Source organism: Gossypium hirsutum, chromosome D11, assembly GCF_007990345.1.
Source record: "Gossypium hirsutum isolate 1008001.06 chromosome D11, Gossypium_hirsutum_v2.1, whole genome shotgun sequence".
Classification (NCBI taxonomy): Eukaryota; Viridiplantae; Streptophyta; class Magnoliopsida; order Malvales; family Malvaceae; genus Gossypium; species Gossypium hirsutum.
In genome coordinates this window covers 22,673,743-22,817,921 of record NC_053447.1, presented here as the reverse complement: position 1 = coordinate 22,817,921, position 144,179 = coordinate 22,673,743, and the positions used below count along the sequence as shown (strand labels likewise).

Here is a 144,179-nt window from a genome sequence, read left to right as displayed (position 1 = left end):
AAAAAGCGATAGGATGAACAATTGTTGATATTAAAGGAATCAAACCTGCGTTCTGCCAGCATAAGATCAAATTAGAAGAAGGGAAAAAACCTATGGTGGATGATCAACATAGGCTTAATCCAATTATAAAGGAGGTGGTAAAAAAGGAATTGCTTAAATGTTTAGATGCAATTATTGTTTATGCTATCGCTGATAGTGAATGGGTTAGCCCGACCCTGTGTGTTATGAAGAAGAAAGGTCTAACTGTAGTTGAGAATGATAACAATGAGTTAATTTCAACACGAATAGTTACTGGTTGGAGAGTATGCATTGAATACCAGAAGTTGAACGATGCAACAAAAAAAACCACTTTCTATTTCTCTTCATTGAAAAAATGCTCGATCATTTAGCAGGAAAAGATTATTATTATTTCTTTGATGGGTATTCACGGTACCATCAAATCCCAATTCATCCCGATGACCAAGAGAAAACCACTTTCACATGTCTTTGTGGTACATATGCTTTTAAAAGAATGCCTTTTGACCTATGTAATGCTCCAGCAACCTTCATGAGATGCACGATTGTTATCTTCGCTGATATGTTAGAAGAGGGATTGGATGTATTCATGGACAACTTCTCAGTATATGGAAACATTTTTCAAGAATGCATAGGTAACTTCGAGAAAGTGTTAAAAAGATGTGAAGAGATTAATTTAGTGCTTACCTGTGAAAATGCCATTTCATGGTGAAAGAAGGATTGGTCTTAAGGCATTAGATATTGGGAAAAGGGTTGGAAGTAGATAAAGCCAAAATAGAAGTTATAAAGCATCTTCCGAATCTGAAAAATGTTAAAAGTGTTCGAAATTTTTAAGGCCATGCAGTATTTTATCGAAGGTTTACAAAAGACTTCGCTCATATTTCTAAACCTCTGAATCAACTCATCTAGAAAGAGACACCTTTCATATTTGACCAGAACTGTATCCAAGCTTTTGAGGTAATAAAAGAAAAACGCGTATCTACTCATTTAATCATAATCTTGAATTGGCCAAAACCTTTTATTATTATGTGTGATACTAGTCATTATGCAGTAGGTGCAGTTTTTGGAAAAAAGCAGAATAATTTATTTGGGGGTATTCATTACGCTAGCAAAACATTAAATCTAGCAAAGTGCAACTACACTACAACTAAGAAAGAGATGTTGGCACTAGTGTTTTCTTATGAAAAATTTCAACCTTACTTAATTGCGAATCGAGTACATGAGTATACTAATCACTCTACATTAAAATACATTGTGAAGAAAAGAGAAACAAAAGCCAGACTAATGAGATGGGTTTTATTACTTTAGGAATTTGATTAATGGATAGTGGACAGGAAAGGTTCTGAGAATCAAATCACAGATCATTTATCTAGAATTGAGAACAATTTAAAAGTAGAGGATATTGAAGAAATTAAGGATACTTTTACAAATGAGCAATTATTTAGAGTAGACATTAATCAGCCTAGACCAGGTAAGCATATAACACAATGGTATGCGGATTAAGTCAATTATATTGCAAAATGGGTTTTCCCAATGTAGGCATCTTGGCAACAGAAAAAATAGGATAGCCCATGAATCAAGAAATTATGTTTGGGAGGAACCATACATGTTTCGACAATGCGTAGATCAATTAATTCGGTGATGTGTAGTAGAGGAAAAGATATAAGATATCTTATAAGGTTGTCACATATCTCCTTGTGAAAGGTACTTTGGTGGAAAAGGGACAGCCTAGAAGGTACTACAATCGGGGTTTTATTGGCCAACTATGCATAGAGATGCTTATGAATTAGCACAAAGTTGTGATAAGTGTCAGAGAATTGGGAACATATCAAAAAGGGGTGCAATGCTGCAAATAGGGATACTTGAGGTTTAAGTGTTTGATGTTTGGGGGATTGATTTCATGAGACCCTTTTCGATTTCTTTTGGGAATTAGTACATCCTCTTGGATGTAGATTATGTCTCAAAATGGGTTGAAGTTGTCGCACTACCTACTAATAATACAAAATCAATAGTGAGATTCCTAAGAAAAGAACGTCTTCACCAAGTTTATCGCACCGCAAGTGTTGGTTAGTGACGAAGGATCTCATTTCTGTAGCAAGAAGTTTGAAGCAATGTTGGCTAAATACAACATAAGACATAGAATGGAAACGACATATCACCCATAGGCTAATGGGCAAGTAGAAGTATCTAATCAGGAAATAAAACATATTCTAAAGAAAACAGTGAACCCTAGTCGAAAGGATTGGGTAGTCAAGCTGGACGACCCATTATGGTCTTATAGAATAGCATATAAAACTCCCTTAGGCATGTCTCTATAGAAGGTAGTTTACGGTAAGAACTGTCACTTACCAATTGAATTGGAGAGAAAGGCATATTGGGCAATCAAAGAGTTAAATTTAGATCCAGAATTAGCTAAAAAAGAAATATTATTTCTACTCTAGGAATTGGAAGAATTCTGCTTTATGGCCGATGAAAATACTAAAATGTATAAGGAGAGGAGTAGCCTTTGACATGATGCAAAAAACAGAAAGCGTGAATTTGTGTCTAGACTGAAAGTACTGTTGTTCAACTCCAGATTAAAATTATTTCCTAGGAAGTTTAAATAAAGATAGATAGGTCCATATACAATAAATCAGGTAACTCCGTTTGGAACAATAGAGTTGATCAGAAAAGGGGTACAACCTTTTCTCGTTAATGGCCAAAGAGTAATACATTATTTTGGAGGAACAATTAACACCATAGTTGATGAACAAACTTTACAGTGTAGCGCACTTTGGGATTTCCAAGGAATTAATGAGAAATCAACAAACCTAAAGAGTGATAATAAAGAAAGTGACCAAAGTAGTGATTTTACAACACATAAAGAAATCTGGTCACCATTTCATGACACTGCTCTCAAATGTCGCGACAATGAACGAAATTCTAATTCTAAAACCTGTCCTCGATGTTGCAACATCACTAAGGGATGTCGCGACACCACTGTGTAAACTCTATTTTTCAAACTAACCTTAATTGTTGATGTTTTTGTAGTTTAATTATATTAGGATTCTTATTATTTAACTTCTTATTTAGTATACATAAACTATAACTCTTGATTAATTTATTCTTTCCTTCTAATCTATAAATAGGACACATTGCTACCCTCTTTTATCATCAACAAAGATTAAATTGCAGGTATAGTAGATTTCAGCAAGAACAGATTATCAAATGGCCAGTTTTACTGTAAGCGCCTCAAGTCCAACTGTTGAGTTTCAAGAAGGCGACATGGATAAATACTTGCAGCAACTACAACTGTATATCAAGAGCAAGGATTTGACCCTCTAATGATGAATTGCAAAGGAATATGGGAGAATGCAATTGAAAGAGAATGGACAAACTTTTGTTTGCCATCTGAAGAAACCCTAATAATTTCGGTGGTGTAAGAATTCTATCTAACAGTAATTTGATGTAGTAGATTAAACTAGTTTTCACATTTAAGGAGCTTGAATACATGCATTTTTGTGATGTTTTTAGTTTAGTTTTTGTAGTTTTATTTCTATTCAATAAAATGTGCAAATTAAGTTTTTTATTGACTTTAGTGGCCGAATGAGGCCTAAGGGAGAGCTAACACACTTTGTGAGTGTACAACAGACTTTTAGAAGAAATAGTAAACCGATGTCGCGACATAGACTGAGGGTGTCGCGACATACCCCTAAAGATATCTGAAGAGAAGTATACTGATTGGTATGTCGTGAAATAGGTCTTGATGTGTCGTGACATCGACTCTATGACAGAAATTAAACACGAAGCAGTGGCGTTTTGGTCTGCACAATCAAACTTAGTACTCGGGAGCGTCAGCTAACCTACGGTTCAGGACGAAGACCACCTGAAGGCTATAAATAGGTTCATTTGTCACTTGTTATGGTCACCATTCCTTTAGCCTAGATTCTCTATGTAAAATTTGGTTTAGTATTTTCTTTCATTATTAGTTTTTAGATTTATTTTAGTTGTTCCTGTTGATTTTAAGAAATCTAAATTGTGGAAGCATTCAAACTTTGTGGATTTAAGATTGATCTCAATTCAATTAGGCTCTTTCATTTACTCTATCTTCTTGATTTAATTAGCATGCTTTCTCTTTACATCGGCTCTATATTGTCTATGAAAGCCATGAGGAACTCATCCCTGTATGGGGGATTAGCGGTGGAGGTATGATCTGTTAGTTGTTTTGTAGGGTTACTAAACGGATCAGCTATTTGGGAAAGGAAGAACATGAATCAAACCCTAGTCCTCACAACCCCGGGAAGTCATCAAGGTGGGAATTAACCCAAAATTGGAATGACCCATTCGTGAACACCTTCACCCCAAGACAGTTTGGATTGTGAGGTTAAAAGATAAGTAGTTCTTGCTGACTCGTTATGTTAGTGGAAGCTCGAAAGATCCTAATAAGGTAGCACTAGTTGATTGACAAGGAACTCGAAACGACAGTTGATGGAGACTACTGAAGTGAGCTAATCATCCATAATTAAGATTTGATTTATTCTCCCTTTTCTATCTCTTGAATTTTATTTCTTTTATGTTACTTTGTCTTTATTATTATAAAAGCCTAAAAATCTTTTGTTTTATATTTTTGTACTATAACTAGTTTAAAAGTACTAATTAGATATTTTAGTGTTTAGGTTAGAATTGATATGGCACTCGCCTCCCTTAGGTACGATCCTCGGATTACTCACCTACTTCGTTGTAAATTATTACAACTTGACCCGTATACTTGTAGAAACTGCCTTGTCTTTCTATATTTTATTGCAGTATTCACACTCTGGACATTAATACGTCCGAAGGCAATCAATAACTATTTGATAATGATTCACTTTTCATAAAGGAAGATGTAACGATTACCATGAGATAAATAGGATCATATTGGGAGAACGAATATTATCCCAAAAGAGATTAAAGCTATTGTAAAAACCCATTTTCAATGAAATCAGAACAGTGGTTTTGGGACCACAAATCCGATGTGAAAATATTTATTTTATTATTATTTTAGTGTCTATGACATATTAGCAAGGTCGTTTAAAAATTTCGTTAAGAAATTTTATCATTTGATTTAGTGAAAATGATTAAATCGTAAAAGATGTAAAATTAGAGTTCTATAAGTTAAAGGTATCAAATGGCTATAGAACTTAACTGTAAGAGTTATTATATGGTAATTAGACTATTCATGTTGATAGTGGAATGTGATGGATAGGTTTTAATGAAATATTAATAGATTTTAAAGGTTATTTTGGTAAATGGACAATTAAGTTAAATGTTAAGCAAATTAAAAGTAAAATGATATCATTTTATTCATTCATAACCCTAAAAGCACTAAAATTTCATTATTAAGAATGGGGGAGCATTCGGCTAGGGTAAATTCTTCATGCAAGGTAGGTTTTCAAGCCCGTTTTTAATTATTTTTATGTTTTTGAAGCCGTTGTAGCTTAATCTATCTAGCCCGGGGACTAATTTGCAAATCAATTTAAAGGTTAAGGTTTTTGCATGAATGTATTCATGTATTTTTTTATGTTTATTGAAGAAAATGATTCTTTGTTGATAGATAAACAACTTTTGTAAAGTGAATTTTGTAAAATGTGTAAAACACATGGTTAAAATTGTGAAATAATGACTTGTATGAGTTGATATGGAGCTATATGGAATTCGGCTAGCTTGGGTTAGTGATGAAATTGCATGAATTTCAATTTACAGGCTTAAGGACTAAATTGTAAAGAAGTGAAAATATTAGGGGAAAAAGTGTAATCTTTTAAAAATTTGATTTTTGGACTGAATTGAATAGAATGAATATTAAATAAATTGATTTTTTTTTATTTTGATAAAGTTAAGCCTTGTATGGACTTAGATCGAGGGAAAGATAAAGTGTCGGACTAATCGATCCTATTTCATTGTTTTTGTGATCGAGGTAATTTCGTATGTTTAAATAGCATTTTAATGTATTTGATTTAAATGCTATTATGTTAATTATCATATTATGCATCGATGGAAAATCCAACGACGTTACGACGAATATCGAGCCCCATTTGAACCTTAAGAATATATAGGATACGAATGACATGTCATTAAGGTTACCATGTTTCAGGTGCTGGTCCTGAACGTCTTACCGATGACTGATTTCTGGCATTTGTTGCAAGTACTCGTCAGCTTGTGTGAGCGGTATCGGGTAGGTACATTCCAACCGTCAACTTGTGTGAGCAGGCCCATTTATGGCTCATATGACCGATTACGTAAAGGAAAGGGAAATGAATGGTTTCGACCATGTGTTAGCACACTTTGTGTGAGCTTCCCGTGTATCCAATATTATTCTAAGTGTTTCAATGGGCATGTAAAGGGATGAACTGGTAAGGGTTTCGATTGTTTACACTATGAAATTATGGAAAGGTATGAATTATTGATGATCAAAGTATGTATAGCCATGTTCTGAAAAGTATGTATTCATATGTATTATGATTATGAGATTTACCTTACCATGTGATTAATTTGGCTATGTTATGTGAGTAAGCACTAACATGTGTTGTTGGTGATGCTTAGGGTTGTGCCAAGCTTGTGTTGGATTGATTCATGTCGATTTTTATGATTATGCATTGAAATGGTAAGATTTTTTCATGATTTACGAACTTACTAAGCAATATATGCTTGCGTCATTTTTCTTTCCTATGTTTTATAGATTATCAGAAGCTTGATCGGTTTAGAAGCTAGTTGAAGACCTATCACATTATCCCGCAACTATTTCGGTAGATTTTGATGTTTTGAGTCATGGTTATAATGACATCTATTGGTGAATTATGTTTGATTATATAGTTGTTATGTTTTGCATGTAAATATGTGGTTACATGGTTGATGACATTTTGGCATTTTGGTGCTTTGATGGCTAATGTTGAAATGGTTAAGTGATGATATGTTTTAAATGACCAAATTGGTATGTTTAGATGTGTTTGGCATATGGTCAATTGTGCTATGTCTTGGCATGAAAATAGGTAGTTGTATATGGTTGATTTATGCCCAAATATGTTTATGTTTAGGTTGATTTGATGATTTGTGATTGAGGTGCCTTTTGACATATTGGTTGTATGGATAGATATCATATTGATCTAGCTTTATTATGCATGTTTTAGGTATACTATGAAGTTTGCTTGTATGTGTAAATGACTTGTAGGTGAGAGCATGGATTGGATGAAAGAAATGGCTTGAAATTGGCCTATTTCTTGTCCACACGGCCCAAGACACAGACGTATGTCTCAGCCGTGTGTCCCCTGTAGGTTTCACAGGGTTGCAAGTTAGGCAGTTAAACGACCTGGCACACGGGTGTGTGGCTTGGCCGTGTGACCCAAGTTAGAGAGTTACACGAGCACAGACACGGGCTGGGACACGATCTTGTGTCCTTACTTCGAATGTCCATAGGGCCTGAGACACAGGTTTGTGTCTAAGTTGTGTGAGTCACACAGCCTAGCCACACGGCCGTGTGAAAGTTTCTATCTTTTTTCATAAAGTTTTAAATGTTTTTGATTTAGTCCCGAATTGTTCTAAACCGTTTCTAAGGCCTCGAGGGCTCAAATAAGCGACGATATGCATGCGTATGAATGAATTATGTTGTGATTTATGAAATGTTTGGAATTTTATGTTTTAAGTTGAGATTTTACGGTAATACTCTATAACCTTATTCCAGTGACGAATACAGGTTAGGGGTGTTACAGATATCCTATAAGGGTAACACACTTATGACAAGGTCATTGAACGAGCACTAATCAAGTTGTTTTTGTAATGGAATGGCATTAAGGAGAGGTCAGTCACGATACTATAGTGTAATGACTTTATGACTAAATGAGTTTATAATTAATAGGTGAAAACCAAGAACTTAATTATAAATCATTTGAGCCCTAATCACATATTTCCAATCAGTCTCTCTGTTAGCTTTTTGAAACCAAAAATGAATTTGAATGTTAAATCAAATGAACATAAATGAATAGAAATGATGAAATGGAGAAATAGAGAACATTTGGAAATGATTATGGATTGCTCTAAAATGAAAATGAAAATCGTGAATGGAATCATTTGGAAATGAATGTGGTTTTCTTTAAAATGAAAATGACTTGAAAAATGAATTAATTTTTTTCGAATTAAATGAATTTCAAAAATGAAAATAAATCATTTGGTCATAGTGAAGCGTTGAGTGCAGAAATATTAAATATATTTTCTCATAGATTCTTTTATGATAAATCATAATAATTTTAACAAAATTAGAATTGGGTTGAAAAAATTATTTAATTGAAAATTTATTGAAGTTTATTTTTGGGAAATAGAAAAACAAATATTGGGTTCGATCAAAATTTCAAGTACTAGGTTAAAAGCCCTAGAAGTACTTGTAGTTGGACTCGATATGGAAGGCGCTTGGAAACTAAAAAAATTATTAACTTTTTCATCACCTTCTGACTAACAATTTTTGCAAAAATCAAGCTCTTTTTAGCATAGTTTTGTAATTTTGTTTACAAAATACCTAAATTGAAAAAATTAGAGACAAATTTATATTTTTATACTCAACTTACAAAATTCTACCAATTTTTAGTAGTTTTACGCAAAGAAAGAAAAACTAGTCTCAGAGGCACCTTAAAAAGATCAAATTTCTGAAGCATCCTTCAAAAGTATTTGTCATACATGGGATAGCTGATTATTTAATAGCCATGGACACCCAAAAAGATTAATTCTGAACCCCTACAATTTAATCTCAATTGGGATGATTAAAATTGGACAGCTTGATGTAAAGAAAGAAACAAAAAATATTCATGTGAAGAGGACTCATCCACCAAGAGGGAGAGAAGCCCAAACAGTCCAAATTACTACCCAAATAAAATATTCTAAGATTATTTCAATTATTAAAAAGTATCCTCTAAACTTCTCATCATAACCGTTCCAGGCCCTCCATTTTTCAAGCCTTTTATTTTCAAGCACATAGTTATTTTTAGCAAGGGCATTCAATCCTATTCTCCTACAACCAAGGGCAGACAATGGGATGAGAAAATCAAGGCTCTCTTGTCCTATTTTAGCCGTCTCAGGCCATTATAAATAGCCACCCTTCTTGCCTTTCAAAGCAAGCAATTCACTTACCTTTCATCCATTTCTCTCATTATCTTTCTCCCATTTGCTCTCTTATGTTTTTCTTTTCCCATTTTTGATTGCTTCCCTCTTTAAAAAGAGTTTTTCAAGTCCTTGGAGCAGCAACATTCAGCATCTTGGAGGCCTCTAGTCGGTAGAACAAAGCAAAAGGAAGAAAAGTGTGACAGCCCAAAATTGACCCTAGTCGGGAAGTGGTTTCGGGACCGCTAAACTGAGTCACCGAAATGTTTGAATGTGATATTTATTGTCTAGAATATGTAATTATGAATGTGTGAAAATTTCAAGCTTTGATTTAGTCGATTGCATGTGAATTTAGTCAATAGGACTTATGTGCGACATTTTTGAAATGTGATAGGTCGAAGCATAAGGACCTATTAGAGCATGAAATAAAAAGGGGGGACTTGCATGTCAAATTCCCCCCCTAACTAGTAGTGGCCGGCCATGACAAGCATGGTAGACCAAGTGTGATGGGCAAGACATGTCATAGACATGTTGTGTTGGTGCATCATGGGTGGAAAAAAATAAAATAAGGAGCATGTGCATAAAATAATGAAAGGGAATATGATGAAAACAAAAAAAAAAGTGTGTAGTTGTTTCCCCCCCCCCCATTGCCGTGAGTTAAAGGAAAGAAAAGAGAAAATTTTGTTCATCCTTTTTCATCTTCATTTGGCCGAAAATTCAAAGGAAGGAGGAAGGAGTTCTTGCTTCATGTTTGGTTTGGAAGAGGATTAGGAGGAGGTTTGGCCATACTTGTATCTAGATCAAGGTATGTTTGAGGTTGTGCCATGAGATTCATGCATGTTTTTAGTTGCTAGCTTGAGTTCTAATTAGCCCATGGTTCAAATCTTTGCTATGTCATGGGGATGATATTAGGCCTAGGTAGATTTTGTGTTAATGCCATTGCATGCTAAATATGAAGCTTGTTAATGATGCATGTGATGGTGGATTGATGATTCTTGAATCTTCTTTTAGCATTTTTGAGTGAGCACATATGTGCATTGGTTGCTAGATGGAGAAGAATCGACTAGCAAGTTGTGTGCTAAGGCTGAATATAATTTTTGTATATTAATGAGTAATGCATGAGTTAAATTGATGGAAAGGGAGAGGATGCTTTACTAGTGTATATATGTGTGTATTAGCCAAGTTTTGAACTTGAAACAAAAGGGTGTTTAGTCAATACAAGTGACCATACTTGTAGAATGTATTAAGTGTTGAAATCAGCCCCAACATAGACATGCATATTCGGCCATAGGAAGGAGATTGGTGTTGCATGTATTCGGTTAGAGGCAAGCATATTGATGCTTTTGTCTTGGCTTAGAAAATTCGGCCAAGGGGGAAAAATTAGCTAAAATGTTGAGTTTGATTCATGATTCCGTACATATGTGACTTTAATGTCTAATGTATAAAAATGGGCTAAGTGCCTTGTGTTCCTCTTTCCGATGCTCAAATGATTAAATCAATTTATTTGTTTAATTAAGCTCAAGAGCAAAGGGGAACTAAATCCGATAAAGGGAAGGAAAAAGTGGTCGAATAGCTATCGGAATCGTTCGACAACACCCGAGGTAAGTTCTTGAGTAAAAGAGCTTAAATTATGATTTGATTAGATCATGTTTTAAGCAAACCAAAATCATGCTCTTTGTGTGGCTATTGAGCCGAAATTGCAAGAATGATAAATGTCTTGTGTTTGAGTTTTACTAACGAAAACGAAATACGAATGTGCCATGATTTATTGTTAAATGTGCATGGTTATTTGAATGATGTCCGGGCTAAGTCCCGAAGGCTTTGTGCTAAGTGACCATATCCGGACTAAGATCCGAAGGCATTTGTGCGAGATACTAATTCCGGGCTAAGCCCGAAGGCATTTGTGCGAGTTACTAAATCCGGGTTAAGTCCCGAAGGCAATTGTGCGAGTTACTATAACCGGGCTATGTCCCGAAGGCATTTGAACGAGTAGCTATATCCGGTTAAATTTCGAAGGTACGTGATTTGGGAATGAATGATCTTGCTGTAAAAATTTCAGTAAATACTCTAGAAACATCCCAACACTGAGGTATGTTTCGTATGTGCTTGAATTTAGTTGAGCCCTTACAAATAAGTATTCGCTCAGTTGATAAACGAGCTACCGGCCTTTGGCTAAGTTTATCTTTTGTGTATGTACATAAGGGTTGGTAATGTGAAGCAAGTATGATATCGAAAATTTGTGCATATGAAATTATTCGTTTAGCTATATGAATGCTATACTTTTGCTGTGCTGGAATTCCTTGCTCAAAACTTACTAAGCATAAATTGCTTACTCCGTTTCTTTGATCCTCTATTTTATAGATTTTGGTTCTCCAGCTATCGGACTCGGGATTTTGAAGTCGAAGTCGCCCACACTATCAAAGCCCCCCTTTTGGTACAATTTTGGTTGAACTTCGAAATGGCATGTATAGGACTACCCGTTTGTTGTGGGTCATGGACCCTTTGGACTTGTATAATTTTGGATAGCCATGCGAAAATGGCTTATATATGTTTGAGTGTAATGTTATAATCATTTGGTATGGATATGGTTATTGAGAGGTGTGGATAGGCTTGACAAGGATTGGCCATGGGAATGGTTAATCACTATCATAAATTGTGCTACTTATGCAAAAAGGGCTAGTTGAATCATGGAAACTATGAAATAGGTAAAGTCTACCTTAAAGGCAGATGCTGACAGCAGCAGTGATGTAGATTTGGAAATTCACTAAAAATAGTAGGAATGGAATTAAATATTGAATAAATTATGTAAACGAACCTTGATGAATCTATTTTCATAGGAAAGTAACGAAATAATCATACGGATAGTATGTTAAGAGATATTCAGGTTCTTGTGAGACAGGGCCAGAACGGTTTCTGGATTTCCTGTTCCGACTTTGGAAATTCATTATAAATTAACCAGAGACAATTAGGAGTCAAGCCATATATGTATAGATTCCTATCTGAGTCTAGTTTCTATAGAAACAAACGGCATCAGTATTGAAGCCCTGTACAGGGAGATATCCAAGTCGTAATGCGCAAAGGTCAGGGTAGTCGATCCCTGTAACATGGGAGACTTTGACTAATAAACTGTACTAATTGGCCCAACCAAAAATTCTAGAAAAAATATGTAGATGGGCATATGAGTCTAGTTTCAGAGAAAATTTACGGAACTGGATTCCGAGTTTCTGAACTCAAGATATGATTTTTAAAGCGACTATTACGCAGATTGGCAGTGTCTAGAAATTTTTTTAAAAGTCTGTTAACACCTCGTGTTCGACTCCGGTGACGGTCTCGGGTTCGGGGTGTTACAAAAAGGGGCGCACACTAGTCTAACTATGGAGAAACGGCATATTTGTCTTCTAATTCCTTTCTCTTTATTATTTTTTATTTGTTTTGAGATTAGGAACATGTTTTCTAATTTTTTGATGCTTCCAACTTAATTAAAATGACTTGAATTGTGTTTGTGTTAGATTGATCACATTTTGTCCGCTTAAATTGTTGAAATTATGTTTTGATGTTATAGGCGTTGGTTAATTGTTCATTTAGATAAAAGCATGTTTATGTTATTCTTGCATTATAATTGTGAGATGACAAGTGAATTAATTACTTGACTGGATTGAAATTATAATTAATTACACTATCTAAATGATGCATGTTTAATCTTTTTAGGATAAATAAGATTAAATGAGTGATAATATTAACTTATGTGATTAAATTTGTTTCAGTATAGAAATATATTGTTACTTCACTATATCATATGTCTACTTATGAAAATTATTTAGTTAATTTAACATAAACATATGCTAGAAAGGTTTAATAATTGAATAAGTATGATTGCAGCAGTTAACAAAGAACCAAGTTGTCATGGGATTATCTGTAACATCATGAACTTTGTTTTAATAATTCTATGATAAAGAATAAGATTAATCTAACACATTTATGTCATATTAATTAAAATCTTTAAAATCTTGCTTTTACCTTGTGTTTACAAATTTAGTTTAATTTGTTACTTAGTTAATTTTAGTTTAGATAATTGGTCACTCTTTTTAGTTTAGAATTGCTTATACAGTCCCTATGGAGACTATAATTTATACTTCTCACTTTATTACTTGTCACGACTATGTACACTTGCACATTTTTGTCGCTCCAACACCCAAAAGCCCATTATGTAATAAGTGGGGACAACAAACCCTAGTATATTTAACTAGGGCTGCCACCCCCTACATCCTAGTTGAATTAGAATTTCATTTTTCTAATTGAAATAAACTTCTCTAATTCCAAAAGGCTTCTACATTCTCTTCCTATAAATAGATGCTAGTAGGGCTATTTAGAAAACTTTCAAACATCGTTATTCTGCCCAAAAATAGATAGACTTTTTTCTCTAAGAATTAAATATATTTTATGGAATAATGATTCTGTCAGTTTCTATTTTGAAGAGAGAATTTTCATTTTCTCCCCCCAAAAAAGAAAATTATTTCTAGTTTTTGTGTTTGATTCGTTTTTGTTTGAGCCCACACTCGAAGCAATTCATGGTAGAAGAATAGCGGAGAAGATTGTCTGGATGAAAGTTGGAAACGACAATGATCCGTCTATCTAAAAACACAGGTACAATTTCAGTCTAGGGTTTATTGCTATAAATATCACAAACCAATTTGGTTTATAAAATTTTTAATTTTCGCTATGCAAGAAAGTCATTTTCGAACAAGATTTTTTTAACAATTTGTATCAGAGCACCAAGTTATGCTATGTTTATAATATAATTGAGATCGAAATTCTTTCTTCTTTATGTATGGTTATATTTGATAATATGTCACATTATTGTAATTGTATGCATATTAGGGGAATGTATGTGAATGAATGTCTGATATTATATTATTATATTAGTATATGGATGATAAAGTAATTTTGTCAAAGTTGTGATTCGTAGAAATTTAAATGTAATTTATTATTATCCCAAGCTTGTATATTTTAAATCATGGAATATCATCTCCACGTTGGGTTTTTTTATTATTTATTAAGAATAAAATATGTGAGTTGGAAATGGACGTAGAAATTTTGTAATCTAATTTTTCCCGATGAAACTCGAAAAATTGAGATGCATCCAAATTGATCCAAACATCGCAAACCCGACCTAGCTAAATCGGCAAGTGACTGACGGTGGTGTAGTGGCGGTGTTCATCAACCGACAACACGAAAAAGATGATGAAAAAAATGTGAATCAATATTGAAATAGAAGTTTGTGGTGGCAAAATTGAAGACCCAAAGTATGATTTAGGGTTATTTTTGTAATTTTTCAGTTTTTGTCTTTTTCTAGGATGGTGTCATGGAAACTTTGGCTGATTAGAATAATTTAATTTTATGCTTTTATATTTATGAGATAAGAATGATGATTATTATATGACTATGAATGTATGTTCATGTATATAAATGAGATATACATGCCATTTAGATTAAGGAAGAATGTCACATGTACTTGTCATGCATATATTGATCATTCATGATTGAAACCGAACATTAAAATCCTTTCATATTTTTAAAATATTGAGTGGGAGAAGGTCCTTAAACAAGACCTACGGCTTCCATCAATGGTCTCTTGTGATGGAATGACAATTTAACTACCCAACGATAGGATTTTCATGTGGGTTTCACTGAGGAGATTTCTTGAAAGTAAGTAGAACCCTCTTGTGATTGTATAATAGTTGGACTGACTTTCGTGGTAGGTACTATCATACGATATTTCAAGAAGTTTTGTCTTCAAAGAGGAAAACTAGTCACAACATGCTACTCGATGAGATTGTTCTACGATGACTCATTTGTGGTGCATGATGCGATAGGTCTTGTGTTGATGTTTATAAACTCAAGATTTTCTAGTTAAGTAACTCCCCACAGAGCTCTACTTAGGTTAAAAAGATGGCCAAACATTACACAATTATTAGTATATGTGAATGCTTAAGGAATTAAGTTTATGTGTTAATTGGATGGAAATCCAAGTTCTTACTAGTTAATCATGAGCACCCCACGGTGACTTGATTCAATGGGTGTAGGAATTATCGTTGCAACGACTTACAAATGTTTTTAAGGTTTAATGTAAGATGCATGCATCATCTTAATGCATATCATAATGTTGGAAAATGTTTTCAAACATTTGCTTAATACAAATATATTAATATATGGATGTTTTTTTTTCAATTCAATAATAACATCAACTCATTTATTGAACATACTAAATTAAAACAAACTGAACAAAAATAAATACAAGTAATGGAAAAGGAACCTAATGATTGTCCTTAGCTATGAGAAACTTAAAACAATTTTTGATAATAAGTTCTCGTCGGTCACTCAAGTTAAGGCTAGAAAATGCTGGGAGGATTCTGATGAGATAGCTCGTTATTATATGCTAGCAAGTGTGACCAACACCCTATTTATAAGCAACAAGAGAGATATAAGATTACTAAAGCAATTTTAGATAAGCTAGAAGACATGTTTAGAGGCCAAGCTACCTTGGCTCGATAGTCTACTATAACTAGCTTGGTGAATGCCCAACAAAAGTCTGGTACTCCAATCAAAGACCATATGTTAACTCTTATAGGATACTTTTTCGAGGTACTGGACAATGAGACAGATTTGGACTAGAACACTCAATAAAGATGGTGTTCAAGAGCTTGTATAAGGAATTTCCTTGCTTTCGGGTCGCATAAAACCTAGCAACAAAAACCTAACACTTGCACAACTCATGAAGGAGTTACAATCTTATAAGTTGATGTTGAAAGGAAATTAGTCGGTCTGAAGAATAGAAGAAAATATAATTGTCACTTCTTCCTTAAAATGGAAGAGAAAGCACGCTAAGAAAGGAAAGGCTAAGGTCTCTGGGCCACCAAAAGTGGAAAGGAAGAGAACCAGAAATCCAAAAGACTTATCTAATTCTAAATGTTTCCTCTGTAGTAAGAAAGGGCACTTTAAGGCGAACTGTAAAGAGTTGAAGGAATACCTGGCCAATAAAGGAAAATGTATGAAACTCTTTATGAAAGAAGCTTGTTTAGTGGAGGACTCAATAGACCACTAGGTCATTGATTCGAGAGTCACTAGGTCATTGATTTGGGAGTCACTAATCTTAGAAATAAGAGTCTATCGTTGCAGATCGAAACCAAGACAACTGTGGCAGCTGAAGCAGTGGCAGATGTACATCTTTATTTTGATAATTTTAGGAAAATTATTTTAAAAGATATTTTCTATGTATCAAGTTTCAAACAGAACTTAATTTTAATTGCATGTTTATATAAAGACGGCTTGACCGTGACTTTTAATAATAGAATTGGAATATTTAGAAATCGTAATCTTATCTGGGACGAATGGATGTCAATAATCTTTATTTTATCATACCAAACATGTACACACTGCTTGAGACTGAAATAACTACTAAAATACTTTAAAATTCTCACTCTAAGCATTTGAGAATTTTTCATATTAATCAAGAAAGAATCACTAAACTTGTAAAATATGACATATTAAGTTTGTTTAAAGAAATAGATCTTCCATAATGTGAATCTTGCTTCGAAGGTAAGGTGACCCAATGATCTTTTAATGCAAAAGGAACGAGCGACGTAAAACCCCTAGAGCTTGTGCATACTGACGTATGTGGCCCCATGAGTGTCAGTGCAAGTTATGGTTGCAAGTATTTTGTAACATTTATGGATGATTATTCAAGATATTGGTACATATACCTTATGCACCGCAAGATTGAAACCTTTCATGTAAACACCAAACCCGATCCTTTAAAAAGATCAAAGTATGATGTGTTACTACTTAATAATCTATTTAAGTCTAAAACTAGTCCTGATGTAAAATTTGCATAATTTCAGTATTTAAATAAAACCTTTAACAGATTGAAAATACCAATGTATAAGTCATGTGGCGTATAAGTTTTAGTATGAGGTTATTCATTAATCAAAGTATATTTCTTTGAAAACCATATTATAAAACTTTAAAGAGACTTCATTAAAAATACAATTTAACAGATAATTAATCTTTATAAAAATTCTTCTCAAAATACACATAGATGTCAACCCCACATATCATGCACAATACAAACAAAACAAATATCTCACAGTAGCAATAGCGCCCTAGTGTAGTCCTTCAGAAATATCTTCAAACAGTAAGCCTGAGAAGGAAAAGGGTAACGATGTAAGTTCATAAGAACTTAGTGAGTTGCAAAGAGATCTTAAATGAATATTGACTGTATAAATGGGTCTTTCAAAAGGATTTCACAAAAATTAACACAGATACGCCTAATGGCGTATTCAGATCACAGACAGACTCAGTACGCCGATGCGTGTCATATGCGCAGATTCTATATGCCAACTCAACATAACTCATACAATCCATTTTCATGTCAGCCACATACCCAGTTTACAGAATTAGTTACATAACATAAAATTCCATTTCATTCATATACATTCTCCCCCTTAACTCTTCATTTCAGTATCATAAGGCATAACATGTTTTCTCGTGATCTGCTAATCCAGTTTGTAATATATATGCCCTACCAAAGGCTACACAAGCATATCTCCTTATCTTCATCTCCACATATAAGATCATTTCATATCTTTCATATCAAGAATAGATGGTTGTGACTTAACATGAGAATGGCTTTCACTACATAACATAGACATACTGAACACAAACTATAACACCCCTAACCCGTCTCTGTCGCTGGATTAGGGTTATAGACTATTACAACACATAACAAAACAATTTACATCATTATACTATTCATTTATTAATTTAAATATCAACATTCAAATCTATATTTCAATCATAGCATAATCACATTTACGGGCCTTAAAACGAGCTTATGAGGCCCTAAAAATAGTTTGGGATCAATTAGGGACTAATCTGAAACAAAACAGAAATTTTTAGAAAAATCTAAAACTTTTGAAACCATGGGCCACAAGGCCATGTGGCCAAACCATGTACAATTCGAAATATGGGTCACAGGGCCATGTCCTAGCCCATGTGAGTATTAGAAATAGGGTCACACTACTGTGTCGCAGGCCGTGTGCCAGACTATGTGTGTATTCGAAGTGAGGTCACACAACTGTGTCGCCAGACCTTGTAACTCTCTGAGACCGTGTGGATAAACCTACACCTAAAAATCAAGAAGACTGTGTATGGCACATGGCCGTGTGATAGCCCGTGTCCCAGGCCGTGTTCACCTTAAATTGCTTCTAAAATAAGCCAAAACCCTACCCATTTCTTTAGTACCAAGCCAAACCAAAATCACATATTTACAAGATTTCAAAACACATTCAAATAAACTTAAAACATAAGAAATCACTCAACCTAAGTGTCTAACCAATGTGCCCTCATTGACACCACAATTCAATTTCCAATTCAAATTCACATTTCATACCAATCTAAATTTCATTCAAAGTTCTCAAATACTTATAATATCTCATGCCAAACCAACCATTACCATTCAATCCATTCACAACCAATATACCATATTTCAAATACTTCCTTGAAACTTATGCTAAGTAGCCAAAATCAAGTTCACAAGAAACATATTCATACCAAAGACAAAAGCATATATACAAGCAAACCTATTACATGTCATATAACCCAAAATTAAACATTCAAAAACTACCAAAAGATATATGGATAGTGTGATTTTTTAAGTTGATCCGATCTCCCGATTCCACAAAACGTAATGGACAAAGAAATAAAATAAATGACACGAGTAAGCCTTACTAGAGCTTAGTTAGTTCAATGGCTAAAACGATAAAATTACCGTATAAATACATAAATCACATAGTAACAATTAATAAACTATGATCTTGTCAATCACAATATTCAATAGGTGAGTCTTGTATATCAATACTCACAATAAATAATCTTTTCAATTATACTAGATCATTCAATATCAACTCAAGTTACCAATCAAAAAATTATATAACCATTCAAATTCTACCCAATGAACAATATAATGGATTAAGATACGCTGTTAACCATCCAGAACACACCAAAATGCTCGAATGAGCTTAACCAGCTGAGAACACACCTGGGCACCAAGTGCCTAGCCCATAGGCTAACATCCCTCTGAAACACACCTAGCCACAAAGTGCCATGCCCGAAGGCCTCACATCCACCTCTGATAACACTCTAGAATCACTATAAATATAGCATGATAGTCCACAACGAATGCTGGACTTTAGTACATTCAATGAACAGTAACGAATCAATAATCACCATCTTTTCACAAATCAAACCCGTATCACACGCATTAAAACCTATTGGCATGCAAGTTGTATCCTATCCTACGTTCATTGGCTCAATATATTATTGAGTAACAATACTTAAATAAAATACTTTCTCGACTCACATCCATTTACTACAATTCAATAATTTCATATATTATTCTAACATTTTAATTTATATAAAACTAAACTATACAAACTTACCATGGCTAAATTGCAAAGACAGTGAAATTTCAGGGACTACTTAACAACTTTCCATTTTCCCCAGTTATCTACTTGTTCTTGATATGCATTAATTCAAACTTTGCCGTGACTTAAGCTTGAAAAATGATGTTTTCTCTTCTTCAAAATCGGCGGATAGCTATAGAAGATGACAACCTATTTGTTTTTCTTTTAGTTTAATTTCGACAACCTTTTTGTTTTTCTTTTAGTTTAATTTTACTTAATTATCAAATTACTAAATTACCCTTTTTATTTAACTTAATGGTTCATTAAAATCAATGCTATAATCATCCACTTAATAAATGCATGGTACATTTACCATTAGAATCCATTATTTTACATTGCAATTGTCATTTAGTACATTTAAATAATAGAAATAAACTTTTGCAGCTTTTATGATTTAGTCCTTTTTAGTTAATTAACTATCTATACGTGAAAATATCTTAACCAAAATTTAATATGACACTAATGGCCTTGTAAATATTAAATAATTAATAATTATGGACTAACACATCAGAATTGTGGCCCCAAAACCATTATTTTCGACACCTCTAGAAAACGAGTTGTTACATAAACTGACTACTCTGAACAACCATTATTCAAACAAATGCATTTTCCATCCTTTACAGAGTATGAATACTTACCTTACAACAATATAATAAGGAAAACTACAACACATGAAAGTGAGAAGTAACTCACTAGAAATATAACAAAGTCTAGAAAGCAAGTCATTTGCCTTTACCACTCAGACGTTCAGTAGCTTCTTAAGCTAAAAAATAAGGATAATTAAACATTTCAGATCACTGATCTATCAAATCTAAACATGCATGTAAGAAACACCCACTCTTAAACCAGAACTAGGAAGCTTCTTTCCTTACATTCAATTTTAATAGCTATGCATGTAGAGCCATAAACATGTAAATAACTTTGAGAATATTATCGGGTTTATCAACAATTTCTAGTAAGATGTTTAACTTAGCTTAATACAGCGAACCCAATTGGAATGGTTTTCTAGACTTAAGTTTTAAGAGAGTTCAAAGAAAATCAAGGAAATGAAGAAAAAAAAGATATCACAAAGGTTTCAAATAAGACACCGATATCCTTATATACGTAAGCTTAGAGACAAGGTTTAGTGGAAAACTCAGATAATTCCACTAACACTCTTGATTCCCACGATTAAGTGCGTTTATCATAATTTAAGTCTTTTCATCTATAGTAGCTTAGTTCCATTCTAACTAAACCTCAACTTCACTGACTGAATTACCTTACTAAAATATTAAAATAATAAATAAATAAATCTATTTAACGGCGAACTTAACAAGTTCTCCAAAGTATCTAGGGTGGCATATTCTTAACAGAAGGATCCACCAAACCACAGATTTCGCCAAACTAAGAGTTTGCCAAGTGGCAAATACATATAATCCTACACTTAATCAAAACAAACACTTTACTTACACATCTCTATGCTTATTTTACCCAAAACACACCAAACAATAACCATATACAGAGACTTCACCGGGTGGGCTGTTACATTTGATAAATTCAAAAAGTTTCGTGCGAAAGTGGAGAAACAACTAGGTTTACCCATAAATACATTTCAGTCTCATTGAGGTCAGGAATATTTATCTAATGGATTCTTAGAGTACCTCATAGAAAATGGTAATATATCCTAGTTAACCACGTTGGGCACTTCACAACTGAATGGCGTGGCAAAGAGAAGGAATTGAACGTTGTTAGACATGGTACATTTGAGTTAAGTTATTCGAAGCTTCCAATCCCTTCTTAGGGATATGCAACACAAATAACTTGTTATATTCTGAATGATGTGCTAACTAAGGCAGCATCGAAAACTCCATATGAATTGTGGTATGACAGAAAGCTAAATCTTAATCAGTTAAGAATTTGGGGATGTCTGACTTACGTATTATAAAAAGATGCAAGGAAGTTGGACTCATAGACAAAATTGTGCATGTTTGTAGGATATCCAAAGGGAACAAAAGTGTGGTTTGTTTTATAACTCATAAGAATTAATTCAAACCTTGAAGTAAAGAGGTACACGAGGAACTTTTGGGCAATATACAAAACCCAAAAAAATCGGATTTAAAACCAACTCTTAATAATAGACCTACAAAAGATCAACAACATAAGGTGCTTAATCGCAGTTGGAAGGTCTCTCATAAGACTGAGTTCTTCCAATTTGGCAGAAGTGTTTTTAACACTAAGTCTGCCGAACAAGAAGATGATGACCCACTCACGTTTGAAGAAGCACTACAGAGTGTTGATTCCAATGTAACACCTAGAATTTTGGGCCTAGAAGAAATATGTTTTGAACAAGGGAACAGTTAGGAGACTGCACATAAATATTTAGTTGTGCAAGGAAGTGACATAAATGAATGTCTGCTTCAGTGGTTAAGTGATTTAGGAGTGTTTGGAAGTGTCTGAGAAGTCAGGGGTTAAAGCCTTAGCTTATTCAAAATTTTTATTTTAAGTGAATAAAATCCTTGGATCTATATAGTAGGTTCTTAAATTATTATGGTTAAAATATGATACAAAGGAGTTGTTGGTCAAGTGGTAAGGGGCGTGTGGAGTGTACATGGGGTCTAAGGTTCGAGTGGTGGTGCAGCAAAAAGGGAGTATTTATTTTGTTGCCTAATTCATGTGGGTGGTAGAGTTGGATTGAAATACTGCTAAATGGAGTTTGAACCTCTGGTCATAGAGAGAATTGAGGAGCGATATTTAGAGAGATTTAAAGAGAGAATATTTTGGGATTTGGGGAGGTTGTTGTTGTGGAGAGATATATATCATCCATCTCATTTGTTCCTTGTTTTCGATGGGAGATTGGCGTCTCCAACCTGCATTGCTTCCATTCCTAACTGGTGGTGGTCAAGGTTGATTGGCACATTGCCTAAGAACTAAGGGTGCGATGATCATTGATTTTTGGAATAAGAGTGTTCGGAACAAAGGGAATCTGCAAACTGCATCAGGTGTGTAACCACCCCACTGTAACTGTAGAACGGCAAAAGCTGAAAAATTGAAATACAACGTTGATACCACACGAGTGTGCGATCGCTCGTGTGGAAAGCCAAACCTGCGAATCATGGGCAATAAACTGTAGAGGCCTTTATGAGCATTTCCATGGGCTTAGGCCGTATTGGGCCACGTTGGGCCGAAATGGGTCGTGTGGGTCATTGGGCTTGTATGCCCCACACGGATGAAATCCACGATTTGTGGAAAATACTGGACGGGGCTAAGTAGATCTCAAAGCCGTGGAGAAATTTGGGCTAAATGGCCGCACAAGCGTGTAGGCCCACTTGGGCCGAGTAATTGGCCTTGGGCCCATTTTCATTGTTATAACCTTTTAGGATACCACTAAATGTAACACCCTAAACTCGGCCTAGACATTATTGCCGAATATGGTGTGTCACATTGAAGTGTTTTTTGAAAAACATGTTTTCATTGAAAACCTTTCCAAAAATTCCAAATATTTTCAAACTCATTCCACAGTCGAGTTTTGTAACTTGCCTCTGATACCACTAAATGTAACACCCCAAACCCAGCCTAGGAGTTATAGTCGAACCTCGCAGTATCTTATTGAGGTGTTTAGCGAAAATTGAACTCGTTGGTAAAAATTCGTTTCTAGGTTTAAAAACTCCTTTATTATTATTTAACAAATCATCTAGTCAAAAACTTTTACCTTGTTATCTGCTATTGTTATAAAAGGTTGATCTAAAATCGTGAAAACTTTTGAAAACTCTAATGTTTAAAATTATTTTGAAAATTTGTCTTCTACTAAACTAGCAGTTTAAAATAAGTAAGCAAAAGCCCAATTAAAATTTTAAACAAACATAAATGGCCTTATTACAGAAACAAAACCCAACACAAACTTTAATTTTAAATAAAAGAAAGTGTAGCATAGCTGCAGTTGTGTGGCCACCTCTGAGTCCCTCGTAGCACCAAATTGCCTATGGCTGAGGATTACCTGAACAGTTAAACAGAGGGGTGAGTTTACGAAAACTCAGTGTGTAATCCCCTAACAAGCAAACAGTCAATTAAACAGTAGATAAATGCAGTTTGGGCCTGAGCCCGTTACAGTAACAGTCTAGTTTAGTGTGGGCCTAAGCCCTTTCCCGAAACAATAAATGATTGGGCTTGAACCCACCATAATGCCAATAATAAGTAGGGCATTTGCCCAATTTCAGTAATAGTATCAGTGGGGCCTTAGCCCATAACAGTAACAGATATCAGTCATGCAGTGAACAGTATGTAATATCATTAATCGATGCAGTAACAGTACAAAATCAATAATCAGTACAGATATGCAGTTAGAAATCCTACCCAATCCAGCCTCTACACACCACTCCGTCCCGCCAAACACACCATGTGGGGATAAAATCGAGCCACCCAGCCAGACACCCCAAGATTAGCATGGTTGTGGCACTAAACAGTATTGCAGCAAAGCTGCTAGTAAAGCAAACGGCATATAGCCATCAGTAGGGCCACAGTCGTCTTGGGCGACCCGTGCAACCTTATTTGTACGATACACTTCCTCCAAATATAACAACCCATCCCCATGTAATATATCGTGACATAGTATCATACGTGTATGCAAAATGTCATGCTCAATCATAGTCATACATATCATAGAGCAAATCAGTCATACATAACATAAGGCCATAACAGTCATTTCATCTCCTAAGGGTATAACAGTCATTTTACCCTATGGGGGTATTTTAGTCATTTTACCCTATGAGGGTATTTCGATCATTCTACCCTATGGGGGTATTTCTATCATTTTACCCTATGAAGGTATTTTAGTCATTTTACCCTATGGAGGTATTTCGATCATTTTACCCTATGGGGGTATTTCGGTCATTTTACTTTATGAGGGTATTTCGGTCATTTTATCCTATGAGGGTATTTTGGTCATTTTACCCTATAGGGTATTTCGATCATTTTACCTATTTTGGGGTCTCAGTGCAGATATCGACTTCTCGAAAGGTCCGCAGTCGCCTCAAGCGACAATAGACCTTTTACGAGGTCGTAATAAGTATCGAGACCCTAATATTTGTAAAATAACCGAAATACCCTCGATGGGTAAAATAACTAAAATACCCTCGATGGGTAAAATTATCAAAATACCCCCAATGGGTAAAATGACTGAAATGCCCTCGATGGGTAAAATGGCCGAAATACCCTCGATGGGTAAAATGACTGAAATACCCTCGTAGGGTAAAATGACTGAAATTCCCCTGTAAGGTAAAATGACTGTAACGCCCCTGTAGGTTAAAATGACCGTAATACCCCCATAGGGTTAAATGACTGAAATACCCCTATAAGGTAAAATGACCGTAATGCCCCTAGAGGGTAAATGACTATATTACCCCTCGAGTGTAAATGATTGATTTGTCCGTGATGTAAATGACTGATTTGTCTGTGATTTAAATGACTGATTTATCTGTGATTGGTATGACTGATTTGTCTGTGATTTGTATGACTGATTCTGAGCATGGTATTCTGCATACACGACATACTGCATGGGGTTGGGATACTGTTATGAAGGAAGTACTGTGCTGGTGGTTCTGCCACAATCACTGTTACTGGTGGCTTGACCACATACACTATTACGGGAAGCTTTGCTGCAATACTGTTGCTGGCAACTTTGCTGCGATTCTACTGATAGCTTTGTGCCTATCATATTATCGTTACCGATGGCTTTATGTCAATCATATTACCGTTATTGGTGGCTGTGTGCCGATCATATCACTGCTACTAATGGCTTTGTGCCAATCATATTACTGTACTTATGGCTTGTAGCAATTCTGTTTATAGCTTATAGCTATCCTGTTTACGACTCTTAGCCATTCTGGTTACTGGCAGCTTTGCTGCGATACTGATTTGTGCCGCAACCGGTGCTGATATTGGTGTGTTGGCTGGATGGGTCGATTTTATCCCCATATGGTGTGTTGGTTGGCACGGGTGGTGTGTTGGCTGGATTGGGATGGGTTGCATGATTGTATTGTTACATTTCTATTACTGATTCTGTCACTGTATTGGGCTTAGGCCCACATGTATTCTATTTCTGATTCTGATACTGTAATGGGCTAAGGCCCCACTGCACATTTACAGTTTTGGGATAAAGCTACATTGTTCTGTTACTGAAAATGGCTCAGGCCCAGACTGTTAATGCTTATATTACTGACTGAATGATAGGGGATCACACACTGAGTTTTTGTAAACTCACCTTATTTTTAACCTTTCAAGTAATCCCCAGCGTTAGACTATTCGGAGCTGTGAGGGACTCAGAGAGGGCCACACAACTGCATAGGTTTTATTCTGTTTGCTCATTTACTAAAGCACTTTGATTTTGATTCGGGTTGTAATTAGGCCTTTAAAATTTTGAATTTTAAATTCGGGATTTTATTGATTGTGATTCTTATCTGCTAGAAGGAGACTCGATTTTCCAAAACATTAACTATTTTCAAACACTACATTTTCGCAACTCAATTTTTGAATAACAAGTTTTTGCAAATCATTTGCTTTAAATTAAGCTTCCACAACAATAAGGTTTTAAAGGTAACAACGTTTCTTTAATAAACCTTGATTGAAAATTAGCAAACGCAAACTGAGGTTTTGTACAAGTTTTAAATGGTAAGAAGTTTGAAATTTCAAGAAGGGTTTTCAATGAAAACATGGTTTTCGAAAAACACTTCAATGTAACACACTAGATTCGGCAATAACATCTAGGCCGAGTTTGGGGTGTTACATCCAAGATCTGGAAAATAACTATGAAAGTTGAGATGGATTCTATGGGTTCCAACACAGTGTGGGAACTTGTAGACTTACCAGAAAAGATAAAAACACATAGGGTGTAAGTGGATCTACAAGAGGAAAAGACATATATATAGAAAAGTAAAAACTTATAAGCCAGACTTGTAACAAAAGTTTATACTCAAATAGAAGGTATCGATTATGAAGAAACCATATCTCTGGTTGCCATGCTCAAGTCAATCTACATAGTGCTATCCATTATGGTGACTCTCGATTACGAGATCTAGCAAATAGATTTCAAGACATCATTCTTGAAGGACTATCTTGAACAGAGCATCTACATGATGCAACCCGCTAAACATATAGCTAAAGGAAACAACCATAAAATTTGCAAATTACTTAATCCATATATGGACTTCAGCAAGCATACTGCTCATGGAATCAAAGATTTGATCAAGTGATCAAGACTTTTGGATTTGAGCAAAATGTAGATAATCCTTGTGTTTATAAATGTTAATGGGATAGAAATATGGCATTTCTCATTCTATATGCCAATGACATTTTACTCATTGAGAATGACGAAAGGAATTTGTCATCGGTTAAATTGTGTTTAACTCAATAGTTTAGCATGAAGGACTTGGGAGACGCTCATTTTGTTCTAGGCATTCAAATCCTAAGGGGTCAAAATAACAAAGTGATAACACTATCTCATGCTTTACACATAGACAAGATATAGGACGTTATGCAATGACTGGTTCGAATAAGGGAAATCAACACTATGTATCGAGATTTCATCTCTCTTTAGTGGACTATCCTAATATAGCGAAAGAATGAAAGAATATGAGAAATGTTCCTTATGCTTCGACAGTAGGAAGTCTCATGTATGCTATGTTATGCACACGCCCATATATCTATTTTGCAGTGGGGTTGGTAAGTCGATAGCAGGTGAATCTAGGACCAAGACATTGGGAAGCAATTAAGGATATACTCAAGTATTTACAAAGGATGAGAGATTATATGCTTGTGTGTTCTGGAGGCAATCTTACTATTCTCGGATATACTGTTTCTGACTTTCAAACATGTCGGGATTTAAAGAAATTGACATTAGGTTGTGTTTTTTGTCCTAGATGATAGGTTCATAAGTGTGAATATGTTGGATCTGGTGCCTTAAGTGTACTATTTTCCTGTATATACACTTGTAATTTTTCAAAAAGATTGGTTAATAAAATAAATTAAATAATTACATTAATATTCTTTTTATAATTGCTCTCAGGTGCTTTTTGTATGCAAAACAAAATGAAAGTAAATGTTGCCGTGTGTCGTCTAATGTTTAAACTAATACTAAGTAGTATTGTGTGATCAGATCGTAATACGAAAAGACAACTTATACTAGTAGACGAACCTAAATATGTCCTTAGTCTAATAAAAAATGAGGAAAGCAATTAAAAGACTAATATTTCGTGTATCAAGTTAAATTGTGGAGATGCTTTGTCTTGGGCATTGGGGCGGATGGCTCTCAAAAAATAGAAACATAGATGTGATTGAGTGGACTGATAGTACATCGAATAGATAAGGAACCGAAAGCTAGCGCATTGGATGTACGACTTCCGTAGTATGTAGCGTCATTCATAACATTGGAATTCGTATCTCGAGACATGGGTAAATGATATCCTCTTATTTGCATTACATGATTGATTAAAAGTAAACATGGCCACGGGTCATTTGCCTTTGTGATGGATGACTTGATCACTATTTGATAGTGATTGACTTTTCATGAATGAAGATATAATGGTTACCATGAGATAAAATAGGATCATATTGGGAGAAATGATATCATTCCAAAGAGATTGAGGATATTCTATGAGGGAACACACTTGCAATGAGGTCATTGGACGAGCACTGATCGAGTTGCTTTTGTAATGGTATGCCATTGGGGAGAGCTCAGTCATGATACTATAGTGGAATGACTTCATGGCTAAATGAGTTTATAACTAATTGGTGAAAAGCTAAAACTTATTTATAAATCATTTGATTCTCAATTGTATATGTCTAATCAATCCCTCCGCTAGCTCGTTGAAATAAAAAATGAATTGCATATGAATCAAATATACAAAAATGAATAAAAATAGTGAAATTGAGAAATAGGAAACATTTGGAAATGATTAAGGTTTTCTCCAAAATGAAAATGAAAATGGAGAAATGAAACCATTTGGAAATGAATGTGGTTTTCTACAAAATGAAAAATGAAAATGACCTAAAAATGAACTTATGTTTTTCGAATAAATGAAGTTCAAAAATAGAAATAAATTATTTGGTCATAGTTAATCGTTGAATTCAGAAATATTAAATATATCTTCTCATAGATTCTTTTACGGTAAAGTCATCATGATTTTAACAGAATTAGAATTGGGTTGAGAAAATTATTTGATTGGAAATATATTAAAGTTTTTTTGGGAAATAGAAAAACAAGTACTGGGTTAGATCAAATTATAAAGTATTGGGTTAAAAGCCTGAGAAGTACTTGCAATTGAGCCTGATATGGAAGAGGTTCAAAAGCTCCTTATGTAATAAATGGGGATGGCAAACCCTATTATATTAACTAGGGTTGCTGCACCTTACATCCTAGTTGAACTAGAATTTCGTTTTTCTAGTGGAAATAAACTTCTCTAATTTAAAAAAGGTCTACATTCTCTCCCTATAAATAGATGGCACCGATAGGACTATTTACACAGCTTTCATATATCATTATTTTGCCCAAAAATAGAAAGATTTTTATTCTCTAAGAATTAAACATATATTTTCAAAATAATGATTCTTCTGGTTTCTAGTTTGAAGAGAAAATTTTTGTTTTCACCCTAAAAGAAAATAAAACTATTTCAATTTTTTGTGTTTGATTTTTTTTGTTCGAGCCCACACTCGAAGCAATTCGTGGTACGAGAATAGTAGAGAAGATCGTTTGGTTGAAAGTTGAGAATGACAAAGATCCATCTATTCAAAAATATAGGTGCGATTTTGATCTAGGGATTATTGCTATAAATATTACAAACTGAGTCAATTTTCAAAATTTTTATTTTTCATTATGCAAGAAAATTATTTTTGAACCGGATTTTTTCCAACAGAATAAGTGTCGAGCAGGCTTGCACTACTAACTTCAGTATGGAGGGCCGAATATGAGGTGTGGAAAAGCTATGACACTGTTACAGTACAGATATAGCTAAAACTCAAAGAAACCACATAAGGACAAAACAAATTAATACAAAGTATCATGAAGGAGACGGTAGTGTTTAACGGAATAATGGATGTAGTCAAAGAACGCATCTGAGGTCATACCCGGGGGATTTGTTTTACCAAGACTCTACTAGTTAGATAGTTCTCTGGGAAAAATATGGAGGGGCATAAGAATGCGAAACCTGACTCATCTACTTCATTAAGGCAAGTGGGAGACTGTAGCATCTGGTGCCCTAAGTGTAGTATTTTCGTCTTAGTACACTTGTAATTTTTTCGAAAAGATTGGTTAATAAAATTATTCGTGAATTACATTAATACTTTGTATACTGTCCTCACTGTTGGATCTGGTGCCTAGACATGTTCATGGGTCAGATGACTTGCCATCAAATATAGTAGTTAATTCGTGTTATTTTCGCACTAAAGGAGATTGTTTTCTAGGCAATTTAGTATTTAATATTATGTTTTCAGTATTTTGTATTTAGAATTAAATATTAGTAAAATAAGTGTTTTTAACACATTTTGTGAGTGTTGTGAGCTATTATGCTGACACGAACCTTAGGTAGTTCTAATATCTTAAATTTAGTGTGTAGGATGAAGATTTATAAGCCCAACTAGCATGGAAGCAAAGGACAAGTGATGCACAAGCTTCTCGATGATAAAGCATAAAACAAACCAAACAAGGTGAAATCCACATGTCGTGTCGCGCCATGCAAGGGCTATGGCATGGCATAGGTTGACTTGCTGCCCATGTATGCCGAGAATATTTTTGTCCGCATAATTGAATTTATACGAAGACCTAGGATGTGTCAAAGACCTAATTTCGGCTGCCAACACTCTTATAAATAAGACCTTAGGGGTTTGATGTAACTAAGTCGTCTTAGACGCAATCAAAAACCCTAGTAGTTTAGGAGTAGGATTATATTAGTTTTCTTTCAACTTTTTCAAACTCTTTGTTTTCAAGCCTATATGAAGCGACTGAAAGATCTATCATGTTCCATATGTACGAATGAGCTCATAAAATCATAGAAGTCATGGCCATGAACTCATACATGTGGAAGAATGAGAGCTTTATGTACAAAACTAAGCCTCCAATGGTGAAAGCAGTGAACAAAGGTAACGACGATGATCGATTCCAATGAATCTTAGAAAACCTTAACCGGTTCGAGACGCCTGTCAAGCCAATGAGAGTGGAGCCACATTTTGAAAACCAACTAAAAGAGGTGAGCTACGTAAGTAATAGGGGTCGAGATCCCTATTCAAATACTTATAATGCATGTTGGAGGGATCATCCGAACCTTAAATAGGGAGGTAACCAAGGAGATGTAAATCAAGCGCAAACCCGACAAAACCCTTCTTAGCAACCTTCACCACTAGAACAAAGAGTCATAGGAAAGGACCATCCTACATCTGGTCAAAGATTCAATCAACTAGAGTAAGGAGATGCAAATATTGAAGATGGATATTCGACAAGTCTAAGCTATGTGTGGATGACTTGAATCTCTAATAGATAGCCTATGCGACCAAAGGAGCCAATTAGTGATGGTGTTCCAAAAACAAAATGGCCAGTGTCTCCTTAGCAATACAAGGAATAATCCTCGAAGAGATGGGAAAGATCATGTACACACAATTAATTTATGATCGGGAGAATAATTGAGGTCGTCAAGTACGCTCATCCATGAAGAGAAGGTTTTTCTCAAGCCGTCGACAAACCCACGGAAGAGAAGGACACTGAGCACCACGAGCTAATCGAGAATGTAGCCAAACAAGTGTTTGATTCAGTAATAGTAAGACTGAGCACAACGAAGGCACCATTCTCGACAAGGTTAGAGGAAAAGCAAAATAGGGACGAGGTAGATTTTGTAAGTTTTCTAAATTTATTTAAATCCCTCAATGTCAACTTACTACTCCATGAATTCATCGATAAGATCCCGAAATATGCCAAGTACCTAAAGGAAATTATGGCACGGCATAAAAAGATGAAAAAGGGTGAGCAAGTTGACATTGATGCCTCGTGTAGCGCACTAATCATTAAGAGGATACCCCTGAAATTAAATGATATAGGTAACTTTAAAATTCCATTTGAGATAGGGGATCCACAATCCTGCAAGGCCCTTTGTGATTTAGGGGACAATATAAATTTGATGCCCTATCGATTTATTAGAAACTCAGACTCTATGGTCTAAATAATACCTTGATAACGTTATAGCTAGCTGATATATCTTTGGAACACCCGAAAGGCGTACTCAAGGATGTATTGGTCAAGGTACGGGGATTCACAATCCACGTTGATTTTGTAGTCCTCAATTTATAGGAAGACCGAGAAATCCTTATTCTATTAGGTAGGCCATTTCTGCCTATGATCGCCTCCAGACGTACTAACATCCAGAGTGTGCATACTGCAACAAAATATAAAAGTTATGAGGCTTCTGCAAGTATAAAAGTCAGGTTGTAATATAGTTTGTTTACGATGAAACACTTGGTAAGTATTCCCAAGATCATACCCTAGAGATTATAGTTTGGGGAAAATTGCTATTAAGCCAATTACCCAAAATAACTACTAATCTACTCGAGTCACGAATTAGTAGTGTTAGCCTAGAAGCGAGATAATAATAATAACTAAATAAATTGAATTAAATCTAAATCTACTCCTAAGCTCATGTATCGGTTTCTCTCATCCCTTGTTTCGAATAAACAAGTTCTTTTAGCCTAGATCCAATTGTTTTACCTGATTAACTATTGATGTATGGTTTTAAATAGTTTGTTACTAATTAACCTAGCAGGGCTTCTCAGCTTTCTACTAACCTAACTAGTCTGCAAGAACTACTCACCTCCCAATGACACAATTCAAACCAGGTTAGGGTAAGATTTTCACGAATAGGTAATACCGAATTTGGTTTAATTCGAACCTATATGACTTCCTAGTGTCGTCAATCCTAGGGCTTAAGTTCTTCCTTCCCTAACCACTGATTTTCTAAGTGATGTTGGGTAGGTAATATGGGTTTCAGGTTAATTCCTACATAGATGACTTCCTAGGTTTGTTAACCCTAAGGTTTAATTGCACTCAACTAGATCCAACCAATCAAAATTGAACTCTACCTATCAATCAATTAATTATATTAAAACAATTGAAATAAGAAAAATATGTATAAAACATAAATTGATTCTAATTTTTACACAAACATTCAATTAACAATGTTAAAGAAATAAATATAAAGAATAGAATAAAGAAAAGAGATGATAATAGATTTATCGATGAAAGCGTGGCTTTGGAACAATCTTCGCTTGAGAAAGTCTCACTTAAACATATAGGCTAAAATTAAGAATCAATCCCTAAAATTGTGTTTAAAAAGATTAAAATGGCCTTTATATAGGCTAAAATCAGGATATTAAAGTGCCTAAACTACCCTTGAAATTTTTAGAGTTCAACAAGGAAAAATACCCCTAATTTCCCTAAAAATGCAACTATCCCGTGCAGGGACTTTTGGGTAGTGCAGAAGCCGTGTTGCAACATCGTATCTGATGTTGCCACATAGTAAGGTCGTGTCACAACATAGCAAACATTTTTGCTCCCGGAGTTGTTTTTGCTTCTGTCTTCGTTATTGCGACATCGGTGTCTTGGTGTCACGACATAGGCACAAGACCATGTAACCTTATTTAGGTATCTAAAATGTAATAAAAACTACTTAAAAAACATAAATTACTACTTTAATTATGAAAACCTAAATACATATTAAGATACTTTGATTTACTATTAAACAAGCTACAGTTATGTGTAAAACTATTAAACAAGCTACAGTTATGTGTAAAAGGGATGTAAATAATAGTTTAATTGGTTGCAGATCAAACTCCCTCACACTTATCTTGTTGCTTGTCCTCAAGCAACCAAAACATATATATGGGAAAAAAGAACAAAGAAAAAAAATATGAAAATGACTTGATTTATTTCTTTAAACAAGCTAGAGTTACTGAAGATGGATATAAATAAAAACTTGAATCACGGCAGATCACACTTGAGCTCCTCATACTTAACATTTTGATTGTCCTCAAGCAAACCAAGTCTAAACATATAGCATGAAAAAAGTAGATGTCTCTTGGATTTTATTACTATTAAGAAAATGATTGTCAAATATTAAAGGTATAACGATACCTATCAAACATGCAATTTAATCTTGATAGTTTGATGCTTTAACAACTTTTTAAAGTAAATTAGGATTAGTTTGCAAAGTTACATTACTAACAAATTAGAAGTAATTCCTATGAAAAAAAATGTTTAACAATAGCACCATTAACATAAATCAAACAAATATGTAGCAAACACAATCACATGAATAAAAAAATTTTGTTAAGTATAATTGCTAGCAATTCTGGAAGATTATGTCCAGAGAACGCTTAAGTCACATTGGACTTCTAGGCTGGCAACGTTCTAAGGCTTAAGACGGTATGAGTTCAAAGAAAGATATGATTTAAAATAGTTCAAACACTATAAATAGTTAGGCACATGTGTAACATCATGCTTTTCAGTGGTACTGGAAACTGTAGTTTTGGGACCACAAATCCGACGAGTAAGTTCGTATAATAAGCATTCAAATTATACGATTTAATAATAATTTTATATTAAATTTTGATTTGATGAATTTAAATTAATTGAATTAATGGTTAGTATAAGTGGTTTAGTCCTAAAGTCAAGTGGTTGTTGAAAATGAGGTATTTGGGCCTCGTTTTCATAATTTGAGGGCGTAAATATTTTTATTAAATAATTACAAAGTCGTACTATGGTTGAATTAAAGTTTGGTCCGATAATTTTTACGAGTAATTGATTAATTAAGGTAAAAGGATTAAATTTTAAAAGAGGTAAAAGTTAATTGCTATAGATTTAAAATAGTAAAGGGACCAAATGATGATTAAATCATGGTCAAAAAGTCCAAGCGATGGTGACATGATAAAATCCACTAACTTTTGAGCTATTTGCTCATTTAGTCCTAATTAGTTTAGGGTGAAATTGAAATTTTGTTTAGTTGGAATTTAATATGATTGAAGGACTAATTATGCAATTAAACCCCCTTGAATGGTAAATATACCATAGATGATGATTGTGGACGGTAATGGGCTTGAAATTGTTCAATTTGGATAAAATTAAAAGGGTAAAATTGTAAATAGATAAATAAATAAATAAATATTAAAACAATAGTTGATGGAAATTTCAAGTTTATCTTTTTCTTTCATTCTTTCTAAACCAAAAAGGCATGGAAGGAGATGGAGAAGCTTTGGCATAGTTAGGGTTTCCAATTCGATATGTGTTTGATGCCCATTTTTAGTAATTTTTATGTTTTTGAGCTTGTTTAAGCTTAATCTAGATAACTTTGAAGACTAATTTGTAAAACTATCAAATGTTATGGATTAAATCATTAATGGTTTTAGTGTTTTCTTAAATTTTAAGGGTAAATTATTAAACTTGGTTGTTAAATAGGACTATTTTGTAAAGTAATTTTTAGTATTTTTTAATGTTAAAGGACTAAAATGTTAAAGTGATAAAATTACGAGGACTTTTTGTGAAATAATAGTAAATATGGGCTGTAATAAAGACCCAAAAAAATTTAGCTAAGCTTGAATTTAATTGAAAATGGTTAAATTCCATGATTTGGACCTAACGACTAAATTGCATAAAAGTGAAATGTTGATGGTACTTTTGTAAAAATGTCAAAAAGGACTTAATTGCATAAAATGAGTTAATTTTACTGTTGGAATTAGTTAATTGAATGAAATTATAATTCTAGATTAAAAACATGTTGAAAATCAAGGAAAAGAAAAAAGTTCTTCAGTAGTCCATGTACCTTGATTTTTTTTGCGGATTACTTCGGTAAGTTCATTTAGTTTAATTGTAGTACATTTTTAAATGTATTATATGAACCTAATTGTATAATGCTAGATTATATTGATGTGTGTAAATGAAAATAGAAATAATGAATTGATATAACGTCGACCACTAGAGATACTCTGAGTCGATACTTCAAATCAATCTTGTAAGTTCGTTTATATAAGTATGTTATAGATAATTTCCTTAACACTTGTTTTACTTTAGTAATTTTAGTGTTTCATGATTATTGAACGTTTGATTTAACGTAGGTCAATAGTGAAATTGAAATGTATTGAGTTTATTGAATAGGGCCTTGAGCCTAGTAGGCTTTATGCCTGTATACTGTAATGTATCGAGCCTTGTGCCTAGCAGGATTCGTGCCGGTGTATCTATTGGGCTTAAAACATAGCAGGCTTTATGCATGTGTATATATCGGGCTTAATTCCTAGCGGGCTTCGTGCCAGTGTATATATCGGGCTTAATGCCTAGCAAGCTTTATGCCGGTGTAATTATCTGGCTTAGTGCCTAGCAGGCTTTGGGCCAGTGTAAAAATTTGTACTGGATATTGGTGATTGGAGATCTTACTAAATGATAACTTAGAATATGATTTGAATTATTGTACTGTGCAATACTCACCTGTGGTGAGTTGTGATTAACAAAAATTTTGATAATAACCTTGTGACAAGAACTCTACTATTTAGTCTTGTTATTTGATTTGTTGTGTATAAATTCGAAAAGATTTATTGTTTTATCGACGAACTTACTAAGCTTTATAAAATCTTACTCATTTATTTGGCCTGCTTCCTTGTAAATAACATCTTGTGGATAATCAGACAGTCAGATCAACTCGAAGAATCACATTATCCGGGGATCTTTTGGTAGATTTTGGATTCTATTTGGCTTATATGGCATGTAATAGGAGAAATTGATTATATTTGTAAAGGTTCATAAGTACTTGTTGGTGTTGTTTTTAATGTGCATATGATGATGTGATATAAGTAATTAAGTGAGATATGCATACTTGATTCTATGGTAAAGCATAAGAGGTTGGGCATGATATGGTAAGTTTGGCTTGAATTTTGGGATAGCATTTTGGGATAGAAAATAAGTTATTTGAATGTGCTTGTAGCTTATATACTTAGTTTAGTAAATGAATTAAGTACTTGAAATGTGATGTCATTGATGACACATTGGTTAGACCTTAGGATGATTGTTTTGGCATGTTTTAGCTGTCATTGAAATGCATTTTAAAGTCTTATAATTATGTGTTGAGAATTGGTTTAGGTACCTAAGCATTTCGATCTGAATTAAGTATGTTTTGGGTCATTTTTGGGTACACACGGGCTATCACACGGCTGTGTGTTTCACATGGGTAAACTACACGGGCGTGTGCCCTGAACATGTTAGGTGCAGTTTTCACACGAGCTGGCATATAGTCTACACACGGCCGCGTGAGGATATCTCGAATGCTACACGGGCTAGCACACTGCCTGCGACACGACCATGTGGATTTATTTCAAAAGGTACACAGTCTATCACATGGTTGTTCATACGGCCATGTTCCTACACCATACGGCTGTGTGACCCCTATTTTGAAAAGTTTTACTTTCTCCCCAAACTTTCTAATTTGTTTCAAATTGGTCCCTATTTTTTCTAAATTAATTATAAGGCCTCGTAGGCTCAATTTAATGTTTGTAAATGTATGTATTACTCCAATTTGAATTATGATGAAATTCTATTAATTAATTTGACAACTTGATGCTATTTATTTTCTATTGTTCTATAAAGTGCGGTAATATGCCTAACCTTAAATTCGGTGACGGAATCAGGTTATGGGTGTTATAACATGACATTGCTCCCTCTCTCCATTTCTCACATTCCTTATCTCTTAATGTAGGAAGATACAATATAATACTAACAACTATAGTCGACTTAACAAGTTCTGTAGCATTGATGACTGAGTTTTCTTTCACTTTTATGACTCTTTTGTTTTCTCACTTGACTTTTTACTCTTTCCTCACTCACAATGCTTTTGTTTCTGCTCTATACTTTTTCTTCTCGTCTTTACTTTTGACATTTTCTGGATTTTTCTTTTTCACACATTTTTTCCCGACCTATACTCACTGTATCACATTCTTTCTTTTTTTAAAAAACCACCATGATGTATCTACCTAAACCCTCAATGTCTATGGCTTGATGTCTATTCCGTAATGTATTAAAGGACCAAGCATAAGGAAGAGTTCAAGTTTTCAATTCATGTTTGGTCTTTTGGGTTTCATTTTCGTTGCTTTATCAAAAAGGAGTTAGCAGGTTCATATAAGGAGACTAGGGATCCATAACACTAAGGTATGGTCATTTGAGAATTGGCTATTCAAACAATGTCTTAGGTCATCCCTAAGAATCCCACCATAAACAATCTCTTTCATGCTTTGAATTAAATCGAATAAATAATAATTAATTCAAGCATTCATGTTTCTACGACTATCTATAAGACTTATATCTCATATGGAATCATCAGCATTCTTACCTAGGTACTTCTAATCTATTATGCAATTTAACTAAGCAACCTAATCAATTTCCTTTAAAACTAATCAAATTATCTCATATCAATCAAAAATTTCATGCTTGAAAAAAATCATTACATGGTTTATTATTTTCAACCACTATTCTTAGTATTAATATAATTCAAGCACCATGCAACAAAAACAATAATAATTTTTTTTGTAAATAAATAATTAACTAAATCAAAGTAAACACACAGACGAAAACACATACAAACTAATCTTATGTACTTCCTCTCACACTTTAAACATACATTGCCCTTAGTGTACAATAATTATAGTGCAAACAAGAAAACTTCCCTGAGTAAGTCAAATTCTTGTTGTTATGATAATCTCGAGATTTGTGTGCTCCAAGTGGACGAAAAGTACCTAAAAGAAATACTACAACAAGAAATATGAAATATAATATAAAAAATAAGAATGAGAAGAAAAAGAAGAAATGTCGATAATGGATGACGGAACGTTCAAAAATATTTGGATGAACTTGGCCCTTCAATGTTGCGAAGTGGCGTTCTATCTTAGATGTCACAATATTAGGGTGCGATGTCATGACATCGAGCCCATTTTTAGCTTCTTCGATATTATCTTTTTTGGTTTTGTCACTCGATGGTATCTACAACTGTCGTGGGAGAAAAAAAACTAAACACAACTAAGATTAATAAAAATAAAATAAATGAATAGAAAATAAAAAAACAAAATTTAAAACATGGTGTAGAAGTTCTTTAAAAATCGGGACGATCTGTGTCACCACCATAGAAGAACTTTCAGCTGGTTCTCGACACTTTGGTCCTCCGTTTGTTCCATTTTTTATCTATATGCACTAGCCTCTCTAGTCAATTCCATTATTATTGCCTTATTTTTTACCATCGTGACATCCACATTACGAGATATTTGGTACCAAATTCGAGCCAACCCTAAATTATTTTTTAACGTATTATTGCCTCGAGAATCTTCCCCTCCATGTCACGTGAAGTTTTGGTCACTTAAGCTTTATTTCCCCTGTCGGATGAGTATGAATCTAACTCATCGACTTCTTCGGTTGACACCTTCTCTGTTATGGATAGAAAATGTATTGGCTCTTCTACACTTTCAAGATCGGTTTAAGCTCCATGTTAGTGGTTACTTCTATTGTTGTGTCTGTTTCTATGTCAATTGGATCAAATATCACTTCGATCATATTCAAATTATCCCCATGATCTCTAGTTCCAAACTCTTGCTGACTGTTATTATCTACTTCAAGGTGGTCAACGATAATACAGGGTTCCTCAGGATCAAGGCTAGGAACATCATGCACGACCTCTTCCCTTGGAGGTAACACCTCAGATATTTCTTAGAACATCATGCACAACATCTTATGCAAATTACAAGGACGCTCATCTGAGTATTTGGGCATATCATTGTCTTGGTCGTACAACTCATAAAGAGGTTCGTATGGATACTCATCATCCTTCTAAAAAACGTTATCATTGCTCCATTGGTTTGTGCAGTTCCATTTGACCAATTTGTTATGTAGTTCCATTTGTCATCCCAATAGTCATTTCATCATTAAGCCACCTATAATCAAATTTTTCCATAATTAAATCGTCTAGTCAACAAGTTGAATAATAAATAAATAAAACTAACACAATTGATAAATGTAAAAAATTAGTACACTATCTAACTCGTTTGTATTTCAAATAATATTATTTTACATAATAATTAAAATAATAACAATTTTCACTGTCGCAATCCTCGGCAACGACACCAACAACTTGACTGCCTACGGACGCACTAACGTCTAGAGTATGAATACTGCAAGCAAATATAAAAGTTAGGAGACTTCCGCAAGTATACAAGTCAGGTTGTAATATAGTTTGTTTACAATAAAACACTTGGTAACTATTCCCATGATCGTACTCTAGGGATTGCAGTTTGGGGAAAAGTGCTATTAAGTCAATTACCATAAATAACTATTAACCTACTCGAGTTACGAATAGTAATGTTAATCTAAAAGTGAGATAATAATAATAAACAAATAAATTGAATTAAATTTAAATCTACTCCTAAGTTCATGTATCGACTTCTCCTATACCTTGTTTCGACTAAGCGAGTTCTTTTAGTCTAGATCCAAATGTTTTACCTGATTAATTGTTGATTTAGGGTTTTAAATAGTTGGTTACTAATTAATCTAGCAGGGCTTCTCAGCCTTCTACTAACCTAACTAGTCGGCAAGAACTACTCACCTCTCGATGACACAGTTCAAACCAAGGTAGGGTAAGGTTTTCACGAATAGGCAATACTGAATCTGGGTTAATTCCCACCTATATGACTTCCTAAGGTCATCAAGCCTAAGGTTTAAGTTCTTCCTTCCCTAACCACTGTTCTGTTAAGTGATGTTGGGTAGGAAATAATAATTTTGGGTTAATTCCTACGTAGATCACTTTCTAGGATCGTCAATCCTAGGGTTTAATTGCTTTCAACTAGATCCAACCAATCCAAATTGAACTCTACCTGTCAATCAATTAATTAGGTTAAAACTGTTGAAACATAGGAAATATGTATAAAGCATAAATTGATTCTAATATTTACACAAACATTCAATTAGCAATGTTAAAGAAAGAAATATATAGAATAAAATAAAGGAAAGAGATACTCATGGATTTATCGATGAAAGCATGGCTTCAGAACAATCTCCGCTCGCGAAAGTCTCACTTCTGAATAGAATCTTTCGATTACAAGAACATAAAATAAACTAAGTAAAAAGTAAGAACGAAACAAAAACCTAAGAATCAATCCCAAAAATTGTGTTTAAACTGATTACAATGACCTTTATATAGGATAAACTCGGAATATTAAAGTGCTTAAACTATCCTTGAAGTATTTAGAGTTCGATTAGGAAAAATACTTATAATTTCCTTAACAAACGTAATTATCACGTGCAAGTGCTTTTAGGCCTCGTAAGAGCCATGCTGCAACATAGGCCTGCGGTGTTGCAACACCAAATCTAATGTCGCGACATAGCAGGGTCGTGTCGTGACATAACAAGTAGTTTTACTCTAAGACGTGTTTTTACTTCAGTCTTCGGTGTTGCAACATCAGTGTTTTGGTGTCACAACATAGGCAACAATTTTGGCCCAAATATGGATCTTTAGGCCCCGATTTGTCCTACAAGACCATGTGACCTTATTCAGATATCTAAAATGCAATAAAAACTACTAAAAAGCATAAATTACTACTTTAAGCATGAAAACCTAAATACATACTAAGATGTTTTGATTTACTATTAAACAAGCTATAGTTATATGTAAAAAGGGATGTAAATAATAGTGTCATTTATGGCAGATCAGGCCACTTCTAAATCGACAATCAATCTCGAGTGAGATGAGTTTATTATAAAAATTGACGATAAGATAGAAATGTTCAAATGCGACCGTGATTCCCAAAGTGAGGGATTATTAGGGGAGGAATGTTACGTTTTATTTGATTTAACCAATAACAAACTTGGTCAAAGATATTTTGTAACACCCCAAACCCGGCCTAGACGTTATGGCCGTATTTGGTGTGTCACATTGAAGTCTCTCTCCAAAATTTAGACTTGTCGATAAAACTCGTTTCTTAAGTTTGGAACCTCTATAGTAATGTTTAACGGAACACTTAACCAAATGTTTGCCTTATTAACTACTATTATTATAATAAGTTGATTTAAAACGCGGAAGCATTTGAAAACTCTAATGTGTAAAGTTCGTGTCTTTGAAAACAGTAATTATTTGGAAATTCGTTTTCACCTAACCAGCCGTATAAAATATGTAAGCAAAATCCCAATTAAAATTTAAAACTCAAATTGAACGCCTTATTACAAAACAAAACCCAACTTATAATTTAAAGTAAAATAAAAGCAAGTGTGAACAGCAGCAGTTGTGTGGCCACCTCCGAGTCCCTCGCGGCACCAAATCACCTAAGACTAAGGATTACTTACACAGTTAAGAGGAGAGGGTGAGTTTACGAAACTCAGTGTGAATTCACGTATCAGTCAATCAGTATACAACATGCAGTTGCAGTCTGAGCCTGAGCCCTATACAACAACAGTGTGGGCCTTAGCCCAATACAGTAACAGTGTGGGCCTTAGCCCAATACAGTAGCAGTACAATACAGTAATGCAACCCATCCCAATCCAGCCAACACACCACTCCGTACCACCAACACACCATGTAGGGATAAAATCGACCCACCTAACCAACACACCAATATCGTAGCAAAGCTTCCAATAATAGTAACGCAGCAAAGCTGCCAGTAACAGTATATGTGGAAAAGCCACCAGTACAGTATACCTCCCCTATATCAGAATCCCAACCTCATGCAGTATGTCATGTCATAAATCATACGTGTATGCAGTATTTCATACTTAGAAACAGTCAAATATATATAACATAGAGCAAACTAGTCATACACTCATTTTAACTCCTAAAGGTATAACAGTCATTTTACCCTATGAGGGTATTTCAATCATTTTTATCCTTCGGGGGTATTTCAGTCATTTTACCCTTCAGGGGTATTTCGATCGTTTTACCCTTCGAGGGTATTTTGGTCATTTTACCCTTTGAGAGTGTTTTGGTCATTTCACCCTTCAGGGGTATTTCAATCATTTTTCCCTTTGAGGGTATTTTGGTTATTTTACCTTTTGAGGGTATTTCTGTCATTTTTCCCTTCGAGGGTATTTTAGTCATTTGCCCACGAATCTCAAGTTGGGCTTACCACTCAAGCGATCACACGCCTATGTGGTCTCAAACGCCATGTTTACAGCTTTTCAGCTTTTTGCCGAACTACGGTTGTAGTGGGGTGATTACACACCTGATTTTATTCGCCAAGAAACCTCCCACGCGTTGGAAACTTACACTTGACCAACAACCTCCAATTAATCACTTACACAATTAAACCAGTAAAAGAACACAAGTGATCACAATCCATTACTTACCACCACATTTGATTGAGTGAAGAGGGAAATTCGCCTATCCAAAAGCAATCACAAACCTTCAACCCCTTGAATAGTTCCTAAGCACCAACCGAAACCGATAAGCACTTAAACAACAAATAATAAAGTAACTCAATACTATCCCCCTTACCAAACGCAAGAGAAACAAACTACGAAAAGTGAAACACACGGTCGACCCCTTAAGAAAGAAAGATTCGGCAACAAGAAAAAGAAAGGAACAGAAGAAAGCAAGGAAAAATTAGAAGAGTAAATCGGCAGCAGTTCAAAAGAACAATGAACAGTAGAGAGGATAGGTTCAAAGAACAGCAGGAGGAGAAGGGTGTATTCGACAATCAAAGAGGAGAGAAATCGAAAGAAAGAAGAAAAGAAAAGATGAGGGAGAAGAGTATATTTAGCCAAAAAACAAGAAAAATAGGTAAAAAAGAAAAAAGCAATCAAAAGAAAACGAACCCAAGAGATAACTTCCAAAACTAGGCAAAATTCGGCACCAAAACTAAAACGTGAAACCCGAAACTCACCAAAATCACAGCAAACTGAGAGAAAAACTCCAAAATGACCAAAACCAAAAACCTTTAGTGTTAAGTGACTAAATTTGGCACAAACACCCTCCCCCAGCCGAATTCTCAATGCCTCAATTACCCCAAACAGCACAAGACTCCTCACTAAACAACTCATTGATTTTCTCCTAAAATCTCTCCCATTATCCCACCTTGATTTTCTCCACCTGATCACAATCCCACTAATCCCTCCATAATTCAATCCTCTATTCAAATCCACAGTATTTCAGTCAAACTCCACCACCTTACTGCACAAGTAGTAAAAATAAACACTCCTCAACGTAGCACAGGACTCAAACCTCAGATTTTAAGGAAACTTCACACGCCACCTTGCCACTAGACCACAGGCTCATTTTGTGACATAAAACCAACACTAATATTTATAAGGCCTACAAGCCTATGTCCAGATTCATTTAAGGGAAAAACTAAAAATTCTGCCAAGGCCAAGACTTCAACCCAAGCTCCTCAAACACTCCCAAACACACCCAAATTACTTAAGCACTGAAGCAAACAAGCAATTTGTGACAAATCATGCAAAAATTAAAGACTTGAATTTTGGGGCATTACATATTTTCTGAATTATGAAAGTGTAGGTACTCGTAATGCACAAGATTGGGACAAATGGAGAGACCTCGACAAAAATGGAATCAATTGGAAGGCCAATGATGGTCGTGAACGACAATTGAGGTTAATGGTGAAATTTAGAGAATTGTCAAACTTGACATAATTCTTGAACCATTGAACTTTAATTAACGTGTAAATATTGTGAATTAGTTTCAAATTCTCATTTGTAGTTATCTTCTAGGATAATTGCAGTGGAAATTATATGTTAGAATTAGGAGAAATGTGGTGCCCCAAACCCGACCGGGACAGACCGACCAGAATCTGAAACGTCACGGTAGCCACTAACATAACTTTCCTTACCAATCACTAAACACATTACAAAACCACCCATCATACCACTAAAATACATGCTTAATCAAGTATTTTTAAATATACAAAGACCAAAACATGTTTATTCTATTCAAATACAACAAAATAAAAGTATGGGTAAAATCGTCATTTTACACAACATAGGCTCAATACTCATAATTCACATAATCAACATGAAAAAGTGCCTTGGGAATTTTATTTTAAATCATATTTAAAAAATTCAATTCAAAACAATAGTTAAAACACATTTAATTTCAGAACGAAGTTTGAAAACTAAAGCGTAAATTATACAAAAATTTCCAGAAGAACCTTTTTAAGTAAGTGGAAGTAAAATTTTGAAATTCGATATATAAAACTTAGTCAAGTAAATTTTCAAAAAATTTTGGTGTTTAAGGTCTTCAATTTTATTGTATAAAAATCAGGACTTATTTGTAAAGATGTCAAAACATGCCCAGTTCACTCAGCAGCCACATCGAGACGACACAATAAACCACGTTGTGACATTGCCTGGAAAGGGTTTCTCGTCCCAATGACACGATAAATTGTGTCTGGATGACAGGTTCTCGTCACAACATCGTTGAGGCTCATCACAACGTCCAAGTGCAGTATATTGCAAAAAAAAATTGCAACATAAGCATATGGCACTTTGACACTCCATTGCATATACCAATTCGTGTTTTCATGCCAATATACCTACTCTAACATGTCACGTGGTATGTATAGATCATATTAATCATGATCAATCACCCAAGATCAGACATTAACATGCTTCGGCATTCAAACTAATCACCTATACTATCATGCATTTCTAAAGTTCAAAATCTATTACTCAACATAACAAATTTGCATATAAAGCAACTTAAAGTGAATTATAGGTACATAACTTGCCATTTGGTCACTTTGCATTTGTCCAAGCATTCAACAAGTCATTAAAACATTTCTAACCACAATTCACCAAGGTACATACATGCTAACCAACACACAACCTAGTCAATCATCTAGCATACTTCATGCAACATCAAAACAAATAAAAGCATCCACAAACTAGTTATAAAAAGTCATTAAAGAGTCCATGGAAAGTCCATTTACAAACCAAAACGAAATTAAATTCTAATCCCTCAAAATAAACTCACATTGCCATCCCTTATTCCCTACTAAAACCATCTCACCTGCACAAAAAAGTTTCTTTGCCTTGGGATCTTAAGCTTGCTCATTTCACCATGCCAATTAAGTTATTTCTCTGCAAAAATAAACACAAAAGAGTGTGAGATTAAATAATCTTAGTGAGTAATCAAGATGCTACAATTGGATTATCACACATCTTGGTACTCTTTCTTCTTCTTCGAGTCAAGCTAATTCTCATATTGATGGTGCAAGATCTTCTTCGAAATCTCACACTTCACCCGATCAAGCACCAGATATGGATATCAAATCACTTTTGGGTGAGGTCCGATCTAAGGAAAGAGCTACAGCTGCTCTTTTGAAGAAGTTAACAACGAAGAAAAAGTAAAAGCGGCCCAGAACCAAATAAAGTACTCAAGAAACGGAAGAGAGTGAACACCCATGACTACATTGGTGTAGACTTAGGAAGGGGTTCCCTATTCTTAAAACTCAGGCCTTTCTAGTTCCTGCTCTTCCTACAATACTTGTAGTTCCAACAAAGTCCGCCCATTTTGCAGACTCCCCATTTCACCATATAAATCCTCCATTGGCTGAGGTACCAGTAGAAACATTACCCTTAGAGCAGCCAATGGCTCCTACAAGTACTCAGCCCCAATAGTCATCTACTAATGCAACAAATGAGTTCTTCGCATGGCGTGAATTATTTACATCAATGCCATCTTTTATTTCTCTAAGCTCTATCTTTCAAATTTAGAATAACATAATACCACCCCAAATGGAAGAGTCTCTCCGTTCCTCTTTTTCTTCCAATCCAAAATTGTCTCCTTTCTCATTAATGGTGTCACATCCCAAAAACTGATTTAGTAGAAATTAGGTTAATGAATCAAGAGTTGTCGCGCCCAAATATTTTTCTAGTTTTAGATGATCTTTTGCTCATTTGATAATAAATAAATATCAAGTCTAGTGATTAAGTGGTGGTGGAGATGTCATTGATGATCTGTGTTCAAATCCCTTCCCTCATATTATTTTCTATGTAGTGCAATTTTTTCTTCAAACCTTAGGAAAGGTCATACCGTGTTTTTAAAATAAATTTTGTAGGAGTGTTAACAAGTAAGTGAGTTAGTCTAATGGTTAAGAGCTTAATTAGTTTTCATAAGGTCCCATGTTCAATTATCAACATCCTCACGATTTTTATTTAATCTTGGCTCATAAAACCATGGTCAAACCCCCCCAAACCGTCCACAACATTGCATTATAGGAAAGGGTTGCTTTCCTACTTCAACTAGACAACCTACCATCTTTTACCCCATTTTTCACTCTATGTGTTTCTCTCTTTCCTTTTCTTCTCCTTATTTTCCTCACTTGACTTTGAACTAAAGTATGCCACCCCTAGCACATGAAACCACCCACATTCATTTTTTTTCTTTTAACTTTTCCATTCCCTTTTCTACTCTCATTGTCTCCTTCTCTTTCCAAAAATTACAGTGTTGACTAGTTAGTTGTCTAACCCTTGAAGGTTATGCACACATTTTTCTTTTCATTTTTGCAAAAATCCTCTCTTTCTTCTCCTTTGAACCACCTTCTGCCACCCCTTATTTGGTTCTCCTCTTCCATCTTTTATTTCATTTTTCATTCAATTTTTTTAGACCACCACTATTAGTTAACTGCACCACCACCGAACCACTGTGGCCACCACATTTCTCCACCATCAATAATACCATCCTTTTTCTATTCACTTTTATTATCATTTTTATTTTATAATCTACTCCTCTCAAGTGTCACAACCTTTACTTTCCTCCTCCTTCGTCAGATTCTCGTCGGACCGTCACCGCTGTTGTCATGCCTCCACTGGCTCTGGTGATTCTTTCTCTTTTCTTCACCATTTTTCAATCTTTATCATTCTCTTTAGTAACAAAAAATCCTATACCATCTATTTCAATTAGTTTTTAATTTATTCCTAAATGTTGTATTTAGTGACACACTTTTCAAGTGATCCTTTTTCTAGCTTCACATCCCTTTTCGATTCAAGATCACGATGATCCTCTAACCTCTTGTTTCAACCAATAAAGAGTAAGTTTAGTGGTTGAATGAAAAACCACTCATTCCTCTCTTATTTTCCTTTAGGTTGAATGTATATAGAGACCATAGTGTATTTTTCCTTTAAATTTAACATATTGTATACTACTTTATGTTGAAGGGTCGATTGATACCAACTCGGAGAATCACTAATTTTGGGAACGAGATCATATTTTGATTGATTTCTATAAGAGTAAATTTTGATCGGAGTGTTGTTAAATGGGCTTATGTCATAAAATGTTTAAAATGACCTCCCTAATTAAAGATCCCTTTTGTTGATAAGTAAGTAACTTATCAACTAGAAAAATTATATATAAGATTTTTTGCGAAACAAAATATATTTATTTATAATTGAAACCTTTTTAAAAATCTCCATAATATGAAATATTGATAGTACACTATGTATTCAAAAAGGGATGTAAAATCTATAAAAAGTGTGAAACTCAAGTACCTTGAACTGATCTTTTAGTGGTCGTATGTGTTAATTGATGTGATTTGATGAATGTTGTGAAATTATGTGCATATTCTCATTTCATAATGTGTGATATGATGACATTATATGATAGGCATAATATAAAAATCATGCCATAAATATTGAAATTGAGATTTGATTCATATGTTAAACATGCCTTACATGATATTATTTGATTTGCATGTTTCAACATGCCCAATGTGATAAGTGATAACTTGAAATGAGAAAAATGTTTATATATGTTCATTATGGCCATATCACATGCATGGGGTGGGATACTGTAAGAAAGAATAATTGATGGCTTCGTCTACAACCTACATGGTGGCTTCGTCCACAACCTACATGGAAGCTTGTCTGCGAATATTGGTGGCTTCGTCCAGATTGGAGTGTTTGCATAGATGAGTTTTGGGGAACTCTTTTTGGAGTGTAACAGTGATGGATAGGATGTTTTATAAAAACTTGCATAATTGTTTTACAAAATTGCACTGCCATGATCATGTGCCTCAAATTTGATTATGTTGTATGATGAGTATGTGTTTACTGTTATATAACTTATTGTTATTTAACTTCTTAAAAGACCCACACTGGGATTTAAAAGCTCACCCCATTAGTTTTATAACCTTTCAGGTAATACACGGGATTAGGGCTTGGACTCGACATTCAGAGGAACCTCTCGAATGGATGTTTTTAATAATGGGTTCATGAACTATTTTTGGATGTTATTTTGGAATTTGTGACATTGGACTTTATAATTGGGTTGTTTCTTATTCTACCATTTTAAACGGCCATGCGTGCATGATTGTTGAGTTCACAAATATTTTGAAGTATTGAAATCCGTTAGATTATTTATGATTTTTACTTGCTTTTAAACAAGCTTATAACTTTGTGATTTTTCTAAATATTTTAAAAAGTTCGCTGCTAAAATTTTTTATCAATATCATTTTCAAGAAACTATTAAAAATATTATAAAACCTTTGCTCAAATTATTTAAGACGATACTTTGATATGATAATAAACTTCTCAAATATTCATGTTTTAATATGTGTTTTCTAAAAACTAAATCAGTCGATATTTAAATTTAGAGATTTTCGTAAAAAAATACTACAACCTAGTTGTTTTCAACAAGTAAATGTTTTCAACGATTTTAATATGACTTCTGAGATTCAGCCATAACGTCTAGGTCGGGTTTGGGGTGTTACAAATGGTGAAGTATTTACAAGCTCTATCTGTGGAGTATGGGCTGTGGAGTGGGCTCCTCCAAGAAACCAGTAATTAACACAATGTCAAGGTTGCGAGCTTAGAGGAAGCTGGTGAATAGAATATAGTCAAACTACGTCGATCTGGTCAAATTTATAGGAACAATATCAAACATCTTGATTATTGTATCATGGCCTGAAAGACTAAGTCCATGGACAAGCAGACTAAATGCAACCAATTGGAAAGGGAGGTCAAATCACTAAAGAAGATAGAATCCTCATTAAAGGAGCGACTTAAACCTCAGGAGCTTCGCCACAAGGCTGAGCTAGATAGTCTACACCAATCCAGTGAGGAAGCCTTTAGAAAATATCAAGAAGATACCATAAAGAACTTAAGTAAAGCCCTGCTCGAGTTAAGGTCCAATTTGGTTCTTCACACTCAAGTGGACATTGGCCTAATGAATCTAAGTTTGGTAGGCTTCAATTTTCTTAAAGATATCTCTATTGATTCCCTAAGCTTTAACGTATATCATCCTGAGAGCAAAGATTGGGAAGACTTTCAACAGAAGTGAAAAAACTGCTAGTTTCTTCTTCCCCAATATGCCTGAACTAGAAAATGAAATAGAAAATTCAGAGGGTTTCCTTGACTTAGGAAAGGCTCCAGAGGATTCGGAACAAGCAAAAGAGATCACTACGAAACCCACGGATCATCAATCTAAGGAAGGGAAATAAAATTTATTTTTTTATTCTATCTTGTACTTTCCTTTCTATAACAATGTACTAATTTTTCCAGACTTCATCAATCAATCAATCCTTTGTCCCCCCCACTACCTTACTTATCACTATTTTACTTACTAGCATAACGATCATTCTTCACGCAAACATAAGTTTCACATACCTCAGGGACTAAGCCAGGCTCGACATATTATGCATACAAGGCTAAATCACTTGTAACACCCTCAACTCGACCCGATTCACCAGGTCCAGATCTTGGGTGTTATTACACACAATACTTAATAAAATATCAAATTAGTTGACAAATTCTCCTTACTAAAAACATTTTTCTTATTATCTTAACTAAAACATTTAATATCTAAAAACAAAGGAAATAAAATATTATATCAGACCTTTCATTAAACCTTTACAATACAACATGTACTAAGGATAAACTCTTAGGGCGTAACTCTATAATATGCCACTTTTCCACTATATGCATGATAACTCACTTCGCTGCTATATTGGCACACTCCTGGCGTCATCCCTTCTGGCACATACTTTTATCATTACACTTGAAACAACAACACACATTGTAAGCTCAAGAGAACTTAGTAGCCTTATCACAAAAATACCTTGGCGAATACTTTGTAATACTTGAAGAACATCTGTGCACCAGCTACCCTTCTAGACCACTTACTTCTATTTCGAGCTGATACTATTAAAGTTTCAGCATATGCTTACACGCCAACTACCACACTCTTAGCTTTCCAATTCTTTCTTAATTGACTAACTTATGATCTTTCCAGATATTTCATTAATCTCTTCTTTCACTTAACCACAAAAAATATTATTTCAAAGAATATACCTTTAAAGACTTCTTTATATAGACCATCTTTTCACCCTTACACTTAACCCAGCACAGTTATTCATAGACCGGCGAATACATACACTCTTGGTGAATACTTACCTAGATTTGAATATCATTAGTTTACTAATCAAATCATATTCATGTTTAATATCTTATAAGCTCCCACTGATAATGAGTTATATAGATCATTTAGATGAACCCCACAACTTTATTATAGAACCCAAGATACTCAGATATACAATGGCTCGAATTCCTTAAGATTTCAAAAGAAAACATGATACTGTTTAGACATGGCGGATACCAAAAACTCATATTTCAACACTATATAATGCAAACGAATTCAAATTGACATTTCCTTATGTTTTACTTAAATACGAATATGCTAATATTCACAAATAGATTACCATAGTGGATACCCTTCTTAACATACAGATACTCACTTTCTCTCCATGAATTTCCTTTAAAACTCATTTGACTACATCACAATCTATTTCAACCATATTAACCTCGAACATATCATAACCTTATCATGGCAATATCTATCATCAAAAACTTAGAACTTATACCATTAGGGCGGATAATATCGTTCTACCATATAGAATATAGAGTACGCCACAAGGGCCAACAGAATACGCCATAAAAGTATCATATAGAATCATGTGTTTCCTGTCCCGGTAAACTTCTACAAAAGGTGTCATGGGTTTCTCCATCATGGACTTATACATAAATTTCATGTATCACGATTTTCCAATTCGATCTGCGCATTATCGAAGGCTACACCATAAACATACATACAGTCATACCTTGCCATTGGTCTAAACCACATAGGCTTGCACACTTTCATGTATCGTGATCTTCCAATCTAATCTTTCTCTTATTAGAGGCTACACCATGGATGTCTTCATATCATAATAAGATGCCATGGGTCTCAACCTCATGGCCTTACTATCGTTCTCATATTGTGACCTGCCAGTCTGGTTAGCAATATAATTGTCCTACCAGAGGAATCACAGAGGGACATTTACTCAGAATTCACTTACCTAGACTTATACACATTTTGACTGGTTCATACATCTCATATACCAGAACTTACCTGCATGATTACTAGTTGATTTGCCACAAATCGATGTGGCAATTTAGGCTTTTTTGATGCACTTAAAGAGCTTTTTCTCGAGCAAAATAGAGGTTTTAGCATAGTTTTTTGTTATTTTTATTATTTTTGTATTTTAACTTAATAAGTGAAAATGTCTCATTTTTTACTATTTTTTACCCAAATTGGCCAATCGTGCCAAGGGAAACCTAACAAGTTGATTGAGTGTTGTAAGGGGTCGATGGTGGCCCGAATGTGAGTGAAAACATTACCTAGAATTGAGTATCTTGATATCGAAGCATAGAAGTCGTGGCACCCCTGTCAGTGCTAAAATAAGAAGAATAAAGGCCACCTATAATGGTATCGCAATACCGAGACCCCCAAGGCTCCAAATTTCAATTCTGACTTAGGTATCGCGATATCCAAAATTGGATATCACTATACTAGAATGTTGCAACATCCTGCCTAATGCAACAATAAATTACTACAATGGTAGTTTTGTCCAACGGCCACACCAATGAAAATTAAGTGCCTAGGGGCTTTTTCGTCCAAAATTTAGGGTTAAAATCACCTATTTAAATCCATTTTTGGCTGAATAAAGAAAGGAGCTTTTCACTTTTGTTTCTATCATTTTTTTCCTTATTTTTAGGTTAGGGTTAGGGTTTTTTTAATTTTCTTCTCCTTTTCTTTTTCTTTTCATTTTTCGTTTAGGTTTTCTCTTTTCTTTTTAGAGTAGATTTCATAGTTATTAGTTAAGCTAGTTTTTGTTGTAATTTAGTTTTATTTACATGTTAAAAACATTAAATTTTCTTGGAATCACTCTTTAAACTTTACTTAACATTATTTTAGTTTTCTTTAGTTTTAGTTGTTAAAGATTCTACCTTTAATGTTTCTTCCTTCTTACCTTACTTCTAGTTGTTTATCTTTACTTTGCTTTTAGTTTTCTCCATTAAAAAGCTAACCTTTTATCTTTATTTTCTTGTGTTTGATGGTTCTGGACATCTTAGTTGTTTCTTTCATGTTTTTTAGCTTTAATATTGTAATGGGTAACTAAACACAAAGAGTTTGGACGATGGAGATGTGGATAAACTAAAATCTTTGGACAAAGAACTAAATCATAACAAATTGGACTAATTTGAATAGAACTAAGAACTTAAGTAGTGATGCCCCTAAGAGAATATCAAGATAAAGTGAGACCAAGAGGTAATCTTGTCGTGCACCCATTCATTAATCACAGATTAATCGGCGAGATTGAGAGATAAACCGAACCTAATTCATCTAAGTCGATAAAATTGAGATCGAGAGACAAAATGAAGCCACTTAGTAATTTAGTGATTAATGTCCCAAACCCGAGATTTGGTGAACCAACTCGAAGCCAACCAATCCCAATTAGTTATTTTTTGAATAGTCCCTTAGTTTTACATTTCTTGAAATTTAGCCATTAGGATAGTTAATTTACAAATTAGTGTTAAAAATCTTTGTTTATGCTTTGTCGTACTATAGCAATTAATGAGTAGCTAGCTAGACTTTTTTCTTACATGTATTTTTCTAATATAAATCATTGAATCACCGACCCCTTTGGGTTCGATCCTTAGAGTACTCTGGTGTTCTATTGTAACTCTACAAATATTACAACTGACCAGTACACTTGCAGCAAAATCGAGCTTTAAAAATAGTTTCATAAATTTAGTGTTTTAATACACATGCACGTAGTCGGTCAAGGTGTTGACACCATTGTCGAGGAGTTGGTGTAAGATTTGGTGATTTTTGTTTAATTATTGCATGAGTGTTAGGGACATAATTAGCAAAAATTAAGTCTATTGATATGAAAAATCTTTTTTTATGGTTTTCTTGGTTTTGTTTTGTTGATTGTTGACTAACAGTCATGTTTAACGGTAATTATAGATGGCCTGAAGGTCTGTTCGTGTCTGATGCGGACAACACTTCAACACTTAGATGGGATGATTACGGTCCTTTTGTGAAACAAGGATACGACTCCATCTATGATTGGTATACCTACTTGTATCTAGTGGCTAGCGACAACCAAGATCCGAAGGAACTTAATGACAGTCATGACCAGATACATTGGGATGATGCCTTCGAGAATGGAATGTTGGAATGCCGAGAAAACATAGAAGCTATCAAGAACCAATTGGTCCAAATACTTGAACTCATTCAACACCGAGCTAAGAAGCAAGCTTCGATGGACGAGTCTATCGAGTTGGACAATGTTGAAGTGGAGGAAGAGGTTCTCTATAAAATTTTTGAGTGACAAGATGTGAAGGTTAATGTTCAACAAAATATAGAGGTCGAAGAATTGAATGAAGTATTGGGCGTTAAAGAAAAAATCTCTAACTCTAGTGAGGTGGGTGTGAAGGAGCCGCCAAACTTCTTGGACGTTTTAGAAGAAACCCAGGACAATAACCGACTGAGGATGTGCCCCAACAAAAGAATAATCAAATGGAGATAGAGAACTCAAAAGAAATTGAGTTTGTGATCCGATATTGATGATCCCTTGAAAGATGCAATGGAGTGAATTCAGTTTCAGTAAGAATTGGCTCGAAGTTTACATATCGACACGACCTAACTCAAGGCGGGTTTGATGTTCATTTGCTGAAAAACACCCTTATCAACCTAAAAATAAACAAGAGACAGGTCAAAGTCTCAAGGACTTCATGGAAGTTCCACTTTAGGGGCATGACGTATTGCCGGAGAGTGATTTTAAATTTAAATTTATTTTGTAAATAATTAAACTTATTCGAGTTGACACTCTATTTACTTTTTTTTAGCTTAGATTTAAAATTTGTTGCATGTTTAAACTTAGGATTAGGTAGTTTAATTTTTTTGTAGCTGGGAATTTAGACTAAAAAATTAAGAATTTTTTGGTACATTACAGTGGTATCGCGATACCCAAGACAGTTTCAAAATTGGGGTTCTAAAAATTTCAGGGATATCGCGATATTAACTCTTGGTATCGTGATACCCATGTCGGTTTTCACAAAATATCTATTTTAGGTATTATGAAACATGTACTTTCACTCTATTTAACCCCAAAACTCAAATTCTCTTAATTTTTAGTCCTAATCTCCCAAATACGTTTTCTTTCGTGTTCTTTTTTGTTTTCTGTGCAAGCCACCCATCTGAACATTACACAACAACTTCAAGCTTAAATGTGAAGGTGGATGACAAAAGCTAGTTTGATGCTCCTTCTAGGGAAGTCTGATAACCTCTTAGTCTTTTGTATTGGGCTACACATTGAGGACAATGTGTAATTTAAGTGTGGGGGTGTACATAGATTTCATCTTTGTGTGTTTTTTTTTGCATATTTTCTATTTTTGATTTTATCTTTGTGTGTTTTGTTTGCATATTTTCTATTTTTGCACAATTTTCAAAAAAAAATTCAAAATTTTTCAAAAATATTTTTCTTGTTTTTCTTTGATTTTGTTGTTTTTGCATAGTGCTTGGACAATAATTGGGCAATATGTTGTAAATATCGAATAAGTATGTTGACTTGCCTAGCATGTAAATTTTGACTGATACTAGGTAATTTGATGTTCTTAATTTTAGATTAGTTAGTTTGATTAGTTAATTTGTATAAGAGATTAGAGGTAATAACCTTTAATGAAAATGTGTAAGGTGTGTCATAGGATGAATGAAATATGTGGGTCCTTTTAGATGAATAAATTGAATTGTTAATTGTTCATTTGAATAGAAGTATGCATGATTGAAATCTTGTTTTGTGAATAATTTGGGAAAGACCTTAGGCATTGTTTGATTTAACCTAGAGCCCAAAGCTTTACCTTCTGCAATATACCACTAGTTCCTGTACTTTGAAGCCTTAAACCTAAACAAGTCAAGAACTCAACCCTTCTCTGTCCCGATTCTGAAAATGTACTATGTAATGGACGTCGTGCCATGGACATTGAGGGTTAGGTAGAGACGTTATGGTGGCATCTTATGCTAAAAAGAAAAGAAGAGACTACGTGATATAGTACATATATAACCTTACGAAGTGAGTTAAAAATAATAATAATAATAATACAAAAATAGAAATGTTGAGTGAATAAAAGCAATGTGAGGGTTAAAAGCATTGTAACTGGAAGAGCGCAAAATGTAGAAAAGAGCTTTAAAAATCAAAGTCAAGGTCAGAAAGAAAATCTTTCAAGTCATAATGTATTAACGCTTACTAGTTTTGTATGTACCAATATTGCGTAATATCTTCTAAAATTCTGGAGAAATAAGGTAGGCGAGAGAATGAGAAATAAGAAGGTGAGTCTATGAATAAATTGGGGGCGAATGGGAAACAATGTCATATGCTTAACGATTTCTAGTACTTGAAACCATTTTGACCGTCCTAAGCCTCAGAATGTTACAAGCCTAGAAGACCTTTGGGACTCGAATAATTCACTAACGCAATAATTCTTGAATTGCTTGCATTTCCGGATGAACATGACCAATTCATTTTTTTATATGTATGAGCTATCCATGTAATTCATTTTGATGGATAACACTTGTACATACATTCATTTTAATTGCCTTTATATTTGTTAACACTTTAATTTATTGAACTAATTGTGTTTGCATTGAGGATGCCCGAGTTAGCTAAATATCACTCTTAAGTTGCATGTAAGGTAGTTCTCATATGAGTTCGATGTTTTACCACTATGTGATTTAATTGTCCAATTTAGTACAAGGGTCGTCTCTTTACACGTTTGGTGTGTTTGCTTGAGGACAAGCAAATAGTTAAATGTGGGGGAGTTGATCAGTCACAAACCGATGTGGCAAATTAGGCTTTTCCAATGCACTTAAGAAGCTTTTTCTCTAGCAAAATAGAGTTTTTAACATAGTTTTTTGTTATTTTTATTATTTCATATTTTTCGATTAATAAGTGAAAATGTTTCATTTTTATCTCTCTTTTTTTTTACTCAAATTGGCCAATTGTGCCGTGGGGAACCTAACCAGATGATTGAGTGTTGTAGGAGTCGATGATGGCCCGAATGTGAGCAAAAACAACACCTAGAAGGAGGTATCGCGATATCGAAGCATGGAAGTCGTGATACCTCTCACAATGCTGAAATGAGGATAATAGAGGCCACCTACAGTGGTATCGTGATACCAAGGATGGATATTACGATACTGAGACCCCCAATGCTCCAAATTTCAATTCTGACTTGGATATCACAATATTTAAAACTGGATATCACGATGCCGAGGATGTTGCAACATCTAGAACCAAATGTTGTAACATCCTGCCTTATGCAACAAAAAGAATGACTATAGGGGTAGTTTTGTCCAACAGCCACACCAATCATAATTAACTACCTAAGGGCATTTTGGTCCAAAATTTAGGGTTGACATCACCTATTGAAATCCACTTTTGGTTGAATAAAGAGAGAAGCTTTTCATTTTTGTTTCTATCATCTTTTTCCTTAGTTTTAGGTTAGGATTAGGGTTTTTTTTCTTTTCTTTTTATTTTCATTTTTAGTTTAGATTTTCTCTTTTCTTTTTAGAGTAAATTTCATAGTTATTAGTTAAGTTAGTTTTTGTTGTAGTTTAGTTTTATTTACATGTTAAAAACTTTAAACTTTCTTGGAATCACTCTTTAATCTTTACTTAATGTTATTTCAGCTTTCTTTAGTTTTAGTTGTTAAAGATTCTATCGTTAATGTTTCTTGCTTCTTACCTTACTTCTAGTTGTTATCTTTACTTTGCTTTTAGTTTTCTCCATTAAAAAGTCAATATTCATCTTTATTTTCTTGCGTTTGATGGTTATCGACATCTTAGTTAGCTTTAATATGGTAATGGGTAGCTAAACCCAAGGAGGTTGGTCGATGGAGATGTGGATAAATTAAAATCTTTGGACAAAGGACTAAATTGTAACAAATTGGACTAATTTGAATAAAACTAAGAACTTAGGTAGTGACGCCCCTAAGAGAATATCAAGATGAAGTGAGACCGAGAGGCAATCTTGTTGCGCACCCATTTGTAAGTCTCTGATTAACTGATGAGATGGAGAGATAAACCGGACCTAATTCGTCTAAGTCAGTAAAATTGAGATCGAGAGATAAAATGAAGACACTTAGTAATTTAAGCAATTTATGTCTCGAGCCCTAGATTTGGTAAACCACATCAAAGTCAACCAAGCCCATTAGTTATTTTTTGGATAGTCCCTTAGTTTTATATTTCTTGCAATTTAGTCATTAGGATAGTTAATTTAGAAATTAGTGTTAAAAATCTTTGTTTATGCTTTATCGTTCTATAGCAATTAGTGAGTAGCTAGCTAGACTCCTTTCTTGCATGTATTTTTTTTAATATAAATCATTAAATCGCCAACTCCTTTGGGTTCAATCCTTGGAATACTCCGATGTTCTATTGTAGCACTACAAATATTGCAACTGACCTGTACACTTGTAATAAAAATGGGCTTTAAAAATTGTTTCATAAATTCAATGTTTTAATGCGTATGCACGTAGCCAGTCAAGTTGTTGATGCCGTTGTTTGGGAGTTGGTGTAAGGTTGGGTGATTTTTGTTTAATTATTTCATGCTTGTTAGGGAGATAATTAGCAAAAATTAAGTCTATTGATACGACAATTTTTTTTTATGGTTTTCTTGGTTTTGTTGATTGTTGACTGAGAGTCATGTTTAACAGTAACTATAGGTGGCTCGAAGGTCCGTTCGTGTCTGATGCGGATGGCGCTTCAACACTTAGCTGGGATGATTACGGCCCTTTTGCGAAACAAGAATACGACTCCAGCTATGATTGGTATATCTACTCGTATTTGGTGGCTAGCGACAACCAGGATTCGGAGGCACTTAATGATTTTAATTACTGTATATCTAAATGTAGTTACATGTTAGGCAATTTTACAATTTCCGTTATTTTAATTTTAATTATAAAATTATTTTTTATTATATTATTTTATATTTTTAAAAATTTTATTATATTTTTATTTTAATTTAATTACAATTAAATAAGATTGTTTTAAACAAATAATCAATTTCTTTAAGTTTGTCGTTACATATTTTTATTAACAATATAATAAAAATTTGGTGTAAAATACAATTTAATAACCATAATATCATATAAAATTTTGCAATCAAATATTATGATCGTTAAAATTGACTTTACAAAATGAAATTTAATTTTTATGCAACATAAGATATAATCAAACATGGAGTTGTTGCAAAACAATATTTTGCAAATATATAAATATTTTTGCAACAAATATATTATAATAACTATGTTCAGATTTCAATATTCTTGATCAATCTATTTCCCATCCTCAATGTAAAATTTAATATGGTTATTATGGTAATGAAAAAAAAAGTAATGACTTTTTCGCCTTCAATTTTATATAAAAAGAAAATTTAATCCTTCATCTAAATTTGTTAAATCACTCCAAAATAAAAGAAAAATTTTATGTTTGTTAACTTTATTGACATAAAATAGATATGAAGTACCGCGTGTCTACCACATTAGCAATTAATTAAATTTTTAAATATTAAATGTATATATCTTTATAATTTTGATAATTTTTAATTTTTTAAAATAAATAATTAAATAATTATTGACGTGATAATTTGATAAAATTAACAAATAAGTAATTGTGATGGTGAAGTTTAGTTTGAGGGGAATCTAGTTTGGGTGAATCATTTGAAGTAGATTCAAAATCCATAAACTTATATCACATCAATTTACCTAAATTAAATCATTTTTTCATTTCGGACCAAATTCAACTCTAATTATACCACTTTCCATTTCTTTTTTTAACAACTTTTAGGTCATTGAATTTTCTTTACTTTCTTTTAGTCTTATAGTTACAAGTTATTCATAATTAAAATATTTTCGTTAGGGTCACATCTGTCAAGTTCTTTTAAACCATTATAAAAAAAAAATTGGTTAAACTTCAATTTTTATCTTACACTTAGGATTTAATTTTCATATTTTAATTTCATCATTTATTTTTACAGTGATATTTGTTAATTCAAATACTTATAATAGGTATTGTTAAGAAAAATTTCACCTTAACATTTTAATTAAAATAATTAAGGGCGTATTTGAATTAATTAATGATATTATAAAAATAAAAAAATTAAATATATAAATTTAAAGTATAGATATTAAATCTTGAATTTAAACATAATATAAATCATAACTATATACCTGACACAATTATTTGACTTAATAAAAAAGTTTGATACTTTTTCTAAAAATACTTTTAATTAGCAAGTAAATAAAATGATTTTAATAAAATTTTAATAAACATTTAATATACAATTATAGTAAATTAAAATTATAACGAATTAATGGTCCAAACATTCTCGTAAAAACCTAGACTTTTCATTGTTCATCTTTTCCTATATTGGGTAAATGAAGCCATACGAATTAATAGTTCCGGTGGTTATGGTTAGCATGCATTATTTTAATTTTTTTTTTTTTTGCATTAGTTAAAATTTTAGTCTACATTCATTGCACCGACCGTTTCGTTAAATTTTGATTATACCTATCAAAATATTGTGTACTAATTGGTATATGAATAATATTAAAAAATATCAAATTTTTAATTTTTTACTGTTATAGTAATAAATAAATTTTTTTATCGAAATATTGTGCATCGGTGAGTGCATAAAATTTTTATTATTTAAAATTTATTTTATATAATTCATTTGATATTTGTAAATATTTTTATATATTCATTAAATATTCTTTTTCAAAATATCTATAAATTTAAAATAATACACTAAAATAAATTGGTACCAATACAAATTAGTTTCAGTAGAAAAATGGTTTGTCCACCAGTTTCACAATGACTACCTTGATTAATAGTGAGAGACTCTTTTGTACTAAATAAAATTAATGTAAAAGTACACACTTATGTAACCTTTTATGTTTGAGATTCATGTAAAATTAAAGTCATATTTTATATTTGATTTTCGTAAATCGTATATTAATAAATATTTGTTTTATGTAAACATTCAACCAATAAATATTTTTAAAATAGAAGATGTATATATATATATAAAAGCACAACCGAATAAACTAAAGCAAGTTACTACAGAATTAACTAACCCTAACCCAACAGGCTTCCCCTATATACCCAAGTTATGGTTCTCCAAACTCACCACAACCATTTGCACACGCATCAAAAGTCAAAGCATTAATCATAAAATGAGGAGGATTAATTAGGGATACCAGCAGGTTGGATGTCAATTACTTGAATTCGTATTAGCAGATTATCTAATTTTTAATATCTAAATCTGAATTCAAATTAACTATTATTATCCGTCAAATATTCGATATTCGACTCCGCATTTATTACAAAATATATAAAATTTTGTTTTTTTGCAAAATTTGAACATAAGCCTTTTAACAACTAAAGCTATACTTTAACCATCAAAGCGAATCTTAAATTTTAATTAAAATTTACACAAACTAATAAATAACATATAAACATCAATGAGATAATTTCTAAAATTAAATAGAATAATTAATAATAAAATTAAATATAATAATAAATAATAAATTTAAATATGTTTAAAATTTTTATAGAAAATTATATTTAATTTAACATCTTATTTTTTTTTAATCTCATATAGTTTCTCTTAAATTTTATTCTTTTGTATTTATAAACTAATTAAACAATAAGATGGAGTCATCGAAATTTCTAGACTTGCAATTATTCCTTTCATTATTTGATCAATTCAATTAGTTAAATTTTTTAACAGAAAAATAATATTTATATAATTAAAATAAATATTGTGATATGAGTTTATTTGTAATGTGACATAATTATATTTAGTACATATTATATTATATAAAATAATATACAGAATAATATACAGACACGTAAAGACGTATAATATATTATTGTTATATAATTAAATAATGAATGTGAAATAATTATTATAACATTATAATATTACAATGTGCATTTTTCTATTAATGATATGCAACTTAAACCTCAAATATGTAACTAAGTATATATAAGGTAGACTCCTCTATTACATCAATTAGACTCACTCCCACAAAAAAAAAATTTGTTCACTGACCAATCTTAATTTCAAATAAATCACACTTCCTCATTTGACCAATCTGATAAAATTTGGCATATGACATTGTTATTTCCAACCAACATCCCAAATGAAATACCCACACACACATCCATTTAAACTACCACACAGGCACGATTTGGGGACCGATCTCACAACCTTAAGGATATGATGAACATCTTTGCCCATTTGACCAAATGCTGGGGATTTAGAAGCTACATGAGATTTAAGACAATAAGATGTTAAATAAGATATATTTTTTTGATAATTTTTTTAAGTATATTTAAATTTATTATATTTATTATTTATTATTAATTGAAATATTTAATTTTAAAAAATATTTTTATTAATATTTATATATTATCTATTAGTTTGTGTTAATTTTAATCAAATTAGAAGATTAGTCTCGATGGTTAAAACATAATTTAATTGGCAAAGTTCATGCATTTGAATTTTGTTGGAAGTAAAATTTTAAATATTTTATAGGGTAAATTACACCATCAGTCACTCAACTTTGGGGTAGCTGACAAAATAATCACTCAGGTTTCAATTCAGTCACTCAACTTTCAAAAAATAACAAAACAGTCACCATTAACCATTTTCCGTTACGTCTATAACGGAGCTATCATTTTTCATTATTAACTTAACAGAAATGCCATTTTTCGTCCCTCTCCCTCTTCCCCACCATCCCTCCCCCTATCACATGCCCCTTTACTTTTTTGCAAACCTCCCCACCATTGCCCTTTCCCCTCTTCCCCCTATTCCTTCTTCACCATCATTCCTCTTACCCTCAGCCAAGTTGCTATGTCCAAAGGAATGAGCCACTTTGTCTGTGTCATCCACTCAAATGCTCTAGCTTCTCACATTCTTCTTTCAGCAGCTTTTTTCTTCACAAGGTTCTCATCTATCTATCAATTAGATCCATGGATGAGCAATTAATGGTATTTATTTCTATTTTGGGACTTCTTTATATGCAAGAAAAAGCGGCCACCAATAACTTTATCTTTTTGTGCAAAATTTACTACTTAATCATTGTTGGGTATGCAATTAAATCTAAACAGAGTTCAATAATTCCTTTATTGGTGAAAAATTGGGTTATAAAACTGGGTTTTTTGCAGGATCACTTTCATGCAGAACTATGTAATCATTGGTGTAAGATACAAATCTCCAACCCTTGCTTTTGCTCTTGCCAACTTAATCCCAGCTTTCACTTTCTTGCTTGGTGTTATCTTCAGGTTCGTCCCTGCTACTATGCCATTTGTTTTTGTAGTATAAGGCGTAATCACCTGTCTTTGATCTTTGCTAGCTATATCAGTTTTTCCAAAAAAAATTTAACTTTATAGGATGGAAAAGCTAGAGTTGAAAAGCTCAAAGAGTCAGATCAAAGTGTTGGGCACCTTAGTATCTATTTCTGGAGCACTCGTTATGACCCTTTACAAGGGTCCTCCAATACTTTCCCCACCAATTCAACCTCATTTACACCCATCTCCTTCTACCATGTTAACAACATCTAAAAATTGGCTCATAGATGGCCTCTTCATCGCTACTGCCTCTTTGTCACTTTTAGCAAACATCATTGGTCAGGTAATTTAATACGCTATTTCATAATCCACGATGCTTTGGCTACTTCAAACTAATGTTTTCCCTACTAAATTTGAAGGCTGTAGTTTTGAAAGGGCATCCATCAGAGATAACGTTGGTTTCCTTCTATTGCCTCTTTCGGTCCATTCAATCTACATTGGTTACTTTGACTCTGAAAGAGACTCAAACACTTGTGTAATAACTTGATTTTTAGTGGTGTCGAAAATAGTGGTTCGAGGCCACCAAATCTGTCAAGTAAGCTCATAAATTTTATTATTTAATATTTATGAGTCAAATATAGTTTTAAAAAGATTTTTAAATGGGTAATTTATGTTTTATAATAAATTATTAGGTTTGAGTGGTAAAATCCTAGGTCAAGTGGTTTTAGAAAGTGAGGTTTCGGGACTTCGTTTCTATAAACCAAGCCGTAAATATTTTTATAAATATTTACGGAGCGGCATTAATGTGGTATTAAAGTTTTGTTGAAAAATTTTAACGTTTTGATAGTTAATTAATTAAAAAGAACTAAATTATAAAAGATGTAAAATTTAATCACTATTTGATTAAATGGGTAATTGATAAAGGACAAGGGACTTAAATGGTAACTAAATAATGGTCAAAGTTTCCAAGCGGTGGTGTTGTGATTGATTCCACTAGCTTTTGGATTAATTCTTCTTGTAGTCCTAATAAGTTTGGGATTAAATTGTAAATAAGTTTATTTAGTTAGAATTTAATTAAATTGAAGGACCAATTGTGAAATTAAACCTTCATTTGATGGTAATTGTGTCATATATTTATGTGATGGACAAATACAAGCATAGATTTGGTGTTTAAAATTAATTATTAACTAAGGGTAATATGGTAATTTGATGGATTAAATTAAATTAAATTAAAAACATAAGAAAAAAAAGGTGTGGTTATCATCTTCTTTCCCAATTACAACCGAAAGCTTTCATGAAAATAGAGCTAGGGTTTGGCCAAGCTTTAAAATTCAATCGGTAAGTAATTTTCGTCCCATTTTTAATAATTTTTATGTTTTTAAGATCGTTGCAACTAGATCCAGCTAGCCTGTACCTTCGATTTTGAAACTGTTAAAGATTTTGAAAGTTGCCTTTGATGAACCTTGTGATTTTTTATATTCAATGATGAATTTAAGATATTAATTGTTGTTTAAAAGTATTTTATTAAGTGATTTTTGATGAATTTTCTGGTTAGGGATTAAATTGTTGAAATAGTATAAATACAAGGGTTTGTTGTGAAATTATTGCAAAAAATAGGTTGTATTAAATGCCATGAATATTCGGCTAGCTTGGATTTGTATTAAAAATGGTTAATTTGCATGTTTTGGGTTCAAAGACTAAATTGAATAAAAGTAAAACTTTAGGGGTAATTTTATAAAAATGTCAAAAATGACCAAATTACATTGAAATGAGTTGTTTTATTGTATAAGTTAATATATTGAATGAAATTATTAATTTAGATCAAGATCGGGTAGAAAATCAAAGAAAATGAAAAATTATCAAAATACCTCTAAATCTTGGTATTTTTGCAATTTATCTAGGTAAGTTCGTACGGATAAAAATTAATATTTGTATTAATTTAATGAATGGTATTATACAGTTATTTTATTGTTGAAAATGAATTATTTTTGGAATTATAATATTGAATTGAATATTCGGGTCGAATAAAATGCGGGATTTGAGTACATTCGTTATTTGGCGTATGACACTATTGAAGGAAGATATCAGAAAATTACCCAAGTAAATCGGGGTTCAGTATTTGTTACGAACCCTCATGTTTTACTTTCTGTTTAGCTCTTTCGAGCTTCTGTTCAACTATTATGAGTTTCTGTTAAGCTCTTACGAGCTTCTGTTCAACTCTTATGAGTTTCTATCCAACTCTTACGAGCTTCTGTTCAACTCTGAGTTTATGTTTAGCTCTTAAGAGCTTCTGTTCAACTTTCGAGCTTCTATTGGCGTATCTGGAAGGCACAGCTCTTATGAGCTTTTGTTAACAATGTACTCTTATTTGTAAGTCGTTCTTCGATTTGGAAAAGTCTTGGTAAAGTGATTTATTTAATGAATTTGCAAGTTATCCAACGATATTCTAAATGGTTCAACAGGCAATGTTCTGTTACGAGTTTATATGAGTTTGATACGAACTAATACAGGTATATACATGAAATACATAGAAATGATGGCACGTGATATATTGACATATTGATATATTGAAATGGATGATATATGTATATGAAAAATTGGTAAGAGAATGATATGTTTCATGAAATTAACATATACGAATATCTTTGATATGTTGATACATGGAAATTATATAAGTTGAGACGAGTAAAAAATTCAAGTGTGACATGTTGAGATAATATGGTTATCGATGTTGAATTTATATGAAATATGTTCAAGTATGCTAACAAGTGTTGTTATTTGATGCTTAAGCAAATGCCCAGCTGTTGGTTGAATGGTAATATGTTTAATTATAAGTTGTATTGAAATGATAAGTGTTCAAATGAAAATATGTTTGAGCTCATGAAAGAGTGGTAAGGTTTAAAGTTATTTAAAATCCTACTATGCTAGGAATGGTATGTATAAGTGATGTTGTGGATTTATTCACCTTGGGAGTTGTTGAATATAGCTTCATGAATCTTACGGTATCGATATTGGATTATTCTTGATATGTATAAATTTCATATTTGAAATGAATTGATATGATTAAAGTTTATACGAGCTTACTAAGCATTCATTGCTTACGTATTTGTTTTTCTTTACTTTTCAGATTATCGGAAGCTCGATTGGGTTGGAACCTTGTCGGAGTTATATCACACTATCCATCAGTTTTATCGGTACTTTTGGATGTTTTAATTTTGGTTATAATGGCATGCATAGGTTATTTTGGCTAAATTTGGCCTATATATATTTTGTGGAGATTAACCACTTATTTGGCTTGTATTTTGGCACATTTTGATTCGTGCATATTTGCCTTATGTGATTGATGTGTGGTTTAGTTTATGGTTGTATAGTGAAAGGTAAAGTGTTAGCTAAATGTGCATTTATATACATTTGTTTTAGTATGCGATGAGTTAATCATGAATCGGTACCTTGATATGTAAGGTATATATAACTAAATATGCTAGTATTTGAAATACAATTTGGCATCAAATGATATGTTTTGGTAGGTAAGTGACTTAGTTTGAAATAATGCAAATTAGTTTGGTAAACCTTGGGTACAAATATGCATATAATCTGTCATCTGAGGTGCCTAAAGGCATATTGGTTGTATGTGAAGATATTATATGTGAAAAGCTTGATTTTGGTTTATTTTAGTGCCTAATTTTGGCTTGTTGATATGCACAATGTAACACCCCTAACCCGTATACGTCGCCGTATTAGGGTTACGAGGCATTACCGAACAAACACAACCATTTTTTTTTTTTACTATGTTTTAAACTTACTAATTCATAATTTATTCTTGATGTAACCAATCAAGACATATAATCAAGTTTCAATCATACTAATTATCATTTATACAAATAGACTTATACTATGGTTGAATCATTTAAATCAATTACATTGAACATTCAACCTAGAATATATAAAACTAAGTTTAAACATAATGATCAAGCCATGTTTAACTAAACCGAATTTAAGCATAGGAAATAAACCATTAAAACATATTCGTTAATACCAAATTCAAAACAAAAAGAGATAAGCCATTTTCGCATGGCTCATATTCACATATCCCAAAAATTTAAACATATTAACTAGACTATACATGCCATAGGTTTGAGTTCAAAATATATAAAATACCAAAGACGGTCGATAGTGTGATAGATTATGCTGATGATCCCCGAGCTCGTAACGAGTCTCCAAAATCTATAAGAATAGATAGACAAAGATAACCAAAGTAAGCTTTTATAGCTTAGTAAGTCTATAGCGTATATAAAAATACATATAAAAGAATCACATAATTATTTAAGTAAATTTATCGAAATCACAAATATCAAATATAATTACTAACCAAACATTTCTATATTAAGTCATTTTGTTTAAATCTAAAAGAATGTATATTTAACTAATATACATAAACGGACTAAGGTATATACATTATATGCATAAAATCAAATTACTAACATAATCATTATCTGCATATACAGATTTTTAGAGTACTTGTTATTCATACTTCATCGGATCCATTTGTTCAATTACATATACCAAAAGCATAATTTTTATACTTATAAACTATAAAGGCCGAATACACATATTCACTTATACCCACCTATGCCGAATGCATACATATATACACTCATAAATATCCAACAATTTTCATGACATCCGATATATATATATACATACTCACTAATCACAAAGATTCGAACAATTATATACTCATCAACATCTTGAAACAATATTCATACATTCATCCATTTCATATAAAATCATATCTATATTTATACCAAATGCTTAGAATCACTTAATTCATCATATTCGGATCACCGGCACTTAGCCTGCTAGGCTTACAGCCTGATTTAGATCACCGGCACTTAGCCTGCTAGGTTTATAACCTGATTCATATCACCGGCACTTAGCCTGCTAGGCTTATAGCCTGATTTAGATCACCGGCACTTAGCCTGCTAGGTTTATAACCTGATTCATATCACCAATTCCAAACTTGAAAATACAATGATTCAACCGAATACATTTATATATATTTTGAGTCTATCATAAACATATATAATTACGTACTCATAATCAAAGCATGAATTTATATTTGTATACTCATACATATTCGAATCTAATATATATACATCCATAATTTCATTCCTAAATCCATATAAGGTATCATGCATGTATATGCAAACTTGTTCGATCCACACATATATATATATATATATATTACACACATATACATATATTCGCACATTAATATAAACACAACCATAACATTTGAACTTTTAATTGAGTCTAAAAATTTATACTTTTATATACATACCTATTCGAACATCACATGTATATGTATGAAATTCACACATCAACTAACATAAATTTTATACTTGTAATTATAACTCATTAATTATAAAATAAATATACTTATATATATATTGATTTGATAACATGAATTTTTGCTAACAGACTTACCTCGGACAGTGAAAAATTGAAATCGGATAATTAGCCGACGATTTTGGTTTTTCCCCGGTCTAGCTCCGATTTCTTTGGTTCTTGATCTAAACATATTCAAAATGAGCTAGTTTAAATATTATTAACTTCAATTTAATCCAAAAACACATAAATGGGAAATTACAAATTTGCCCCTAACATTTTACATTTTTCACAATTTAGTCCGAATTACACAAAACACAAAACATTCAAATTTTGACTATACTATGGTTAGGCCGAAACTTCATTATACTCATACAAGTCCATGCATTTCATTTATTTCGTATTTTAGTCCCTCAAAAATTTATTTTCACAATTTAGCCCTAAATACTCAAATTCATCAAAAATCCCAAGACAAAATATGTTAATCTAACACATATATTTCATATTTCATCAACTAACATCATAAAACTCAAACATCCATCAATGACACATTTCAAAATCATCATCAATTCACAAAATTTAAGCATGGGTTTTGAAGAACACAAAACAAAGATATCAAAAACGTAAAAATTATCAAAAACCGAACAAAGAACTAACCTTAATCAACATTCAAAATGGCCGAATGTAGCTAGGTTCTTCTTTCTTTTTCTTTTGTTTAGTTTCGGTCATAAAGATGAAGAAGAAATAAAATAAAATGATGATGGCTTATAATATTTTTTTTATTATAACATAATAATATAATATACATAATCATAACCTTTATAATTAATATTAATAATATAAAAACTATATGCCATCACTTAATGCCATCCACTAGCATTTAAATGAATTAATTGCCACATAAGACCTCCATATTAAAAGAACATCCACTATTCAGCCCTTTTAAAAATGACTACAAAATTTTTATTTTACGCAATTTAATCCTTTTTTTTAATCGGACACTCAAACGACGAAATTAAATCATGAAATTTTCACACAAGTAAATTCACACATAAAAATTATAGAAAATAATATTAAAATATTTTTAGGACTCGGATTTGTGGTCCCGAAACCACTATTCCGATTAGGGTCAAAATCGAGTTGTTACAACTCTCCCCCTCTTTAGGGATTTTCGTCCCCGAAAATTCTTACCGTTGAATAGGTTTGGATAACGCTCTTTCATCGTATCTTCTGACTCCCAAGTTGCTTCTTCAACTCCGTGTTTATGCCACAATACTTTAACTAACAGAATTTTCTTGTTTCGTAATTCTTTGATCTCATGAGCCAGAATGCTAATCGGTTCTTCTTCATATGACATATCTGAGTTAATTTCAATCTCCGTCGGACTAATCACATGTGAAGGATCAGATCGGTATCTACGGAGCATCGAAACATGGAATACATTATGAATCTTTTCTAACTTCGGCGGTAACATTAATCTATAAGCAACCGGTCCAACACGCTCTATAATCTCATACGGTCCAATGAATCTCGGACTCAATTTGCCTTTACGACCGAATCTGAGTATTTTCTTCCATGGTGAGACTTTCAAAAACACTTTATCCCCGATCTGAAATTCTATATCCTTTCTTTTCAAATCCGCATAAGATTTTTGACGATCCGATGCTGATTTCAGACTATCCCGAATCACTTTCACTTTCTGTTCAGTCTCTTTAATCAAATCAACCCTGTGTATCTTATTATCACTGAGCTCGGTCCAATACAATGGTGTACGACATTTACGACCGTACAAAGCTTCGTAAGGTGCCATTTTGATACTAGATTGAAAGCTATTGTTATAAGCAAATTCAATCAAAGGTAAGTATCGTTCCCACGTACCTTCAAACTCGAGAATGCAACATCTCAACATATCCTCAAGTATCTGAATGATTCGTTCGGATTGACCATCTGTCTGCGGATGGAAAGCTATGCTAAAATGTAGTTTCGTACCTAAAGCATCTTGTAGTTTCTTCCAAAATCGTGATGTGAATCTCGGGTCTCTGTCTGAAACAATAGAAATAGGCACACCATGCAATCTCACAATTTGAGAAACATACAATTCAGCAAGTTTATCGAGTGGGAAATCTGTGCGAATCGGAATAAAGTGTGCCGATTTTGTCAACCTATCAACAATAACCCAGATTGCATCTTTCTTTCTCGGTGTCAACGGTAAACCGGATACAAAATCCATCGTGACTCGGTCCCATTTCCATTCAGGTATCATGATTGGCTGAAGCAATCCAGATGGTACCTGATGCTCGGCTTTTACTTGCTGACATATTAAACATTTCAAAACAAAGTCAGAAATGTCTCGTTCATACCATGCCACCAATAATGCTGTTTCAGACCATTATACATTTTCGTGCTACCCGGATGAATAGAAAATCTACTATTATGGGCTTCATTCAAAATCATCTGAATTAACTCTGGATTTTTCGGAACACATAATCAGTTTCTGAATCTCAAACACTTCTCAGCATCAACTAGAAACTCTGAATCAACATTTAAGTCACACTGAGCTCGTTTTGCAATTAAATCATCATCGACTTTCTGAGCTTCACAAATCTGTTGAACAAATAACAGTTTTGCTTTCAACTCAGCTACTATCGCACCATCATCAGACATAGCCATATGCGCGTTCATTGCACGCAAAGCAAATAGTGATTTTCGACTTAGGGCATCAGCAACAACATTAGCCTTTCCCGGATGATAGTCAATCACAAGCTCGTAATCTTTTAGCAATTCTAACCATCGACGCTGTCTCAAATTCAAATCTTTCTGAGCCATCAAATATTTCAGGCTTTTGTGATCGGAATAAACATGACATTTTTCTCCAAACAGATAGTGGCGCCATATTTTCAACGCAAATACAATAGCGGCCAATTCCAGATCGTGAGTCGGGTAATTCTTTTCATGCGGCTTTAACTGTCTCGAGGCATAGGCTACAACTTTGCCTTCCTGCATCAAAACACAGCCCAAACCATTTAAGGATGCATCACCATAAATAACAAACTCTTTACCCGATTCTGGCTGAACTAAGACTGGAGCTTCGGTCAAAAGAACTTTCAATTGATCAAAACTTTTCTGACACTTTTCTGACCACTCGAACTTAACATCTTTTTGTAGTAACTTTGTCATCAGGGTCGCAATCACAGAGAACCTTTTCACGAACCGTCTATAATAACCAGCGAGCCCCAGAAAGCTTCAAACTTCCGAAACATTCCTCGGAGGTTTCCAATCAAGTATAGCTGAAATTTTACTCGGATCAACCCGAATACCCGATGCTGATACAACATGGCCCAAAAAACTGACTTCACGTAACCAGAACTCACATTTACTAAACTTTGCATACAACTGCTTATCTCGCAAAGTTTGTAACACAAGTCTCAGATGTTTGGCATGCTCATTTTCGTCACGAGAGTAGATCAAAATGTCATCAATAAATACTACCACAAACCGATCCAGATACTTTCTAAAGATCCGATTCATCAAATCCATGAAAATAGCAGGTGCAATAGTAAGTCCGAAAGGCATAACAAGAAACTCATAATGTCTGTACCTCGTTCGGAAAGCAGTCTTTGGCACATCAGAGTCTTTAACTCGCAACTGATAGTAGCCTGATCTCAGATCTATCTTTGAAAACACAGTAGCCCCTTTAACTGATCGAACAAATCATCAATCTGTGGTAACGGATACTTATTCTTTATAGTCACCTTATTGAGTTACCGGTAATCAATGCACATTCTCATCGTTCCGTCTTTCTTTCTCACAAATAGAACTGGTGCACCCCAAGGAGAGAAACTCGGTCGTGCAAAACCTTTATCAGTCAACTCTTGCAACTGTACTTTCAATTCTTTTAATTCGGTCGGTGCCATACGGTACGGAGCTATCGAGATTGGAGTCGTCCCTGGTACTAACTCAATACCAAACTCTACTTCTCGAATAGGTGGCAAACCCGGTAATTCTTCAGGAAACACGTCTGAATACTCACACACTACTGGTACAGATTCAATCTTCTTTTCGGTCACTTTGCTATCAAGAACAAATGCAAGGTAAGCTTCACAACCTTTTCTCATATACTTCTGAGCCAACATCGAGGATATTATTGCTGGTAAACCATTCAGGTCATTAGATTCAATGCGAATAATCTCATCATTCTGACACCGTAGATCAATAGTTTTCCGTTTGCAGTTTACTATAGCATCATGCAGAGTTAACCAATCCATACCCAGAATTATATCAAACTCGTCGAATGGTAACAACATCAAATCAGCTGGAAAACATAAATCTCGAATCATCAACGGAAAATTCTTACACACTTTGTCAACCAACACACACCGACCCAGGGGGTTTGATACTTTAATTACAAACTCAGTAGACTTAACAGGTAGAGTCTTATTGAATACTAAGGTCTCACACACATAAGAATGAGTCAAACCAGGATCAATCAACACAATAACATTAGTATCATAAAGAGTGAAAGTACCAGTAATAACATCTGGAGAAGAAGCCTCCTCTCGAGCTCGGATAGCATATGCTCTGACAGGTGCATGAGCCTCAGATCGAACTGCTGTGTCCTTTGTTCCTCTCTGACTACCACTTACTTTACTCAAATGCCTTGGCGGTCTACCCCGTACTGACACATTACTCGGTCTGGTATTCTGCACAGTATTTTGATCAGCTACCATCAGACACTCTCGAATGAAATGATCCTTTGAACCACACTTGAAGCAAGACCGATCATGAAATCTACAATCTCCAGGATGCCATTTCCCACAATGCTTGCACTCTGATCTATTTTGTCAAACACTACCAACGCTAGCAACTGAAGTAGCTCGTGAACTCACAGGGGGTCGATCTCGATCATACTTAAGAAACCCTGTAGTAACTTTAGATCGACTATGATCCTCTCTGGATTTCCTTGAGGTCGACTGGAAGGATTTACTAAATGATCTTTTATGAGAATCTCGAGCTTCATAGTCAGCTTTCCTTTTCTCTTTCCCGAGCTCCTCAGCTTTACAAGCTCGCTCAACAAGTACTACGAACTCTTTTATCTCAAGTATACCAACTAACAGTTTAATTTATTCATTCAGCCATCTTCAAATCTTTTACACATGATAGCTTCAGTCGAAACACACTCTCGAGCATATCTACTGAGTCTCACAAATTTCTGCTCATATTCTGTCACTGTCATACGACCCTGTTTCAATTCAAGAAATTCCTTACGTTTCTGATCAATGAATCTCTGGCTGATGTATTTCTTACAGAACTCAGTCTGAAAGAATTCCCAGGTCACTCGCTTTTTCGGAACTACCGATACTAGTGTATTCCACCAGTGATATGCAGTGTCCCGTAGCAAGGATATGGCACATTTCAAGCACTCATCAGGTGTGCAAGATAACTCATCAAACACTCGAATGGTATTATCAAGCCAGAATTCAGCTCGCTCAGCATCATCATCATCGGTAGCTCTGAACTCTTCGGCCCCGTGTTTTCGAATTTTATCAACAGGAGGCTTAAGTAATCTCATTGGATCACTTACTTGAGGTATAATAGGAACCGAAGATAGATTAGTCGGGGGTGGAGGTTGTTGTGCAACCGGATTAGTTCGGACATATTGAGTAAACCAGTCATTCATCATTTGGTAGAAGGCTTGTTTAGCCTCTCCCTCCTGGTTACTCGAGATCGGTTGAGAATCTACCGGCTCTGTCCCTTGTGCGGGAGCAGGCGCTATACTCTCAACGTCATCAGCTACGGCTCGATCGGGATCCATTACTATGCGAAACATATTTTAGATATCAGCAATCATCACACTATCTCGGTATAAAAATTATGGCATGTATAGCTAGACTCATACACACTACGTTAGTCCAAGAATCGACTAAACCGTAGCTCTGATACCAATAAAATGTAACACCCCTAACCCGTATACGTCGCCGTATTAGGGTTACGAGGCATTACCGAACAAACACAACCATTATTATTATTTTTTTACTATGTTTTAAACTTACTAATACAAACTAATTCATAATTTATTCTTGATGTAACCAATCAAGACATATAATCAAGTTTCAATCATACTAATTATCATTTATACAAATAGACTTATACTATGGTTGAATCATTTAAATCAATTACATTGAACATTCAACCTAGAATATATAAAACTAAGTTTAAACATAATGATCAAGCCATGTTTAACTAAACCGAATTTAAGCATAGGAAATAAACCATTAAAACATATTCGTTAATACCAAATTCAAAACAAAAAGAGATAAGCCATTTTCGCATGGCTCATATTCACATATCCCAAAAATTTAAACATATTAACTAGACTATACATGCCATAGGTTTGAGTTCAAAATATATAAAATACCAAAGACGGTCGATAGTGTGATAGATTATGCTGATGATCCCCGAGCTCGTAACGAGTCTCCAAAATCTATAAGAATAGATAGACAAAGATAACCAAAATAAGCTTTTATAGCTTAGTAAGTCTATAGCGTATATAAAAATACATATAAAAGAATCACATAATTATTTAAGTAAATTTATCGAAATCACAAATATCAAATATAATTACTAACCAAACATTTCTATATTAAGTCATTTTGTTTAAATCTAAAAGAATGTATATTTAACTAATATACATAAACGGACTAAGGTATATACATTATATGCATAAAATCAAATTACTAACATAATCATTATCTGCATATACAGATTTTTAGAGTACTTGTTATTCATACTTCATCGGATCCATTTATATATTTGTTCAATTACATATACCAAAAGCATAATTTTTATACTTATAAACTATAAAGGCCGAATACACATATTCACTTATACCCACCTATGCCGAATGCATACATATATACACTCATAAATATCCAACAATTTTCATGACATCCGATATATATATATACATACTCACTAATCACAAAGATTCGAACAATTATATACTCATCAACATCTTGAAACAATATTCATACATTCATCCATTTCATATAAAATCATATCTATATTTATACCAAATGCTTAGAATCACTTAATTCATCATATTCGGATCACCGGCACTTAGCCTGCTAGGCTTATAGCCTGATTTAGATCACCGGCACTTAGCCTGCTAGGTTTATAACCTGATTCATATCACCGGCACTTAGCCTGCTAGGCTTATAGCCTGATTTAGATCACCGGCACTTAGCCTGCTAGGTTTATAACCTGATTCATATCACCAATTCCAAACTTGAAAATACAATGATTCAACCGAATACATTTATATATATTTTTTAGTCTATCATAAACATATATAATTACGTACTCATAATCAAAGCATGAATTTATATTTGTATACTCATACATATTCGAATCTAATATATATACATCCATAATTTCATTCCTAAATCTATATAAGGTATCATGCATGTATATGCAAACTTGTTCGATCCACACATATATATATATATATATATTACACACATATACATATATTCGCACATTAATATAAACACAACCATAACATTTGAACTTTTAATTGAGTCTAAAAATTTATACTTTTATATACATACCTATTCGAACATCACATGTATATATATGAAATTCACACATCAACTAACATAAATTTTATACTTGTAATTATAACTCATTAATTATAAAATAAATATACTTATATATATATTGATTTGATAACATGAATTTTTGCTAACAGACTTACCTCGGACAGTGAAAAATTGAAATCGGATAATTAGCCGACGATTTTGGTTTTTCCCCGGTCTAGCTCCGATTTCTTTGGTTCTTGATCTAAACATATTCAAAATGAGCTAGTTTAAATATTATTAACTTCAATTTAATCCAAAAACACATAAATGGGAAATTACAAATTTGCCCCTAACATTTTACATTTTTCACAATTTAGTCCGAATTACACAAAACACAAAACATTCAAATTTTGACTATACTATGGTTAGGCCGAAACTTCATTATACTCATACAAGTCCATGCATTTCATTTATTTCGTATTTTAGTCCCTCAAAAATTTATTTTCACAATTTAGCCCTAAATACTCAAATTCATCAAAAATCCCAAGACAAAATATGTTAATCTAACACATATATTTCATATTTCATCAACTAACATCATAAAACTCAAACATCCATCAATGACACATTTCAAAATCATCATCAATTCATAAAATTTAAGCATGGGTTTTGAAGAACACAAAACAAAGATATCAAAAACGTAAAAATTATCAAAAACCGAACAAAGAACTAACCTTAATCAACATTCAAAATGGCCGAATGTAGCTAGGTTCTTCTTTCTTTTTCTTTTGTTTAGTTTCGGTCATAAAGATGAAGAAGAAATAAAATAAAATGATGATGGCTTATAATATTTTTTTATTATAACATAATAATATAATATACATAATCATAACCTTTATAATTAATATTAATAATATAAAAACTATATGCCATCACTTAATGCCGTCCACTAGCATTTAAATGAATTAATTGCCACATAAGACCTCCATATTAAAAGAACATCCACTATTCAGCCCTTTTAAAAATGACTACAAAATTTTTATTTTACGCAATTTAATCCTTTTTTTTAATCGGACACTCAAACGACGAAATTAAATCATGAAATTTTCACACAAGTAAATTCACACATAAAAATTAAGAAAATAATATTAAAATATTTTTAGGACTCGAATTTGTGGTCCCGAAACCACTATTCCGATTAGGGTCAAAATCGGGTTGTTACACACAATGTTAACTGAAAGTGCATGCCTTGTTGGGTGAGAAAAATGGCTTATAAAATAGTCTATTTTCGTCCACATGGGTAGAGACACGGGCGTGTGTCTCAGCCGTGTATGACACACTGCCAGGTGACACAGCTACGTGTCCCCTGTATCTTTAAAAAGAATGCAAGTCAGTGAGTTACACGGCCTTAGACACAGGCGTGTCTCTTGACCGTGTGAGTCACACGGCCGTGTGACCCCTGCAGTGTTGAAAATATTAAATGTTTTCGAAAAAAATTTTGAGTTTCCGATTTAGTCCTGATTTGTTTCTAATGTGTATTTTGGGTCTCGTGGGCTCATATAAGGGACAATATGTTTAATTTTGATTGGTTTCTAACATGTATATTATGTGATGTGAAATGTTTGAAATTTCTGTCTATTTGTTCTGTAAACTTCGGTAATGCTTCGTAACCCTGTTCCGGTCACAGACTCGGGTTAGGGGTGTTACAGCTTGGATGTTGAGTCTTGATATCGAGCTCATTTATGTGGTCTACTCAGTAAGAAAATTGCAACTCCCCATGTTAGCTTTGTCATTTTGGCAAATCGAAGCTTTGTAACTGAGACCAATTTTGTTTCAGGCTTTATTTGGAAATGTGGTAACGATCAGTGTGCAAGCATGGTGCATATGGTGTAAAGGTCCGGTCTTTGTGGCCACGTTCAAGCCCTTAAGCATCTTTGTGGCCACGTTTTATATTGTTTCCTTCTTGGGTTCATTTTCCTTGGGGATGATGGTGAAGAAGGAATAGGGGGAAGAGGGGGAGAAGGCAAGGGTGGGGAGGTCTGCAAAAAAGTAAAGGGGCTTATGATAGGGGGAGGGATGGAAAATGGCATTTCTGTTAAGTCAATAATGGAAAATAATAACTCCATTACAGACGTAACAGAAAATGGTTAGTGGTGACTGTTTTGTTATTTTTTAAAAGTTAAGTGACTGTTTTGTCAACTACCCCAAAGTTGAGTGACCGTTGGTGTAATGTACCCTATTTTATAATTGGTTAGGCAGATTCGGATATCCATGATCCGAATTGCCATCCTTAAAATTAACCCGATCAGTGTAGTTCACATTCAGTAAAATCAGCCTTGTTAAGCCATGTACCGCTTTATTAGCAAATCGATTAATCCAATCGAAGGCAATTGATTTCAATTTCAACTACTACATTATCTAGGTGTAAAGACTTAACCCAAGATAGAGTCTCTTTGATCGACACCGCTTCTGCAATATGAGGAGCATACACCGCTTAAGCAAAACCAATACAAGCTCGTTGGAACACCCCAGTGTCGTCCCGCAACACCGCCCCCACTTCGTTGCACACTCACCTTGAAACAACAGCGCATCAACATTACACTTAACCCACCCAAACGACAAGCAGCCATCTCCGCGTCAACATTACACTTAACCCACTGGGTAGCTCCAAACCCAATCAAACCTCCTCCCCAGCTAACGAGTATTCTGAAGGTGCTCGAAGGACAATTGCGAGCAACCCCAATCTTGCAAAAAAGAGTCTGCAAACAAAACAACATAAGAGCTTGGCACATCACTCCTTTCCACACATACAAATTCCGATGGAACCACAACGGCCAAATTATTAAAATTTAAAAGCTATTTGATACCATTTTTTGAAAAATAAAAGGTCAAAAATATTTTCTTTTATAGAAGTTTGAATTTTTTTTCAAAGTTTTAGAAAATTTTAAAATTTTAAATTCTTGAATTTCTAACTTTTTATTTTTCCGATTTAAAGAAATTTTTAGAATTTTTTTTAAAGTTTGATTACAAGGTTGATTTTTTTTATATTTTTTTCAAAACTTCGGAAAATTTTAATACTTTTGATTTTTATTGTATTTTAAAATTTTAAGATTTTTCTAGTTTTATTTATTATATATATTTGGGATTTTTAGAACTTGTCTAGATTATTTTAATTTTAACAAGTTTTTAAATTTAACCAATCATTAATCAACATATGTAATTATTAACTGAAATAATTAATACCAATATTAATTATCTTTATTTATTAACTTTAGAAAAGTACAAAAAATCAATTACTCTATTTTTAGGAATCATTTACTTGCTTTAAATATTAATTAATAAATATTTTTATGAATTTAAGATGTAATGATTATGTAGTGTAAATGCTTTTTAAAACATTTATTGTAAAAACTCTCAAAAATAGAATAAGAGTAAATGTAAAAAAGGGAATCAGGCATAATACAAAAGCCATTTGTATTTCCTTGATTGCCACTATTAATGTTTGAGTCCAAAAACTTCCATTATTTTCAAAACAATTTCCATATTTATCAAAGTAATAGAAAAAGGTAATAATCTATCCTCTAAAAATCTGTCACATATGCAGATACAAAATGCTTCATGAACCCTCAATGCACCAGAACCAAAATAAAAATGAGTAAATGTAATTACTTTCCATAAAAAACAATACAAAAAAAAAATAGTTTCCATAATTTCCCTCTCGTTTTTAAAACCCACCCAAAGGGCCAAAACCCGTCCTTTCCTCTTTATCTCATAAATAAATATAAATAATTAAAAAAATCATTTTTGTTGTTGTTATATTTTTGTTTGATTTCACATATAAATATACAGGAAATTTTTTGCCATAAAAGAAGTCATTTTTTCAGCCTTTTTGTTTTTCTCTTTACTGTGTAATGCAGCAAGAAAACTACAAAAAGGAAGCTTCAGCAATGGAAGGAAGAGAAAGGGACGAATTAGAGTTGTCTTTACCTTATCCTCTTCAATATATTGGTGACACATTGTTCAAGCTGACGTCAATGTACTATAATAATAACGTGGAAGAAGTAGAAGCAGATGATGATTCAGACAATAGTTTTGTCTTCCAGATTGATGAAAGCTCGTTAATTGATCCTCGTCTTGTTTTGCTTGACAAAATGATCGGTGAAGGCTCTTACTCCACTGTTCATAAAGGATTGTGAGTTCTTTTTCATATTTTTTTCTCTTCAGTTACTTTTTTTTTCTTTTGCCTTTCTTTTGGGGTGTCTTATATTTTGGTTTTCTTGATATTGGCTTCATTAGGTTAATCACATTCTTTGCATGTTCTTGGATTTCCATGCTCTTTTGGCTTTTGTGGGCTTGTTTGGATTTTTCTCCTTTGTTTGAATTCAATTTTGTTTTCATCTTTATTTTGAATTCTGTCTTCTTGGACTGATAAAAATTTCAAGGGGTTTAAGGTGGTTTATCCGGTTTCTGTAAGGGCTTGTTTACTTGGTGTGTTTAAGTCTGATCTTAGTGCTATTTTGATCAAACATATATATATCTTGATTAAAAAAAAATGGGTTCTTTTAGTAAAGGCATATGGATTCCGTTTAGTTTAGGGTCTGCAAGATGCTCTTGATTTGTTTATCACTATGTTTAGTGTTCAAGAAACAAGCTTTATCTTCTCTTTTGGGGTCTCTTTGAGTTCCTTCAAGTTCCAAGGAAATAGACTTGCGATTCCTTGTTTTGCTGCATTTTAAAGAAACATTTCTAGAATCAAGTTGTGATAGATCATAGAAGGACTATTGTGTTCGTCATATAGTTTTTTTAGTTGGAAACATGATTGGTTGATTATGAATTTACACTGCATTTGTATAAGCTACATCATTACTACTTTAGCTAGTTGTTGATACTTGAGATTTGAGAACACTGATGAAGTTTTAGATTCTAACAGCTTTTAGCTGATAACATCACAAGTAATATGAACAGCCGTGCAATCTCCGTTAATAGCATAGTTGACAATTAAAAGATTTTGAGATCGATTGTAACTACATTTAGATGTTGTTAGCGCCGCGTGTATGTGGACTGCAGTTGAATCTTTGTTCATAGCATAGTTGACGGTTAAAGGACTCATCATCCAATCGATTTGTGATAGATTCTAATTACATTTAGATGTTGTTAGTGCCACGTGTATGTGGACTGCAGTGGAACCTTTGTTAATAGCGCAGTTGACGGTTAAGGGACTCATCATCCAATCAATTTGCGATCGATTCTAATTACATTTAGATGTTGTTAGCGCCACGTGTATGTGGACTGCAGTGGAACCTTTGTTAATAGCATAGTTGACGGTTAAAGGACTCATCACCAAATCAATTTGCGATCGATTCTAATTACATTTAGATGTTGTTAGAGCCACGTGTATGTGAACTGCAGTGGAATTGCGTAGTTGACGGTTAAAGGACTCATCATCCAATCGATTATGATTAATTGCTAGTTGACAGGACATCCTTGGATATAGTGTCAAATTTCCTCAGCAGCCGGTTGTATGTCAATATCAAACAATATCGTTTATGTTTTATGTCGAATTCAATGAAGTTGAACTCCCTCGATGCTATCTTATTTTGATATTGTTTGCATGCTAAAGCACCCTCTCTATTATGGATGCTGTGGTAAATGAATTCCTCATTGCCCTGTATTTTAACAGTTATGCATGAGAAAAGAGGCAAAGTTTATTTGTTTCTGATTACGAAACAATACCTTTGTGCTCATGCTTACTAATTCTGCAATATTATGTTTAACATTGTGCAAATTTGGTTGGATGCTTGCTCTTAATGTGGTGTTCTAGAAGGCTATACTGCTGCAATAAATTTCAATTTTCTGGTAACGAATAATTTGGATCCGTGACACTGATGGTTACTTCATTTTGTTCAAGCTACAAATCCAAACCTGTTGCTGTGAAGATGATTCAGCCAAGTAATCCATCAGCTGTAATTCGCGAGCATAAGGAGAAATTTCAGAGGGAGGTTTTACTGCTGTCTAGGATGGACCATGAAAATGTTGTAAAGGTTTTTAAAAACTACTCTTTACCTCTTTTAGTGTATGTCTAATTTTACCTTTTCACCTTCACTCTCTTCCATTTCAAGCTCCCAACAGCCAGCAACACGTGATTAAGTTTTAGTATTATGGTTTGCTAGTATATCGCCGTATCCTCCTCACTAGCTGACCTGCTAACAGGCTACATAAGCAACTAAGTTGTTGGATTTGGTTTGAGAATACTGTCTCCCTGCAAGTCAATGATATAGCCATCTATGGAAGATGTTCATACGGCACTCTGATATTTGTGGCTATTTTAACTTACATTATTCTCTGAAACTGCCATTCATATTTGCATTAAATTACCTTGTCCTTCTAATTCAGATATGTTTTGCTGAAGCAGTTTGTCGGCTGTTCCCTGGAGCCGACTATGATGATAGTTACTGAACTCATGAAAGGTGATACACTTCAGAGGTATCTGTGGAACATGCGCCCCAAGCGTCTTGAACTGGATTTTGCTTTACGTCTTGCATTGGGTATTTCCCGAGCTATGGAATACCTGCATGCCAATGGCATTATTCATCGTGATCTGAAGCCAAGTAATTCATTCTATTCTCATCTCAATATTCTAGTTGCTGCTATTTGGTAAATAGTTAATGATATGCTTATTCTTTCACTTGCTTGCACTGACCAAGACTTAAGATATAGCAAAATTTCATTGTTTTCCTGAACAGATATGATAAACTGACTGTGCTAGTAATGTCAGGTGACCAAACAAAGTATAGATTGTGCTGGAACGGAAAGTTTTCGCTGATATGCATTAACATGCCTAAGGACTTTAGAAGCTGATACTAAGAATTTAGACATTGCAGTACTTTTTTATTGTGATTGACCTCATCAATAGACGAACACCTCAAAATTGAGTGAAAATATTATGCCAGAAGACAGTCTGTTTCTTATATATCCTTTAATCTCATGACAGGCAATTTACTTCTCGCCGAGGATAGAACGTGCATCAAGCTGGCTGACTTTGGACTAGCTAGAGAGGAAGTATTGGGTGGAATGACTTGTGAGGCCGGTACTTACCGGTGGATGGCTCCTGAGGTGCTTTTCTTATAATGGTTCTAAATTAATCTAGTAGTGGCTTATCTTCCTAGTTCTGGTAATGTCTAACTTGTTTCTTTTATCCAAATTAGATATACAGCAGAGATCCACTCCCAATCGGAGCAAAGAAACACTATGACCACAAAGTCGATGTGTACAGTTTCTCAATTGTTCTTTGGGAGATACTGACGAATAAAGCTCCATTCAAGGGAAGGGATAATGTAACAGCGGCATATGCAGCGGCAAAGGCAAGCTGAACTTTCATTTGTCATGTCAATACTTTTTAACAATTTCTAACTATATCTCTTTTGCAATCTTCAGAACGAAAGGCCTTCTGTGGAAGGTCTTCCAACAGAGATTGTGTCTCTCCTGCAGTCCTGTTGGGCAGAGGACCCGAAGATTCGACCAGAATTTAAGGAAATCACTGCCTCTCTTACCAACTTCCTCCGCAACTGTAGCCCACCAGAGACTACACCTCCTAAGCAAATGGAAATTGATCGTTCCGGAAGCCATGCAGAGGAAGAGTCGGTCAATCCCGGGCATGTTACAAACAAGTGTAACGACAAGGGGAAGAAATCGAAGTCTTATACCTCATTCTTCATCTGCTTCGATGATTGCTTATCGAATTGATCAGGCAGGATGATGGCTGATCATGTTTTGGGTACAAAATGTACATGAATGGCTTATGCCTTCTTTCAGTAAACATAAACTTCACAGAACTGTCAATTGGACATCAATGCTTTTTATATATACCTCAGAAACAGTCAAAGATATAATTAAATATACATAAAGCTTTTATCAAAGTTTTGTCTTTTGTTTCAAGAGATGTACTAATTTCGTGAATGGGAAGCGTGGTTGGGCTTACTCCGGCTGAGAGAGGGACCAATTTCCATCTGCTAAATGGTGAAACCAGCAGGAACCATGTCCCATCAAGTACGGCTAAATTCCTGAAAGCCAATAAGAATGAAGTCAAAGGCGGTGCATTATAAATGGATAATGTTTCAGTGACGTGGAAGCCACACAAGCCCATACGGATAATAACCTTAAGGGCAAAAAGAAAAAAGCTCAAACCTAAACGATGTAGTTTCGCTATAAAACTTGACACCCCCCTTTCTCTTCTCTTTCTTTTTCTTTCCTTCCAAACTAAACAAAGAACATTGTACTTCAATTTCTCGTACGATTCTTTTATTCTTTATTTGCAGCCGTCGGATAAGGAAATATAAGAAGCAAATAAAAAAAGAAAAGATTGTTTATATAAATAAATGTCTTTCTCTTGGTAATTTCCCCTTTTTATTTATTTATTTAAAGTGTTTCCACTTGGACTTCCTCCTTACTTCCCTTTTCAACGCCATGAAAGCAGGTCTGGTCTTTCTTTCTTCTTCTTTCTTCTTCTTCTTCTTCTTCAAATTTGTTCTTTTTAATATTGTGTTTTTTATATGTAATTTTAAAAGCGTTTAGAAGCTAAATTTCTTTCCTTCTATTTCTGTTCTTTTATGCCATTAATAAATTTGTTTCAGGATTTCTTTCTTTTTCTCTTATCTCATTTTTTTTTGAACTTTGATTTATCAGTTGGATTAGTATTACTTACACGTTCTTCTCTCAACTTTTATCTTTATATTGTTTCTTTTAAGTTTTGGCTGTGTTATGCCTATGGGAAATCGTGTGGTTTTAGCTTGAATATTAAAATTAGCTTTTACTATTTTGGAAAAAAAAAAAAACCCAGTTCTTTAGCATATTCATCAGTAAGGAACTAAGAATCCATTCACTGATAATGTATGTTCTTTTCTTCTTTCTTTCTTTTTTTTTCTAACATGTGGAGAAGGTGTATGGATTCCAGCTGTAATACGACAATTGCTGGTCAACGTTAGGTTTTTACTACAATCTGCATGAAGAATTAAGAGGGCTAATTGTTGATTAGCTTAGCTGTGGTCTATTTAAAACAGATACCGCCAATTTCTACTGATTTTTCTTTTTCTTTTTCCTACTAATTTTTTGTTTAATATAGGAATTGTTGAAAAAGTCGGATTATTCTTTTTGTAGGGAACAAATTGGAGTTAATTAACAAATTCTTAGAATTAAAGGATTACTTTATATTTCAAGGTTGTCCCTTTATGGAAACGATTGATACTCTACCTCTATTTTGCATATGGCTAAATTAGCTACAAACAAGATGCTTTCCTCTGAGTGCTTCACTTGTTAGGACAAGAATGTGTGATTTGTCTTTAAGTTAGTTTATATGGAAGAGTAAATTAACAACCTAATTTGTATCATTTTGTATTTATTCGCTGCTAGTGATGTGACCAAGATAACAGAAGATCTTTAAAAAGTAACAAGTTTATTTCTAGATTTTAGCTTTCTTTAAATGGTTTTTAAGTTATTCTGAAACTGTTTGTAAGTTGTTTTCAATATTTTAGGGTAAGTTTTGTCTTTTGTTGGATCATGTGAGTGTTGTTTACAATGTTGCGGAGCATTGAGGCCGGTTCGATTATTTTTCTCATTGTAGTCCATTCATGATAATATGCTGTCTGAAATCTATTTAGATTTATGCTCGATGGGCTCATAAATGATGTTTCTGCATGTTGCTGATAGCTAGTTATAGTTTCCCATTTTTCTTCCCCTCCTTGTTAGTTGTGTCATTGGTAGATAATTTCTTGTGATCTCTCATCTCTGATATACGTGTTTACTTGGTTTTGGATTCTCAGGTGCTTCATAAAAGTCATTGACGATCAAATTTTATTTTAAAATTGCTGAAATTAAGAAGTTTGCCAAAGTGGTTATGGGAACAGAAGAAGAGAGCTCACCTGCCAACCATTCTAAACCTACTGCTTCAGCTCAGGTATATCATCCTTGCCTTATCTCCACCCAAAGAAAAGAATAATGTGCCCATATTATTCATGTTTTCTCATCACTAGCAAGTGGTTGAACTTTACTGATTTTTCTACTTTTAACTTATAGGAAATGCCTACGACACCTGCATATCCTGATTGGTCAAGCCAGATGCAGGTTTGTATAGTACATAAATCTTACGGTTTGTCTCATTTTTCCACTGTTGATCACATTGATGAAGTTTACTAAAAATGTCTTTGTCCTGTAAATAATTGTTAGAGCTTACAACTCATCTTCTTGTTTAGGCTTATTATGGTGCCGGAGCTACTCCACCTCCCTTTTTTGCCTCAACTGTTGCTTCAACGACTCCGCATCCATATATATGGAGAGGCCAGGTGATTCCTCTTTTAAAATCACTATTGCCTAATCATTTGTTTCCTTCAATGTTTGATTCAAGTAAGGTTCTTACTTTTCTTTTCTGTTGATTATCTTTCAGCATCCTTTAATGCCTCCATACGGCACCCCAGTTCCGTATCCAGTTATATATCCTCCAGGGGGAGTATATGCACATCCTAATATGGCCATCGTAATATTAGATTTTTTCTCTTTATGTGTTTTCCTCTTGCAGTATATTCCCAGTTGTTCATAAAATAAATGCCCTTTCCTCATAGCAATTTTTTCTATAGGCTCCAAGTTCTGCACCAAATAATGCTGACCATGAAGAGAAGAGTGCTGATGACAAGGATCGAGGTGCCACCAAAAAATCCAAGGGAACTTCAGGAAGCAAGGTTGAAGAGAGTGGAAAGGCAGCTTCCGGATCTGGAAAAGATGGCGGCTCTCAAAGGTGCACTAGACTTTTGATGTTCCAATCTTTCCTCAAACAATTTTCACATTCACTCTCAACATGGATTTTGATTAAAGAATTTTCTTTGATTTTTTTGTACATGCCTTTCCTAATTTTAGTCGCTTTCTTAACAGTGGTGAAAGTGGCAGTGAGGGTACAGCAGATGGAAGCGATGAGAATAATCAACAAGTATGTGCGTAATTATCATTATTTGGTTGTCATCAAGGGCACGGATGATTTACTGGCTAGCATGTTAATATGATGAATTGTCCTTTCTAATAATTATGTGCCCTTCTTTTTCTCTTTAGGAACCTGGTGCTGTGAAAAAGGGAAGCTTTGGACAGATGCTTGCAGATGGTATATTAAGTTTCCTCATCTAATTTCGGCTTTTATTGTTGGATAAATCAATCAAAGAAGCTTCAGCTTATTTTGAAAAAAAAAAAAAAGTTTCTCTTTATGTTTTCTAAGTGTACTTATGATAATAAACATGGGTTTGATTTTATATTCCAATTACAAATCACTCTTTGTACCAGCCAATATGCAGAGTAATACTGCTGTGGCTTTGGTTCCTGGGAAACCCGTAGTCCCTGTTCCTGGAACTAATTTGAATATTGGGATGGACATATGGAGTGGTGCCCCTGCTGCCACAGGAGCTGCAAAAATGCGACCCAACGTGTCTGGTGCTGTAGCTGCAGCTGCTCCTGGAGTTGTAATGCATGACCAGTGGATTCAAGTATGAGCCTTGTTGATTTTTGTTTCTTTTTTTGCTTGTTCATTCATTAATCATTACTATTTGCTCCATTTGCAATCCAATATTCTGCTCCTGAGTTGTTAAAAACCTGCCTCATTCCTTGTAGTGTAACTTTATTTGCTCCACTATTGTGTCCTTTTAAGTAGCTAGAGCATTTTGGATGCGACTTACCTCTTCAGTTTCATGTTTTGAACTAAATTGGAGCTGTTGGTTTGTGCAGGATGAGCGTGAGTTGAAAAGACAGAAAAGGAAGCAGTCTAACAGGGAATCTGCCAGGAGATCAAGATTACGAAAGCAGGTAGACTGTTTTATATTTGTTCCTCTACCTATGATTTGGGATTATAAGTATTTTTTTAGCTATGTTTCGAATCTTAAAGACCTGGTGCGCTTGTATTTGGTGTTTCCCTAGGCGGAGTGTGAAGAGCTACAAGCAAGGGTGGAAAACTTGGCGAACGAAAACTGCACCCTTAGAGGGGAACTACAGAAGCTTTCTGATGAATGTGAGAAGCTTTCATCAGAAAATAGTTCAATTAAGGTATATAAATAGCTGCACCCTTTACCTCAGATCTTGTCGTTTTCCTCCTGCTTGAACCTTGCTGATCATTAGATACTAGTACTACTATCATCCGTTAAATGTATTGCAATCAGTTCTTCCTTGTGCATATATTTTTTAATATGTTATTTACAAATATGATTTGTTTCTTGTATAACAGGAGGAATTGATGCGGATTTGTGGACCGGATGCTCTTACTAAGCTTGAACAAGAGAACCCCTCTTCAGTTGTCGAGGGTAATAGTTAGTAGGAAATCTACAGAGATAACTTGGTGCAGGCAGTGCAGTATTCCGTCTAGTAATATTCTTTTTTTAGCGTTGGCCAATAACCTAATAGGACATTTGTTTTCTTACTAATCTAAACCCTTAAGACTCTTAACGTTGTAACCGAAACAACTCTCAACCAGGTCAGATTGTGGTATTGATGTAATTGATTGGACAGTCATCCAGATTTTGATCCAAGTTTATATTTAATATATAAAATGAAACAACATGATTAGATATTACTTGGTGTATGATTACGACCCTCTAAAATCAAGTTGTATGAATTTTTCCTTGTGAAAAAGGTAGAATCAAACAAAAAGAGCTTGGTCTGCCTTGTTGGTGAATGTACGGAGACTGGATATTTGACAACTTATAAATCTAGCTTGTGGAACTTTTTTTAATTCCATTTCCAGTAACTTATTAATCCGTGACAACAATTTATGATTTGATTTTTTTTCTTTTAAATTTACGAACAATGGAACCTCATCAAAGACATTTAAATAAAATTAAAATCAATTGAATTTTGGATATATGTTTGGTAATACTCAAATGCGGTGTTGTCTATTCAAACTCTATCGATCCTCTGCAATACAATGTTCTCACTCTCTCTTTCTCTCTCTAGTTGGACCTTAACAACTTTGTAATCCAGCGGGAAGAGTTGTCCTCAGCTCCTGCCACCTGTTGCATGGCCCTGCACGTGTCCATCCATAACACTACGTATCTAACCCCGATCACCCACTTTCTTCTATATAGACTAAGCCAACTTTTTCCATCTTCCCACCCAGCACTCAGAACAAGTGTTTAGATTCTCATCTCTATCCTCTTTAAACAATGCTGAGGTTGAAGGGAACCTTGGTTTCCCCATTTTCCTTTTTCGCAGTTTTCAGCATTATTCTTGCTTCCCCCACCTTCCTCAGTGTCGAATCTTATTCACATCGCCATGCTTCCACCGTGGGTCAGTTGGTTCTTAAGCACGACAGGAAGCTCTTAACTCAGACAGAACATGGAGAAATCTCAGCCGCTATAGTCACTGATGGAACAAAAGGCCCATACCATCTTCAATTCATCACCCTGGAGCCTAACTCCGTTTTTCTTCCGGTTCTGCTACATGCAAACATGGTTTTTTTCGTCCATACAGGTACTTGCATGTTTTAATGAATTTATGGTGTAAGCTTCTCAGTTTTGAACTGAAAATTTTGGTATAGGGAGTGGGACTTTGAGTTGGACTGATGATGATGATATGAGGGATGTGAACCTTCGGAAAGGAGATGTATATAGGTTGCCTGAAGGATCGGCTTTCTATGTACAAAGCAGCTTAGAGGCTGAAAGAGAGAAGCTTAGGATTTATGCTATCTTCACTAACGCAGAAGATGACATATATGTATGATCTTACCTATTTCTTTTATCCATTTGTTTTCCCTTTCCTGTCGGCTTATAATGGTAGGACTTTTTGGTCTGTGAATTTAACAAAATCCAGGAGCCATACATTGGGGCATACTCAAGCATTACTGATGTGGTTCTCGGCTTTGATACCAGAGTCCTCCAAGCAGCTTTTAAAGTATGATTTTAAGTGGTGGAATATCTTAGTTTTTTTCCCCTTTTTTCCTGCATAATTCTATTAATATGTGTATACATTGGAAACTTGCGTCTCAAGGTACCCGAGGATTTGATAGAAATAATGAGAGCAAGCAAGCCACCTGCTATAATTCATGCAGTGCAAAAGGAGGGGAAGATGTTAGTGGAATGGCAAGCTCGACTCTTGAAAGCCTTTCTAGGGGGCAATAGGGATGGCTTCTTCCATTCTATCAATGGCAAGAAGACGAAGAAGAAAATGAGAGCATACAATGTTTTAGAAGCAGATCCAGATTTCGAGAACTGTAACGGGTGGAGCCTAACAGTGGACAGGAAAGACTTGCATATATTGAAACATTCCAACATTGGACTTTTCATGGTGAACTTGACAAAGGTTGGTTTTTACTACAAGTTCTCTTAAATAGTAGCATTCGGCGGAGTTAAAGAAGATTCATTATAATGGTGTGATTTTTTTTCTCTTAAGGGTTCAATGATGGCGCCACATTGGAATCCAAGAGCTTCCGAGATAGCAATAGTGTTGCAGGGTCAGGGGATGGTTCGGGTGGTTTGTTCAAGCAATGCCAAGGAATGTGAGTGCAGGGACATGAGGTATAGAGTGAGGGAAGGCGATATATTTGCGGTGCCAAGGTTTCATCCCATGGCTCAGATGTCATTCAACAATGATTCTTTTGTTTTTATGGGGTTTAGCACATTAACAACAAAGCGAAACCATCCTCAATTTCTAGTGGGGAAGAAGTCTGCGCTAAGGATCATGGATAAACAGATATTGGCTTTGTCTTTCAATGTCTCCAACGCAACAATCGATCAGCTTCTAAAACCACAGAGAGAATCGGTGATATTAGATTGTACATCGTGTGCGGAGGAAGAGGAAAGATTGATGATGGAGGAAATTGAAAGGGAAAGGAAGGAAGAGGAAGAAGCCAGGAGGAAAGAGGAGGAAGAGGAGGCCAGAAAGAGAAGAGAGGAGGAAGAAGCTAAGAGGAAAGAAGAAGAAGAGGCCCAAAAGAGAAGGGAAGAGGAAGAGGAGGCCAGAAGGAGAGAGGAAGACGAAGAAGCTAAGAGAAAGGAAGAAGAGGAGGCCAGAAGGAGAGAGGAAGAGGAAGAAGCTAAGAGAAGAGAAGAAAAAGAGGCCAGGAGGAGAGAGGAGGAAGAAGAAGCTAGGAGGAGAGAGGAGGAAGAAGAAGCTAGGAGGAGAGAGGAGGAAGAAGAAGCTAGGAGGGAAGAGGAAGAGGAGGCCAGAAGGAGAGAGGAAGAGGATGCTCGGAGGAGGGAAGAGGAAGAGGAAGCTACGAGAAGGGAGACAAAGAAGAGAAGAGAAGAAGAAGCAAGGAGAGAGCAAGAGGAAGCTTGGAAACAGGAAGAAGAAAGGCAAAGGAGAGCAGAAGAAGCCGCAGCAAAGGGTTGGAGGGAGAGGGAGAAACAAAGAGGACAACCAGAGGAAAAAGAAACGGAAGAAGGTGGCGACGAGGGCCCTAACCGAAGAAGGGCTGCGAAGAAAGTGTGGTTGATTTAGTCTTAATCCATTCGCAGATGGTTTTGCAGTAGTGAATAAGATCTGCCCTACTATGCTATCAAGTCTAGGTTATTAGATTCCATGTTTAGCGTCTGTGAAAAGCTTTCTAAATCTATGGTTTTTTTGGGTCTTGATCTTAAATAAGCTCTTTGGCTTTCTTTCACCATTTCCCTCCGCCCCTTCTTTCACCTACTCTAAGAAAAATGATATCAACAAGGAAGATAAAATCCATGAAAATTGTAAAAGGAGGAACGACGGAATTACTTATTGAACAAAAATCAAGGATCAAAACTTCTCGTGAATCACAAGTGCATGAAGAAAGGCCAATATGAATGTTTCTTTCACTAGGTTTCACGTATTGGAAGAGCCAGCAATATACGACACAACAACAGTGATGTCGTCAAGCTTGCCACCATAGTAACGAAACCCAGCATCTTGAGCTGCTTTGGCAAACGGTGTCTGTCGGTTCTTATCCACTGCTCGTTCACGAGCCAATGTTGCTATCTGCTTAGCCATCAATTGGGGATTGAAGCCAGCTCTTAAACCATGAACAACAGCAGCAGTAATCTCATTATTATATAAGTTATCAAACAACCCATCTGTTCCAGCGATAATCACATCACCTGACAGAACAGGAATTTTGAAAACCTGGCCACATTATTCCAAAAATGATAGATTAGGGACTGTGAATAGGTAAAATAGCTTCATATCTTCTATGGAAGACAACATCCCAAAATCATCATCCCATCAAACATAAGTAGAAAAAGAAAGGAAAATAGAAAATTGATATCTGCCTTCACAAGATATAAGCAATTATTATGAATATAATAACTCTTAACACCCACAGTGAAACCATTTAAGAATGCAGCTAGATGAGGTCCAGCAATTAAAACTTGAACAATCTTTACTTTTAGTTAAAGTTAACCATTTAGCGATAAAAGATCCTAAAAACCGAGGAAAGCAAGCCACGAGTTCCTATCCTATTCAAAGTTATCTTAAGGTCAAAAAGGAGGGAAATAAAAAAGAACACTGCTATCAATCCCTTGTATCAAAATGGAATATCATAACACATCAACTAACCTGACCAGAGCTTGGTAGATCACCACCGTCACCACTCTCCAATTGATATGTAAAATTGAAACCGTGTTGCTGGACTGGGGAATGGAAGACGGTGCAGCCATCCCTAACCACAATGAAACCGCTGTCCCCCAGATTTATTGCATGTATCCCCTGTTGAGAGTAGTAAATTACATGATATCATATGGGATATAATTTGATCGCTAAAATCTTATCGACCTTTTTAGACTCGGGCAACTGAGCAATCCAATGAGATCTAAAAATCAAGTTAGATCAATTCATTAGGGCCATTAAAAACAAGTCATATTCCAGTATACAGACAAGGAATGAGATTATAGCAGTCAATCCACCTAAAACACGGATTGAGATACGGAAACTGATGAATATAAATAAGAAAAGACAGATATTTCAATAGGTTCACGTGTTCATGCAGTCAAATGCTCTTGCTAAATTCACAAAAAAAACTAATAATGTGGCAAGGACTTCAATTCTCAGGAATAGAGAAACTCTGCAACATACAACTTTACCAAGAGTAAAATTTAAAAGCTTAACTACTTTTCCTGAAGAAATAAAGTCTGATATTTTAAGAAAATGACTTTTCTTCTTTCTTTGTTTGGATGTGTGCATAATAAGCTAAAAAACTTGCGGAACAAGTTAGGTAGAGCTCACCACACCTATTAAATCATAAAAACCAATGGAAAGTTAATCATGAAGAACAATGAAAAAGAATCTAAGAAAGCTTTTCTGTTTCCTTGTAAGTATCACATCCTAGTAGACTCATCAATAAATGTCAAGGAAATTCATCTAAAGATTGTCTCTGCTCATCTTTATTAACATAAAAGAAAACAAACCTCCTCTGTAAGGGCAATGATGCAGGCAGTTGAGGATCCTTGTGATTTTATGCTTGAATGGGCCTTCTCTAATACTCTGGCTGGGTCAATGGAACCCTTTGGTTCACCTTGAATTGCTGCCACTGAATTACACATAAGTTCACGGGCAAATTTGCCAGCATCAACGCCAACTTCCACCCAGCCACCAACACCATCAGCTACACCTATGGCTTCGTCATTGGCACAAATGAAGTGAGCATCCTCTCCTCCTGTTTCTTCCTTAGCGGGATGCGGGAGATAACAAGACCCTGAAACTAGTCTAAAGCTTTTCTTGTTTGGAATAGTTCTGAAAATCAACAACAAAGAACCAAACAGTGGAAAATAAGTACATATGAAGATATCGTCTTAAAATGCTTGAGAATAGCCAATGTCAGAAAAGTATAAAGATTATTGTATTTGTAGGTTACTACTTAAATATAATTTGTAAAATTAAGAAAAGAAGTTAAAAGAAGGGACAAATGGTAACATATAAAATAAATAGAAGATAAGAGGACATACTGTACAGGTAAACCTGCAGCCCGTTCATCCTTAGAACTCCCATCAAATGACACATCATGAGCTGCCCTTGAAGAGGTACAAAACAAAGATGAAGTGTGGATACTTTTCATCCTTGGACCAAAAGGAAGATTATATCCGGTATTTCTCTGCACTGCATCACAAAAATTGTACCTACAAACAAGACGATTGTTGCGTTGTTCTTGCTTTCTCAAAATCAGGCTAGCTTTTTGGCAACTGCTTTGACTTCGATCAGCAAAATAAACCCCACTAGGTTTCAAGAAGTCCAAGCCATTCCCACAACTTGCTATCAACTCATCCATATAAACATCTCCGAAAACAGCCTTGGAACCAGACACAGCCATTGTTTTTGCCCTAAGACAAAACGGGTTTCGAATACACCTATTATCAGATAGAGATTTACCAGAGTAAGAGAAAGACTGAATCAACCCTGAATTCACAGACAAAAATTTGAGCTGTCTAAGCAATGAACTTGGTGAGTCGGACAATAGAACTTGTTTTCCTGTAAGAGATCTTTGAAAACCAGTATATACAACAGGTTTTAGCTTAGAAAATACAATTGCTGGCATCTTTAACCCTTATATCAAGTTCCCTTAATTCAACCACTGTTTGAGAGAATACCAGACCTTGTATTGCAAACAAAAGGCTATACGTTTACACGCGTGTAACCACCTACCAGCAATTTCCTCTAAGGAAGCATATTTCTCTCAATACCTGAAATAGCATACAAAATAGAGGTATATTATATTATATATTATATTATATGTATTATGTACATTAAGGTTTGGGCTTTAGGAGCGTAGCTAAGATGCATAAAATTAAAACGCTCACAAAATTCAACAATAAAAAGGAAAGAACGGGAAGAGTTGAAATCACTTAAAACTACTCACATGGCTCAAGAATTATTCAAATTGCATTTAGATAAAATAAAAAAAAAAACCAAACAATATATTAACTGGATTTTAACAAAAATAATAATATTACTCATGAAAAATGGTTTTCAATATATTGTTTTTTATTATTTTCTTAGCAACTTTTGAGCTTCAGAAGAAAAGAGTAACCAAAACATAGCTTAAGTGAACAAATCCCTTTTTAAAGTTAAATATTTCTGGCCTACAATAAAAAGAAAACATATGAATTCTGCATACTTCAATGACAAAAACACATGGGTAATTTAAATTTTTAATCATCAAAAAAGAAGAAAAAAAACGTAGGTAATTTAAAGAATCTAAATGCTGAGAAATTTAATTCACAAAAACTAGAACTCTCAACAACTACCTACAAACTACTGGAGACAATAGCCAAATAAAATGCAGAATTTGATAATGAAAAAAAAAAGAACCTGTTGAAGCGGCTTAATCTGGTATTATTCGACACCTGAATGTTAGAGACAAAAAGGAAAGAAAGCAAAGAGAAAGAAAGAAGAAAGAAGCTCAGAAGAAAGACATAAACGAGAATCGACGATCTCCGGAGCTTCTTCTCTCCCTCTCCCTCTCTCCCTCTCCCTTCGGCTCTGCGGATGCTGCGGATGTTTCACTTTTTCAGGGCAAGCGCTGAATTGAGGATAAACACGTGATATATTCTTGGACACCAACCCAACCCAACCCAACCCAACCCAACCCTCTATTCTTAGGACTTAGATGTATTTATTTCAAGTCCTTCCACCTAGATTTAATAGAAAAAAAATAGATTTAATAGAAAATATTAAATACCATAATTAAATTATGGTGCATAAGTTATAAGAAATGATTAATTTTAGGGTAAACTATACCCATGGTCACTTTTGTTTACCTTAGGTTACATTTCAGTCACTTATGTTTGAAATGTTACGTTTTAGTCACTTACGTTATTGTGTTGTAACATTTTAGTCACTGAGCCGTTAATTGTGGTTAATGGTGTAATGGTAAGCTGACGTGGCACGTTAAATTATCATTTCAAACAAAAACTTTAGGTTAAATTATACAATTGGTCCCCATAATTTTTCATTTTGAGCAATTTAATTCTTTATTTTCTTTATTTTCTTTATTTTCCATTCTCTTCTACTTCTCCCTCTGTTTTCCTACCTTCTTTATTTCTTTTAACATACCAGGATGTCGAATTGGTAGTGAAGAAAGAAGCATGGTATGAGTTTATGGGTTTTGGTTATAGGGTTTTGGTTATAGGCAAATGATGATAGTCGACTTCCTACTTCTTTTTTCACTGCCAATTCGACTTCCTAATTAGTTAAAAGAAATGGGAAAGATATGAAAACAGAGGGAGAAACAAAAGAGAATGGAAAAAAAGAAAAAAGTTTAAAGAACATAAAATAAAAAAAATTAAATTACTTAAAACGAAAAAATATGGGGATCAATTGTATAATTTAACCTAAAATTTTGTTTGAAATGATGATTTAACTTGCCACGTCAGCTTACCGTTACACCATTAACGACGATTAATGGCTCAGTGACTAAAATGTTACAACATGATAACGTAAATGACTAAAACGTAACATTTCAAACATAAGTGACTAAAACGTAACCTAAGGTAAACAAAAGTGACCATAGATATAGTTTACCCTAAATTGTATTAGTTTCTAACCTACTTATAATGTACTGGTTTAATTTTGTATTATAATTAACTTTTAACTATCTATTAGTAAATCTTTAATATTTTGTATTATAATTACTTCAACTTATATTTATATTTTGATGGTATTTTATTTATTATAGAAAAAGTTGAAACCCACAACAAGAGTGTAAGATATGAGGTGACGGTCTGTGGGAGGTTGGTGACTGATTATTTTTAAAATATAGATTAAGCAGATGCGGGGGGTGGATGGGTGAGTGCAATAGACAAATGGAGGGTTAGCGAAGCGGGGAGTTGAAGAGCGACGAGGTCCGTTCTTTTTCTAGGTTTGGGGTACAGAAAGGTTGTGGTGGTGGAGACGCCTCATCCAAAAGTTTTGTCTCTACCTGGATATAAGTTTTAGCTATTGGATATCAAAATTTCTTTCTTAAAAAAATCAATTAAATAATACTAATAAAAAAGGCTACGATCAATCAATTAATCAGTTGAGTAATGCTCAAAGCTTCCTTCTTTGTTTTTTTTCTTTGCGTAATGCTAAAGGCTATAAGACATGGTAAAAAAAATGCTCCAAAATCAATGGAGCCCATAAATGGATTATTTGGCCCAAATAGGAAAGAAAAGGGAAAACACCCAGATAAACATCTTATTCGTTGGGTATATGGTCTTTAAGCCCAATAAACCATTACGGTTTACAAAAGTCGAACAATCCTTGGAATTACATTACTTGAGTTCAACAAATAACCAAACAAATCCATTATTTTCACATAACTTGGGCAATAGTCTAAATACTAGCAAACATAAAATAAAAAGGCATAAATGGTACGAAAGGGAAAACCCAGCACAAATTTACAGATCAACAGAGTGGAAGATCAAGAGGTGGAGGTGGCAAATTCTGCATTTTGCCTTTCCCATTCTTCACTAGAAAAGCCATTGACAGTCCCCATGTTGTGTGCACTTCCAGATGGCAATGCATGAACCACATTCCTGAATTATTCATTACAGATAATAAGTAATCAAGGTGACAAAATAAAAACAAAACTGAATGAAAACTTTTATGGTTTTTAGCTATGAAATTCACCTGGATTATCAGCTCTGAATCGAATGACTGCCCATCTGCCTACTGGCACACCCACTGTGTTCCTATAGGGAGGATCGTACAAGTTAAGAAGTGCAGTGCTGGAGTTATAGTTGCCAAGCCCAGTTCCCAACAAGTAGAAGCTAAAGCCATGAAGGTGTATGGGATGCTTCTCAGTTCCTACTGTGCCAGTGTCTTGAAATATGACTTGAACTGCCCAACCATGTTCCAAGATACTAACTTGAGTCCCTATTGCGGGTTGTGTATCAACACTAATGTTATTGGGAGCCCCATTTACAAAATCATACATCTTTTCTGGTTTATCAGGGAAATCCGTACTATAATATCCTTGTAAATTATTGTAATAAGCATTCAGAAGAGACACCGTTGGTCTTCGAAAAGTTACATTGTTGACTGAAGCCGCAAAGATTCCCCCAGCATATCAGAGTCAGGTGAGTCGCAGCTGAACACGTTGAGTCCAATTGTGAAAAACAAAGTCTTGTCAATTCTCAAAGGAACATCAACAGGGGACCATTGGTGGTTTGGGTATAGCCTTTTGACTTGGTCCGAGAATGCTTGAACCGATGCAGTGTCATTTACATTAGGTATGATTGGTTCAAGAGGTGTCATCGACGTTTTCACATGTGACTTCCGAGCTAATTTGTCTACTTTCACTGTGGGTGATGCATAACGGAGAATCCCATAAGAAGTTTTCTTCAAGAAGGGGGCGTTTTTGGCTGGCATGTAAGGGGCCATTGCCATGAAGTATTTGCCAATGGACTGGTCTGCTTTGATCAAGACGTTGTATGTCTGGCCTGGAGTCAGCATTAGAAACGTGGTTTTGAAGGGTTTTGTGTATTCTCCATCAGTTTCCACAACAGTCATAGTATGGTTAGCCACCATGAAAAAGTGCTCCATGTTAAGGGCTGCATTGATGATTCTGAGAAGATAGTTCTTCCCTTTTGTAACATTAATGGTGTATATATCTGCACAATATTAAATGAAAAGAACCCCCCACACACCAACCATCAATAGTTTTAACAGCAATGGAAATTAAGATATACTTGTTTGTGCAGTGCATTTAAAAGACCATATATACCATCTCTAGAACAGTTATGGAGGGGACCAAGAAGACCATTCAAAGTGTAGGCATCTGACCCTGGGGGACCTCCTCCTGATTCTTTCACATGTCTTTCCAAGCCCTGGACGTCTCGAAGCCAATACTCTCCTGTCCAAACAACACCGCTTGGTTAAAATCATGTCGAGTTTCTGATACATGCAGATGAATCCTTGCGGATCAAGGTAGCTTGGTGAATACGAAATGGATTACCTAGTATAATGACATGCTCTTCAACGGGAGGCTGAAATGGATAACCTACTCCTTGCTTGGGGTAGATAATGAGGGGACCATGAACCGTTGCTCTTAGCCATGATATGTGAGCATGCCAGAAGAGTGTGCCCCGTTGGTTCAACAATGTAAACCTGTATTTGAAACTCTGGCCTGCTTGGATCGGACACTGAGTTATGTAGGCAGGGCCATCAAACCAGCATGTTAGCCTTTGGCGGACCCCATGCCTTTAATCAGAAACGGAACCAACATATGTCACTCCTATGCTTACTAGCAATATGGTGAGCTAAACAGCTAAAGGAGGAAAAAGAATGAAGTAAATTTACTGATCAACTTTCTTACAAGTGGATTGAAATATTGTATGGAGTAAGATTAGAGACCTCGACGACCACAGTGTCGTCTTCCCGAGCATAAATAGTAGGTCCAGGATACATACCATTGACAGTGACTATAGTTGATGTTTTGCACAGTTTTGTAATAGAGGCTGATTGAACCTGTTAATTCACTGAGAGGTTTATTTCTACTTCAAAGACAACTCACAACTCATATGCAAAGCTGAAAATTGAAGTTTATGAGTTATACTTTACAGAAAAAAAAAAGTTGTCTAGATCAAGTTCAGCAATTTTATTTTTGATCCTCAACATTACTTATTCTAGGTAGTGACATTACAAGGAAAATAGTTATATCAAGATTTTTTTTTTTTTAATTTGAAAAGCAGAATAAATAATGATACTGAGGGCCCAGCATAATTGATAAGTCGACAACCAGACATTAATGCTCTTGCAACAGCGAAAGAAGGGATGGATGCATCAATGCCTCGTTATTATCCGCACAGGATTGCATTAAGCATCACCTTAAAGTCATAATATCTTGTAACACTCCCTTTATGCCATGCTTCAAGAACACCTCCATTAATGGAGAAGAAAAGAAGAAACAAGAAAAACCTGCAACAGCAACTATTTTCCAACTTATTTCTTGGCATTCCCATACACCCAGAAAAGAAATCAAGGGGACCAATTTATACCAACAACAACTTGGTCCTTGAAAATCCATGTTTGGAGCAGTTGAGAAAAAAACTAGTGCTAACATTCTTAATAGTAGGAAACAAGTTTCTTCTTCAATAGTTTGGTAGACTGTCATTGTATTGAACATGTAAGAGAGGTTATGGTTCCAGGGGCTTCTGAGAGCAGTCATCAATTGTTTCTTAGTATTTGTATTCTTGAAAACCTAATCAAATGTTAAAAACAGGACACATGGTTATGACGAAGTATTCATCTCCAAATGGAATTCGTAAATGCAGAGAAATATGGTGGTTGCTGACTGTATCTATCTTGTATTGCTATATCATGTCTTCAATTTGGAGCAGTATATGAAATTGGGGTTCACAGTTACATCTCCAACCATTCGAAATTATTGATGCTGTGGCAGCTAAAAATCCAGGGACAACCAGACAATTCAGATTTTTATTGTTAAGGGGAAATCATCAACTCATTTAATGTTTTATTAACCATTTGTTGCTTATTATATTGCTTCTACTTAACTACTACCACTAAGATTAAATAATTAAAATTCAAGTAAAAGTAAGAGGGTAGATTTTTATTTTGCCTGAAATTGGAAAACAAAGAGAAGCAAAGACCAAATCTGAGTAGAATTTGGACAATGGAATCAAAGGGGGCATAATGTCTTTAATCTATTAACCGTATATACATTTATATACAGATAATTTGGCAATGTTATGTGGATAATCTAGCTCTAAAGCAACTTAACATAAAAGACATTAAATTTATGCCTTTTAAGAGTTTTTCAATATAAATTTTATATTTGGTTAATTGTTTTAGTTTAAAGATAATGACGTTGAAGAGAGCTTAGTAAGGTATATACACCCAAAAAGCCGGCATGCAATTTTCTCCTCCATCATCACATTCATTGACTTGGGTGCTCAAGTGTCTGCATTAATATTGTAGCTAGCTATGATATGGGTTGTAGGACCCTCCACAATGTAAGACGTTTTCCCTCTTTTGCAGGCCTCAAATCACTTCAACAGCTCCTTCATCCTCCATGACTCTCATTTTTTTTTTTTGAAGAGCATCCTCTAAGACATTATTAATAAGTTGGAAATTATTAGAGCTTAACAATCTTTACATGAATAAAATTTAACTAAAATGAACCAATCTATTACTGCAACTGTATATATATGTATATATATGTAGGATTGTAAAGGAGATGTTTGGCTTTCTGAAGTTTCAACCCAATATTTAAGCTTGCTTATGTTTTCTCAGCCAACTTACTATTGACACCACCCCAAATTAAACAATTCGACTTATTTTCCATATTTCATGCTTATGATATGATAATAAACAAAAGGGTTTTGCTTAACTCCCCGAGTTCTCGTTTGCTTTCATGATCTGGTTTACCTCATGGAAGATCATTCACTTCTCAATTCTTTTTTTTAGAAAATGGGAAAGAGTAGCTTAAGTGATCATCTTATAGTTCCCAGGCTTTGATAAAATATAAGATAAACAATGTCGAAATGTCTCCACTTCACCCAAATCATATTTTAGAGATGTTACTGTTTCAGCAAGCTTTATACATTAGGTATCCGAATACATTTGGTTCTAGTATTTTACCTTTTACACAGACGGGCATTTTCGCCTTTGTTGTGTACAAGGCAGCAGAACAATAAAAAAAAAGACCTCAACTGCCTCTTTTGATGGCTTGATGCTAACCCCTGCAGTAGCAATTCTTATTTGTCCCATGTTATGAGCTCCTTCCAATGTCCTTGCTGGTGAAATCTCCACCCCCAAATGAAGTTGCTGCTGCAACAACATCAAGTTCACCTCCAATGGAGGTAATTAGAGCTGACAGGCCACCATTGGGGCTGCCACCAGCAGCCATTCCCAATCCAAGAAAATCGAGAGTTGCTTGCTTAGGACCAAATACAGGAGTTCCCATCATCAATTCCTTTAATCCTGAACTTCCATCACGAGGAAGCCCAAGGCCAAGCCCTGCTACAACAGAGGTATTCTCAGGCTCAACCTGTCTCTGACCCCATTGCAAATTATCTTGCTGTGCGGATGATGAAGATAATGAAGCTATACCCAAACCATGAAGCAAGGATGCATTAGTTGCGGTTGCTCCCATCTGAGCAGCTTTCTGCAGCAGTGCTGTGGCAGACATAGCAGGTTGTGGTGGTGGTGCGTATTGCCTGTGCTCTTGCCCTGCAGTCCCAAATATTGATGACCCATGGTTTGTTGAGAGGCATAGAGAAATTGGTTCGATGGATGGAGATGGCGCAAGGTCAGTAAGACAATCTGGTTGACCTACAGATTGAAATAAGTCGATGAAAACCGGAGGTTGCTGAGGTTTTAAGCTCGCAGATGTAGTTGAGGATGCAAATAAGCTAGCAAATACACTGCAGCGGCTGCCACTACCGCTACTGCCATTGCTACCTAAGCTGGCGCTACTACTACAACTTCCATTCAAACCTGTTGGTGCCGCAGCTGGAGCTGGAGCCAGAGATTCTTCCATGATAGGACTGGGATTTTCAGGCAAGTCTATAACATGATCCAAGATAGAGGGCAAATACAACATTAGAGGACCTGACTTAAAAAGTCTAAATACAAAGTAGCCTGGAAAGTTAAAAGACTTATCTTTGTGAAAAAGAACTTTAGAGCAAAAAGCAAGAATCGATCATGATTTCCATTCTGTAAATCCACTTCTCTTTTCCTTTAGCTTTTGAAACATTTTAGTCTTTTATCAAGATTGAATTTCAAAGTTCAAGAAATGACCTCATTTTCCTTCTCTCTCAAATCTCAGTCTCACCACCAAACCAGTTACTAATACCACCATATAACAACAAATACCAGAAACAGACAAATAACTACTAAGGTCCAACGATTCATCCGAAGACAATAATAACAACAATAACAAACGTTGTCTTTGCTTAATTAAAACAAAACCAGAATGCAGAAAACTTACTTACCAGAACTTTGAATTGGCAAAGCTGAAGAAGATATCACACTAGTTAACTGAGGCACAGCTGGAGCTGGAGCTGGAACTTTCCCTGATTCTGGCGCAGAAACCGATACCGGTGCAGCTGCAGATGGTGGTGAAGAATCCGTAGTCTGAGGTTTTGGGTCGGATTCTTTGGTGGCAGTTTGATTCTGATTCTGAGGCTGCGGTTGTGTTTGAGCTTTAGCCCTCTCCTCTGCCAACACATCACAGAAAGCCCTGTGGGTGATAAAACTATCCCTCCTGGGGAAAACAACAACAACATTATTAACAATATCCAATTGTTTTTCAATACAAAATGAAGCTTTAGATTGTTAAAAAAAAAAAAAACCTGGAAAAGACAGTTCCACAATCACATTTGTACTCCCGAGTACCGCAAATCTTGGAGTGAGCTTTCCAATCCGATTGAACAGCATATTTTTTGGAACACTTATCGCATTTCCACTTTTTTTCACCATGTTTTCTACAGAAATGCTTCTTAATTCCCGTAAGATCGCCCAAAGCTCTTGATGGATGGTGATGGACACAAGTGATCTCAGGACAAACATAAACTCTCTTTTTCACTTCCTTACTTGATCTCTGCCTCAGCTTCCATGGTAAATTATGACCTCGTCTATGAAGCTGAAGATTCTGGTCCCTTTGAAACCCTTTGTTGCAAATTTCACAAACGAATCGATTCGTCGCTAGAAGAGTCCTCGGAGATAAAGCAATAACCTCCGCATCTGGATCTGTAGCAACCTAAAAAAACAAAATTAAAGGAAAAAAAAACATAATAAAGTCCGGTTGTTTATTGATTATCATTAGATAGTTAATTTAAGGTATACCTGGCATTCCAGGGAGGTTACGTTTCTTCTTGGCGGTGGATTTGGGAAGTGGGTTTTGGTTACCGGAGGACGTGACGCTAGCTTCACCGGAAGCGGTGGATGAATTATCTAAGTCGACCGGCATTACTTCAATATATTCCTTCTAGCATACAAAGTTGGTTTTTTTCTTCTTCTTCTTCTTCTTCTTCTTCTTCTTCTTCTTCTTCTTCTTCTTCTTCTTCCTAGGGCTTTGTGTTTTGCTCTTTAAGCCACCTACTAGCTCTCCGCTGAAACTCTCTGACAAAAGTTCACATTACGGAAAGTAACTCAATGATTAAACCCAACTCTTTCAGAATCAGTTCGAAAGCTTTTTAAAGTTTTAAAGTTCGATTCAAACCCCTCAGAAAAGAACCAATAACAACAAAAACAACTAAAAACCCAGAAAGCAAATCCAATCAATAACCCCTGGAGCTGAATGATCCAACGGTCAAAGCTGAATCAAAGAACATATAAATCTCAATGAAACAGAGAAACGGGATGGATTATCAAAAATGGATAAGTTTCATATAAGGCGGCTTCAAAAGAAATACAGGAAGAAAAGGAAAATAAAAACTTAAAGAGACTTCATGCGAAAGATTCTAGAGAAAAAGGAGGAGAAATAATTTATAAAGAAAGAAAAGAGATCTCAGCTCTTGCTAGTTTACTTTTCAAAAGCGAAAAAGTTAATACATAAAATAAATAGAAAATTATTGTTGAATAAGCTTTGATTAGTGTTAATCTGATATAATACATTTGCTCAAGAACAAGTACGAAGAGTTTGGGGATTTTTTTATGTGACCCTTTTACTTGTGGGTTTTGGGAAAGTTGTCGGGAGATGTTTCCTTGTGTAGTGCAGTGAAGCAAGTTAAATTAGCTAAAAAAAGTCTTCTTCTTCTTTTTTAATATTTGGGTGAATAAGTCTATTTCTAGCATATTTATTGGAATAAGTTGATTTTAGAGGGAGATGTGTCTTCACCTTTACTGTTCCATTAGGTTTGGATTTTTTAAAGTTTTTGTTAGAGGTATTTATGGTTTAGGGTTAGAAATATGGGGAGGTCGATTTAATTGTGTTCGTGCTTGAGGTAGGTATTGTGAAAGCTTATATGTATTTTTCAGCTAACGATGATGCGATAGCATTAGGAGACCTATACATTCCTACTATTGTGTCGGGATGGAACCATTGCCTTAGAAGCCCATCGCATTGCAACTCAAGCTCCAAGTTCACGGTGCTTATACGATCACGAGTTGTAGCATAACAAAGGCTCCTAGTTGACGAATGTTAATTTGGGGTCACAATTTGGAGTATAACTTAGTAATCCACTTGATAGTGATTATGCGGTTATGAGTTCAAGTTTCATCTCACAAGAAGAGGATGGTTTGTAAACCCGATACAAAAGTTTGAGATGATAATTGTAGGGAAAAACTTGGGGACTTTCCAATATAATCAAGTTTGTTAAACTAAGTTTTATTTGATAAAAGATTTTAATATAACAAATTAAAAGTATTTTTGAATATAAGCTAAAATTGACAAAATAATTTTTAAATTTGAAGTCTAAAAGATAAAACTTTGAAACAATTTTAAAATCAAGTTGCAAATGATTTTAACCAAGTCAAAATGATTTCAATCAAGTTAAAATCATTTTAAATGATTTTCAAACAAGTCAATTTTGCTCTAGGACAAACGATATCGATACCTTATGGACATGTATCGATAATTTTGGAAATATCGATACCCTTAGAAAAATCAAGACCAAAAAGGCATTCTGTTTTCAAAAATACTAAAAATTATTGATACCATATTTTCGGTATCGATACTTTTTAAAAATAATCGATACCTTTCTTAAAAACGATACCAAAATAGTATTATGTTTCTCATAAACCCTATGAAGTATCAATCCGGTATCGATACCTATTTCAGGAAGTATCGATAAAATATTTTTTAAGTATCGATTATTTCATTCCAACGGTCATTGAATTAGCATTTATGACAAAAAATATCGATACCCTTTTTGGAGGTATCGATACTCGCAGTTACAGGTGAAATACATGCTCTAGTTTTACATCCCCAACGGCCATATTAACTTCACCAACAACCTCAACTACTGGAAATATATTAGGGGGTATAAATACCATCTTTCAAAGTCCTACAACATCCAAGAAAGCACTTTCAAGCAAAAATCATCAATCAAACAACCTTAGAGCTTAAATTTTCATGTTCTTCCTATATACACTTGTGAGCTTTATCTCTATTCTTTTGCTCAAGTGTATCTCATTGTATTTGTGCTTCAATTTGCAAACAATTTTATCTTGTAAAGATTGTTTCTTTGTTTGCTCATTTGTATCTCTTTGAGAGGGTTTGAAACTTAAGATTTAAGGTAAAAATCTTAAGGAGTTGTAAGGTTAAACCTTTTCCTCAAAGGTTGAACAAATTAGTGAATTTGGGAAAATCATTAGTGGTGAAAAGCTAAGGTAGCGGAGTAGGCAATTGGGGCCGAACCACTCTAAACTCTTTGTGTTCATTGTTTCATTTTTGTCTTTGCTTTCACCAAATTTTTAAAGGCTAATTCACCCCTTCTTGGCATTTTTGGTTTGCTTCATCGAGCTAATAATTGGTATCAGAGCTAGAACTCTTGAGACGGTTTTACCACAAAGAGTGAAGATCATCAAGGTATTCAAGATAGAAGCTACAAGTTAAGAAATTTCCTTCATAGCATCAGAGTAAAATTTCACTATATTGGGAGAAAGGCATTCCACCATGAGGCCTCCACTATTCAATGGCACCAAATACTCATATTGGAGAACAATAATAAAGCTATTCATCTAAGCCAATGACTATAAAGTTTGGAGGATAGTTACTAATGGGCTATCTATTCCAATAAAAAGTGTCAAAGATGTTATTGCCCCAAAGGACGAGAGTGAATGGGATCAAAATGATATCAAGAAGGTGCAATTAAATGCAAAGGCTATGCACACTCTATTTTGTGCTCTTGGCCCAAATGAATACAATAGTCTCCTTATGTGACAATGCAAAATAAATATGAGACAAACTTGAAGTCACCCATGAAGGGACAAGTAGAGTTAAGGAGTCCAAGATAAGTCCTTTTACTCTTGATTATGAATTGTTTAAGGCAAAAATGGAAAAAGGTATCAAGGAGATGTCCAATCACTTCACTCATATCATCAATGGTCTCAAAGCTCTTGGGAAGACATATCTCAACAAGAAGATGGTAAATAAGATATTGAATAGTCTCTCAACATCTTAGGAACCTAAAGTGACAGCAATAGAAGAGTTAAAGGATCTCAACTCACTCTCTCTTGATGAGCTCATTGGTTCCTTGTTGACGTATGAAATGAAAATCAACTACAAAGTAAAGGAAATCAAAAAAGTCCAAGGAAAGTGGGAGTTACAGTCAAATCAACAACTTGTGAGAATGATGAAGACTCTAGCAAGAATGATGATGATGAAGAGATGACAATGTTTGCAAAAAGATACAAAAGGTTCATGAGGTCCAACAAAGGAAGACAATTCCAAAAAAAAGGAAGGACTCAAGAATGAATCTACTAAAGAGAAGGACCCTATCATATGCTATGAATGCAAAAAGTCGAGACACATCAAGTTTGAGTGTCCTCAATGGAAGAAAAGAGGGTCAAGTAAACAAAAGCTTAAGGCTCATGTTGCTACTTGGAATGATGAGAATTCATCGGACAATGAAGATTACGAAGTAGTCAATCTTTACCTTATGGCCATCGATGATATTAAGGTAACTTTTAACTCATCTACTTTAAATGATTATTCTTTTGATGAATTGCAATATGCCTATGATTAAACAAAATTCTTCAAGCATTCGTTATTTTCTCATTCATTAATATCGAATATATGGTCATCATAATTCAAATGTGTAGAACTCATTTATTAAATGTGAATGGTGATTAAAAATAAATTGAATATTAATAGATGAAAAAGTAATAAAATAGAGTCAAATCCATAAATCTCACATAAGTTATGCACATTTATATATATGAAAATTTAATTTTAATTGATTTAAATATTAAAATTTGATTTAGATAGCGAAATTAATAATTTGTGAAAGCTAAACTAAACTAAAAATATTATATATCTATGCTATATAAAATGTTTATGATTGAGTTAATATCACGAGTCAATTGTCTTTTTCGTATACTTTCCTTAATTTCGTTGTTACCGTAGGCTTTACACAATCGATTAAATCATATAGACATTCTTTCAAAACAACATAGATCGTCAAAAGGATCTTGGAGACTCACTAAAACATGAAAGCCAAGATATTTTAGAAAATAGATTCTTATTCAAAGGGTGCATAATTGCATGGATAAACTTACATTAACTCGTCAATTTGGGATATAGTTCGGGATTTTCCTTGAGGTATCAATAATGGATTGGAATTTAATAATATTGATTCATATACATATAGAAGAAAAGAATAAATCGATTCAATCAGAAATTATTTAAAAATTATTTTTAATAAAGTAATGAATATTAATTTATAAATGTGTTTGTCTTTTACTATTTTAACATGAAATATTTAAATAAAACATTTAAAGATTAAACTCAAGCTCTTCTAAAAAAAATCAAAAATTTAAGAAGGGTTTATTTATAAACGCTTTACCATTTTATCTATAACTCAAATTTTTTTTATAAACATAATTTAATATTATGTTTTTCTTTTACTCACATCATAAGTGTAACAAAATATAATATTAGATTATGTAATATTCAATATATATATATATAACCCAAATTGTGGCCTATTAATCTAGTGTTTACCTTTCTCGGATAACTTAGGTTCGAATAATTTTTATACCAAATAATAATAATAATAATAATAATAATAATAATAATAATAATAAACACTAATGATTAAACTAGCATTTTGAAAAAAAAAGTATTGAAAAAGGTAAACAATTTTTTGAAATATAATTTTTTATTTAATTTTTTTTTCAATTTAATTGTTTTAAATTGATTTTCAGTTAATTTGTAATATAAACTCAATTAATTTTTATATAAAAATTTATCAAATTCACATCATAGATGACAGTAAAATTATATAAAAATTATATTTATTAAAAATGAATATAAAAAAATAAATGATATTTTGATTGAAATAGTAAAATAAAAATATTAAAAACAATATGTATTATAGGTTCAATTTTTATGGTGTATAATTTTTTATATTTTTATATGGAAAAGATGTAAAAAGGTTAAGCAAAAACTTTTAAAACAATATAATTTATATTTAGTCATTATCTAATTCAACTAAATTTATGAATTATTGTTAAATTTGGTCCAAGTTTATGGACCTTGCACCAATTATTTTTTATTGAATTATTGTTAAATTTATCGTTCAGTCCAAGTTTATGGAACTTGACTAAGTGAGTTAATGTTAAAGATGTAAATAATGAGATTCGAGCTTATAATTAGAGGTGTGCATGGGTCGGGTTGGGCCGGGTTTAATTAAAATTTTAGGTCTGTTTGTTAGGCTCGGGCTCGGCCCAAAAAATGGACCTAAAATTTTACCTAAGCTCGACTCGGATAAAAATGTTAAAACTTGGGCCCGACCTAGCCCGCCCATATTAATTTTTATATTATTTTTTATATAATTTTAAAAAATATATAATACATTAAAAATACTAAAAATTTTTTAAAAAATATTTTTCAACAAATTGAAAATAAATTTTAAAAAATATGTATACTTGAATAACACTAAAATAGATACAACTTAACAAGCAAATGCCTCTAAAATAATAACAAAATTAACAAATGTCTTTAAAATTCTTTTATCCTTTAGTGAATTCGGGTTGGACCCGGGCCAAAATATCTTACCCGAAGCCCGGCCTATTTTTTAATCGAATCTTATATCCAAACTTATTTTTCAGACTTATATTTTTAGCCAAAGTCTCGCACATTTCAAATCAATTCTACTTGTAACCTTAAGAAAGCTAAACCTGGCCATGAAACCGATTCCCTCTTTAATTCGTAATTAAACCGTTCTTAAATTTAAAATCTTGGTCATATCTTTTGTCGAATATTTACTGAAGCCTCTTATAAGAATCTTTCTCCACACTCAAGCTGCAACAAGCCCTAATCGGTGGAAACCCTAACCGGTGACTGGATTAACACTGATAACAAAACGTCGAAAATGGACCTGGATGATTTGGGAGAGCTCGACGGTTCAAGTCAGGCCAATACTCGAACCACCAAATTCGCGCCCAAATCTTCCAAATTCGCACCCAAACTCAAATCCACCTCTAAGCCAAAACCTGAACCCTCATCCAAACAAGAGCCTCAAGACTCCGCGCCCAAACCCCAACCACCACCTGTGGAAGCAGTTTCCAAAAAGAAAGAAAACGATGAAGAAGATGTCAAGCCGCCGATGGTTGCTGAACCGAAAGCCGAACAATCGATATCAAATGGCGCGGTGAAGATGGAGATTGATGAGGAAACTAAAGAAGATGAGATCTTGACTGAAGCCAACAGAGAAGAAGATCAAGGAGAAGAAGAAGATACGGTTGTTCGCGAAATCGACGTCTTCTTCACTCCTTCAATTGACGCCGACGCTCAGGTGATTGCATTTTTCTATTTCCTTTATTGTTTAATTTTCATTTTTGCTTATTGTTTTCCCCCCTTTTGGAATAAAATTGCAGTTATATGTTTTGCAATATCCTCTAAGGCCTTGCTGGCGACCATACGAATTGGATGAACGATGCAAGGAGGTTCGTCTGTTTTTTCCCCTTCAATTTCTTTTTCTTTTTCTTTGTATGAATTAATCTTATTCTTTAGTTATTTTGTAGGTACGGGTGAAACCTGATAGTGGGGAAGTGGAAATTGACATGTCTGTTGATGTTGATTCGAATAATTATGACAGTGAATCTGCTAACAAATTGAAGATGACGAAGCAGGTTTGGCTCTGATATTACAATTTAATCAAATTTCAATCTATATATTTATAGGTTTTGTATTTTTCCCCGGAAACATGTTCCGAGTGCTTTGCATTGATAAATTTTTTACATACTGCTACTGCATTTGTTGATAAGTTGCATTGTCGCATTTGCTTTTTACATAATGTCTTTTCCATATAAATTTAGCTGCATAACCTAATTATGTATCCTCATTTCTTTTTAGACCTTATCTTCTTCATGGCTGCCACCACGTCCATCTGGCTATGCTGTTGGAGTTTTAATGGGTGATAAGGTGTGTGCATCTATTGTCTATGAGCTTGTTTGAGATTAGCTATATAATATTTTTTCCCTTGATGGATGTTGTTGTTCTAAGGTCATTTTTATGGTGCAGTTGCACCTAAATCCTATTCATGCAGTTGTTCAGCTCCGACCATCATTGGCACATCTCAAGTCTGGTGTCTCAAAAAGAAAGGACACAGTGGCTGCTGAAGCAGAAGTTACTGTTAAAGTAGAACCTAACGATGGGAAAGCAGCTGGTCCATCTGCCAAGCAGGTAATTACTTATTATTGGGATTTACTGTTATGAAATGTTTGAATTTAAGGTTCAGAATATGTGTCCAAAACGAACCTTGCTTTTGGATCATTGAGCAATTTCTACTGGGAAATCTCTTTTTTAGTTTAACCCCTGTAGTTGCCTTTTACATATTAATTCTATACATGATTTTCAAGTTTTACTTTGATGCAGAACCAGAAAGTGCAGTCCTCAACTGAGCAAAAGGCAGAAGATAAAGAGGTGTCACTTGTTATTTTAAACTTTCTTTTTGTTCGGCATGAAAGTATTTTCAATTGTATGTTAAATTTACATTGATACACGAGCAACTAAAATGGCTTATAATTGTAGGATACTGTTACTGCTTGCTAAATTTTGTGTTACTGGTGGACTTCATTTCCGTGTTCTGAAAATCATGTATTAATTATATCGGCTCTTTTCTTTTTCCTTCTTTTTTGTTTCATTTCCTTCTCTTTCCAGTGTTGGGTTCCGCTCAAGTATCATAGCTCCAAGAGTGATTTTTCTGCTCAGTATCTGCAGAAAATGATGGCAGAACAAAGCTCCCCAATTGAGTTTACTTTGAACCCGTATGTTTTTTACTTATTACCTGTTTATTTGTTGGCCCCTTATGCTAAGAATTTGAGAGAAGTTCGAAATTACTGTATTGAAGCATTAATAAGCTGTCTGTCTATTGCTTTGAATTGTTTCTCATTATCTCTAGGTATGATTATGTTGATTCCTTGTGTCCTCTACCAAGCAACAACAATAAAGCACAACGTTTATCCAGAAGGTATGGTTACCCAACTAGTTTATGTTACTAGCTTCCATAATTATGCAGACTTGGAAGATGCAATTTTGCATCTGCGGTCTCTCTATATGCTACTTGTTCATGTGTTTGATATGTTCATGGCCTTATTAGGTGGTGGAAAATGCATCATCATCCTATCTTTATGTTTAATGATTTAAGGACCATGAAATTGTTTCTTTCAGGTTGTTATGTTCAATTCCACTTGAAGACCGTTTGAAGAAATTACTGACCGAGGTATGTTCAACTAAAGCTTCCACCTTTGACATTTTTTCTGTGTGTTTGGGCATCTGCCTGATTTGGCTGCTGTCCCATATATAGTAGTTTAAAAAACAAAATTTCACTCTGCAAGCTGGATCCATCATAAACTTTTTCCATATCCATTCCCAATGAACCTAGGCTTTTAGCTTACATGCATCTTTATCTTTCCCGAGTTTAGGATCATGGTCTTATAATATATATAGCATCTTATTTGAATTAAGGAATCTTTAGGATCTTGCATTCCCCCCCCCCCTTTCTCATTTAAATTGAGTTTTGGAAAAGAAAGATTTAAGGCTTTGACAGTTAAATTTTACTTTGTTTAGCCGGCCTTTGTAGGGATTACTAGTCATATTATAATGTATTATTCTATTTAATCTTTCCAACTCCTTTTCTTCTGTCAATAGGGACGTCCTTTTCACCACTTCAACACTCTCAAAAGGCACTATGCTCCTGATGACCCAATTGAAGAAGTTTTTGAAGTCCTTCAGAAGCATGCTTTATTAGTGCAGGGACTCTGGGTTCCCAAGAGCTCATTATTATTTCCGGGGGATCCGTCTAAATCTTTAGCCAGAGACTACGTGCTTCTCTTATTCAGCAAGAACCCATTCATAAGCTATGACAAAGTAAACAACCTTTCCACAAGTCGCAAAGAAGAAGTGAAAGGCTTTCTGAAAATCTTAGCCATTGAGAGTCCTCCCTTGAAAGGTTGGAAGTTAAAAGAGAATACTGATGAAAATTTCAAAAAAGAATATCCAGATATTGTTAAGAAACAAGAACAGATTTGGAAAGCTGGAGAAGACAATGTAACTAATCATATTTGGCGAGGTGCAAAGGGTGGCCCTAGTAGAACAAAGCCTGGCACAGTCATAAAGTCAGAAAAAGCAGGGAACTCTGATAAAGTTGCAAGAAAGGTTGCACCTGGAGCACATGCTGGGAGGACAATGTCTGATGAAACTCGAGAAGCTATACCAAAGGCCCTGAAAAAAGTGTTTCAAACTTACAAAGTTTGCAGGTAGATTGTTTGAGGCTTTAACCATAGACATTTCAATATAACTGTTAGTTTCATTCATCCCATCCTATGTTGAATATATAAAACCTTGATTTATTTAAGCTGATGAAAGCTGCTTTATAATTTTGTTGTACTGCTTGTTTGTTATTAGCTTGCAACTGATTCGCAAAGGTCTACGAGATTTGGCTCTTTCCCAGTCTACCCTTCCCAAGGCAGATGCTAGACTGGTAGTTAAGGCAGCATATGGTGCTGATGCACCTGAGCATGAGCTCCAGGATGTCGTTAGTCAAGTTGCAGTAGAACTTCATGGTGGTCTTTTTGTTATGAAGTCATCCCAAGAGAATCCAGAATGTGATCCATTGAGGTTGCATAAATCTGTTCAATTAAACATTTAAGCTTAAATAAATGATTATGGTCTCTATGTTCCTTTTACAAATTTTCCTTTTTTTTCATCAGAATGTTATTTTCTATGCAGGGAAGTTGTGATTAATCTTCTTCGTGTGAAAGACAAGCTCAAGAAGGCTGAGGTCACAGCTGCTGCCCAAGTTAGTCTTAAGAGGGACATTACGAATAATGAATATAACAAGGTATCTTCTGTAATTAGATAATATCTTGATTTCCGATAACAATTTGATATGCTTCCTTGAACAGAATCTTAGATGATCGTATCACTTCACTATATTGCCTTTAGGTTGAGACATGATTATTTGTTTGCATCAGGCATGCATAAATGTAAGAAGGTATATGTAAACATAAATTGCTCTACTCTATTACATTGTTATACCAAATACACAGATTTGACGTAAGAATGTATTATTTGCAACTTGAGAAGTATTTAGAACACCATAGAGATAATCATACAAGAACAAGTGGTATATGAGTTAAGATCTCTAGACTTGTCTCCAAATCTTACGAGTTGTCTCTCTAATTTCGTTTTGTAGGCCAAATTTGTACAACCGAACCAGGTTAATGAGTACTTCTAAATAGTGAGGGGTGCTTTAATTTTAGGTTATAGAGTTAAGTTGTAAGAGTGAGGGGTCAGCATTGAGTTGTAATCAGATATATTATCAAAGGACATTTCATTCCTTTCAACTGGATCATTGAACATTCCGATTCCAACTTTGCAATAAGATAATATCATCTTTGTTTTTTGGTTTTTTTGCAGGTAATGAGTGATTTTTGCGAGTATAAAGGTAACTGGTGGGTATTGAAAAGTGGTGATGGGAAGCCAAGCTAATTTGATCTAAAATTATAATGTTCATTGAGGATTGCTGATGAAAATAGGGCAAAAGAGGAGGTATTTAACCTTGAAATATATTAACAAAAATATAGTTTTGTGATGGTATGTATAGCTTTCTGTTTTTGTTTCTCATATACATTCAGTGAATTGATAGGCCAAATTACATGGGATGGGAATTTACGCATTGCACTGGGTAATTTCTGGTGGAACTCACCCTTTTTTTACCCACGAAGGTACAATTAAGATTGATATTGTAGTAGTGGGTTCCAAATTGCAATGTTGTTGGATCGGGCTGGATTGGACCAGAACTTGGTTGGAGTATTGGTATGGTTTGAGGGATTAGATCAGTTGACTCACAAATCAGTACAAATTAGTTGAATTGAGATAAAAGAAAATTGATCAAATCAGTTTTTTCTTGTTTTATTGGTTTATAATTTTTTTAGTAATTTATTTAGATAAATTGGATGAACTAATTGAATCGAGAAATTAATAATTTAAGCGGTACAATTATCCGTATGGTTTTGAAAATCTTAAAAATGGAGTATTGCGCTGATCCTATCTTTGAGTTGGAAGTCGCGTTTGCGTCTATAATTTTTTCACCAGTACAAGTTTAGTTACTATAATTTCTGTATTTTAAAATTTTAAAAATGATCTACTCGTCGGTAAAAATTAAATTTGAATTAGTTTTAAATTTGTGGTATACAGGGATGCTTTATTCAACTGAAACGTTCATATGTAGCATTGAGAATGCATATAAAACAATGTATTCATTTGCTACCTATAATTTTTAGAAAAAAATTGATTATTTAAAGTTAATGTATCTTGTAGAAGGATTTTAATCTTCTAAAACTTTTATAGTTCTAGTTTATTTGTATAATAAATCGGATTTACTTTTGTTTTGAGTAATATCAATCGCTTAAAACATTGAACATACAAATGTTATATTGGAAATTTATTTTTAGTGTAAATTTTAATTGTGATGTATTTAAGTTATCAAAATTATATTTGGTCATGATTATATTAAGGTTAAATTTTGCTTGAGGTATTGACTAAATTGTGAAAAAGTAAAAATTGATGAGGTCAAAATGAGAATATTCAAAAGTTGAAGGGTTAAAAGTGTAAATTAAAAAATTGAAGGACAAAGTAAAAATATTCAAAAGTAGAAAGGACATAAATGGAAATATAAAACTTGACCAAGGGTAAAATGGTCATTTAGTAAAAAAATTGAGTAAAATTACCAAAATACCATTAGATGTGTGGATGAATTATGGCTGTTGGATTTACTTAGCCTTGAAGTATACACTTTTGAGTATTTTACAATTTAGTCTATCAATATAAAATTTCATAATCGCTATCAACCCACTTCAATTAAGCATTTATTCATAATACTATATTCTACACATTAACTTTTGTACACTTTACAATTTAATCACTTATTTCATACTTTCATTACACAACATTAATTCACTTTGACATTAAATTAAATTAAATGAATATCTTCACTATACTTTAATCAATTTCAAATTAAATAATAACACACATATTTTTAAGTTAATCACACAACTACTAAGATAATAATTTCACATATTTTATACTTGAATTTTAATAGGTATAGTAAAATTCTTAAATTATGTTATATTTAAAGTATTGACACCTTAAATTTAATTAAGGTAATGGTAAGTTTAATTCTTGATGTACTTACTAAGCTTTTACAAGCTTAATGTTTGTTTTAAACGCATAGGTGGAAGATCAGATTAGAGCTCTAGATTCAAGTTGTTCGAAGTAGTGCCTTCAACATATCTGATCACATCATCAAAGGTTGAAAGAAAAGTATGTAATAAATTTTATGGTATAGAATATGACATGTACATATGTTAAAACAACATCCCTAAAATATTTTTAGTGGAAACAAATGATTGAATTTAATTGAAATGTGGTATATGAACATTGTTTTAGGAGTTGTGAATAGAAACTCATGGGAGTCATGGAGACAGAAACCATGTCGCGACGAGCTAAGTCAGTGAGTGGTTTCACAATGTGGAATCCTCGAAGTTGCGACGTCAACTCGAAAGATTGAAATTTTATATTTTAGTCCTTAATCAACTATAGGACATCAAGAGAGCTTTCATAAGCTTGTATAAAGCTCGGATTTATTTATAAATCATGTTATAAATGTGTAATGAGCAAACCAATTTGAATAAAAAGCTAAATCAATATGTAAATAATTGTAGTTGATCCAGCAATGAATGTGACATTTCGGTGCCTTAATTTGACGATCGGGTCCGGTACAGGGGGTTTGACATTAATAAAGACAAAAATTATTATTTAATTATTTCAGAAAAAATAATTAAAATTAATATATTATATAAGATAAAAAAATATTAAAATAAAAAATAATTAAAAGAATAAATTAGAATATGAAAATGTGGAAGTATATAATATGGCCGAATTAAACATATATGTTGAATTTTTTAAAATTTAAGGATTTATGTTGTTTTTTTTATATTTATCGGGATATGCTGTTTTTGGAAAGAAATGAAAACACGTCATACATGGCACATTTTCACTTCGTTGAATTTTTTTTTTCGGTTGAAAATTAAAAGTTTATAGATTTATTTTTGTCTGTATTTGAAATAGACATTGTTATAGTTTTAAGGTATGTTTGAATTTATGGTGATTTCGTGAAGCTCGGTGACAAACAAATTTCATCTGCCATGTGAGTATAGAGTCATCACCTGAGAAACCAGATCGTGTTGCAACTCAAGGTCCCAGTTGACGGTGATTATACGGTCTCGGGTTGAAGTGTAACTAGGGCTTCAAGTTTACAAAGATTATGTTGTCAAGGGATAAAGCATAAATGAGGCCCCAGTTGGCAGTGGTTATGCGACCATGACAATGAGTTTCACCTCATCAAAGGATGATACTCTATAAAACCCATACATAAGTTAAATACGAAAAACATAGGGGCATTTCAGTATAATCAAGTAATTTGTTTTATCCATCTCCACTAAAGGCGGTGAGCTCGTTACTATAACTTGTGACAGAGTTAGGGGCAGCAATATTTTTGGTGGGGACGAGTGATAAAGAATGAGACGAATGAATGCGAAAGCGAATCGTAAAGTTTGTCAAATTCATGGATTTGACTTAGGGCTCTAGACGTTTGGAAAGAAACTTGGATTTTTAACACAACCTGAAACGCAATCAAATCCAAGTTACATAAAACGATTAAAATAAATAACTAAGATAATTAAAATAGAATAATAAATCTATGATTAGAATAACAAGGAAGAAAATAAAGAAGATAGATGGAAAGATAGAACATGGTATGTAGAAATCCTAAGAAGCCTTGGAAACACGAAGAATCTACAATCCCCTTCAAATGGCTCTAATTTCCCCTCCAAGAAAGAAAACTTGGAAAGAAAAAGTTTGAAGATGATCCCCACAATCTAAAAAAATTGTTAAAACTCTTTTAAAAGAAACTTGAGAAATTCTTAAAAAAAATAACTCAAAGAGAATTTATAAACACAAAAGAGAAGTTGAATAATAATGAATTGAATGAATTGTGTATAATGAAAAGGCCTATATATAGGCTAGAAAAATAAATCTAAATAAAACTCTTAAGTATACTAGAACTCTAATTTAATCTAAACAAGAAGTAGTTTTAAACTAAACTTTTTTTTAACATAAAACTCCTAAATAACTTAAAATACTTAATAATTATAAAAAATTTGGAATAAAATAATAATAAAATAATTAGAGTTGATAAATACAATATTGGGATCATATATAATAAAAATTAAACCTAAAGCCCGAACCCAATACGATTTAAACTCGAATTAAAAACCTGAAATTCGTAATTCCCGTTATAATCCCATTCAGAAATTATGCTCACGCAGTCTTCACTAAAATGGTCATAAATTGAGCTCCCGAACTCAAAATCGAGTGATTCAAAATACATTTCAAAGCTAAGAGATATATCTTCAAACATCATGAAGACATCTCATCCCATAAATACCAGGATCCCATCCAAAAAGTCGTCGCAAGTCTGCTGATTTCCCAAGCTTGAAAATTGGCAACTTTGGTGATTGAGATTTAATAAATTTCACCCCATCTGTGCATGTATCATTCTCCCTTTCCTCAAAAAGATTTGTCATTGAATCTTATCTTTGATCAAATCCTGATTTGATTTGCTTAGCCTTTGACATTGTTGTTGGGCCTTGAGGTAGTGTGAGTCCAATCACATTCATGGGTCTGAAATTGTGCCTTGAGACTCGCATCAATCCCCCATTCCTCAAGAAGATTCACCCCTGAATCTTTAGTTGCATAGAAAGAAAATGGATTAGAATAAATAAAATGAATAAAATACTTACCTAAGCTTTCTTGTGCGCCAAAACTATCTTCAGGATCAAAGATATGATTTTTATATCCCAAATCAGCATGGATCAAGTATCTATTCTTCAAAAACAAACCATTAACACTAAACAAAGAAATATTAGGCACATGAGTGTTCAAGTAAAAAATAACTTGTAACTTTATTTTAATATGCATGGTCATCCATAAGAATTTCCAACGATGAGTCAAGAATTTCACATAATTATAAAAATCAAGTACTTTAATATTATTATATAAAAATTCATATTTAGAGTTTAAGGTAGAAAATTTTGTTGCAAGATCAAATGCATGAGGTTTTTTAACAAACCTGTCGAATGCAACAAAAGTAAACTTTAAATACCAAGATAAACCCATAAAATCAATTGAACTTTCAGACCATTGTTTATTAAAACTTGACCAATGAGAAAGTATGTCATAAGAAAAAAAATAAAATTAGTAGCATACTTATCAAAACCATTCAAGGTATGCCTACATATTTCAATTTTTGATGTATCATTACTTTTCTTACATTCTAGCACTTGTGGAGGATTATCAATGTTCAACTTACCTTTTTTCCCACAAGTAAAATCGTCTATCGATAGTAGAGTAATATAATTGAGAGTCCGTCAATGGATCCTTGAAATCATGTAACAAAGAAACACCACTAAACAAATTTAAGTTAGAGTTAGTTAAAACATAATCATTCCTCGCTTTTGTATGGGTATTTTCTTGCTTTTTATTTTATTTTTCCACTTGAGAACTCTCCAATTTTACCTTATATGGATTTTCACTCACTAAATTTTGGCAATTAAGTAGACTTTTATCACTAAAGGTCTATTTTCTCTGTCTTTTCACATGATTTTTCCTCACTTCTCATATCCCTTTCACAAGTATTATGAATATTCAATTCAGTACAATATATCTCAGTTGGAGAACATGACGTTTCTATTTCATCTAAATCTATAGATTCAAGGAAAGAATTCCCATTATCATTTTTTTCGGGTTCACAAAGTTCGCTATCTTTTTTGATCAACAAAAGTCTCGTGTTTGCACAATCATGACTATAGTGTCAATGCCCTTTACACGTAAAACATTCAATGGGACTAGCTCTTTGTTGTTTTGGTGAAAAATTAGTAGAAATGAGCTGCTTGAAAGATGTAGAAGAATGTTTTGCAGGAGCCCCACTTTTCCATTCAAACGGTTTAGTCTTAGCGTGTTTTGGCAGCAACTTATTAATAGCATAAGAAGGTTTTAAATTGTTGAAAGTAGAATTAGAACTTGTACCTCGATAATAGTGTGATGCAGAAAATGGATGAGATTGATGTTCCTAAAATCGTTGCTCAATCTCAATTGCCTTGTGTACCATCTCTTCAAGATCAATATAGGTTTGAAGATTAAGAGCATTGGCTATCGAAACGTTCGGGCCATCTATAAATCGCACCATGGTAGTTTGTTCATCCTCTCGTATATTTGCTCTTTGCATAAACATCTCCATCTCCTTAAAGTATTCATCAATAGTTCAATTACCTTGAACAAGGCGTTGAAGTCTCATTGAGACCTCTCTATAGTAATGAAAATGAACGTAATGCTTTTGCATCACTTACTTCAACTCGTCCTATGTTTCAATTGCCCTTTTGTGGTTTCTTTGACGATAAATTCCAAGTTCAATCCATTAACTCAACGCATAATCTAAAAAATCTAAGGGTCGCCAATTGGACTTTTCCCTCTTCCCAGCATTTAAAGTAACGAAACATAAGTTTAATTTTTTATTCCCACTCACAATATGCTTTGGGATCATACATCCCTTAAAATTGTGGAATGTTGAACCTTGGTTTAGCTAAAAAATGTTTCATACGACCATTATTAACCAAAGTCTTATCATTTGCACGAGAGACACATCGAACACTATTTGCATGAAAACGAGGCTTATCAATCTTATCTCCCTAATTACAATTCTGACGCTCAATTTGTGTACTTAGACATTCTAAAATTTTGTTGATCGTGTCTAGAATAGTGTCACATTGTTGATCTTGAGCATTTCGAATCTCCTAATCCATTCTCAACTTCCCAATCTTAGTATTGCGAATCAGTAGGAAAGCTTAATAGCACTATAAGTCCAAAATCGACTAAACATTAAAGAATTCTGTTGCACGGAGGAAGGAATGTGCAATGTGCTTTAACCTATTGATACCAAATAATAAATAATGAGACGGATGAATGCAGAAGTGGATCGTAAAGTTTGTCAAAGTCACAGATTTGGCTTAGGGCTCTAGACGTTTGAAAAGAAACTTGGATTTTTGACACAACCTGAAACATAATCAAATCCAAGTTACATAAAAAAATTAACATAAATAACTAAGATAATTAAAATAGAATAATAAATCTATGATTAGAATAACAAGGAAGAAAATAAAGAAGATAGATGAAAAGATAGAACGTGGTATGTAGAAGTCTTAAGAAGCCTTGGTAAAACGAAGAATCCATAACCCCCTTCAAGCGGCTCTAAGTTCTCCTCCAAGAAAGAAAACTTGGCAAGAAAAAGTTTAAAGATAATCCCCACAATCTTAAAAGATTGTTACAACTCTTCTAAAAGAAACTCGAGAAATTCTTAAAAAGAAAACTCAAAGAGAATTTATAAACTCAAAAGAGAAGTTGAATAATAATGAATTAAATGAATTGTGTACAATGCAAAGGTGTAACACCCCTAACCCGTATCTATTGCCAGAACAGAGTTACGGAGCATTACCAGAGTTTATGGATCAATTAATCAGACTTTTCATAAGATATAACATTCATATCAGAAATGAATCTAAATCAAACATATTGTCCCTTATATGAGCCTTCGAGGCCTAAAATACAAGTTAGAATCAAGTTGGGACTGGATGGGGTACTCAAAGAATTTTTCTGAAAACATAAAAAATTTTCAAAGATGCAGGGGACACACAGTCGTGTGGTCAGACCGTGTGATTTACACGATCAGGAGACACGTCCGTGTCTCAGGCCGTATAGGCATTTGAAATAGGGACACACGACCGTGTCCCAGCCTGTGTCCATGCTCGTGTAACTCTCTGACTTGGGTCACATGGCCAAGTCACACGCTCGTGTGCTAGGCCGTGTTGAGTATATTGACTTGCGCAATTTTAAAGGTACAGGGGACACATGGCCGTTTAACCTGGCCGTGTGTCACACACGGCTGAGAAACACGCCCGTGTCTCTGCCCGTGTGGACAAAAAAAATAGGCCATTTCCAAGCCACATTTTACTTTCTTTAATTCTACCATATCACTCACACATCGAACATGACAAATCACTTATATATATACATTAAAATAACCTATACATGCCATTATATCCGATATTGATTTACTAAAAGTACCAAAAGAGCCAATAGATAGTGTGAAATAGCTCTGACTAGCTTCCAACTCGTACGAGCTTTCAAACTACTATAAGACACGAAAAATAACACAAAGTAAGCATTTAAGCTTAGTAAATTCGTATAATACAAAAATTAACTTACTTTATATCTATAAATTAGGTAAGTTTAACAAAGCATATCACAATCAATTTGGCCAAAAGCCTAAACACATCATCACAAACATATTAGCCATGAAAATCACATATAAAATCTAACACACATGGTTGAATTCATCAAATAATCATATTTCATGTATATACCGTTAATAGTTCATATCGAACTCATATAATTTCATAACAGAACTGTGCCCGTTGAACCATTTAGAATGTTGTTGGATATACGGGTAGTACACACGAAGTGTACTGAACTATAATCCTTCAATTCATGTACATTTATGCTCATACGAGCTGTAAACGGGAAGCTCCTCCGAGCTGAATAATGGGAAGCTCATGCAAGCTGTATAACGGGAAGCTCATGCAAGCCAAATATCAGGAAGCTCATGCGAGCTAAATATGGGGAAGCTCATAAGAGCTGTGGTGTGTCCACAACACATGTAGGGCCCCAACCAAATCGTTAACCCTAATGATATTGTCATTTGTATCCTACAAATTCCTTCGATTAAACGGGACTCGATAATTGTTAGATATACAATTGATATTTATTCATGGAAATTGTACAATTCAAAAACAATAAATCAATTAAACACATATTAATGTACAATTTAATTACACAAACTTACCTCAATAAATGTACGTAGATACGGAGGCAGCTAATCCAATATTTTCTCTTTACCTCGATCTAGCTCTGTACGAGGTCTATCCGGATCTATACGAATGAATTTAACTCAATTCAATATAATTCATATTCAATTTAGTCTAGCACATATTTTTGGCAAAAATTACTATTGTTCCCCTATACTTTTAATTTATTGCAATTTAGTCCCTAGGCTCGGAAAATAACTTTCATGTAATGTAATCCTTACTCAAGCTTAGCCAATTTTTATACCTATTAATAGCAGCCCATATATTTCATAAAATTCACAATTTTACCATAAATTTATCATCTTTTCAATTTAGTCCCTAATTGATAATTTCATCAAAATTGTCTCTACAAAAGTTGTTTATCTAACAACAACATTTCATTTTCTATCACAAAATTTCAAAATTCAAGTATACTCATCCATGGCAAAACCCTAATACTTTAACGATTTTGTAAATTAATCCCCAAGCTAGCTAGATTAAGCTATTACGATCTCGGAAACATAGAAATTATCAAAAACGAGATAAGAATGCTTACCTAAATGAGTAAAATAAGTTTGCTAAAACTCAAACTTCCACGGCTAGGGTTTTCTTTTATTTTTGGTGGATGATGATGAAAATGATAATAGTTTATTTTATTTTATTTATTTATCATCATTTTATCATTAAATTTTGAAAATTAACCTTAATAGTTTATTAAATTTCCAATGATGAATAATCATTCTTACCCACTAACTACTGTAAATGGTCTATTTACTATATAAGGACCTCCAATTTACAATTCCATAGCTATTTAATACCTTTAGTTATTAGAATTCAACTTTTGCACTTTATGTAATTTAGTCTCTTTTTTTTATCAAATTAGACATGTAAACGGTAAAATTTCTTAACAAAATTTTTATACGATATTTCTATCATACTGTAGACCATAAAATAATATTAAAATAAATTTTCATCCGACTTTAGATTTGTGGTCCCGAAACCACTGTTTCGATTTCACTGAAAACGGGCTGTTACGAATTTATCCCCAAAGGAATTTTATCCTCGAAAATCTTACCAATAAAAAGGTTCGGATGTTGCTTTCTCATAGTTTCCTTAGGTTCCCAAGTAGCTTTTTCTATTCCGTGTCATTTCCAAAGAACTTTTACTAAAGCTACATTTTTATTTCTCAATTCTTTCACTTCTCGTGCCAGAATTCTAATCGGTTCTTCATTGTATGTCATGTCAGGTTGAATGTCGACATCTATCGCAGATATAACATGTGAAGGATCAGATCGATACTGTCGTAACATAGACATGTGAAAGACATTGTGGATTCTTTCAAATTTTGATGGTAAATCTAATCGGTGTGCAATAGGTCCGATTCTTTCTATAATCTCATATGACCCAATAAATGGCGGACTCTATTTTCCTTTATGACCTAACCAAAGAATTTTCTTCCAGGGCAAAACTTTTAAAAACACCCTGTCACTAACTTGAAACTCTATTTATTTACGTTTAAGATTCGCATAGGATTTCTGACGATCCGAAACTGCTTTTAAGCTATCTTGGATCAGTTTCACTTTTTCCTCAGTCTCACGAATCAAATTAACTCCATGTATCTTGTTCTCACTGAGCTCAATCCAATATAACGGGGTTCGGCATTTGCGACCATACAGAGCCTCATATGGTGCCATTTTTATACTTGTCTGAAAACTATTATTATATGCAAATTCAACTAACGGAAAATATTTCTCCCAATTGCCTTCGAATTCTAAAATATAGCAACGATGAATATCTTCAAGAATCTGAATCACATGCTCGGATTGACCATCAATCTGAGGGTGAAATGCAGTGCTAAAATGCAATCATGTACCCAGAGCTTCCTATAACTTGTTCCAGGATCGCAATGTAAACTGCGGATCTCTAACCGAGATAATAGAGACTGGAACTCCGTGTAGTCTGACAATCTTTGAAACATATAACTCCGCTAATCTGTCAAGTGAAAAATCTATACGTACCGTAATAAAATGTGCAAACTTCGTCAAACGATCAATGATAATCCAAATAACATATTTCTTTTTCAGAGATAAGGGTAACCCCGATACAAAATCCATAATAACTCTATCCCATTTCCATTCCGGTATCGTTACTGGCTGTAACAATCTTGAAGGTACCTGATGTTCAACTTTAACTTGCTGACATATCAAACATTTAGATACAAAATCTGAAATATCACGTTTCATTCCTAGCCACCAGTACATCTGTTTCAAATCATTGTACATCTTATTACTTTCTGGATGAACAGACATACTAGCACTACGAGCTTCGTGCAAAATTTTCTGTATAAGCTCTGGATTCTTCGGTACACAAATTTTACCTCTGAATAATAAACAATCATCGAGTCTTATCTGAAATTCTAAATTAGAAGTTGACTCACACTATACCCGTTTAGCTCGTAATTCATCATCACATTTCTAATCTTCGCAGATCTGCTGTAAAACATTGGTTTAGCTTTTAACTCCGCTAAAATTGAGCCATCATTGGACAATGAAAATCTGGTATTCATAGCTCATAAGGCAAATAAAGACTTTCTACTCAGAGCATCCATAACTACATTTGCTTTTCCTGGATGATAATCAATAACCAACTTATAATCTTTTAATAGTTCGAACCATCTACGTTGCCTTAGATTCTAATCTTTCTGCGACATCAGATATTTTAAACTCTTATGATCGGTAAATATATGACATTTTTCACCGAACAAATAGTGTCGCCAAATTTTTAAAGCAAATACAATAGCTGCCAACTCTAAGTCATGTGTCGGATAGTTCTTTTCATTTGGCTTTAACTGTCTGGAAGCATAAGCTATTACTTTACCTTCTTGCATCAAAGCACAGCCTAATCCGTTCAATGACGCGTCACTGTAAATCGCAAATTCCTTACCCGATTTAGACTGAACCAGAACTGATGCTTCAGTCAATAGGGCTTTCAACTGATTAAAACTTTATTGACATTTATCAGACCATTCAAACTTCACATCTTTTTGTAATAGCTATCATCGAAAACCCTTTTACAAATCTTCGGTAATAACCAGGTAACCCCAGAAAACTTCTAACTTCAGATACAATTTTATTCGGATAAACTCTGATGCCTTCAGCCGATAATATGTGTCCCAAAAAACCAAATTCCCGAAGCCAAAACTCACATTTGCTAAATTTAGCAAACAATTGCTTATCTCGCAAAGTTTACAAAACAATTCTCAAATGCTCGGCATGTTCAGTCTCATCTCGAGAATATATCAGAATATCATCAATAAATACCACATCATAATTGTCTAAATACGATCTGGAAATTTTGTTCATCAAGTCCATAAATACTGCAGGTGCATTTGTTAAACCAAACGGCATCACAAGAAATTTATAATGTCCGTACTTGGTTCTGAATGTTGTTTTCGGTACATCCGAATCTTTCACTCGTAATTGATAATAACCAGAACAAAGATCAATCTTTGAGAACATTGTGACACCTTTCAACTGGTCAAACAAATCGTCAATACGAGACAATAGATATTTATTTTTGATTGTAACTTTGTTGAGCTGACGGTAGTCAATGCATAATCTCATCGATTCATCCTTTTTTTTAACAAACAGAATCGGTGTACCCCAAGGTGAAAAGCTAGGTCGAGCAAAACCTCTATCAGTCAACTCTTGCACTTGTGCTTTCAACTTTTTTAACTCTGTAGGAGTTATTCTGTATGGTGCTACCGATATTGGTGTTGTTCCCAGCACAAGTTCTATAGCAAATTCAACTTCTCTAACTGGTGGTAATCCAGGTAATTCATCTGGAAACACATTAGGATACTCACAAACCACTGGCACTGATTCAAGGTTCGATTCAGACACTTTAGTATCCAATACATAAGCAAGGTAAAAATTACAACCTTTTAAGCGCCGTTAAAACTATTTGTGGCGCTTTTACAAGCGCCGCATAAAATGCCGCTATAGACAATGCCGTTAAATTTTGCGGCGTTTATGTGAAAAAAAATGCCACTATAGAACATGACCTTTAGCGGCGCTTTACCCATAAACGCCGCTAAAAGTACCATTTTTTAGCGGCGTTTATGAAAAAATGCCACTAACTTTGGCAGATTTGTAACATTCAATTTTCATCCATATACAACCCTTCCTGTAGCATGGAATCCAACCAAAAATAGCAAATCTAAATGATACTTCAAATTCAACAAAAGATATATGATATAAATTGATAACTGGTATAATTAAAAATATTCTTATAATAATGTTAAAATTAACAATGTTAAAAATATTCTTACAATAAGAAAACAAATGTCTAAGATGGAAGATTTTGCAACTGCTGAAACATCTTCATCATATTCTAAAGTTGTAGCTAGAGTGCGTCGTACTTTCTGTTCTACTATGCTTCCCTCGCTGCTGCCTCTGCTTTAAGTTGTAGCTGGAGTTCTTCATATTTTCTTTTAACCTCAGCTTCTCTCGATGTTGCCTCCGATTTAAGTTCAACAAGTGCAGCAGTAACCAGAAGAAAAAAAAAGGAAAATACACAAATCTAGAAGCAGCGGTATTTTCCAATCACTTTTTCATACCATATGGTAGATGAGTCAAGAGTAATACCAAAAAAATAACCCTTGGTTTCAACAAAAATGACACATTACTTAAAAGTCTCATTGCTTTCTTCAGTTTCAAATCTTAACTGCAAATAGAAGAATAGAAATGCACTTCAGATTCATCATATTTGTTCACATGACAAATCAAAACCCAATGTTCACAACTTAAACTACACAAAATACCTGCAAATGCTGCAAGCAACAGACAAGATCAACCTGAATGTCCTTCTCTTGCAACAAGGTTTCCAAATTATCCTGTCAAATGAATGTGCTGTCAAGAGCAGGAGAAGAGAAAAACATTGAATAGATTCAACCTTTTTAAAAGTTAAAGGCTAAACTGCCACTTTTACCAGAATATTTTTCTCTTTTTTCACAAATAAATAACCTAGAGAACATTTTTATGCCATCCAGAAACAAAAAATAAACACTAACTCCGTATACAACACTGATAACATCATTCAAAGAGAAAAAAATAGATCAAAATGGTTTCAGCATTTACCACAAAGTAATGAATGGATCAAGTCCTTTACTATAAACTACCAAAAAAAACCATTTCCATCTTTACCGACAAAATGCATATACTTGTGCTATAAGATGAGAAAGAATGCATCCTCAGTAAAATTCGTACTAATATTACTTAAACAGACACTAAGGGTGAAGAGGGAAAAAAAGAGAGGCAAGAATAAGTATACATTCTTAAACAGACCTAAAAGAAAATCAAAGAAATTTCATCTAGCTTCTAAGGAAAAAGAAAGCATAGCTCCACATCTACATGTTCATACACACATGGAAAGACATCAGCATAGCAAATTATTAAGTTAGAATTATCCAATGTAAGCAATCAATCTCTCACATATCAATTTTCTATTAAAGATTGAGACGTTAATCATGATTTTATATTATTCTTTTATGATCTAATCTCCATTTTATTAGAGATATTTCTTCCTAACTAAAATATAACTATTTTGCTAGACGTTCGATGTGAAATGATTTTAGTTTTTGTATTTCATTTTTATTTGTTATAATTTGGTCCTATCCAAAATAGATAGTTACCTATCCATATCAATATATTACTTTTTTTTATTTATCGATGTTTTTTTAAATCTAATATTTAAATATATCAAATGATTTAGATTAAATATTTTTAAATATAAAAGAATTAATTGATTGTATAAAATTTCGTCATGCAACAAATCTCAAGTAAACCTTAAATCCTAAACCATTTAATGTATATAAAGTTTATCTATTATCTCTTAAATAACTTAAACTATAATCATAATTTTAAATATTAAAATTAATACTATCTCTTTTACAATTATATAAGAAATTATTTAATATATAAATTAAAAAATACTAATTAATCTAAACCCTAAACCCTTATCCCCTAACCCTTAACCCCTAAATCATAAATCCTAAACCCTAAACCCGTAAACCATACACCATACACCATAAACCATAAACCATAAACCATAATCCCTAAACCCATAATCCATGAACCTTAAAATAGTAACTTCTAAACCTTAAACCATAAACCCTAAACCCTAAACTATAATGATAATTAATTCAATATTTTAAAATTAATATTATCTCTTTTACGATTACATAAGAAATTATTTAATATATAAATTAAAAAACAATCAGTCATGTACCCAAAAACTTTAAAATTACTTTAAATAATAGTATTTTAATTTTTTTCATTTTTAACAAATATTTTTCTATGTTTTTACTTTCAAATTTTTTCTACGTATCATTATTTTTTTCTGAAGAATTTAAATATTCAATTAAAATAAATTGTATTTTAATTAATAAAAATAAAATAGTTAAATAATAAATAGACAGATAAAATGTTTTTTTGCGACATTTTTGATAAAGCGCCGCTAAAGCTCGATTTATAGCAGCGTTTTACAAAAAGCATCGCTAATGCCACTAAAGCTCAACATAAAACGAGTCTTACTAAATTTTTTGCGGCATTTTTCAAAAAGCGCAGCTGCGTTTTTAAAGAAATGCCGCTAATGCTCGACCTATAACGGTATTTTTCAAAAAAGCACTGCTAATGCCACTAAAACTCAACATAAAACAACGGCGTTGTGCTTAATTTTTTTGCGGCGTTTTTCAAAAAGTGGCACTAATGGTCAACCTATAGCAGCGTTTTTCAAAAAGCGCCGCTAATGCTCGATCTATAGCGGCGTTTTTCAAAAAGTGCCACTAATGCCACTAAAGCTCAACATAAAAAGACGACATTGTGCTTATTTTTTTGCGACATTTTTCAAAAAGCGCCGCTAATGGTCAACCTATAGCGGCGTTTTTCAAAAAGCACCGCTAATGGTCCATCTATAGCAGCGTTTTTCAAAAAGCGCCACTAATGCTCGATCTGTAGCAGTATTTTTTATCCAAACGCCGCTAAAATGCTGCTAAAAACCTATTTTGCTGTAGTGGGGTCACTGTCTTTGGTAGAGATGGACAAAATAAATTACTTGATTATATTGGAAGACCCCTGAGTTTTTCATCTTTGAGTTCTGCATGAGTTTTATAAAGAATCCTTTTTTGATGGGGTGAAACTCGTTGCCATGCCCGCATAACCATGATCAACTAGGGATTCAGTTATGCTTTATCCATTAACAACATAACCTTTGTAAACTTGAAACCTTAGTTACATTTCAACCCGAGACCGTATAATCACCGTCAACTTGGACCTCGAGTTGTAATGCGATCTCAACTTCTTAGGTGATGGTTCCATCCTCACATGGCAGGTGAAATTTGTAGGTCACCGAGCTCCACGGCATCACCATGAATCCAAACACAACTTAAAACTACAACTATGTCTTCCTCAAAGAAAAAGAGAAGTAAATCTTTAATCCCAGAAATTACAACACGCAAGAAAACAAAAAAGGAAACAATTTAAAGGAGACGGTGGGCGAGAGATGATGGCATAGGGGAATGAAAACACCCATTTATATAGGTAATGAGGCGGTGTGATAACGGTAAACTAACTATCACCCAAATTGCATTTCTCTTTCTTGGTGATAACGGTAAACCAACTATAAAATCTATGGCGTTTAAAACTTAGTAAAATACTAGAGTATCTTATTTTAATATGTGAATATTTGAAGTGTGATTAAACTTTCTTTCTCATATTTTAATGGTATGTATTTAAATCTTATCATCATTTTCTCTACACTTTAATATTGTAATGATAAAAATAGTATTATATTTTACATTTATTATATAAAAGGAAAAACAATAAATATACATATTAAAAAAATTAAAATCATGATTATTTGACCCTTCAATTTAAAAAAAAATAATTTAACCCTCCATTTAATTTTTCTCCTCTTTTAGCCTTTAAACTTGCATTGTTTGTCAAATCACCTTAAAATGGATAGAAAAGTTAACATCTATTAAATTTGCTAAAGTGATATCCACGTAGATTGAAATTAATTAATATTTTAAAAATTAAAAATATTACATATTTTATTATGAATATTTTATTAAGTGGATGTGCATCAAGATCTAGATAAATTTTGATGTATTTAAATTCTAATAGTCATTAGAAGTAGATCTTTACTTCATTTTTACTTCTTATGCCTATAAATAAAGACTTTTGAGAAGCTTTGTAAATATCCCATTAATCAATAAAATACACACTCTCTTTTGTTCTCTCATTTTCTTTGTTATTTACTCTTTGTCTATTTATTTTATAATAAGTTATCACGATTCTCTTTTATTTTATAATACGATTACTCCAAATTTGCTGCTCAAGTTGTTGTTGTTTGCCTTCTAGAGCTATTGCAATTTCAATCTTCAATTGAGGCCTGTGCATTATAGATGGTTATTATCTAAACAAAATTATATAATCCTTACATGTGCTCGTGATAATAGCCAGGGTGATAGCGATGATATTAAAGAATCTCAAGTATATTTTACTATAATTTATTTATTATATTATATTTATTATAATTGGAGACTAATCATGACAACATGAATATATAGATTTTGATTTGAAATACATGAATGTTTGCGATGGTGATTATGAAATAAAGAATTTATTGGGACGATTATAAGTTTGTGCTAGTAAATCTATTGCATTCCCCTAAGTGAACGCAAGTACAAAAGAAAATAAAAACCAATATTATTCTAATATTTGGTAGTAAAAAATTAGTCGAAAGCTCCAAAATAGCTAATATATTAATATCATGTGATGGTTAATCCATTGGTTTTAAAAGATATTTATAATGGATCTCATATTGATATTGTGAATAAAGAAAAGATTATATTTCATATAAATCACTATTGCTATAAATATCTATTTTGAAAGGATGAAAAAAAAGGGAGGATTGAGTTATTGGTTACTCTTTTTATTAAATTGAATTGACTGTGACTATCTTTGTGATCTTCTTTTGTCATCATCCCCATTAAGAGATTGAAAGCAAAATATTTTACGGTGAAAAATTTACTTATGAGCAATAGAATATGGTAATTCTATCTAAAGCTCGTTATGGTTGGATGCACCTAAAGTTGCAATTTTTTCTTTAAACTGTGAGTATAACTCTACAGTATTCAGAATAAGTTCTTAATTAAAATTACGTGGAAAAATATTACCGATGAGAACTTGCAAGAGAGAAAACTTATGTATGAAAAGTTATTGTGTAATGCCCCAAAACCCAACCTAGAAGTTTAGACCCAATCTCGGAGGTTACATTGATCACCGAAACGGTCGTGGGTAAAATTTGAGCTTAACCAGCTAGAAAACATACGGTATTTAAGTTATGTAAAACTCTCCGTTGTAAAATTTCGATATTACAAAAAATTTTAGTCCAAAAGTCGCTTACGTGCGTAAAACCCAAAATTCATACCACAATATTCAAAATAAAACTTGCAATTCAAACCATTTATTTATAAATGCAGAATTTATGAAAATAATTTTATAGTTGATTCTAAACGTGGCTGTCTAAAACCTTTGATATACCGAGTCTAGCAACTGCATACGAAAATACCTGAAAAGGGGAAACTGAGGGGAGTGAGCTATACTAGCTCAGTGTGAGTTCGATATACAAACAGACTTCACAAACAAATCAAATGTATCAGTACTGAAACACCTCGATCTAAAAACAATTAGTCTCGCAATCAGACAGACAGTATGCAGAATGAATGCAATAAGTAATAAAAACCCACCCAACCAGCCAAACACCTCTTCGTCCCCCAATCACACCCCATAAATAGCTAATTAAGCTCATCCAACCATGCACACCACATAGGACCTTAAAAGGCCCATCCAACCCTACATACCAAGTATGTGGACTAAACCACTCAGATAATTATATGCAACAAAGCTAGCGTATCTGTAGTACAGTGCATTGCGGTAAACCACTGTACAGACAAATTGTAGTTGAAACTGCCAAAACAGATCAGACTCCCTTATCTTCACAACCAAACCCAAATTGTTTTATACAAATGTATGTATGCAAACAGGCGTACAGAATCAGAATACAAGATTTCTAGACAGTCATTCAGACACAAAAACTCACATCCAGTCAATCAGTTATAGAATTTATGTGCAGTCACAGAATGCGCACTACACACAAGCACTCACGCATCAATCACTCAGAATCAGAAATGCGTACATTCATTTACATGGATTCAGTATCAATAGCAAAGTAACCTCAAGTAACAATCAAACAATCTACTTTAAGTACAGGTATATCTATACAAAACACACCAGTCTAGGCCGAAACCAAGTCCCGACCACCCTTACAAAGACCTAGCCAAGGGTCGGAACACTCATAATCATAATCAGATAAAAAAAAGACACAGTATAAAATTTGGCGACATAAAGCCCCACGGCCGTTTGACCTGGCCATGTAGGGGTTTACACGCCCATGTGAAGGCCAAAAACGCCCGTGTGAAGGCCACACACGCCCGTGTGGAGGGGACACACGTTCGTGTGAGCAACCCATGTAACTCACTGTCTAAAAATGCTAAAAATAAAGAGCAGAGGGACACGACCGTATAGAGATCTCACACGCCCGTGTGGGGACACATGCCCGTGTGGCACCAAAATTCATCAAAAACCCTGAATTCCCAAATGCACATGCTCGTGTACCCGAGGGACATGGCTGTGTAAAAATTGACTAATTTCCCCAAATCAGCCACACGGCCGTGTGGCACCTAATCCTGCCCGAAAACCCTAATTCCCAAAACTACACGACCGTATGAACCACCCATGTTGGGGCACACGCCCGTGTGGCCACCTGTATGGTCATAAAACCACACCAAAACTAGCTGTAGAACGTGACTTTGCTCTCGAGACGCTCTCCAATCACTATTAACCCAATAACATATAAAAAACCCACAGTATTTCAAGCTAAATAGTAACAATTGACACTTTAAATGGTAATTTTTTAGAAATACACCAAATCTATCGAATTTCATTGAACTAAATCAAAATTTCGACAATGAAAAGAAAGAGTTACCGAACCCACACCTGAATTTGCGATTCCAAACACCAAAGAAGATCGAAACGCCTCTTTAACACAATTCTAAAATCTCTGCTCGAAACCTTGAACTACCCAAAAACCATCAACAAAAATTAAAGATGAGAACTTACTGGCAGATAAATGTATAATTTTTAAATCCTCAAAGAAAAAATAAAAAGAAGAGAAGAAAAATAAAAACTGACAAGAAAGAGTGGGGAGAGAAACAAGAGAACGTGAAAGTGATTTTGGGAAGTTTTATCCAAAAAAAATTAAAATTAAAATTAAAATAGGTATTTTGGACTTTAAAACAAAACAAAATTAAAATTATTTCCCCAAACCACACACATGACGGCTCGAACTCAGAACCTAGAGGTGCACTAACACACAACAAACCACCAAACTAGTAAGCCCATTTTGATACTAAAATGCGAACACGGCTTCAAATACCAAAACTAACCACTGAACCTACTTACAAAGCACAAAACTTCTAACCCCAAAAATTGGGGTGTTATACATTGGTTATGTACCTATTGTACACCTGGAAAATAGGGACTTAGACTTCACATTGATTTAGACATTTCCAGTAGTAAATGTCACAATAGTACTTATATGTGGATACAAAGTAAAAGTGTAACACCCCTTACTCGTATTCCGGCTCGGAACAGAGTATGAGGTATTACTAAGTTTTTTTAAAAAAATTTCGACAGCATTTCTGCTTAATTTTGCTTAAACCTCCTGCAAATTTAAATCACAATCCAATATATATATATCAACCAAACTCATTTATAATAATACTCACAATTTAACTATTAATGAACACCACATTTTAAATCAAACCATAACATATATTTACATGATGATTCCATATTTCATAGGTCGTCTATACATGCCATAATTTTCCGGAACGATAGTAGCAAAATACCCCAAGTGTGAAGGATAGTGTGGATGATTGTCTGACTTCGTTCCAAATTTCCGAGTTGTCGGAAGTCACTATAATCAAGGGAAAAATAAAATCGAGTAAGCATATAGCTTAGTAAGTAAACACATGATAAATAAGTAATTACTCACATAACTACACCAAAATATAAACTTATTCATGAATAACTTCATTGTTTAGGCAATTTCCAGCAAACTGTTTTTCTGCGTCATAGTCACTAATTTATTTTTATCCGGAGCTACAGGGCTCCAAATTGAGTTTTGTAAATTTTCCCTGAAACTAGACTCATATACCATTTCACCATAAAAATTTCAGAATTTTTTACCCAGCCAATTAGTACAGTTTATTCATTAAAACTTCCCCTGTTTCACTGCCCAACGGTTCTGACCCTTCCTCAAAAAAAATTCACTTAACTCTCTGTACAAAATTTTAAAAATGGTTTCGCTTGTTTCTATTAAAAATAGAGTCAATAAGGAATCCAGGAATATAAATTTCACACCATAATTATTTTTGTACAATTTTTGGTGATTTTCCAAAGTTAGAACAGGGGATCCCGAAATCAATCCAGCCCTGTTTCAGTAAAATTCAGATATCTCCAAAAATACAACTCTTTTGCTTATTCTATTTATTTCATATGAAAATAGACACATTCAGCTTCAATTTCATATATTATTCAGCTTCCCATTCATTTTCCACCATTTATGGTGATTTTTCAAAGTTACCCATCTGCTGTTGTTCAACACAGTTTATAACTAAATCGTTCCTTTTTTTGTTTTTGATATTTTCTCCCATCTCATACATGGATCGATTTAGTATCCAACTCAATATTTGCCCCATAAAAATTTCCACCATATGGCAATATTCACCTTCCACACTTTTTCGTTGAGCACTCGGAATGTTAACCGTTATTGGTGGATCTCGCACTTAGCACCACCACTTAATCGGGGAATCAGCACTTAGCAACCCCTTGGGGGAATCAGCACATAGCAACCCCCTTTTTATTTCAGAGATACGGTGGATATCGCACTTAGCACCACCAATGAACCGGGGAATCAGCACTTAGCAACCCCTCGGGGGAATCAGCACATAGCAACCCCTTTTCACATTTCAAAGATACGGTGGATATCGCACATAGCACCACCAATGAATCGGGGAATCAGCACACAGCAACCCCTTTATGTACAACATACTTCGGCTTATTCCGAGTGTTCAACCCATAAATCATATATTGCAACCCTTTACCACCTTTCCCGATTTAACAACATTTTTAGGATATGGCCAAACATTTATTTTAATTCCAAATAAATCTCAACATATATCAATTAATGTCAAAATAATACATCAAGTCACGTGTTTACTTACCTCGGTGCAAAATATCGTAATTTTGCACTTCACTCCACTATCTTTTCTTTTCCTCGTTTGAGATAATCTTCACGTCTTTCTTGATCTATAATAGCAAATTTAACTCATTTAATGTTCACATTCATTAAAATAATCCACCACCCAACTTTTTGAAAAATTACAATTTTGCCCCCAAACTTTTGCATAATTACACTTTTGTCCCCAAGCTCGGAAATTAAACTTCATCACTTATTCTTAGGTTTTATGACATGCTGAACATTTTTCCCTTCTATGGCAACATCAAATTCTCACTCTAACATACACTTATGAACAATAATTATTTTTTTACCGATTATGCCTATTTACCCGTTTTCGCTTAAAATCGCTTAGCAAAAGTTGTTTAACATAATTTATAGCTTCATATTCCACCATAAAACAGCAAAATAAACACATTTCACCTATGGGTATTTTTCCAAATATGAGCCCTAACACGAATTATTGCTAGAATAAGCTAAACCGAGTTACGAGGATTCCAAAAATGCGAAGAACATTAAAAACGGGGCTAGGATGCACTTACTATGAGCTTGAGAAAGCAAAGAAACCTTAGCTATGGCTTCCTTCAAATTTCGGCAGCAACTAATGAGGAAGATGATGATTTTTGTCATCTTTTTCCCATTTTATTTTTTTTATTACCAAATGACTAATATGCCCCCACTTAAAAAAAAATCTATTTCTCTCATTTCTTATGTCTATTTTTGTCCATCAACTAACTAATGGTCTAATTACCACATAAAGACCTCCAATTTAAAATTTCATATCAATTAGATACTTCTACATATAGAACTCAACTTTTGCACTATTTACAATTTAGTCCTTTTGACTAAATTGAGTGCCCAAACGTCGAAATTTTCGAACGAAATTTTTACGAAAATTTTCCGTGAAATTGTAGACCATAAAAATATAATAATAACCATATTTTCCCTCGTCGGATTTGTGGTCCCGAAACCACTATTCCGACTAGGCCCAAAATCGGGCTGTTACAAAAAGGAATGACAATAAAACTATCAATTTGTCATAATTTATATTGACATTATTAGTACAATTGAAATATATGTTAAAGTAAACCTAAAGTTTACTTATACAAATTCATTTACTACTTGGCATGACCAGTTATACCATCCTAGATCACATATGATGAGAAAATTAATTGAGAATTCATATGGACATTCATTAAAGAACCAGAAGATTCTTTAATTTAAAGAATTCTCATTTGTTGCTATTCTCAATGAAAATTGATTATTAGAAACTCACTAGCTAAAGTTGAGATTTAATGTCTTGCATTTCTGAAATGAATATGGGTCCATGCATCCACCATGTGGATGGTTTTGATATTATATGATTTTGGTAGATGCATCTACAAATTAATTACATATGTGTTACCAATTTGCAACATGCAGTTTACAAGATTGCTTGTTTAAATAATTAAATTCAAATCATAGGATTAAGAAAATTCATCTTACCAATACTGATGAGTTTATATCTCAGTCTTTTATTGATTGAGTTTGAAAAACTTTTGTAAAAGTTTGTTATTTATGCACATAATGGTTTAGAGAAATTATTGATTAAACGCCTCTGATTAATGTCTAAACCATTACTTATGAGATCTAAACTTCCTATTTCAACATGAGATTATGTTGATTTATGTGTTGTACACATCAAGCCAATAAGTTATAAATACTCCTCATTACAATTGGTTTTTGGTAAAGAGCTAAATATTTCCCATCTTTAAACTTTTGTATGTGTGTATATATTTCAATTAATCCACCACAACGCACAAAGATGAGTGAATCCTCAAAGAAAGTTGAGAATATATATTAATTACGAGTCTTCTTTTATTATTAGATGTTTTAAATGTTTTAGAGATTCAATTATGACATGATTTGTGATTACTATTTTGATTCGATAGTTTTCCCGAGATTAGGGGGAGAGAAATAAGTAACTTGTAATGAGTTAGGGGGACAGTAATTTGAACCAAAAGTTTAACAAGGATAACTCATTACAAGTTCCAAATATGTAAATTATCATAAAAGAAAATAACTCTTCTAGATGGTTATATACTGGAGGCAAGTGCTCTAGAAGAGACCTAAGACATAAGTAAAACTCTAGAAGAGATTCAAGTATCTGAAATTGAAGATTAAAATAGTGAAAATAAGATATCTCGATAAGTTATGTCAATTCGAGAAAATGTAGAACTGAATAATAAAAATGGCCAACAATAATTTTACATGCAATATTATAATTGAAATAATGAAATAAAAGGAGGATATTGAATAAATCTACTAAAAAATATAAATATGGAATAGATTGGTCAAAATAGAAAGACGCAACTCAAGTACAATTAAATTCGTGGATTTTTTCGACCAGTAGTCCAAATATCTAAATGTATAAAGCCAGTGAGGGTGCAAATGAAGTAGTTTTGCAAAAGCGAAATAAAAATATGAAGTTTTTCGCTAAGTCCTGACATTGATTATGAAAAGATACGATATTCTTTTGTGGTAGATGCAATAACCTTTAGATATATTATTTTGACAATTCATAAAAGATTTAACTTGCGTTTAATGGTTGTTGTTACAACCTTTTATGAACCACTGTATGGTATGGTTTATATTAAAATCCTTGAAGGATTTAGAATGCTAGAAGCATATTAAAATTCTCGGGAAATTGTTCATTTATATGAATTGAAACAATTTGAATATATGTGATGAATAATAGTTGAAGGAGGATTATAAAATGATCCAAAATACCTACTTGTGTTTTTATAGAAGAATCATGATTAAAGTTTGCTATTATTATTGTTGAAACTCCTGAAGAGATCAAAATATATTTCCTCCAAATTTCCCCTCACTCATGACTTTCAAAAGAATGGTGATATAAATGCTTAGCAAATATATTCAAATAATCATTTGAAAAACTAGTATTCAATATTGAATACGTAGAATATGAGAAAGTATGTGATGTTTTCATGAGAGGGAGTAAATACGTGCTGTACTCTTTTTCCTTTAACAGAGGTTTTGTCCCATTGGGTTTTCTTGGTAAGGTTTTTAATGAGGCAACATATTATGCGTATTATAGATATGTGTACTATTTTTTCTTCATTAGGAATTTTTTTCCCACAGAGATTTATCTTAGTAAGGTTTTAACGAGACACGTTATCTACAAATGGACATCCAAGGGGGAGTGTTATGAATATTTTATTAAGTGGATGTCCATCAAGATCTAGATAAATTTTGATGTACTTTAAATTCTAATAGTCATTAGAAATAGATCTCTACTTCATTTATACTTTTTATGCATATAAATAGAGACTTTGGAGAAGCTTTGTAAATATCCCATTGATCAATAAAATACGCTCTCTCTTTTGCTCTCCCATTTTCTTTGTTCTTTACTCTTTGTTTATTTATTTTATAACATATTTATATATTTTTAATAATTTATAATTTTTAAATATTTTTTCTATTTTTAAAAATTTTAAATTAAAAAATAATTAATTATTGATATGGCATCCACATGTATGACACATTAACAAAATTAAATTGAATGTTAAAATAAATTTTTTTATAAAATTAGTGAGGGAAATAAATCATTATGTTAATTTTAAATGATTCGTAATTTTTTATGGAATGGTAGCGGTTTTATGGAATGGTTGGTTATTTAAAAAATAATGGTGGTTTTCTAAAATACATGTTTAAGGTTTTTTTTTAAAAAAAATTATATAAATAAATAATAATGTTTTTAATTTTTTAATTATTTTTAGATTTTTTTCAATTGAGTTGATGTAATTTAATTCATGATATCAAATTCAGTAAAAAAATTTACAAAAGAAAAAAAAATTATATTCACAAAATATTTACGTAAAATAATAAGTAAAATTATATTCACAAAAGAAAATAGTAATTTTCGTTAAAAAGAAAACAAGAGTAGTGTTTTTTTTTAATTATAGAGAAGTGGTTTATTTATTTCTATGAAGGAGGGGACACCGGAAGGATTCAAATCTTCAATTTAGGGTTTGTATCTAGACTAGAGATGGTTTATTTTATTTAACGATTTCTTTTATAAAATTATTAAAATAAAAATATCCTTAAAATAATAATTTTTTTTTTGAAAACTAGACCTAAGGATATAATAAGTCTCGATGATTGTATCTATTTTGCTCTAATAAAAACAGTTCATTGAATACTGAGTAGTGTATAACAAGATTATCAAATTTTATAAAGAATTTTTGTAGTAATTCTTTGTAGAATAATATCTAAATATATAATATGGTGAGAGAATAAAAGGAAATTATGTTTCTTTTATGTTTCTCTCATTCTCATTTGCAAATGAAATTTGACTTCTATTTATAGGAGTTTTCATGACTCTTTATAGAGACATAATTATTCCATAGATATCTATTTGGATAGTCTCATCTAATAAATTAACATAACTATTCAATAAAAATTATTTGAACATTTATAAATCTTTGTTAAAAATCAAGTGATATATTTTTTGATATTTAAGATACATTACTCATCACTATAAATATTGACAACTCTTGATTAATAACTAAATGTTATAACTATTGGTTACTTACAACCTTTCGTTTATAGCTATTGGAACACTATATAGAGTTTGAAAAGGTTTCAACAATCTGTTCCCATTTTCAAAATATTCTACATTTTGATAATCTTGGAAATCAATTGTATAAATGAATGTGTTTTACAATTGAACCTTCACTTAGAGAAAACAAGTTAAAGTTAATCGAAATTGCATGGTATACTATGCTTTGAACTAGCTATTCTATTGATTAATCGAACACATCTCACACAATAATTTCAACACCAGTCAATGCATAGTAATTGAGGACACTATTATGGTCAAGTGTTTATATTACCCCTTGAGTGTTGTTTGAGTCAAGTCCTTGAGCTCCTAAAAGCAACCACACTTCACACTCACATAGGTAGATCCTATCAAGAGTTTTCTTATAATTATAACACTCTAACATATTTATGTTATGAGTCTATTAAAAATATATTACTCATCTTTCCCTTTACCATTATAGGTGTCTAGCACTTTTTTAACCTGAATGGTATATTATTTATTATTTTATAGTGCTAATAGTCACATATTGATGATGTACTTTGTCTCTTTGAATTCATGACTTGACATTATACCAAGAGTTGAGTTACATTTTTATCATGAATTACTCAAATATTATGGACTTGAACCTCATTCCTAAGTTTTCAAATTTCAACATAGCTATGTTAATACTCTATACCATATGGTGAAACTTTATATTTATTTTTGTTTTGAAAGTTCACAAGACCAATGCCCCCACTATGCTTAATTATCCATTCTTTCGCAAAAGAATGCTATCAATGATATTCTTTGTACAATTATAAATTCATTGTCTCATCATATTCAAAATGGTCACTTTATCTTTTATTATGATGGTCGACATTTGCTCACTTTATGTTTTTTTAAAGTACCAAGAAATGACATTTCTTCTCCAAAAGCCTTGAAGAGTTCATAGACACCAAAGTTGATGGAGAAACAGCTTGCAAGGCTCACAAGAGAGGTGTCAATAATAACACGACTTCCAACCAATCACATGAAACTATACAAAACACAAGTTACCCTTCAAACACACCAAAACTCTCGAGTGCTTCAAGCTATCTCATTAGTACACCATATCCTATGATATGGCAACTATACCCAAACACTTACCAAGTTGGTTAATAGGGATGTTTAGTCATTGAAAAATGCATTAACCATTCACTAAGCACCAAACATGTACATTAAGCATGATGTTAAACATCAAACACACCTTAAAGCATAAGCAAACAACATTCTCCATCCAATATCAATTATTCATTCACAAGTAATATATTTACCTAATTCATCATGTCAACCTAATCAATTAAATTAATCAAACATATAAAGTAAAATAAAAAATCTAGAGAGCACAAATTAAAATCGCTCACACTTTTGTTACTATTTTTTCTTCCTTTTGGCTTTCAATGATTCGCCAATCTCCTTAGATTTTATTTTAATGTCAAAACAATTAAATAAGTTAGGAAATCATCAAACATCAATTAAAAATCCTAAATCTAACTTCACTTTCTCAAATTCACTCTAGAGCCCTCAACCAATCTCCAATCTAAACCATCCAAAACTGAAATCTGATGATCTAGTGATGATTAACAACTCAAAAACACACAATCTCTATACAAAATTCCTCAAGAAACTAAAGATTACTCAACAGTCTTCTCTCAATTACATCAAGAACTTGCCAAATCCCTACCAAAATCTAATTCTTAATAATCCTATGATAATCTAAGTTCATAAACACTCGAAATATAACTAGAAACAACAAGAAGTCAACAAAATTCAACCTTTATTTGTCCAAAATCCAATGAAAATAGTGAAAATGGAAAAAAGATGGAACATTCAAGTTTTAAGGATTGAAATCTAAAGAAAAGAGTTAGAAATAATTTTTACCTTGTTAAAATCAATTGAATTTGATTAAGAATCAACGGGTAATGGAAATTTGAGAGAAAATAGCAACTATCGTGAAAATAAAATGGGTAATTGTTCACTCTAACTAATTGTTCAAATACCCTTTGGCCAATCACCTAATAAGGACCTCACCTCTTTCTAGTTTTATTTTCTACTTTTTAAATTCCCCCCATAAATTATGATTTTATTACAAAATAGTCCATACCTTAAAGCTCTAACTATCTAATTTTAATTGATTATTGATTACAACCCACTAATTACATATAATAAAACTAACTCGATATTCATTTTGACTTCCCTAAATAACTTGGATTACCAATTTTGACACAAAATGAAACATTCTGAAATTGAAAATTTTGGGTCATTACATTTACTCTTGTTGTTGGGGATAGAACCAAATTAACGACAAACAAGAACGTGTAGAGAAAATTAGGCACAAATATTTACGTGGAAAAACTCGTCCGATGAAGAGGATAAAAAATCATGGCAAAGGAGGCTTCGGCTTTTCACTAGGTAAGTGAACAAGAGAGAGCACAATATGAAGAAAATAAACTTAAATGTACTAAATGTACAAAACCCAAACCCCGAATATGAAGCCCTAACTTGGGCACAAAGTTCTCTCCATAGCTATCACAAAACTCTCTTTAAAACTCATCCTACGACTACATCTTGCTGCCTCTTAATTGGCATCTTCAAAATAGGGATACAATGACCCCTTTAAATAGGCTAAGTTTAGAGTTTTAATCATACTAAATTATCTCTGGTATAATCAGAGTTCAACTGGGAGAAAGAGTCTTGCTGAGCTGTCAAAACGTGACTACTTAATTGGAGA

At 33.6% G+C, this 144,179-nt stretch overlaps 8 protein-coding genes and 1 pseudogene across 17 annotated transcripts; 5 read left to right on the top strand and 4 right to left on the bottom strand.

The window, feature by feature from the left end:
- The first annotated feature begins 62,758 nt into the window (after window positions 1-62,758).
- On the top strand, window positions 62,759-66,839 carry LOC107913100 (WAT1-related protein At5g07050-like). 2 transcript variants are annotated; one of them, XR_005921265.1, is made up of 3 exons: window positions 62,759-63,031; window positions 63,209-63,325; window positions 66,459-66,833. XR_005921265.1 is itself a non-coding variant. In XM_016841553.2 (3 exons), exons 1-3 carry the CDS (start codon window positions 62,895-62,897, stop codon window positions 66,580-66,582), a joined length of 333 nt encoding a protein of 110 aa, XP_016697042.1. In that variant the 5' UTR covers window positions 62,761-62,894; the 3' UTR covers window positions 66,583-66,839. The 2 variants fall into 2 exon arrangements, 1 of the variants encoding a protein (XP_016697042.1); XM_016841553.2 differs by having other exon boundaries at window positions 62,761-62,986; window positions 66,459-66,839.
- Window positions 66,840-78,616: 11,777 nt separating this feature from the next.
- LOC121223826 (uncharacterized) lies at window positions 78,617-80,424 on the bottom strand. Its single transcript, XM_041106519.1, has 2 exons — window positions 80,284-80,424; window positions 78,617-79,055 (listed from the first exon to the last, which is right to left on the bottom strand). Exons 1-2 carry the CDS (start codon window positions 80,311-80,313, stop codon window positions 78,729-78,731), a joined length of 357 nt encoding a protein of 118 aa, XP_040962453.1. The 5' UTR covers window positions 80,314-80,424; the 3' UTR covers window positions 78,617-78,728.
- On the top strand, window positions 79,671-84,212 carry LOC107913099 (serine/threonine/tyrosine-protein kinase HT1). Its single transcript, XM_016841551.2, has 6 exons — window positions 79,671-80,488; window positions 82,205-82,337; window positions 82,709-82,904; window positions 83,288-83,409; window positions 83,502-83,657; window positions 83,731-84,212. The coding sequence occupies exons 1-6, from the start codon at window positions 80,208-80,210 to the stop codon at window positions 84,037-84,039; spliced, it is 1,197 nt and encodes a 398-aa protein (XP_016697040.1). The 5' UTR covers window positions 79,671-80,207; the 3' UTR covers window positions 84,040-84,212.
- A 300-nt stretch (window positions 84,213-84,512) lies between these two features.
- On the top strand, window positions 84,513-88,885 carry LOC107913098 (G-box-binding factor 1). 2 transcript variants are annotated; one of them, XM_041106518.1, is made up of 13 exons: window positions 84,539-84,769; window positions 85,232-85,509; window positions 86,112-86,245; window positions 86,365-86,412; window positions 86,541-86,630; window positions 86,732-86,821; window positions 86,922-87,079; window positions 87,214-87,268; window positions 87,388-87,436; window positions 87,613-87,812; window positions 88,051-88,128; window positions 88,240-88,365; window positions 88,544-88,885. In XM_041106518.1, the coding sequence occupies exons 3-13, from the start codon at window positions 86,186-86,188 to the stop codon at window positions 88,628-88,630; spliced, it is 1,041 nt and encodes a 346-aa protein (XP_040962452.1). In that variant the 5' UTR covers window positions 84,539-84,769; window positions 85,232-85,509; window positions 86,112-86,185; the 3' UTR covers window positions 88,631-88,885. The 2 variants fall into 2 exon arrangements, with proteins under 2 accessions (XP_016697037.1, XP_040962452.1); XM_016841548.2 differs by lacking the exon at window positions 85,232-85,509 and having other exon boundaries at window positions 84,513-84,769.
- A 515-nt stretch (window positions 88,886-89,400) lies between these two features.
- Window positions 89,401-91,915, top strand: LOC107913096 (vicilin-like seed storage protein At2g18540). Its single transcript, XM_016841542.2, has 5 exons — window positions 89,401-89,784; window positions 89,852-90,027; window positions 90,124-90,204; window positions 90,301-90,612; window positions 90,703-91,915. The coding sequence occupies exons 1-5, from the start codon at window positions 89,478-89,480 to the stop codon at window positions 91,750-91,752; spliced, it is 1,926 nt and encodes a 641-aa protein (XP_016697031.1). The 5' UTR covers window positions 89,401-89,477; the 3' UTR covers window positions 91,753-91,915.
- A 74-nt stretch (window positions 91,916-91,989) lies between these two features.
- On the bottom strand, window positions 91,990-95,847 carry LOC107913097 (probable protein phosphatase 2C 80). 4 transcript variants are annotated; one of them, XM_016841547.2, is made up of 6 exons: window positions 95,578-95,847; window positions 94,912-94,949; window positions 94,218-94,589; window positions 93,681-94,005; window positions 92,833-92,982; window positions 91,990-92,400 (listed from the first exon to the last, which is right to left on the bottom strand). In XM_016841547.2, exons 3-6 carry the CDS (start codon window positions 94,577-94,579, stop codon window positions 92,104-92,106), a joined length of 1,134 nt encoding a protein of 377 aa, XP_016697036.1. In that variant the 5' UTR covers window positions 94,580-94,589; window positions 94,912-94,949; window positions 95,578-95,847; the 3' UTR covers window positions 91,990-92,103. The 4 variants fall into 4 exon arrangements, with proteins under 4 accessions (XP_016697036.1, XP_016697032.1, XP_016697033.1 ...); XM_016841543.2 differs by having other exon boundaries at window positions 94,218-94,616; window positions 95,578-95,829; XM_016841544.2 differs by having other exon boundaries at window positions 94,218-94,616; window positions 94,862-94,949; window positions 95,578-95,827.
- A 1,564-nt stretch (window positions 95,848-97,411) lies between these two features.
- On the bottom strand, window positions 97,412-100,211 carry LOC107911073 (laccase-6-like; annotated as a pseudogene).
- A 1,543-nt stretch (window positions 100,212-101,754) lies between these two features.
- On the bottom strand, window positions 101,755-104,890 carry LOC107913094 (zinc finger protein GAI-ASSOCIATED FACTOR 1). Of its 3 annotated transcripts, XM_041106516.1 has the most exons (5): window positions 104,059-104,889; window positions 103,566-103,962; window positions 103,206-103,477; window positions 102,709-102,777; window positions 101,755-102,543 (listed from the first exon to the last, which is right to left on the bottom strand). In XM_041106516.1, exons 1-5 carry the CDS (start codon window positions 104,180-104,182, stop codon window positions 101,981-101,983), a joined length of 1,425 nt encoding a protein of 474 aa, XP_040962450.1. In that variant the 5' UTR covers window positions 104,183-104,889; the 3' UTR covers window positions 101,755-101,980. The 3 variants fall into 3 exon arrangements, with proteins under 3 accessions (XP_040962450.1, XP_040962451.1, XP_040962449.1); XM_041106517.1 differs by lacking the exon at window positions 102,709-102,777 and having other exon boundaries at window positions 104,059-104,890; XM_041106515.1 differs by having other exon boundaries at window positions 101,755-102,777; window positions 104,059-104,887.
- A 5,235-nt stretch (window positions 104,891-110,125) lies between these two features.
- LOC107913093 (DNA-directed RNA polymerase III subunit RPC5) lies at window positions 110,126-115,281 on the top strand. Of its 3 annotated transcripts, none has more exons than XR_005921263.1 (14): window positions 110,126-110,675; window positions 110,758-110,826; window positions 110,905-111,012; window positions 111,236-111,304; window positions 111,404-111,565; window positions 111,758-111,805; window positions 112,043-112,149; window positions 112,284-112,352; window positions 112,553-112,604; window positions 113,033-113,640; window positions 113,789-114,001; window positions 114,113-114,224; window positions 114,803-114,934; window positions 115,032-115,281. XR_005921263.1 is itself a non-coding variant. In XM_041106514.1 (13 exons), the coding sequence occupies exons 1-13, from the start codon at window positions 110,253-110,255 to the stop codon at window positions 114,872-114,874; spliced, it is 2,112 nt and encodes a 703-aa protein (XP_040962448.1). In that variant the 5' UTR covers window positions 110,126-110,252; the 3' UTR covers window positions 114,875-115,009. The 3 variants fall into 3 exon arrangements, 1 of the variants encoding a protein (XP_040962448.1); XR_005921262.1 differs by having other exon boundaries at window positions 115,021-115,281; XM_041106514.1 differs by lacking the exon at window positions 115,032-115,281 and having other exon boundaries at window positions 114,803-115,009.
- The last annotated feature ends 28,898 nt before the right edge of the window (window positions 115,282-144,179 follow it).

Bases quoted from the DNA above. Each gene is read 5' to 3' on its own strand.
- LOC107913093 (XM_041106514.1), top strand. From the start codon at position 110,253: ATGGACCTGGATGATTTGGGAGAGCTCGACGGTTCAAGTCAGGCCAAT. The intron at 110,676-110,757 runs GTGATTGCATTT...ATAAAATTGCAG, and splicing joins CAATTGACGCCGACGCTCAG to TTATATGTTTTGCAATATCC. The intron at 112,150-112,283 runs GTATGTTTTTTA...CATTATCTCTAG, and splicing joins ATTGAGTTTACTTTGAACCC to GTATGATTATGTTGATTCCT.
- LOC107913098 (XM_016841548.2), top strand. From the start codon at position 86,186: ATGGGAACAGAAGAAGAGAGCTCACCTGCCAACCATTCTAAACCTACT. The intron at 86,631-86,731 runs GTGATTCCTCTT...ATTATCTTTCAG, and splicing joins CATATATATGGAGAGGCCAG to CATCCTTTAATGCCTCCATA. The intron at 88,366-88,543 runs GTATATAAATAG...CTTGTATAACAG, and splicing joins CAGAAAATAGTTCAATTAAG to GAGGAATTGATGCGGATTTG.
- LOC107913097 (XM_016841547.2), bottom strand. From the start codon at position 94,579: ATGGCTGTGTCTGGTTCCAAGGCTGTTTTCGGAGATGTTTATATGGAT. The intron at 94,006-94,217 runs GTATGTCCTCTT...GTTGATTTTCAG, and splicing joins GCTGCAGGTTTACCTGTACA to AACTATTCCAAACAAGAAAA. The intron at 92,983-93,680 runs GTTTGTTTTCTT...TACTCTCAACAG, and splicing joins TCATTGCCCTTACAGAGGAG to GGGATACATGCAATAAATCT.
- LOC107913099 (XM_016841551.2), top strand. From the start codon at position 80,208: ATGCAGCAAGAAAACTACAAAAAGGAAGCTTCAGCAATGGAAGGAAGA. The intron at 80,489-82,204 runs GTGAGTTCTTTT...ATTTTGTTCAAG, and splicing joins TCCACTGTTCATAAAGGATT to CTACAAATCCAAACCTGTTG. The intron at 82,338-82,708 runs GTTTTTAAAAAC...TTGCTGAAGCAG, and splicing joins ACCATGAAAATGTTGTAAAG to TTTGTCGGCTGTTCCCTGGA.
- LOC107913096 (XM_016841542.2), top strand. From the start codon at position 89,478: ATGCTGAGGTTGAAGGGAACCTTGGTTTCCCCATTTTCCTTTTTCGCA. The intron at 89,785-89,851 runs GTACTTGCATGT...ATTTTGGTATAG, and splicing joins GGTTTTTTTCGTCCATACAG to GGAGTGGGACTTTGAGTTGG. The intron at 90,205-90,300 runs GTATGATTTTAA...TTGCGTCTCAAG, and splicing joins TCCTCCAAGCAGCTTTTAAA to GTACCCGAGGATTTGATAGA.
- LOC107913100 (XM_016841553.2), top strand. From the start codon at position 62,895: ATGTCCAAAGGAATGAGCCACTTTGTCTGTGTCATCCACTCAAATGCT. The intron at 62,987-63,208 runs GTTCTCATCTAT...GGTTTTTTGCAG, and splicing joins GCAGCTTTTTTCTTCACAAG to GATCACTTTCATGCAGAACT. The intron at 63,326-66,458 runs GTTCGTCCCTGC...TTTACTTTTCAG, and splicing joins TTGCTTGGTGTTATCTTCAG to ATTATCGGAAGCTCGATTGG.
- LOC121223826 (XM_041106519.1), bottom strand. From the start codon at position 80,313: ATGTGTCACCAATATATTGAAGAGGATAAG. The intron at 79,056-80,283 runs GTAAAGACAACT...TTTTGTTTGCAG, and splicing joins AATATATTGAAGAGGATAAG to ACTCTTTTTTGCAAGATTGG.
- LOC107913094 (XM_041106515.1), bottom strand. From the start codon at position 104,182: ATGCCGGTCGACTTAGATAATTCATCCACCGCTTCCGGTGAAGCTAGC. The intron at 103,963-104,058 runs GTATACCTTAAA...AGGTTGCTACAG, and splicing joins TAACCTCCCTGGAATGCCAG to ATCCAGATGCGGAGGTTATT. The intron at 103,478-103,565 runs GTTTTTTTTTTT...TGTTTTCCCCAG, and splicing joins TGTGGAACTGTCTTTTCCAG to GAGGGATAGTTTTATCACCC.